The sequence below is a fragment of the Centroberyx gerrardi genome, chromosome 12 (assembly GCF_048128805.1).
Source record: "Centroberyx gerrardi isolate f3 chromosome 12, fCenGer3.hap1.cur.20231027, whole genome shotgun sequence".
NCBI classification, from domain to species: Eukaryota; Metazoa; Chordata; class Actinopteri; order Beryciformes; family Berycidae; genus Centroberyx; species Centroberyx gerrardi.
Window position 1 is genome coordinate 21,144,113 of NC_136008.1, and position 141,946 is coordinate 21,286,058.

At 42.7% G+C, this 141,946-nt stretch overlaps 9 protein-coding genes across 11 annotated transcripts in view; 5 read left to right on the forward strand and 4 right to left on the reverse strand.

The window, feature by feature from the left end:
- Positions 1–1,695: 1,695 nt before the first annotated feature.
- Positions 1,696–7,732, reverse strand: prdm13 (PR domain containing 13). The gene is made up of 4 exons (XM_071902485.1): positions 7,565–7,732; positions 5,878–6,009; positions 5,642–5,762; positions 1,696–3,179 (listed from the first exon to the last, which is right to left on the reverse strand). Exons 1-4 carry the CDS (start codon positions 7,730–7,732, stop codon positions 1,696–1,698), a joined length of 1,905 nt encoding a protein of 634 aa, XP_071758586.1.
- Positions 7,733–15,176: 7,444 nt separating this feature from the next.
- LOC139914218 (desmin) lies at positions 15,177–19,980 on the reverse strand. The gene is made up of 12 exons (XM_078287362.1): positions 19,757–19,980; positions 18,618–18,771; positions 18,274–18,423; positions 17,668–17,787; positions 17,470–17,565; positions 17,250–17,384; positions 17,032–17,142; positions 16,772–16,882; positions 16,528–16,652; positions 16,239–16,417; positions 15,605–16,094; positions 15,177–15,270 (listed from the first exon to the last, which is right to left on the reverse strand). The coding sequence occupies exons 1-12, from the start codon at positions 19,978–19,980 to the stop codon at positions 15,177–15,179; spliced, it is 1,989 nt and encodes a 662-aa protein (XP_078143488.1).
- A 2,314-nt stretch (positions 19,981–22,294) lies between these two features.
- tstd3 (thiosulfate sulfurtransferase like domain containing 3) lies at positions 22,295–25,280 on the reverse strand. The gene is made up of 4 exons (XM_078286972.1): positions 24,773–25,280; positions 24,440–24,616; positions 23,639–23,798; positions 22,295–23,036 (listed from the first exon to the last, which is right to left on the reverse strand). Exons 1-4 carry the CDS (start codon positions 24,915–24,917, stop codon positions 22,979–22,981), a joined length of 540 nt encoding a protein of 179 aa, XP_078143098.1. The 5' UTR covers positions 24,918–25,280; the 3' UTR covers positions 22,295–22,978.
- Positions 25,281–26,120: 840 nt separating this feature from the next.
- usp45 (ubiquitin specific peptidase 45) lies at positions 26,121–66,726 on the forward strand. Its single transcript, XM_071902381.2, has 18 exons — positions 26,121–26,400; positions 26,835–26,943; positions 27,554–27,723; positions 28,844–28,944; positions 29,508–29,608; positions 41,360–41,511; positions 42,984–43,079; positions 44,007–44,137; positions 52,451–52,538; positions 56,001–56,082; positions 56,631–56,722; positions 57,719–57,775; positions 57,954–58,085; positions 58,964–59,657; positions 60,573–60,670; positions 60,911–60,997; positions 61,340–61,484; positions 64,519–66,726. Exons 2-18 carry the CDS (start codon positions 26,841–26,843, stop codon positions 64,647–64,649), a joined length of 2,460 nt encoding a protein of 819 aa, XP_071758482.1. The 5' UTR covers positions 26,121–26,400; positions 26,835–26,840; the 3' UTR covers positions 64,650–66,726.
- Positions 66,727–71,084: 4,358 nt separating this feature from the next.
- Positions 71,085–78,542, forward strand: pnisr (PNN-interacting serine/arginine-rich protein). 2 transcript variants are annotated; one of them, XM_071902428.2, is made up of 12 exons: positions 71,100–71,151; positions 71,703–71,825; positions 72,019–72,195; positions 72,376–72,611; positions 72,987–73,149; positions 73,777–73,967; positions 74,179–74,316; positions 74,441–74,540; positions 75,168–75,221; positions 75,633–75,827; positions 76,402–77,518; positions 78,175–78,542. In XM_071902428.2, exons 2-12 carry the CDS (start codon positions 71,738–71,740, stop codon positions 78,206–78,208), a joined length of 2,493 nt encoding a protein of 830 aa, XP_071758529.2. In that variant the 5' UTR covers positions 71,100–71,151; positions 71,703–71,737; the 3' UTR covers positions 78,209–78,542. The 2 variants fall into 2 exon arrangements, with proteins under 2 accessions (XP_071758530.1, XP_071758529.2); XM_071902429.1 differs by lacking the exons at positions 74,179–74,316; positions 74,441–74,540; positions 75,168–75,221; ... (1 more) ...; positions 76,402–77,518; positions 78,175–78,542 and having other exon boundaries at positions 71,085–71,151; positions 72,376–72,547; positions 73,777–73,914.
- Positions 78,543–79,216: 674 nt separating this feature from the next.
- coq3 (coenzyme Q3 methyltransferase) lies at positions 79,217–85,898 on the forward strand. Of its 2 annotated transcripts, none has more exons than XM_071902470.2 (6): positions 79,217–79,452; positions 80,106–80,246; positions 82,309–82,408; positions 83,356–83,625; positions 84,446–84,605; positions 85,235–85,898. In XM_071902470.2, exons 1-6 carry the CDS (start codon positions 79,268–79,270, stop codon positions 85,426–85,428), a joined length of 1,050 nt encoding a protein of 349 aa, XP_071758571.2. In that variant the 5' UTR covers positions 79,217–79,267; the 3' UTR covers positions 85,429–85,898. The 2 variants fall into 2 exon arrangements, with proteins under 2 accessions (XP_071758571.2, XP_071758572.2); XM_071902471.2 differs by having other exon boundaries at positions 80,109–80,246.
- Positions 85,899–88,699: 2,801 nt separating this feature from the next.
- Positions 88,700–101,172, forward strand: faxcb (failed axon connections homolog, metaxin like GST domain containing b). The gene is made up of 6 exons (XM_071902481.2): positions 88,700–88,959; positions 92,397–92,532; positions 92,763–92,959; positions 97,908–98,125; positions 100,011–100,127; positions 100,853–101,172. The coding sequence occupies exons 1-6, from the start codon at positions 88,700–88,702 to the stop codon at positions 101,170–101,172; spliced, it is 1,248 nt and encodes a 415-aa protein (XP_071758582.2).
- A 20,778-nt stretch (positions 101,173–121,950) lies between these two features.
- LOC144541950 (uncharacterized) lies at positions 121,951–127,222 on the reverse strand. The gene is made up of 6 exons (XM_078287376.1): positions 127,194–127,222; positions 125,693–125,816; positions 125,064–125,120; positions 124,285–124,379; positions 123,950–124,157; positions 121,951–123,029 (listed from the first exon to the last, which is right to left on the reverse strand). The coding sequence occupies exons 2-6, from the start codon at positions 125,805–125,807 to the stop codon at positions 122,935–122,937; spliced, it is 570 nt and encodes a 189-aa protein (XP_078143502.1). The 5' UTR covers positions 125,808–125,816; positions 127,194–127,222; the 3' UTR covers positions 121,951–122,934.
- Positions 127,223–132,857: 5,635 nt separating this feature from the next.
- Positions 132,858–141,946, forward strand: part of fbxl4 (F-box and leucine-rich repeat protein 4) — an 18,365-nt gene continuing 9,276 nt past the window's right edge. The window contains exons 1-5 of the mRNA XM_071902408.2: positions 132,858–132,954; positions 135,331–135,970; positions 137,577–137,913; positions 140,368–140,612; positions 141,579–141,792. Coding sequence (XP_071758509.1) covers positions 135,474–135,970; positions 137,577–137,913; positions 140,368–140,612; positions 141,579–141,792 — 1,293 coding nt within the window. The 5' untranslated portion in view covers positions 132,858–132,954; positions 135,331–135,473. The remainder of the gene's footprint in view (positions 132,955–135,330; positions 135,971–137,576; positions 137,914–140,367; positions 140,613–141,578; positions 141,793–141,946) is intronic.

Consider the following 141,946-nt stretch of genomic DNA (forward strand, 5'->3'; position numbering starts at 1 on the left):
ACAAATATCACAGCAAGACTGCAAACTGAATTAAATAGCCTATGAATATTATAGGAATATTATAGTGACCTCGTACGAGATAGAAGTGCTATTAAATAGGATAAGGTCAATATAAACTCACTGCGGAGTAGCGCAAACACACTTTGAGTCACTATTGGAATATAATAATATAACATAAAATTATTATAGTGATTTCGTCAGGGTTTACATGGAAAACGTTATTTAAACAACATGTTAGAGCTTTTATTGACATTAGTATCATATTGAACTCAAGCTGCTTTATGCGTCAAAAAACCTCAGAACAACCTTTGGATGTTTTAAATTAGATTTATTCAAAAACGAACAACTCAATGGACAGAAGGAAAATATTGTCCATAGACAATATCACTTATAAACAAACGTATACAGCACTTCTCCACTGAACTGTGAAATATCATACTTTACACTTTACATAGGCTATAACGCAATCAATACATTTTTTTTCTAGAAGTCCTTAAATAAACTGGGTGCTGCTGGCTGCTTCTTTAAGAACAGCATACCTCGGCAAGAAAGTGCAAATTTAAGTACAATGTTATTCAATGAGGCGGGGGGATCTTTACTGAATTAATGAAAACAGGTAATAAGTTCAATTATAAGTGTCATTATACAACTGAGCAAACTGGTTTGTTGAAATGAAATGCCTTTTGCTGTTTTTAAAGTGCAACTGACACAGTTTTGGAGGGGAAATGAGAATATTGTGAATTTGCTGCCCATTTTTTTCTTCATAATAAAGAAACAATTCATATTCTTTTCTAGCTCATAACTTCCTAGGATGTGAATTTTATTTCAGTAGCTTTTGCAAAATCATAAATATCATTTCTCGGGGGGAAAAACATGGATTACAAAAGACAGTCTTGTAATCTTTTTTTACACTGCAGAAAAAATGTCCATCTTAAGAAGTCATTTAGTCTCATATTCAGTCTTTACATTTTTTTCCCCCTTAAAACAAGTGAAAAGGTCTCTCGTTGGGGTGAGATAATTCCACCTGTTCCCAAACCAGTTTCACTTGTTTCGATAATTTTCTAGAAACAAGTGTCACTGTATTGAAACAAGGCAGATTTCTCCACTGGTATCAAGAAAATGACAATTCGGGAAAATTACTGAAACAACCTGATTTGCATGTGAAACAAATTAAATTGTAACAACATCGGTAGATTTTTTTCATAGGACTTTAAGACAAGGCGTCACAATGTGCTAGGCCGTCCCACAGGCTCAGTCCCCTACAACAGCCACGTGTCCTTCAGCAGAACCTGTACCTGCCCGGTCATTATAATGAAGAAAAGTGAAAGAAAAGTGCCAGAAATGCATTCATTTATATCTAAAAAAAAAAAACAAAAAAAAAAAACACTGGAGGGGAGCATTCAGGACCAATGTTGCCTCTAAGCTGTTTCTCATTCGATCACATTGACTAAATAATAATCTTGTCAATCATCATTCATTACTCCACTTTGCTCCCAGAAATGAAGTGGATATAAACGGGTTTGGGAACTTTAGTGGCAAATGATACTAGATGCAGAGACTACACCAGGGTTCAGTGAACGGACGCCCTTTGATTAATTGTAAAAATGCGAGACTCAATACAAGACTAAATGACCTGTTTGCAGTGAACACCAATCAAAGACAATGAGCAGTCTCTCTAACGGGCACGAAAACATTTCAATCGTTATTTTTGCTTGACTCCTGGTCGCTCTGGTCGTCGGTGAAGCACACGTCCACGTCGCTGTCGTTGTCGCTCTTTTGCTCTGCGTCCTCGAACAGGCCGCCCGGTTTCTCGTCCAGTTTCTTGACGGTCTGCCCGGGGTGTCTGGACTTGACGTGCCGCTCCAGGTCCCGCCTTCGCACCAGCACCTTGCCGCAGAACTCGCACCTGTACGGGGTGTTTCCCTCCGCGTGGAGCCGGATGTGCTTGTTCAGGTTGCTGGGGTCTCCAAAGGGCCTGAAGCACACCTTGCACTTGAGCGGCTTGTAACCCGTGTGAGTCCTCATGTGGATTTTCAGCCCGTATTTCCTCGAGTACAGCTTGCCGCAGTACAGACACAGGTGTCCCTTTTTCGGTTTGCCGGATCCGACGTTGCTGGCGCTCCCGGCGGGCATCGAGTCCAGCCTCGACCGGTTCTTCTCCGCGGCGATTTCGGACAGCTGCTGCGTGTGCATCGCTATCTCTCGGTCGATGTTGGTGATCGAGCCCATGTCTTGGTTCAGAGAAGGCGCACCGAAGTAGGACATGGACTCTGGGTACTTGAGGAGGTTGCTAAAGTGGAATTTCAGCGGGTAATAAGGCGAGCTATACAGGAGCTCCCCGTTGTAGACGGTGAAGGGCATGAGAGGGATGTTGCAGTCTCCGCCGTACGGCTTGACACCGTCGAACTGAGAGAGGGAGAACCTTTCAAAGTGGAGTCCGGGGGGCATCTGGGGGTAACGGGAGGGGGACAGGCCGGAGTGCATCCGACTCTCTACGTGCTTGAAAGCCGAGTTCTCCTCGATGTGAGGCAGCAACGGGAACCCCCGGATGGCGTTTGCGCACGGCACCATCGGAGACGTGGAGTCCATTATTGCGCACTTGGGAGGGTGGCTCCCCCCTCCATTCAACGAGTCGCCCACGGCGCGGATGGGTTTCATGTTCCCAATGAGTTTGCTGAAGCCCAGGCCGCTCAGCTTCCCGTTGGCCTCCTCTCTGGAGGCGTCGGCGGTCGGGACCTTGGAGATGCCCGTGGGCTTGAACGCAGAGCGCACGCCCGGATGGAAGCCCATGCTGCTCAGCACCGAGGATGTGGCGCCGAGGCCGAGGAGGTGTCCGTGGTTTCTGGCTGAGGTAACGCTCATGTCGAGGGCCCTGTCCTGCTCCTCAGAGCTGGTTTTCTTCGACAGTCCCGCTTTGTTGAGAAATGGCGAGGAAGACATGGCCCGCCTGACAGAGTCTGAGATGGAGGTGTTGTGCTGGCCGCTCCTCGGAGACGTCGTGGTGTTGGGGATGTCTCCAGACTTTGGGGACCTGCTGAAGGTCTCCGTGCCTCTGGCCTGCTCGCTGTTCACAAATCCCCGGCCGTTGCTCAGAGCGCAGTGGAAGTGGACGTGGGCCTTGAGTGTGTTTGGGTATTTGAATATTCTCCAACAGTACCAGCAGATGTAACGCTCCTCACCTGCAGAAACAACAGGAAACATGATGTTAATGATATGATGGATGCGCATCATTAAGTAACACAACACAACATAAAGTAGCCTAATGTTAGCGAGATCATTTAGTTAATCTCCCGTGCGTAAAATGAGAGGTCCGCGCGTAAAATGCAAATGAAAGGTTTTGGAACCTGCAGAGAAATCCCGACAAATGTTACCCCATCCCTCACACACACACACACACACACACAGGTTGAATGTCATATACACATTGGCGTCAACTGGGTGTTGCAGCCTTAATGAGTCCAAATTTGATCTTGTAGTTTTTACTTCTTTTTATGGAGAGAAAAAATACCAGGAACCTATTTCTACGTCATAATTTTTAAAAAAAAATCACGCCAATGGAGCATTCAGACCCTGTGTTCCCCCTCAGCTGATAGTTTGGTGACCTACTTCTAATAATTTATCACATTGATCAAATAATATCTTGTCACTCATCAGTCTTTGCTCCACTTTGTCACCAGAAATTTAGTAGATATAGCCTAAGCGTAGTTTTGTTGGCAATTGATATTGATGCAGGGGCTTTGCCATATACTACTTTAGGGTTTAGTAAATTGACGCCGCTGCGTCTGCGTAATGACCCCCAGTTGAGCACTGAGAGGTTAATATAGATGTAATGATTTTGTAATCCTCATAGGGGCCATTGTTTATTATCGCCATCAAAAGAGCAAACGCCCTGCCCAATCTGGCGCTCAGAAACCGATGCATTGAAAACGGGACTTTCCCTCTCTGTGCTCTTTCCCGTGGAAGTGACAGCAGCTGTTGCTTGAAATCGCAAGTCTCCAGAAACAATGGCGCTGGCCCATCTGTTTAGGCCTAATAATAGGAGAGAGCGTATGTCCAGGAGCGCACACGGTGTGTTGGGCCGGAGAATCAGGGCAATATACATCCCACATAAAAGTTAGCATTCATTAGGCCACAATACCTTAACGCACCCAGCTAATTTACCGTGAAGCACTTGTTTTTGAATTTATTTGCTTTTGAATACATGAATATTAATGACGCGATGACATTTGTTAACCTCTGTCCCGCAACTGAATCACCAGCCTCTCCCTCTTCCATGGTCGCCCAGACACCCAGTCAGTCTCTGCGTTTAATTGCCGTTTCAATCCATGTATCAACCACCGTAATTGGTTTAATGCAATTTGTTTCCATGCAAGTTTGATATTATTTTAAGCCTCGTCGTTTGGCCTATATTTAGTCAATTACAGGGCATCCCAACTGGGAATAAGATGCATACGCAGAAATCATCGCCTATTGAAGGAATTTCCTGCAAAGTATCCGTTGATAATAATCTTTATTAAACCGGATTAGTTCCTGCTGAGCTGGTGTCCAGGCAAGATTAGCATTAGATAGACATTAATCCCCAAGCACAAACGCCAAATTATATTTTCTAGCCCAAACAATGAGATTAAAACGCCAAGCATGGACTAATGACAAAAACCCAACTATCAGCGTAATATTCCTACAGGCACTTGTAGTGTCTGTGGTACTTCTACTTTGTGAGTTTTATATCATATCTTGTCACTATAATATTTATATAGGATATTGCTATTGAGTTGGTTTTTTTTGCTGTGATATTGGGCTATAGTAGCCTATCTTTAAAAACATGTATATATTATAGCATAGGGGTTTTTTTTTCCGCAAGAGCATTAGTTAATGCATTAAGTTAATTATATGAAATGTTTTATCTTTATACGCCCACCAAATAATAAAAAGCTGCAACTCAGCTGGGTACATATATAACCTATATACTCAAATACATACATACCCCCCCGCCCCCCAATCCACACACCCCATCCCATTATGTCTGTGGTTTGGTCCATAATAATATCTTCATCCACTTGAGTTAAACGAATGTAACGAACGGATTTTAAAGAAAGAAAACAAAGAAAGAAATTAGCCTGCCTGAGAAAATGCACACAGCAAATTGATTTCCATCTCTCAGCGGTAGCGGAGGGACATCACGGGTATTGACAGTCACTTAACCGCGCAGTGATGGACCTCTCAACATGTCGATGAGCGTTTCAGCGCTCTGTAGCCTATAGGCAGGGATGCAGCTGAGGGCAAACCCACCTACAAAAACTGTTTAACCTCCTTTTTAGCCTGACAGCAATCTTTAGGATGTGAATGAATAGTAACATCATAGTAAGTAGTTTAAAATTCACGTAAGCTTTATGAATCTGGAGTCTATTAAGGGGGAAAGGCATAAATTAACAGATTTTCTGGAATTATAATGGATTTGTGTTTATTTCGTTTTTAATTTGTCTTGATCATCAGAGCTCATAGTTCTCCACTACATCACTGCCTATATAGGCCTTTAGCAACATAACGGATGGGCCCATTCAAAGGTTTGGCTAAGCATGAACAAGTAGAAACTTTCTCCACTTATATTAACTCTTAAAGGTCCGTTTGCAGTGTGATTTACCTTTCTCGTCGTGCGTGGGAGTGGCCGTGGTGGGGATGTCGTACCACTGGGCCAGAGGGTTGGAGTACCAAACACTGAGCTCCTCTCCTGCGGGGATCTCCCTCAGCACCCGGTAGAAAATCTAACGGAGGGAGAGGGAAGGGTGTTAGACCAGAGAGGCTTAAGTTGACAGAAATGTCTAAGTTTAAAAAAAAATCCTAAAATTAGAAAGTCTGAAAGCCAGTATGAAAAGTCACCTGTCCGCCAGGTAGATCCGACACAGCCTCCAGGTTCTGCTCTTGACTGTTCCTGGCGGCGCGGATGAAGCCGATCCAGTCTGGCACGGGACAGCCCGAGTCGTCCACGAACTCCCCCCGTACCAAGCGGATCTAACGGGCCAGAAACGGACAGAGTGAGGATGGGGATATAGGAATAGAGCTGGGAATTATAGGGATGATAGGAATTATAAACTCTAAAGGCCCTTCTCCCTTCCCATAAACAAAAACAAACGAATAAATAAATGAATAAGTAAATAAATAAATAGGGTCATGCAAATATTATTTATGTCATAGGCCTACTTGCTTGGGTGCAGCTGCTGCAGTTATTCTCCCCACGTTTTATTCATTTTATCCCCCTCATTATTGTGCAAAAAAATATATATGCATACATATGATATTCTATGTATATGCTGTAATTATTTTTCTTTTTAAAACGAATATCGTCGCCTGGTATACCTGGCGGTGCTGCGGCCACGCATCACCACAAACCGCTTAATGCGTCTTTATCCGCTCTGCTGATAATTTACTAAAGAGAATGACACACAGGTCTAATTGAGTTGATATGGGAAACGAATTTGAGGAGTGTCAGAGCGTTTCTAAACTGTTCAAGGACATTAAAGATTGAAGCGTGACATTTGACACAGAGATTGCACCTGATGATCGCCGGCAGCCCGGGGCCAGGCATTTAGACGCATCAATCACGACCGCTGACAGCTTCAACAATAACAGGCTGCGGTTATAATGCACTTATAGCTGCAAATAGTTTACTCCGCTTTATGTAAAATGCAATCTTTTGGACGAGTCTGATTTTAAGGTTTCTGATTTTAAATAATGTCTGAAAGTATTTCCCTGTAGCCCTTCTTAATATTAGACTATTATTCACACCACGCTGCATTTAATCTGAATAATCAGTCTAATAACAGGAATGTTTGTACCCAATTTTTATTTTATTTTATCATTTACCTCTGTTGTTTTTTCCTAGCCCCGGGCTGTGGTCGCTCCCTCGGTGGCATCTTTCTATGGCCGGATTACATTAAAATTAAATGGCTCATCGGGATAACTAGCCCGGCAGGCAGTGAAATGTGAAGCGGGCGAGGGCATGAAATCCCACACAGCAGCCCGGCTCGCCCATTAGGCCGGTTAAGTAGAAGCACAGACTGACAAGTCGGCCACTAATAGAGCTCAATTATTTCCAACCTGACAGCACAGCAACCAATTAATAACCGAAGGCCCGATGGACTTTGACAGTCCAGCTTTAAAATCTAGAAACGATCTAATACATACACGTTTTATTTTACTTACTAGTAGGCTACTGCTTAAATCAAAGGAATTACAAAATAATATTTCGATATTTGGGGTTTATGTTTTCCCTAGGTGATTCCCATTTTTGCTCATAAAACGATCGAATAATCCCAAAAATTTTACTTTAATTTGTGTTTACTATTTAGGCCAATTTGATAAATGCGTAAAATAAAATAAAATAAATACGGCCAAACAGCCTTTATTCGATGCCTTCCGATTCACCTGTTTACCTATTTCACGTCAAACATATTTAAAAACAGGCCGCATTATGGATAAGAAACATATCAGCCCAAACCCATCACTTAAAGATGAAATAAGAAGAAGAAAAAAAGAAAAAAAAGTTTGTAGTGTTTTTTTGACCTACCTTTTTCTTGGGTCCAACTTCCTTGCGGTCCGACACGTACTTCCCCAGTTTGAAGATGCCCGGTACCGGTCCTATCCGGAGACCGGCCGGGATGCTGCAGTCCGCAAACACACTGACGGTGGTGGACGCCCGGGTGGCTTGCATGGCGTGGGCTGAGATCAGAACCATGAAGACTGATGGAGACCGAGTGGGAGAGTCGGGGAAGGAGGAAGAGGAGGAGGAGGAGGAGGAAGCGAGAGAAAGAGAGAGAGAGAGAGAGAGGATGAGGACAGGCCGATATCCGCCCTCAAAGTGACGCGGTGGCGTTATGCGCTCCGGCTTTTCTAGTGATGGTGCGGCAAGGTACCCCCACCCCCTCCTCCCCCCGATCCCCAAACTCCCTCCACACCCACCCCCGACTCTCCAGCTCTCCATGGACGCGCAATGGGACGAGCAAGTGTGTGTGTGTGTGTGTAGGGTAGGGGGGGAGCGGGGGGGGGGGGGGGGGGGCTTGCTGGAGGAGGCCCCCTCAGAGAGGAGAGGTGATGCTAAGGTAGATGCTGGAGGAGGGGGGGGGGGGATCTAGTGTGTGTGTGTGTGTGTGTGTGTGTGTGTGTGGTGAGTGTGAGAGAGTTGGGCTCTCCCAGCAGCTGTGAGGAGAAGGGAAAACGGGCCGGCCTGGTCACATGGAGACTTTCCCTCACCCCGCCGCATAATGAATTGCTCCAAAACGGTCAAGAGACACAAAGGGCCAGGCGACCTTCCCATCCCCAAAATCCAATTTGTCAAGGGCAGAGAAAAGAGGGTGCAGAATCAAAGGTCCGGAGCGACCATTAATCCTCAGCATGTGGCTTTGTCCGCCAGACAGTTCCGATATTTTAACTGACAAATCCACTGTATAATTTATCCATAAATCCTCACCCTTTTCCATTCTTCCCTTTCAAGCCGGTTTTTGGAAATCGGTGACTACTTTAAATCTACTTGGCTGGCCTTCTTTTGGTTTTATATACTTCAAAGCGCTTTATTCTCCTCCTCCTTTGTGTCCTTAGTTTAACAAAAGGAGCAGGAATGTTTAGAGGACTTGTTAACTTCTATTGACTCTCGGCGTGTGCCGGGTTGAGATCAGGCAGGTACTCAAAAGGGAGAACCACCAGAAAAAAAATAGCAACAGCTTGAAAATAACTACCACCATCTTTCCATTACGCGCGCGCACACACACACACACACACGCACGTACACACACACACACACACACACACACACACACACACACACACACACACATACTTGTGGTTTTCTTGTGCGTCTTCTTGATTCAAGACAGGTTCTGCTATGGCATAAGTCCAAGGAAAAATCAGACGAATCAGATTATGTTTGTTTGTTCAATTTTACCAATAAGGAAAGCCAATTCAGGTCTGTGATTTTAGTGACATAATATTCCAATTTCATTCAACATTTTTCTAATTATTACAGTTATTTCCAAAAAGAAAAATCCTAGGCTATAGCAATCCTTGAATAACAACAATATAGGCCTACTGTACAAATATCACAGCAAAATTGGGCTATAAGTCCCTATAGGAATATTACACCATAGCAAATAAAAAAGGCACATAGTAGGCTATGTTACAGTCACTATAAATTAGTAGTAAGTCCCTATTGGAATATTAGCTATAGGAATATTATAATGATGCAATAGGAGATGAAAAAAAAAACATAACGTGCAAAAAGGTCACTAGAGGCACTATAAGTCCCTGTACTATATATTATATTATAGTGATTTAGTGACTATTTTTAATAGGATTTATTTATTTATTCATTGATTTATTTGTCACTTTATTAATTTATTAATTTATTTATTCTGCAATAACAAAAGGATGCCAACTTGAACAAAACGTCTAGCTTGTAAATAGAGGTATCATTAGTCTAATGCAACATTGACGATTAAAAGGTTTTCAGAGCACCTCATTATTTGTAGGCCTATCAAACCCATCAAGCCTACATATCCCAAACTGAATTAGACCTCATTCAGACTGAACATGAAATTATCCCTAAATACTGTGGATGTATGGCTCTAATGACAAGAAGACCCCAAAGGGCCACAATGGCATGCAATGCATACAATTATGGAATGAGGTCTTATTGTCATTGGGGGTTAAAAGAGGAGGGAGGGGTGCAGCTTATGGTGACAGTGGCTTTGTGGCTGCAGGTTTTTAAAAACTGAGTTTGAGCCCTTTGATGATGTGGTGGAGCGGTCTGAACAAGAACCTGTGGGCGATAAATTCAGACCATGAACATGCTGACCTCTGACCTGTCCACTCTGTGTGTGTCTCTCTCTCTCTTTCTGAATCAAAATTGGGACAAGTCTTGTGTTTCCAAAACTCTGGATAGGCCTATTAACAACAATTAATATCAAATGATACAAGTAAAAGTAAGTGTATACATATATTGCATGCAATATTCATATGCCTTAACAGAACCAAATGAATCAAACATAATCACACACAACGATAAAACTACATTCGGTCTCTCTCAATTCAATTCAATTCAATTCAATTCAATTCAATTCAATTCAATTCAATTCAATTTGCTTTTTTGGCAAGATGAAGAGTACAAAACATCTAAATAGCATATTGAATAAAATAATAACAATGATAAAAACAAATAATAGGGCATACATAAAAAATAAACAACTCTCTCTCTCTCTCTCTCTTCGCTCTCTCTGTCTCTCTCTCTCCATCCATCTCTCTCAATTCAATTCAATTCAATTCAATACAATTCAATTCAATTTGCTTTATTAGCATGGATGTTAGATGACCAGCAAAGGCAAAGCATCTAAATGGCCTACAAATGAATAAAATAATGGTAGGAATAATAAATAAAAACAAATAGCCAATCCATAATACTTCCCCCCTCCTCTCTCTCTCTCTCCCTCTCTCTCTTTCTCTCTCTCTCTGTCTATAGGTATCCCACTGCTCCTCTCTCCTCTCTGCGCTCCTCCAGTCAAAGAGCGTGAACGACACGCGAACAATCTCATCAATAGGCGCAATGTTTGCGCCTGGCTGTGCGGAAGGTTATTTATTAACGCCTAGCCATTTGCGGCTGGTTCCCATCCACCCCTGCGCTGCTCAAAGTCCCGCACTTCGCCACAGTCAAATTAATTATTCTCCGAGGGGGGAAAAGCGAAGACATTTCCTTTCTGTTTTGCGGGGCCGCTTATAAAAGTCGCAGGGGTGAATCCCGCTGCAATGTGCGCACTGAAGCACTGAGGAGCAGTCAAAAGGCTCGGTGTCAGAGTGAAAGCAGTGTTGGAAGCAAATGGGATGGAAAATTAAATGAAATTAAATGGCTTGACCGGCGGTATTGTCCCTCCTCCTCTTTAAAAAAAAAGACACATTAATTACATGGTCGGATCTTTATTCGAGGACAATATTGCGGAGTCAATCAACAGCATTCCGCAAGTGCTATTCTCCTAAATGCACTCCGCATCTCTTTAATGAACTTAAATAACGACCGCGGAAGAATTGGAGCTGGGAGAGGAGGGAGACGTTTTTATGGGCCGCTCTGCCTGGATCTTGCCAGCACTTCGATTTTACTGTCTAAACGGTGGGGCTCTGATTTAACTGGTTGGCCATTAATGAGCCATGAATATAGAGGAACAACCTGTCTGCAAAGCAACGCGGTAAATACAGGGAGCAATGCCCCACCAGGGATCTCCATTCATGCTCCCGAACTATACTTCAGGGGTGCCAAGGGTTCACCAGCACCTCTCTGGACTGGTTTCAATAGGCCTACCATTTAAAACCCTCCGAGCTCAGGAGAAAACACATTTTTTATGTCGACCCATAAACTTTGTGTGGGTCTTTTCACAGGAGCCCAATCATTGTCCCACTTAGCAATGGGCCGATGTGGCCTATTTCTCAAAGATTCCCACGTTTTAGAAATGACTTTTTATTTGTATTTTTCTAAATAAATTGCATTTTTCTCATTCATTTGGTCTCATTTTATTGCTTTAGAAATCAAACATAATTCTTCATTCTTACTCGTTTTCTGAGCGGCCAGAACCAGCTCGCTCTGTCAAGCAAAAAAAGAATCCGAACTTATTCCTTTCAGATCTGAGCCTGCTCTCAAACAGCAAGAAAAGCCTGTTTATATCTTATTCTTTGCCTTTCTTCTCTGTATTTCGCCTTTCAGAAAGCCCGCCGGTCGCATTTAATGTGTTTTACTTTCTTAAGAACCTGGGGAAGATGCAAGCTGCACCAAGGGCAGACCAGCTGCCTTGATGCGGGTGGGACATTACCGACGCGTTTGAATAGTAATTATGCTTGTATGGGACTCCCACCAGATGACATGATTGGGATTTTAACCCAGACTAATATTCAAAATCGCATTAGAGAGGAGCCGGATAAATGGCACCTGATTCAACGCTGTTCATGCGTGCTGTCATTTCAAATGCCTTCTCTTTTTTTCCGAAGCGGGCTGCTCCGTTTCAGTATTCAAAGTCTCTACATAGTTTTGCGCCGGCTTTTTCAGGCAGATTTCCCTAACTTAAAGTCACTTTGTTTCGCTTGAGAGGGCGCGGATAAAGGCGTGTGAAGTAGTGTGAATTGATATGTTTCGGTGTACCTTATAAATTCATACCTTTTCTCACTCGACCGCCTCAGAAAGAAAGTGTCACTCCATCCGATTCTCTCTGCTGTCCAACGCATTTAGCAGGAGATCTATTTGAGAAGTTCATTCCTAGGCAAATGTATGCAGGCAGGGCTCTCCGTGAATAGAGCAGCGTGTCAGCCGACCCTAATTGGGATTTAGCCACCAAAAGCACAAGCACAAAGTGACAGAAAATCACAGGTTTCAAAGAAAGTCGCAACTTTTGCCCTTCTGGGTGAATATGGGAAGCGTCGTTTGCCTCCGCTCAAAGTAAACCGGCGTTTTTCTCATAGGATGAAGGTTAGTGACCTAATTGGCTATGCGACTTGTTTCTGCAAAATAAAAGTGTGAGCAAAACAACCCATGCCAAAGAGCAAGTCTAAACAGATGTAGGCTAACCTTGACTGAAAGAGCCCATAGGCCTGTATATGCTTGAAAAAGGCGAGATATTTCAGCCGAAGTTATGGTTATTATTTAGACAAAGATCTACATTCTTTGGTGCCTGAGTTTTTTCATACTGAGTGAAAATAGCGGAAATAAATGGTTCTTTTTCATCAACAGCCGAGGCATGTGGCTTATAATTTTTCTCCGTCATTTTACAGTGTTTGAGAGAAATAAGAATGAGAATTAGAATAAAAATTAGAATAATAATAATAATAATAATAATAATAATAATAATAATAATAATAGTAGGATAAGGGGATAATGAGGATAAGGATAAATTATTTGATCTGTGACATTTAGAGAAATTTCAAAATAGATCCAAGTGCATTAATCGATGAACTCATCTGAAATAAGCTTCATTTTAGTTCATTTTTTAGTTTTAAATAAGTTCTGCAATTCCACAAGCAATTTTATTTAGAGGAATGCGTTCATTATTTGTGTCTCCGTGTAAATTCCTTTGCACAATTTGTCGTTAAGTGTCATATTATACTTCATTTTTTTAAATCATAGACCTGCGCCTTTCCTTTCTCTCTCTTTCTTCGTATGTTGTCTTTCCGTCTCTGTTCTCCAGACTGAGGATGAAGCACCATGGAGAGCTCCGCATTCCACACACACACACACACACGCACGCACGCACACACGCACACACACGCACACACGCACACACACACACACACACACACACACACACACACACACACACACACACACACTGTCTGTTAATTATATTGATAAATATATAAAGTCCATCCCTTCATATTGATGAGAAGGGCTTTTTCTATACATTTCGTGATTCTGGGCCGAGCTGGGTGAGTAAATGTCCTTCAGGTCGGATGCACATTTATAAGTCGCTGTAACAAAATGTAATCTAATGATATGAACGTCTGGCGGCTCCTCATTAAAGCCCCGATTGACAGTTCTGGGTTCAAAATAATTGTGTCCTGCGTTTTCGGGTGGGATGAGCTTGTGGAAATGATGTCCGAGAGAAATATTGATTATTTCAATATACATCCCCCGGATTAATCAGCATAAAAATGATTCTTATTAGGTAATGCAATGATAAGGCGTTAAATGAGCTGGTTTGAGACAGGCCAGTGGCTACAACACAGATGTGGGCCTGCATACTGTAATGATATTTTCTGGTGTGTTTTTTTTATTTTAATTTTATTTAATTTTATTTCTTTTTCAAGTGTCATACAGTTCCCCAATCTAGACCGGTCTGTTCTATTCATGTTCCTTTATCTGAAGTTGCACCCTGCCAACATGAATGAAAATTATTTTAATAGGCCTACTTGTGTTGAAATTTGAGGAAACATGCTATTTTTATTTCACGTCAGATATTTTCCATTTTAATTGCTTATTTTAATTCATTAGCACATTTATCTTATTTCACTCAGGAAATTAGATGTTACCCTACTACAATATATCCTGTGTCAGGGTTTTCTAACAACAATAGCTTACTAAAATCAAACATTTAAAGCTACTGTCAAATTCCTACATTATTTTCTTTTTTAATATACCTTTTTTTTTTGCAGATGCATGTTCCTTAAATTCCAGGATCCATCATAAATAAATGCAGAAGCACATTATAGCACTGCATATATACTGTAAATACATTTCACTGGGGCATAATATTCTATTTTTGATATTCACTTGAACATTTGATCATCAACTGTGTTGCAGTATAATAATAATGCCACAGTAATGTTACTGCTGCTACAGTTCTACATAACACTGGTGCTGTTCTCATCTTTGTTGCGGCTTCTCTCAGTTGGCTTGCTGTTGCATGTCTGTGCTCTCAGCCCCTCTGCAGGACGCTGAGTGTGTTTGGCATCTGCTGGCCAGATCCAATCGCTCCCGATCAGCGGCAGGAGGAAAAGGTGTGGATGTGGATGGAATGAGGACAGGAAACGGCTGTGTGCCATCACTCCGCTGCGGGACAAAATCTGACTGAAGGATCCCTTAGCCCTCCAGAAAGTGTCAGGCCGACCGCCTCGACCCTCAGGTGACTCTCTCTTCCCCTCTCTTACTCTTCCCCCACTACCTCTCTTTCTTTACCCTCCTTTCACTTCTTTATGCTTCCAAGACAAAGCTAGGAACATCAGCAACATCTCTCTCATCCAAGGGAGAATGCATTTTTTACCAGCCTTTCGTGAAAGTTTGCCATGCTGCATTGGCTATAGTGGATATTATTCTCTTTTTAAGGCACTTCAAACAAAAAACAGAAAAAAAGAGACATCAAATAAGAAACGGACAAGGTAATTGAATGCTGATAGCTTTATTTGCTGCGAGTACAAAAAAAGGGGGGGCGGGGGGAGTGTAAGGCACACAAAAGTTTAGAGACCATGTTGAGTGTTCCTACTGGGGCACATTTGAGCCCCATGGGTGAAGGTTTAACTCGGCAGCAAGGGGTCATTCATGGTCTTGGTGTCCAGGTCAAAGGGCAAAGGTCAGTGCCCAGACACGGGGTTTGGTCAGTGCAAAGCTCAGAGGGGCGTGGGGGGGGTTTAAGGGTGAGAGGAGGTCACACGGTAATTCATGCTCAGTCGTCGTCAGAGTCATCGGCTGCACCGGTGATGGTGTAGGTCTGTTCCTGGTGGTCCGTCTCCAGCACGTCGTCCTCACTTTTCACCGTTCTGTGGGGGCAGAAACAATATGGAGAGGGCTGGAGTGACCAAAAGATGCTCATTATATTCAGCTTTACATTTGATGCATATGCATTAAACATGGTGAACCTGAACATCATTATACAGTATTTAGTTACTGTAATCAAACAATGTCACTGTTTCTTGAACTAAAAGTCAAGACCCAAAACTGGGTCACAGGTCTGTTTCTGTGGGACAAGAGTGTATTCTTTAATGAATGCAGGGCAAGTAGGGCAACTTTAATTTCATTTTCTGAGTTTGAGTCCCTGGATGAAAAGAAGCCCTGCTCAAAAGAAACAGAAGAAATACCTGATGGTACCTTTACCTAATGAGTACCGTCCGTCTCTCTGTCAGCTCCACCGCCTGCTCCGCATAGGTCTCAATGGTGGCGTCATATCCGCTAGATCCGTATCCCATTCCAGCACCCGTGTCTCCATCGTTGCCACCCATTCCCGCAGCACCCTTCATTCCTCCAGCACCCTCAGTTCCTCCGTCCCCTCCCATTCCACCACCCATTCCTGCAGCAGCCACTCCGAGGCCCCTACCTCCGTCCTCACCTACGCCTCCACCCACCCCGTCTCCCTTCCCTCCACCTACACCGCCATGTCCTCCGCTAAACCCCATACCGGTGCCACCCATGCCACCTGCGCCAGCAATGTCACCAGCAGCACCCATTCCTCCACTGCCCCCAGCTCCAGCACCCCCAGCACTAGCGCCACCCTGTAGTCCAGCACCCATTCCTCCGCTTCCCCCACCAGCACCCCCCGGGGCTCCACCTACACCACCAGCTCCGATTCCAGAACCGCCACCCATGTCTGCCGCACCTGCCCTACCAGCAGCACCCTTCCTCTCGTCCGGACCAGCGGCACCCACTCCACCCATGCCTCCTGCAACACCTCCACCCATTCCTACACCACTCCCCATGCCTCCAGCACCGCCACCTGCACCACCAATGAAACTGCCACCCATTCCACCAGCACCACCCATGCTTCCACCCATGCCTCCACCCATGCTTCCACCCATGCCTCCACCCATACCTCCACCCATGCCTACACTGATGGCACTCATACTGCCGCTGATAAGAGAAACGGTTTGCATCATGCCAGAGAGCCGCAAGTCCTCTCCCTCGATCAGTTTTCTGTAAAAAAAAAAAAAAAAAGATGGGAAAAGGACGCCATTTTTGCATACATTTATTTAAAAAAAACACTTCATGGTTCTAAGCCTGATTTCAACTGTTTTTTCCTTCACCTGTAAGTTGTTATCTCGATCTCCAGAGCCATCTTCACATTCAGGAGGTCCTGGTACTTACGCAGGTGCAGCGCAATTTTCTCCTTGGTGGATTTCAGCTCAAGCTGCAGGGCCTCGATCCGCGCCTGTTACGCCAACAGAGCCACAAAGGGACTGCAAGACCGCCATATTGTGCTGGCTTTGTGTTTGCATGCATGCAAATGTGTGTTCGTGTGTGTTCGTGTGTTCACGAGCCTATCTTTACCTGCAGGCTTTCCAGTTCCTTCCTGTACTTTTCTTGTGTCTCTCGGATCTGAGCCTCAAGAGCTTCATTCATGGTTCTCAGGGCATCCAAGTCTCGTTCTTTGCTTTGGATCTTGAGAAATGAACAAGGGATATTTTTAGATGATTTTACTTAACATTTTCTTTAATGTGTTGAAATTATGGGAAGTAATCATTCCATGTCAACTCTCAGTCAATGCTCTTTCATGGTGATGATGACTGATGATCACTTTTGATACTCACATCCTTTTTGGCGCCCGCTATTTCTTCTCTGACGCTTCGAACCTTATCCACATGCCTTGATGTCTTGCTGGTTATATCCTCAAACTTGTTTTTATACCATGAATCCATTTCCTGAAAATGTAGAATGGACACTTGACAAGTGGCTCTGGATCTCTATTAATTTGAAGTCCAGCTGTATACTTTTATCTTCAGATAGCGGTAATGGGTGATTATTTTACCTGGAGATTTTTGGATGCAATGTCGTCATACTGGGATTGGATTTGTTTCATGGCACCTGCCAGGTCAGGCAGGGCGAACGCACTCTGGGCTGAGGCGTGAGCGGCATAGATCTGCTTCATGAGCTCATCAATTTCCTGGAAAAAAAGAAATCCTGAGTAATCATCACATTGAGAAGCAAAGTCTTTATAGGTAAAATGATTGTGTGAAGATGGGACCCACCTGTTGGTGGACCCTTTTCAGGAATTCAATTTCGACTTCCAGCTGCTCCAGCTGTTTCTCCAAGACAATGCGTGAAGAAGTGGCTTTGTCGACATCCTGAAGAACACACAGCATTATTATAATGTGTGTTCATGATTATAAATTCATTTGATAATGAAGGAAATGTTGGCTAGTTAAATTGAGTGGCTGTTGACATACTGGACGGAAGGCTTCAATGTCTATCTCAGCTTTCTTCCTCAGCTCAACCGCCTCCTCATATTTGATTTTCAGCACCTCTAGTTGAGCAGCTGTGGACTGCTTAGCGACCAAGGCAATGTCCTGAAAACCAAGAGACCATAAGCAACATGGTCATCTAATAGATTTGGAGGTGTGTGTAAGAGTGTGTGCAAAATGTAGATCAGCCTCTTTTGCATTTTATGCATGCACTTTATTCTTGTGTGTGTGCGTGTGTGCGTGTACGTGTGTGTGTGTGTGTGTGTGTGTGTGTGTGTGTGCACGCATGTGTGTGTGTAATCAAGCCATCTCATCTGTGCATAAAACATAGCAGAAGACAGCTGTACTCCATGACACCTTAACACGCTGAGGCACCTCTCCATTTGCCTGCCAGAAATAAGCCTGTTACCAGGTAAGGAACCTTGAAAACACCAAGTTGACGTCTTGTATCATTGCTTGGATGGATCTTCTGGCGCTCAGTGAGGTGTAAACCTCGCCGGAAACAAAGAATTCACTCTTTATGCTCTATTGATCATTTGGAATGCAAAAACAAAACAGAAGTGACGTGCGACTTGGCTAATTCTGTCTCACCCGCTGAACCCTCATCTGGTCAGCGATCTTTTTCAGCTCCCTCAGCTGCTCCTCATATAGAAGGCGCAGACCTGATGGCTTCTCGAACCGGTTCTGGTAGGCCTCGATCTCTGCCTCCAGCAGCTTGTTCTGCTGCTCAAGTGATCGAACCTGCAAGCACAAGAAAACCTCTGCTGTGATGTTTCAAGTGTGCTTGAACCAGACATCACAATATGCTTCCTGGAGAGCAGTGTTTTTTTATTCAGTGCCTATCTGTTATGGCACAGCCAAGCCTGGTCAGACAAATTTATCTAACTGTCCTGATGGAAGAGATGAAATGTGGCTGGTTTTGAAGGGGTTTGTACCTTGTCAATATATACAGCCAGTCTGTCATTGAGGACAATCATCTCCTGTCTTTCACTTGTGCGGGTGCTGAGGAATTGCTGGTTCTCAGCTGCAGCCACATCCAGATCAATAGCAGGCTCTCCACCAAACCCAACACATGCTACAGCCCCGGCACTCACACTGCAATGACAAGTCAATACGCATTACTTGACCTGAGAGCCACATACGTCAAATTTGTATGAGGAGACGACATATCATAAGAAAATGTGAATGAGAGAGGTTAATAATCACAAGCCACCTTATGAGAAACACTCCGTTTCATATGGTGTCAATTTATCTGCACTCCAAATTTCAGATGGGATGTGTGATGGAATGTGTCAGAAGCGCCAGACGCTGTGATCATGTTTTATTCTTTAACATAAAATACATATATATATTTTTTTTTTTTGGTTTAGTAATAGAGCTATACGCTGCAAATTGAATTACTGTTTCCAAAATAAGTAAAATATGTAAAATTAAATGACATGTTACTGTAAGCTTAAACATGTAATGGCAAAATTATTTATAGGACATCTAAAATGTTTTGAGGAAAAGTCCTTGAATTATTTTAGACAATATAGGCCAAACATTCATGTTGTGACAAGATTTGTTTTTAGTTTTTTATACTTAATTGATATTATATGTCATTATTATGTGTTATTATTTTAATATCTATTAAAATTAATTGAATATCTATTAAAATAATTAAAATGCATAAGAATATTTGGTATTATGGGGTATCAAATCTTGAAAGCTTAAAGAAATCTAAAATAGGTTATGAATTACTGCTATTTACACTGATTACAAAATGTAATAACAATAGAAAAAAATATAGATAGAAAAACATAAAGATAATGTAATGATAATAATGATGGTGTATTGTGGATTTTAGGCCTATTTCTCATAGGAATCCTGATCATGTTATATTTGCTCACCTTTCCTATCACATTTTTGTCCTGCATATAAGTCCATAATTATAGAAGTTATAAAATTAGACTGTTACAATTGAACACAAACAGAGAGTAATCTAACTGTATAGCTTTCTCTCATTATGTTTCTAGTGACTTTTTGAACCCTAAAAGCTCATGCAGCCCCTGTGAGTGCGGCTGACACAGCTTACCCAGCTCCAGCCATGCGGGATTTGCGTGCGGCCGAGACGGTCCTTCGCCCCATCGACTCCACACGCATGCTGCTGGCCCCGGCGCTGCGGGAGAAGCCGGCGGAGGCATGGCGGACGTCCCTCCTGGTGGGGGACGGGCTGGACACCCTGACCTGGTAGGACGAGCTGCTGCTGTCCTCGAAGTGCCGGCGGTAGGACGAGATCCTCTCCGGGCTGCGGCTCATGACTGTGTGGCCTCTAGTTCTCTGAAGGAAGGTGGGGGGGAATGTTGCTGTTGGGCCTCTCTGTGAGTTTACTGTGCTTCACCACTGCTGCAGCTCCTTCACACTCCCGGTTTGTCCCTCGTCTCAGGTTTTATACCCCCCTCACCACTGCCAGCCATGCCCCGGCTCCGGCCAGGACAGCCCAGTTCATGATCCAGCACCTGTGGAATCTCTAACCTCCACACCAAGGAAGGCCTGACCTGCTGCTCAGACATCTGTCAGCAGCTTGTGAGGAGCTGATGGAGTTAGCGGAGTTGAAGCTGTTTGTTTGTATGCAGAGTTGGCCCATCGTTCTCTCTCCGGGAAATACAGAGTATACCCACCTATCAGTCTAATTCTTTATCCGAACTGTAACGGGCTACAGTACGTCCACCACCTCTGTGTCCACTACACCACTGGGCAGCAGGCAGGGGGGCAGGCAGGCAGGGTCCAGTCAGTCCTGGCAGCCAGTAGGTGCAGTGCTGACGTGATCTGCTCTGATGGGACGAGGGACTTTAATTGCATGCTGAGCAGAGGCTGCAGGGTGACCTGATGAGGTCACGGCCGCAGAGGGACAAAGGGCCCCGGCGAGATTTGACATAAATTAGTACTTATTAGTCTGGTCTGCTTTCAACATATTAAAAATGGAGTATGCAGGAAAAGAAAAATGGAATTAACTGCTTCAGAGGGGAAATAAGGAGGCAGAAGAGGGAAAGGGGGGTGGGGGGGTAGTCTGGAGTTTACGGTCGACATGGCGCAGAGATATGAGGGGAGAAAACAGTGGTCTGGCCTCTTCAGGGAGAGTCTCCATTGACACCTACAGGGCCGCTCAGGCAAGGGTCAGTAAACACTGTGCTGTCCTCATGATATATTAACATTTACTGTAAACATTAACCGGCCAGCACCATCAACAGCACCTCCTAAAGGTTAGCGACCTACCACTCAAGTTCACACACAAAGAGGAAAGGAGAGAATATTGTAAACAAAAAAAACAAAAGACAGATCATAACCTGTCAAAAGTAAACAAAAGGCAGCTGTCCACCCAGTTTTGTCACTGTAAAACCACAAAGCTCATCTTGTAAAATGCTTTATATTTCATGTTTCCCCCCACACATTATATGGTCGTGGTGTCAGATCTGCATCTTGATGGATTAAGTGAATGTCTCATTTGTTTCCACTGACCTCAGACCTTGCAGCAGTGTGGGACTCCTGTGGGAGGAGGCTGAATGTTTCAGTGATGTGAACAGAGTCTATCTCCACTGACCAGCTCCTTTCAGCAAGCAGCCAAATAACATCACTCATCACTGTGGCACTCGCTATTGCGGTATTTGTACAGTCCTAAATTCAAAAGCATCAAGTTGCTTTGTTTTACAGTTCAATTCAACACAGTGACCCTGGATGGAGAACTCAAGAGACAGAGGTCACACACATTGTTCCTTCCAGAGTCATTCATTACATCTCTACTCTTTTAACAGTTGTATCAAGCCTATTAATAGGGTTTCAGACTTTCTGACTGAGTTATTACACTTACAGGATAAACTGTCATTCCTATGATCTTTGACAGTTAAATCAATATTTAATAATGTGAAGAATTGTTTCCCAAAATACAACAGACCTAACATTCAAAAATGTAATTTCATAAAAGAACAGCTGCTACATTAAAATATATTGGAGGCTTTCCTTGTGTACTTGGAGGATGCTTTTTTTTATATTAATAGAAATCGTAGCAGTTTAAGTTATTTTTTGTATTCACTGACAATGGAGTAGTATCCGAAAGTTGCTTCTAACTTAGGGAGGGACTTGGGCCATTTACATAAAGCTTGACTAACCTGGACAAGACCATGAGAATAACATTAGTGAATTGTGTTTGGTGGATTTTCACCTTAAGCTGTAAAATGGGATGTTATAGGGAACAAGGTCCAAGGCCGTGGTCCATGGTAGATATTCTACCATAATCACAAAGGGAAGACTGTTCATTTGGAAACAGACGTCACATTCATTATCATAGATGACATAAGAGCCTGTTAATGTTCCCTGGAGGGTCGGTGGCAAATTCATACTGAGATGCAGTGGATATTAGACCCGGCTGTTCAATACCGTAGATCATCCTAGTCCCAGTTTTTGTCAGACAAGTAAGCAAAGCTGCCAAATGCCTGTTAATGTCGCAAACTTTTGTCACTACAAACACAAACCCCCAAAAATGTCTGCTTGTTGTCTGTGGGTTTTCAGATCCACCCAACATTTCCGTCAAAATAAAAGAAAAATTCCACAAAATAAAAGTCACTCTTAATCAAAATGTTTTTTTTTCTTTATTGGATTATGTTGGCAACAAATATGCTCACTGTTGCATCTATGAGCAATAAGCTGTTTAATATTTACAATATTTCAACCTGAAATGTTGTAGTCTTTATGGTTTGCATTGGAAGACTTCAGATCAACTCAGAATCACACACAGTTAAGTAGTCCTTTGCATAGATTGTCTGGAAAGGAAAAAATGGGAATAAGATACTGAAAATTAAAAGGAAATGTTCGCATTTTATGTACATTGTCTCTCAGAACTGTGCACTATAACAATACATGTAGCAAGGGTTAGAATTAGAAAAGTGGTTATATGCTTATTTTTAGTTAGTATATCATCTATTCAGAGTTTGTAAAGGGTCCATTAATGGTTCATTTATGTGACAAATTTACAAATAACTGAAAATAAATAGTAAAGCAGTCGTTCTGAAGCTTGTAAAAGTGACTGTTGGAGTGTGCTAAGCCCTCTGTCTGAAATGTCTTTGGGATTCACAGATTAGGAAACCAACTTAAGTTAATGAATCATAAAACCAGAATATAAAAGTGTATGAACTATCTAAAAGACCCCTTGTGACAGGTTACAACTTGTGATATAGTAGCACTAGCACATTACAGACTGATCCGGTGTGAAGTCTTCAGCATTGAGCTTTAATAATGGCTTTGCTGTTCCGTTATCCCTGGATCAGCTCTGCTGTTCATTTTTCACCCAGTCTTTCCATCCACCAGGGTAATGCTGAACACTGAAATGTGGAAAGAAACAAAGACTGTGAATGAACCATTGCATGAACAGAGGTAAATCTTTCGTTTGAGTTCTGTAGTAATGGTATGTTTGAGTTGGTGGGAAAAAAACCCACATAGTAAGTAATGCACTGTATTTATCATTTGCATTGCTAACCTCCTAACCTAAGTAACCGTCTAGCTAATTTTCAATCAGATACTGTGAATGTGTTTTGTGGCAGCTCTCCAATGTGCATGGCATGTTGGGTAGGCAATATTATGCAACTAAGGGTCAATAACCTGAAGTAAGTTAATCTTAACACCATCTTGTGATGAAATATAAAAGTCATGCACAACATTCAGTTAACCAAATTCAGCCATAAAAACATGCATTTCTAAACGAGGGACACTCCAATCTTTGTCAAGACTCTAAACAAAGGGTCAGCTGTATAGTACCTTGTTGTTAACCCCATGACATCTTACTTCAGACTATCTAATCCAAACAGGTGTTCCAATAATGTTAGGCTAAAGATGGCTGAACCATTTGTGGAGTTATAATAGTGGTGGTGTGAGAAGGAATGATTATGACAGACAGCGGTCAAAGAGACATGTAGTCAGTCCTCACTCTTTGTATCCCAGCGAGGCGGCTGCGTCGAGTGCCGTCTTGCTCCTAATCCCTGCCAGGCAGCTGAAGACAATGTTATCCATCTGCTGGGGCATTTCTCCCCCGTACTTCTCCTTGAAATCTTCTGGGTCTAGCTGGAGCGCAGCGTTCACCTGTGCCACTGTAAAGTCAATGGAGCACCGATATTAAGAGGCCTGGTCAGTCATGAGCAGTAGTAAATGTGTAGTAAATCTATCAGGTAAACCTAGCTTTGTATGTAAAGGCTGGAGGTTTCTGGGAACTATGTAACGCCAAAGCATTAGGCCTAGCTAGCTTTATCAGGATGAATATTACGAGTCCAAGGTAAGCCTGACCTGCCAGGATGTCTGCAAGTCTCATCAAGTTAACTTCAAGACCCTTAAAGACATTTTAATGTCACTTTGAATGAAATATAAGACCGATTTTGCAGTTGAAATAAATGTGAAAATGAAAACAACTTTAGACTTATCAGAATAAAGGTCTGCGTGGCTGGGCTTATTTCTCAGCCAAAACAAAAAAACAAAACAAAACAACAACTACAACATTTTTTTGACCTCTAAAAGTGAATTTGAGGCTTAAAATTGTATTCAAGACATTTTAAAAGACCTTGAGTTTATATAATATGGTTTAAGAAGTTTTCAGGGCCTGCAGACACCATTCATAAGTGTCTCAGCCATGGACTGCATACTATGTGCGTCACACAAATGGAAAAAAGTCACATCCAACCCAACTCTATTTGGTCTTTGCTGTATAAAACAAGCAAGAGAGAACAACCACACTCACGGGGGACGTTAATTGACCCGGGGATGAAGCCGTACTCTCTGAGCTCCCACGGCTCTCTGACATCTATAAGTACAGCCTTCCGACCGGCCAGCAGCTGCTTCAGCTGCTCATAGCTCACATCTGTACTCAGTGGCGATGAGCTGAACCTACGCAGCGACACTTCTGTAGTTAGCGCATCTGGATGGTAAACAGACAATGTGAGAGTAATGTGAGAAGTGTGAAAGTCAGTGTTGGGGGACCACACTAGTATTTTTGGTTCTCAAATGAGACAGAAATAAGTAGCAGACAGCGCACTGCTAATAAATTACATCACCTCTACCCTTCACAACTCACATGTAACGTTACAACCGGAGTGAGTGTTGACCAGGCTGGACAGAGAGCTTCGTCCTCCCGGGGCAGAAGCGAAGGGAAGGACGTTGCTGTTCAGTAACAGCCGTGGGACCGAGCCAGCGAGCCTCCAACACCGTCTGAGAGCCATGGCATTAGGTACTCTCTGTATTACCACTATAATTCACCATAAACCCCCCAAATCTAGGCAGCGGTTCCGTGTGCGACAACTGCTACCGTCGCACTCAAATGCTCACGCTCACACTGCTAGTGTGACCTGCGCGTGCGCGGAAGTACGGGTCACATAAAGGACAAAATGACTACTGTGTGATGGTCATACAAACGCATTTAGTAGCCTATATGACAGAGTTCTTAGTCCAACGTGATCACAGTTGAAGAACATAACGATATGCGTCTCCTGCTGTGTGAATATGTAGGTTTTTCTTGTAAACCACTACTGAACTATGCAGTTATACTAACCGTCTACATCTCTACTCAAGTAGGCTAACGCAATGTTGCTATATGCTGCATTCAAGTGCCATGGTAAAGACGGAAATACGAACCCCTACATGAGATTCCTACTTGAACATATTGTCCACCTCAGCTTGGACCTTGGACTTGGAGTTCACTGATTTCCTAACTTCTGATGTCACCAACAAAAAATATCTGTAGTCAAGTGTAGTTGATGGTACATTTATTTCACATAAAACGAACAAAACAACCAATGATCACATAGCCTAAGTCAATTTGTGATCAAAACTCCTGACACGTTTGCTCCCCAATTTGCATGCTTGATGGACGTGCCACTGAAATAAAGTAGGCGGTGTCCCGATAGATTAACAAGTGCTCTCCTTCCCTGAAACATTAACACAAATTATTCTCATAAAAAAAGGCAACAACCCAATGGAATGAACAATGTTTGCATATTAGTCAGGTCAAGTCTACCACATGCAACTGTGGAGCGGCCAATATGACATGCCACCTCTCAAAAGTCGCTGCACCGCTATCAGCATGCATTGCACGGACACTTATATAGAAAAATGGGAAGCATGGAATGACATCTATCACTGGATTGGTCAAAATGGACCATTACTGCCATGACAGGACACAACTTCTTGAAACTTTTGTTAAAATACTGTAATATCTGCAAACATATCACTCAATAAATGCATATGTCTTAAGTGTGAAAAACAATCAGGAGCAATCAAAGTCTAATCATGGCGTCTTGATGTTTTTAAACGAGCCTGAATGTGGAGGAGGTTTTAACATCTCCACGGTTTTTTCCATAGGAGGCGAATGCAGCATTAGACCACACTGAGCCACCGTAGTGCGTCACATGTTGACTGTTGGTGGTTGATAGTATCGAAATGTCCCTGACAGTTTCAGAAAGTCAACATCTAAATTGAAAGTGTAATTGAGAGAACTGCCCTATCGCTGTCAGTACCGTATACTTCGGATTGAAATGTCTTAGTATTTCTGCAGTTTGCTGTGGTAAACGCACCTATTTATTTGAGTTTGATTCACTCTGGCAAGCTAATTTAGCTAGCCTGCTGCTAGCTAGGAAGTGTTGACAGCTAACGTTACTGTTGGCTCACGTTGGCTAACACAATCAACACAGGAGCTAAATTAAAGAGGTGAGTTCATTACGTAATTTGTGCCTAACCTAACCACATTTGACAATAATAAATCAAATCATTCGCCTTTTAAGTTGTTGTGTTGATAAAGCTGTCAAGGCCTTTGTTGCTCACCTATTTTGGATGAGGCCTCTCCTCCGTGTTTCTGCCAACTAACCTAGCTAGCTATCCCTTCCTATACTGTAACACCTGTTTACCTGGTTATATACCGTCAGCGATATTGCATTTCCTTTTTCAAATGAATGTCTACCTTCTTGCTCTGCCTACTACAATGAGTAAAATGAAGATCTGGGAGTATGCGAGAAGGCGTGAGACAGAAACTACTGCATACTTTCCTATTGAAGCATCTTTGTTAAAGCGTGGTTGCTTGGAGGTGATGATTGAAGGTGCTGTGTTCATAGTAAAATCTCCATTCTCCATCTTCCCATCCTCAGCTCCAGATGCGGCTGAAGGACCCCTTCTCATTGAAAACCGCCGACATGACTAAGCGGACTAATAAGCCGAGGAAACCTCGAGATGAGGAGTCATCGGATGAAGTCAGTGGTAAGATACTGATACAGTTAAGATAACACAGCCTGTCAGCTCAGGTGGCAGACTAGATCATAAGGCTGTTAACGTCAGGGCTGTGGGTTTGAGGCCAATATTGAATTGTGTGGTCCTGTATAGTTCAGTGGGCAGAGCATGGCACTAACACTGCCAGGGTGAGGGATAACCATGCATGTTATTGTATTGTGCTTTACATAAAGGGGACATCGAATGGCATTGGTTATGTTATTCATCTATTGTTCTTGGCTATTTCCAACATGTGACACGCAACATTCATTACTACTGACCACCGACCAGCTTTGTGTGTTCGTTTTGTGTATATTGTAGGTTGTAAACATTTTCCCATAGACTAGTTTAGTACACCATAAGCTGTAACTTGTGTGTAATATCTGAAAAAAAATCTGCCTTCCCTTTTTTTATTTATTTATTTATTTTCTTGGAGAAGGTGCCTCCATGTCAGAATATCATTCTCTGTGCACATTGTCAAAATACTGTTTCCATCGTCTTTCCTCCCCACCAAGAAAAGAATCATGGGAAATCCCAAACATTACATTTGATAGGGGGAGAATAAAAAAACCATTACTGGAGTACTTGTTTTGTTTATCAGGGTTGACCTGCCAGCATGTGAGCAAGGCGGTGGACCTGAGCTCAGTGAAGAAGTCCGTGAGCTCCAGCCTGTGGTCAGTGTGCTCCGAGTGCCTGAGGGAGCGGGCCATGATAGATGGAGAGCCAGTAGGGTCCCATGACATCCTGGTCTGCCTCAAGTGTGGTTTCCAGGTAAGCTTGGTGCTTCATTTAAAGCAATGTTTAAATATCAGATATGCTGTATTTGATAAGATACTTGGATAGAGATAGGACAGATGGGAGAGAGAGGGGGTATGGCGTGTGACACAGGACGGGAGTTGGACTCGTGAAACTGAATATGTCACACGGTACCTCCTTGAGCCAAAGATGCAGACTTCTTTATGCAATTTGACTTCAGCAATGTTGAAAGAAACCTAGACATGAAACACCTATCCAAAACTTGAGTATTTAATGTCTAGTTGGATTTATACTGACTAGTGCAGTGCCCGTTCAAAACATGCCTGTTCGGAACGGGCCGATTGCTTGGCCTCCGGTATTGCTGCTTGCAGCTTTCTCGAGAACTGCTCATCCAAACAACTTCACACTTGACACTGCGCTTCCAGTCGCTTGCTTTGAGCCCCGCTGCTGCACAGAGCGCTGTTCGCTTGTTTATTCAAAGTTTATTAATATTGAACGTGTCGCGTGTCCAATCTGACACCGCACGTCCTTGGGTCCCCAGCAATACACCCGCCAAGTGTGAAGTAGATCGGACGAACGGTTCTCGAGATATGCGAAGGACACACAGACAGAGATTCCTTGCTTTATAGTATGATAATGCACAAAAATCTTGATTTCTATGTTTTTGTTTTTTGGCAACATCTTTTGCACTAAGCGCTCATTGCTGTGGTGTTTCTGCACTGCACTTCCCAGAGATCACCTGTCAATCAAACAGTGTGTCCAGTACTGTGACGTCTTTCTCCTTGGATTTTCTGTTGATGCAGTTTGAGTTTCTGTAGGTGGCGCTCTTTTCTTTGTCTGTTCAGCCATGGTGGCTATCACTGCTGCTGGAGACATAGGAGCCGGGTGTTTAGAACAGCAAATGTAAAAGCTTTCATGAGCTGGCTATAGGTTCAGTCGCTATTGTGTTACATCAGTCAGTGATAGAGAGTCGCAAAATGGTCATTTATTTATATGAAAATGCAGATTATTACTTTATTGTCCCAGGCCGTTCATATTTAATGTCCTAAGGCTTGCTGTAATATAAAGTAGTTAGCTTTTACAGCAACCATTTTCTTTTACTGACAAGCTAAGTCTTTTGTTCATGCTCCCTCAGGGCTGCAACCAGTCGGAGATCCAGCACTCTGTCAAGCATCACCAAACTCTCCATCCAGAGTCTCACTGCATCACCATCAGCCTCAGCACCTGGAAGGCCTGGTGAGAATTAACCTTGATCTGGAAGGAAAAAGCAGAGACTGCACACATTGTAAATGCTCTTCTAGTGTTAACTGATTACCATCACACATTGAGGTATTGGACAGAGCTGGTGCTGAAGGTGCCCATGTGGTGGTACTAAATTAACCATGGGAACAGGACAGAACGTCTTAATTTCAGCCTTGATTTCTGTCTGGCACCATTTTAAAGGTTGGATGTGTGTGCTGTTAGGTGAAATGCTTTACTGGGATTATTGTAGTGAGAATGTACTGTGAAAAAGTTGGTCTGATCTTGGCTACCAGAAGTTTTTCAGGCTAGTTTTAGGCAAAACTTTTTTTTGATATGTAAATAATCTATCTTTCCCCAATAGCCTGCCATTGTTTGATCGGTTTACTCCATGATGATGTTTGATTGTTTTTTTAGTTTGCCATTAAAGCCAAGTAACTGTTCTGAAATAATGGTTAATTTCAACATTAGTTTCTTTAGTTGAGGTAAATTCGGCTGTAACTTATAGCCTCTCTGTGTCTGTGTATTCTGCTCTCTGTGTCCCTCTATCATTTTAACAGGTGTTTTGAATGTAATGAAGAGCTCTCCACTCACTGTAACAAGAAAGCTTTGGCCCAGACCCTGGACTTTCTACAAAAGCACTCTGTCAAGGCAACATCAGGTAACGTGTTTGGCAGCGTACCCAAGGTCTGGCCACCTACTGATGGCGAATCAAGCTTTTATCAGACACGCACAGCCTTACTATAATTTCAGCAATGCTGCAGTCACTTCAGTTGGAGTTTGATTCATTCATTTAATTCAGCAACCCTGTTTTGAGTGAAAGTTGAAAATCACAGGCTATGAATATAAATGACTTAGGATCACTAGAAATATTAATGGTACATAATTATCTGTTCTGATGAACCTCAAACATTTTCTTTACTTGCTTTCAAAGCTGAAATAGAATAGATGTAACCAGAGATAATGAGATAGTATCACTGAAGAGCAGTCAAGACGCCCGTGCACAGCCACTTATAATCAGCTGCTGGTTAGTCGCAGGAATACAAAACAGTCCATATAAAGAAATTATCCAACCGCACACTGTGAGGCTTTGCTGACAATATAATCACATCTTTATTTTTCTTATTGCATTTGCAAATAGACATATAAAAGGAGGATATTTGCAAATGCTATAAGAAAAATAAAGATGTGATTATATTGTCAGCAAAGCCTCACAGTGTGCGGTTGGATAATTTCTTTATATGGACTATAATGAGATAGTAGTTGACACTTTAGCAGTCTGCTTTCACCAAAAGCTAGCAGCACAGTAATACCATTATATATGAGGACTGACTGTCCTGAGGCCAGTTCCATGACTGTGTAATGATCACTTTACTCACTTACATTACCTATGCTACTCTTTACGTTACCTATGCTACAGTGGACTTTACAATATTTTAAATAGCTCCCCAATACATTACCTGGTTGCAAAGTTTCAAAGTTATCAATACACTCTGATAGTCTGTCAGTGATCCATCTAAAAAGCAGGAGTTGAGTTCAGTACACCTACTCCCCCTGGTGGCAATGGCCATCTGGGTTCCTGGTTTTTACCTGTCATCCTCAGTGTTGAGACAGCCTGGATGTACATTGAGTAAAACTGCACTGCGTTGAGTAATACTGCTCTATGTGCACTGACAGCACTTTTTATGGATGCAGCTGCTTTTGATGGCATTGAGAAAAGTCATGTATCTTCTTTTCAAAAACATGAAGCCCTCTTAAAAACATTTCTAGGAAATATTCTGTACGTGTGGGCAGGCTAGTATGTAAGTTGCTTAAGGCTTTGTGGGCCTTTCCATTCATGCAACAATGAAATGGAAATGCAGGGTAACTAGGGCTGCAGCTATCGATTATTTTAGTAATCGAGTATTCTACCGATTATTCCATCGATTAATCGAGTAATTGGATAAGAAATACTTTTGCTTTATTAAAGAGCAATAGTAAATATACAAAAGAGAAAAGCTGTCCGCACGAAGCTGTCCATACGACACTGTGATTTACTGAAAACGAGGTGAAATAATAATTATTATTGATATTTATTACTAGGCCTAAATGTCATACAAGTTCATAAGACTGGCTAATGTACATTTATTTACTATGTTGAAGGGTTGCCCTACACCTGCTGACCCTACTCACTGCAATCAAACTAAACTGAATATACCTGCTGTATTGGACTGGTGCATTTTAGGCTCCAATTGCTACTAACACCACCTGATATTTTGCTTTCTGGGGTATTTTATGCATCACTGTGAGGGGAGTAGGTGTGTGTGTGTGTGTGTGTGTGTGTGTGTGTGTGTGTGTGTGTGTGTGTGTGTGTGTGTGTGTGTGTATGTGTGTGACTATCATAATAATAACATGAATGAAGCTCAGGCTTTCACAAATTGACTGCAGCATTTTATTTTCTGTGGTTATTTTCTTGAGCAAAACTTAGCTAACTTAGGGACATCATAACTAGCCACCATATTGATTTACGTTCTTAACTAGCCATTACATATAGGCATAATTAACGTGCATTCTTTACTAGCCTTCATCTCATCCCGTTTTAATACTAAGTGCTGACTCCGCCCACCCGGCCAGTTTCGGCGTACGCCGGTAGCAATTACAAGTGGACCCTATCCTACAGTCCCTCCTCTCAGTGGAGGGAAGGAGCTACACTGTGTGTGGGAAGCGCTGTGACCGTCAGACCTCTCTGGATTAGACAAGCAAGTAGAGAAAACCGGCATCAGCCGAACCAATTTATTGCCAAATGCTTTGGGATTCAACACATTAACATTGCTTCCCATGGTCAGAAAAAGTCGGCAGATTTGTCGCTAGTCGCTTTTGAGAAATAAAGTCGCCAGGGGGGTCTGAAAAGTCGCTAAGTCTAGCGACAAAGTCGCCAAGTTGGCAACACTGGATCCGAAACTTTGGACACTTTCTGTCGTTTTCTGTGGCCTGTCTCTTCTCTTCGCCGCTCGCTATTTTTTCTCCAGCGCGTTGTGCAACAGTAATAATCATCCGTGCGAAACACTGAGTGTGTATATAGTTATATGGATTAAACGAAGCTTCGATGCAAAGAATTTGCATCGATGATTTTTAGTAATCGAGTTACTCGAGTTTCTCGAGGAATCGTTTCAGCCCTAAGGGTAACTATCATAGGAAAGCTATATAAAGGCCACACACACATTACTTACCAGCAAAATAGTGTTCCTTTCCAAATGTCAGAAGTTGAGTTGTGTTGTAGCAGGTTGTGCTCATACTGATATAGATCTTATGCCCAGTTTTGAAATCGCCACCAACAACCATTGCTAATAGTTTGACTGACTACTTTCTTTCAGTCCACCTCCCCACATGGTCCTGCCTCCCTGCACCCCTCCTGGTTTGGCATGTTGCCCGATACCCAGTAGCCAGTAGCCAGTAGCCAGTGGCCAGCGTAGGCCCAGCATAGGTCAGGCTGGTTCCCCATCAGTCTCTCAGCCAGGGCTGCAGAGTTGCGGGATCGACAGTCCAGTCCCCCCTCCGCCCCCCCCCCAGCCCTCCTCCTCCTCCTAGCAAGCCGCATGGCTGCACACATTAGAGGAATTAGGCGCTTGAGCAATGCTTCCCGGCTGGGTTCCCTGAAGAACGAGAGCAGCTGTGCGGGGTTCAGCCTCTGCGCCGTCGCTCTCTTTCTCTTTGTCGTTCCATCTCTATCCGTTTCTCTCCCTCACTTTCTCTGTCTCTTTGTCGAGCCGCTGTATGTCTCACCACCTCTGGGCCTGTGTGCTGCACTAGTGGGAGCCAGGGTCCTCAACAAGTCAGAGGGACTGGAGCTTAACAGCTGGAGCGCACTAAGTCTCACTGGACACACACACACACACACACACACACACACACGTACAGATTGTTTAAAAGAACGATCAACTCCGGCACGTACTCTTATTCTTCAGGCTCTTTATTTTACATTTGCAGGCCATTACAAATTGATTTTAAATTTGGATAATGAACCTGCTTGATTTCACACAGCAAAATGTATTCTTTGAACCAGAGAGCAGAATCTCTCACAAATCTGAATCTGAATCACTTTTATTTTCCAAGTGGTGTTTTGAGAGAGCCAACATAGTTCATGTTACTCAGCTATGCACACACACACACACACACACACACACACACACACACACACATACACACACACTCAGTTTGAGTGACAAACAGGACAAAGGATTAGGGTTGGGCGATATGGTTGAATTCTTGAATCATGATAATCATAAGGATTTTTTTTTGTATCGATATAAAATCTATCACAATATGGCTTATGTATGCAAAATCACATTAATCAAATTGATGTTCATTGCATTGAATTGCATAGTAATGTTAAGTGAGATGTCAAACAAAACTTGCTTGTTATCAATTTAGACAACAGAATTGTGTATCACGATATCACAGTAGCTTCATATCATTCCACTGAAAGACAGTGAACGATAATATTGAATTATTGGCCAGCCCGACAAAGAATGGACAGTGCAAGACATATATTAAGAAACTAGACTGACACAATTGGTCAGCAATCAGTGCAGATAAATCCATGGCAGTTTATTTACGAATGTACACATTTCCAGTAAGCTTAATCTGTCAAGTTCGATTCCACCCTTCCATAACTGTTGATACCAGTGATGGTGTTTCTTCCTTACAAGATATGATGTTTATAGATGCCTCATGCGTACCAGTCCTTTCACTCAGACTGTTTTGTTGTGTGTGCATATTTATGTGTCTGTGTGTGTGCATTTTGAACAGTCATTTAGTGGATATGATGCCAACCTGGGGTTGGCTGTTGGTGGGAGACAAAATTTGCTGGGCTGGGCAGTCACTTCCTACATCCTTCCCCTTTGCCTCTTTAAATTACCTGTCACCTTTCCTGCTTCTCGATTGTTCCACACCGGTTGGCTAAATGGGTAAAGACGCGGGCGGCCATTGTTGCAGCAAAATGGACTGACGCTGTTTGTTGAGGGGCTTGTGAAATTGCATTTCAGCGTGAAGGCCAGGTTTTAGGCAGAAGCTGTTGTTGTGCTCTCTTTTTCCTATAGACCGCAAGCACAAAAGAGCCCCAGCAAGGAATTTTTCAGAATCTATAATAGTTTTGTACAACAACAGCTCAGGGAAGAAAGAAAATCTATTAACTGTGCTCTCTCACCATCAAGGCCTTCAGCTCAAGTACCAGAGTCCCAGTAAAAAGCGAATTGACCTCAGGGAGCTCGGCTCCAGCTTGTAACACAGCTGGGGTGTCTTTGTGGAGCAAATTAAAATGTTGGTTCTGAATAGGCATCAGAGCTTGTTGCTCGCTGTGTTCTGTCCATTTTTCCCTCATCTCTTGTATTGATTCTTATCAATCTAGATATATTGTTTATTTTTTTATTTTGGAGCGTGGATAATCATTTATAAAACCACTGTATTGTCTAGTTTTGTACTATAGGTCTATTTTGAACGGTGATTCTAGGAATACATGCCAACTGTATCTTAGTGACATACTGCCATAGTTCATAAACATATTAGAGTGGATTCTAGTTCTATTTTTAGATAATTTGATTTCTGGCATTGTGCTAGTTAAAGGAAAAACGTTTTGTGCCATAGAAACCTTTTCCAACAAGGTTTTTGAGTTTTTGTGGAGGCAGAAACATTCTATAACCGATGCCTATCTCCCAAATCTGTTCATTGCTGCCAATGCCTTCCCTTTTTATTTGGGACCTTCAAGGCTTTCTTGTGTCAGCGCACCAATAGAATTCAAAGGTCTAATACCACTTTTATGTCTTATGTTCCTTGGGTGTAGGAAACAATCTTGAAGTTGCAGAGAACCAATCAATCAAACAAGAAGGTATGTCTTTGTAACGAGTAGCTCACTGGTCTTTGAGCTGTAGAGAAAACAGCCTTGTGGAGATGCCTGATGCACACTGAAGTGGTGAATATGTTAAAAAGCCTTTATTGAAGCATGGCTAGGCAAAGATAAAAAAATAAAATGACCAATGCGTTTCAGCTCACAGAGAGCCTTCATCAAAGCACCCATGACCTCCTTAATTGCGTGTTTTGCAAGTAGACTATATAAACGACCCAGGTAGCGCTCCTTCATTTTTCCACTCTTGAAAAATGAATTAACAGTGTGTATGGGCTGTATGGCTTTCTCCAAACGTAAACCCATCCGGATGAAGGACAAAGGGTGAAAGACGACTCGTCGGACCATATTACTTTTTTCCCTTCACTCAGGGGTCCAGGGTTTGTGGTCCTTACACCAGGTGATGTGTCTTTATTCATTGGCCTTGGATGCAGTGATTTCCAAATGGAGCCCTGCCGTTATTACCAGCTTTGTGACGCTCACAAGGTATAGGCTAGATTTCTGGAGACTGTGTCACAGTGGTGTTAATTAGTTTTTGAGGGTGTAATTTTGTGGTGGCTAGCAACTATGCTGTTAAATATCCATCTAGTCCTGTTGGTGAGCTGTGACATGCAACCACTGTTCCTCTACTTGGCATTCAACTTAAAGTCATACTGAAATGAAAAATGGGTTGTCCTTTTACTTCCTGGAAAACAGAAAATCTTTAGTGGTGACTTCATCGTGTGCCAGTAGGTGACATAAAAATCCCAATCAATAAAACCATCACAGATTTTTGAACAGTCCCGCACCTCTGCCCCGCCCATCAAATAAAACTGCCTTTCTCTCCCTAACTGATATCCCATTGATTTACAGTTTTGAATGATTCCTCTTCACATTACGAGCCCCAAGATCCTGGAAATACATCACATTAAGGAAGCAAGATGCTCTCAAAATGTGGTTTCATTGTGATTTTAAGATGACTCCCCTGTGTAGCTGCCTTTTGAAATTGTGATTTAGTTATGTTGAAATGAAAATCCTTTATTATGAGATTTCATTGTTTTGTCCACCCCCTTATATTTGTAATAGAGGGGCAGAGCTTAGAATACTCAAAAAATGTATTCATCAGAACAGTATGAGTCCCTCCTAATATTAAATCAGGGTTCCCACTGGCCTTGGAAAACCTTGAAAGTTTTCGGATTTGAGAGAAATAAAAGAAGGCCTTAAAAGTTTTTGAAAATGAACGGATGACCTTGAAAATACTTGATTTTTTGTATTAAAATATAGCCTAGCTCCCAAATTCATCATTCCTCTCTCCATCCTAGGATCAACATTTCACATCAACCAGTTGATTGGAACTTTGATTTCTGGATTTTTTGGAATCTATTAGTGATGCACGGGTCAATCCGAAACCCGCAGGTCCCACAGGTTTATCTGTGGACGGGGCGGGTTAGGGTCGACTGAGGATGATATTGAGAATGGGTCAGGCGGGTGCGGGTCAAATGGGCTACACACACAGTACACACATAATGTAATTCTAGACTAAATTTCAATAAGTTTTAAATTTAATTAATGGAATAAACTTCTCTAATCTCCAGCTGGTTTTAATCTCCAGCTGGTTTATCCCACCATCCATAGGCCACATTATATTCTGAGCACACTGCACAGTGCAGCATTTAAGTATTAAGCTACCTTAGTCACACGAGTCTTTGGAAAATTACCTGGCCTCCTGAATCTTTTTTTTTTTCGGGTTGCGGATCGGGTTCGGGTCGTTGTTTTACGTGGGTCAGGTGGGTTCGGATATCTGTATGTGTCGGATCGGGCGGTCACAGCTCGCGGGTTGAAAAAAAACCTGACCCGCGCATCACTAGAATCTATAGCCAGTAGTTTGTTGTTGTGTGAGGAAGCCGCCTGTCAGTTAGGCCTAGCTGAGTCAATAGCCAGTAAGATGCTTGTCCCCTGGTGGTGCTTTCACAGAGGTAATCAAGGGTGATTCTGTCTTTATTCCCACCACCGCACATGAAAGTAGGCCAGATAGTGTGTAGCAAAAGCTGTGTATGCATGTGTGTGTGTGCGCGTGCGCATGTGTCTGTAAGTAACACGGCACTGGGTTCTCTTGGCCTCAGATGGCAAGGAAACAGGCTTTTCATGCCCTGCAGTCACAACAAATTAACGAATTAATAAGACATTTGGTGTTGCCTGGCCTTCCTCTTGACTGCCTGCTCTCTGCTGCATGAAGGGAGCTGGCCTTGGCTCTCCACACTGCTGCACTGTAAGTGAACATGGAGGCATGAAGCCCACTGGCCATACAATGTGACTGTCTCTCAGCCCAACTGTGAACCACATTAAGAGGGTTATCAAAACGGCGTTTGAAAAGGTCTTTGTTTTTTTAAAAATATATTTTTATAAAGCTTGTTTCTGGCTGGATTATATCAACTGAATTCTTACAGTATGTGACTGTTACACTCAACTATTAAAAGAAATGCCATTGTGTTTGATCTGGAACACTAGTAAATTTAAGAGAGTAACACATATCGTTGTAAAATGAACTTGAAAGGAATGAATTGTTGTTCATTGTGTTGCCTCCCCAGCTGCCATGCAGTCTGGTGTTGGCCTTGGTAAATTCTTCAACTCAAAAATTTGAAAACGATCCAAAGGCATGACAGAACATTGTGCTGTTGACTGATTCCATTTAAGCTTGGTGGGTTTTTTTTCTTTTGAAAGTGCTCGAGTATCTACTGTTTTTTCTGAAAGTAAATAAATCACATCTTTCTTCCTGTATCTCTTGTGTGAAAAAGAGCAGGGAGTGCAGGAGGTGTTGGTGTGCGTGTGCGTGCGTGCGCGTGCGCGTGCGCGTGCGAGCCTGAGCATCGTGATGCTTTCCTCTGCCCTGGGGAAAGGCTCCACAGTGTCACTGCTGCCCACACTCGGTGGCTGAGCAAGGAGGGCCAGGTGGTGGTGCCGAGCGCAGCACAGTCAAGCGTGGACGCAGCGCATGCTGACATTTGCCTTCGCTGACTGCTGCAGGGAGAGGAAAAATCTGCTTTTCCATATGCTTGTGCTCATTGTAACCCTTCCCTCCACCCACCACCCCCCCTCCCCTCCCCCCCTGCCCCCCCCCCCTCCTCCCCAGTCCCTACCAGATGGCTCCCTGAACATTGTTTACCTTGGGTGACGGTCCCAGATGCAGAGCGTGTCCATAGGCATCCCCATTCCGCCCAGTTTGCTTCCCCATTCCTCTGCTCCCTCTTAGCTGGAGTGCCAGTTGCAGCTCTTACACTCCATATCCAAGTCTGTTCGAGTTGTGTCTCTACTCCCGCAAACACTAGAACAAGTAGACACTCTCATTTACACACTCTTTCTCTCTCTCTCTCGATTTCTTTCTCTTTTGCTCAGTCATTCACACTTGCCTAAACACATCTTTTCACACCTTCTCAATCTCACACCAAATCCAAAAATACACAGTTTGTTTTTTCCGGAACGGGGCAGCAGCCGTCCCCCGTCTCCACTTGTTTTCCATGCGTTGTGTGGGTGTCGACATATGGGCGCTCCCTTATGGCTGCGTAGTGGAGATAGAAACAGGCCCCCAGATGTTGCCAGCGCAGAGGGCCAGATGCTTTTGGCACCACTGGGTGGAGCGCCACAACAGCCAGTCGTCCCGACAAGCTGAACCTCGTCCCCTACCTCTTAGTCCCAGAAACCACAGGACAAGCCCGAAAATTCACAGTTCTCATCAATAAGAAATGGGACTTCCTGCCATTGTTTGAGCATCTTGCTGAAGAATTGGAAATGAAAGAATGTAAATGGTGTTGCTATTATTTATTGATCTGTATTTTTTCTGTCATGAATTGTTAACATTTTGCACTCTCAGTTTGACATGCCCCAAGACACTAAAAAAGAGCAGGTTACAATGTCCTTGGCAAGAAAGGAGAGAAAGGGCCATGAGCACAATTATCAGTTAAAGCAATGTGAATTTGAAGTAAGACATTTTTGTGCAGCTGAGAAAATATAATAATGTGGCACTGGCAAACCTGGAAGTAACTTTGAGTGTGTGTGTGTGTGTGTGTTCAAGTGACTGTGGATTTTTCTTCTCAATTCCGTTTAACAGAATTGTTGCCCCCAGGCGCCTTTGCAGGAGAGGAATTGAATTGAGTGTTAAATGTAAATTGCCGGGCCACGAGTAAAAAAGCCCAGGGTTCATATCCCAGCTACCGTGACTAGGGCACGCCTGCCAGTGTCCTTGGTCTTGGAGAAGAAAAGCTCGCTGGGTAGAGGCCAGGAGTGGGCTGACTCCTGCTGCTGGATGAATAGCTTTTTCAGTAATGTGTTAAGGAGTGATTCTGTGAATTGAAGCAGATGTGCAAAGGCAAGGTCATGTATGTGTGGGAAGAGTGGTGAGAGTAAAGGTGCAGGTTCTCATGATGATTACGATGGTTTGTGATTGAGTTCAGTTTCCTTCGTTTGGGCATGAGTGGGTTTAGGCCAGGGACCTCACTGCCAACCTGCTCTCTTGACTGGTTTATTTGGGTGAAGTGTTCTTGGACCAAACTCATTCACACGCTGCAGCCGTAAAGGGCCAGGGCCAACTGTCAGAAAGGAATTGCAACTGACTTCTGAGTCCTTGCTATGATGGTTATTGAGCATATTGTGTGACCAATTGTTGGTCTGTTTCTTTACAGCCTGAAGTCCTGGAAGTAATATTACTAGTCCTTGCAGGAATTTGACATTTTGCAATGGGAAGATTTTTTTTTTTTTTTTTTTTTGCAAAATCAACAGCAAATTTCCAGCAAATATTGCAAGAGCTTGCAATTCTGCTAATTTCCTCCATATTTATTACAAATAAACAGAGGAAACTGAAAATCCTGGAGGAACTCATGTCATTTTAACGAACACATTTTTGTGACCTTCATAAAAGACAGATAAAACACTTCCTACCAATCACGTAATATCAATCAAATGGTAATAATTGGGTAGATTTCAAGACATCCACCTAGCCAATACATAGCCCACATCATCTGCTATTGGGACTGCAGCTATGCTGGATGTAGGTGTGTGTGTGTATGTGTGTGTGTATGTGTGTGTGTGTGTGTGTTAGCCACTTAGGCAGCTTGCAGCCTCTTGGAGCATGAAAGACGGGCTACATAATGTAAAATGTGTAATTCTGAGCTGTGTGCTGGGATGGGGGAGGGTTGCGTCTCTCTCCACTCTTGTCTCTACAGCCTTGGGTCCTCTCACTTGTTTTGCTCATTAATGCTTAATTTGATGGAACACCACTTGTCTTTCCCTTCACTAACCGGACGGACGACAATTAAATTAGAAGTGATGAGCTGGGAGAATTGTTAATTGTTAATTGCTCTGTCTAAGCCTTGCATACCTAGAGCCAGAATGTGCGCTAGGTAACTATTCAGTGCTTGTGGCCGGCTAGTTTTGCATTACCGTACGTTCAGACAGTTTGGTCATGTGACTTGGATAGAGTCCTGCTTTGAGTTGATTGTTTTTTGATTTACTGCATTAGGCTAATTTCTCACTGAAGTTGACTTTGCCCCACCTAGAGCGAAGTTGCCTCCATCTCGTTCCGTTCCCCTCCTTCTATTGACTTTGAATGCATTAGCGCCACCTCTATTTTTTTTTTTGCCTTCTGTCTGAACATAGGGTTAGAGTTCCTGGCATGTCTTACCTCAAAAAGCTATTTTACTCAAAGTTCTGGCCTTAGCCTCCTTTTTAACGAGAAGCCAGGTGAGGCCTTTGCCTGTAGACAAGCCACTCATATGGATTTCTGCCAAAACTATGTGCGTGAGGGTTTGACCTCCTTTTACTTAATCTGCCTTGCCAGGACTTCTCACTGCTAGTTGTATCAGTAACACTTGTCATTTGTATTTATTCCCAGCGTTAGCCTTGTTGTTAGCTGCTGGCTAGTCTATCCCCTGCAGACTATCTGTATCTCAGTGTTAGATTCTGACCATCTGTATCTGAGTTTCTGTTTTAGGTTAGTTTTCATTGGTGATCAGGAGTAACAGCTGGCTCTGGAGAGCCACCCCCCACCTCCCCCCCCACTCCTCTCTCCCAAACCAGCGGAAACTTCTCCAGCTGTCATCTGCTTTCCCAGATGACCCAGCTCTCCTTCCAGCTGCCATCCCAGCACCCTGCTCCCAGCCCCAGTCTGGCTTCAAGGCCAGGCTGATTTTTCTTTCAGCTCCCAGCCGCACTCCTAATTTCAGGGCAGCCCCAGTTTTCTCTCTGAGGCCCGATTTCACCCCCAACCCCAATCAGAGTTTCCACCCCAGCCACCGTCTGAGGTCCAGTCCCCATCCTCAAGCTTAGCTGCCATATCTTGGTATCAGCAACAGCCTCAGCCTGAAGGCCTGATCCAGCTGTAGACATTGGAAAACCTGTCTTCAACACCCAAGAGTTTTCCCAAACCTAAGCCCCATCAGCTATCTGTACCTTCCATGCTCATCCCTACTGTTTCTCTCATATCATGTTACCAAATGCATACGGTAGTTTCTTCGGTTGTTCTGCCACTGTGCATCACTGACCTATTTAGTCTTGGTGTTCCAGGGACGTCGCCCAAGATCATCAAGCTGCGAGAGGAACCATTTGACTATGCTGACCCGCCCAGAGGGAAGAGTCCAGTCATCAACAGCATGTTGGTTCCTGTCAAAGGCATCAACAACCTGGGTAACACCTGCTTCTTTAACGCTGTTATGCAGGTTGGTATTACTATGAGTCCATTCATACATAAATATTTTTAATAGATATCAAGGACAAATCCCAATACATGGCTACTCAATGATGCTGAAATCATTTTTTATTTCATTTTATAGAATATAGTGTAGTTATATTACACCAGTTTGTCACAGTTAATACCATTTGAAATGACAGAAAAGTAGTAGTTAATTACAGATCTGAAGCAAGGTCAGTTTGTTGTAAAGTGGATTTCTGATTGCAATTAACCTGTTTGGTAGTCATTGCTTTATGCTAATAGATTCTATGATTGTACCCTCATGGGTCAATGGGATTTTCATGCTAACATTACATTATGAATATGAATGCCCAAAGTATGTGTAACCGCTATTCAAGTGGTGCCTCTTAGAAGATTAGGCTATAGCAAATCAGTCATAGGATGAATATGAGTGTAAACAGGCATAGGGGTAATATGTTTAGGCTTTTAGGACGTTTTGCAGTATATTCAGTGTAGCAGTAAATGCAAGGCTAGCTTAAAGGCTTGGACACTTTCACCTGCCCATACACGAGTGGCACTCAGTTGGTACACAGCATGTTCACCATACAACCCAGCTACAGAGCCTCCCAGTCTTTCTCTGGTCGTGTCGTGGTGACTGCAAACTGACATTCCTCTTCAACAATGAAGCTGTTTTTTTCCACCATTTTGTTAATCACCCTCAGGGCCTTCCTTGTTGATTGAAATTCGAGTGAGCGCGCTTTACGTGCTTCTCCCTCCCTCTCCCTCTGTCTGTTTGTATTGTCTCCTTGAAAATTGCAATCTTTCTGGTGAAAACACATAATTGTCAGAGGATGAGCTGTGTCTGTGCTCACAATGCCAGCTCCATTGTGTGTTTTCCATAGCAACTGTCTTCATTGCCAGAATGTGACAAAACAAATATCTCTTGAAAGGGAAGAAAAAGATGCTTCTCTAACATGAAGGGACAATGGCTGCTTCAGGCTATCTCCTCACCAAGAATCTTCTCTCCTCTACATTTCAAACTCACAGATCATAGATTCATTTGAAAGCCTCTTTCAGAATAATGAACTCACACAAGTTTCCAAAATCCTCCTAAAACGGAGACAACATTAAGTGTATTTTTAATTGACCACCTTGCATTGCCACTAGCTAAGCGTGAATGCAATTTCATTTCTTCAAAGGATTATTGCTTTTTTGTTGTTACTGTTTTTTCTTCTTCTCCTTTTTTTTTTTTTTTTTTCGTCTAGGAGATGGTTTTTTTTCGGTCTTTTATTTGTAACATGTAAAATCAGCACAAGACTGGTTTGATGCTCCTGTGTTTTTATGAAGAGTAATCCACTTTTAAATTATTTCCTGATCTGTTAACGACATACCTGATTGATGCATTGATCTACTGCTACTTAGTACAACTGTGAAATAATTTGATATGACCTATGAAATGTTATTAAAACAGAGTTAAAATAATTCTATTCTGTCCCATAGAACCTGTCCCAGACACACATGCTTATCGACCTCATCCAGGAAGTAAAGGAGAAAGGGTACAAGCTGAGGATCTGCCTCCCTGCCGAGGCCAACCTGGTACAGATGCTGTCCATCACCTCACCCATCTCTAACAGAGTATAGTCTGTTTCCAACCACATAACCTTTCCCTTAGGTGCCTGAGACTCAGACCGATTAGTAGGATATACATTTCAAAAGCAAAGTAATTTGCATTTGAATAATGGCCCAAGCTATTTTCACCAACAACTGACACAGACAACTATCTCAAACTTCTCTATGAACACCTGTTGAACTGGTCATGTTCTAAGTGTATTTCTGTCCATTTTGCCAACTTCCAGTCTAACTATAAAACTGTGCCGTGTAGTGCAAGGAAGTAAATTTGAAAATCTGAAATATCCAAAACATTCATTATATAGTGTCATATAAATAGTGTTAGAATTGGGGCTGGGTATCATTGCTGTTTTACAGATTCTGGTGCCATTTTCGACTACATGCAAACTACATCAACTTTTACTACTCAAGAAAGACAATGCTGTGTAGAGTTAGTTTTGTCTCAGAATTATTTTTCAAACAGCTAAGGTGCATTTGGCATAATGCCTTACTCGAGAGAAAAGAATACAAGTGAAAAAATTTAAAGTAATTGGAGGTCAATATCAATGAACAAAAACAAAATTACCTGAAAATAACCTGCTGCAACAGTAGAATGAAGAGAATAATCAGTTTTATAATTAATATTTCAACAAATTTATTGGTGAAAAGTTGTATATGCGTGATACCTAAATGTTAAACAAAGAGTGAGTCGCATCTAGGCAACTTGGGTGTCATGTAAAATTTGACTTTCGCAGTTGTATTTACCACTTTAGTGGGTGGCCCTAGTTAGAAGTGGATCCTGTTGTATTGTGGTGATCCTTCACTCCTATCGTGCTTGATCTGTGGAATTCTTGCCATAACATCAAATCTGGAAATAATTGTGGGTTACTTTCCGTTTGTCTCTATCTATTCTAGAGTCCACTGACAGTGACGCTGCCCAGCCCAGAGCCCCTGACCTCGGCCATGTTCCTCTTCCTCCACAGCATGAAGGAACCAGGGAAAGGCCCGGTCAATCCCAAGATCCTCTTCAACCAGCTCTGCCAGAAGTAAGACACAGCACTCTCTCTTCATAACAGTCTTAGTTCTCAAACTAGAGGTACTAGTACTACTAGGTACTAGGCACGACAAAGAAATCGCTTAGATACCTAGAGTTTAATTCTGAGCCACTAGGCATAGCCAGCATCTCTCTCTCATATGGCATAAATGATGATCAATGATCAAAATTACAGAGACACCAAACATTGCTCGTTGTACTTCTGCTTGAGCATTGTTCATAAGCCCTATCATCATGTGAAGGCAAGCTGCCCTGCCTCCCAGGGTCAGCAGAGTCATCAAGCTGCACCACAACTGTTGGCCTGGCAGCGCTCCATCGCTGCAGCAGCAGTTTACAACACAGGGGCCACAGCTTTCACCTGCTTTCATCCGCTCACAACGGTGGTGACCACTTCAACCAGCCAGACCCAGCTAGCACCTGGTCCCAGCCAAACCCCCTTCACGCACTCCAAGGCCAACACACACACAACCAACCAAATAACCACACTGTACCCTACCAAACGCCGTGGAGCGGCTAGCTATTTTTTGCTCTTCTGCCTTTTGCCACACTGCTGTGCCACCTGTGTCATAATTGATCCTGAGCGGGGTCTAACTGGCTGTGTGGCAGACTGACGTGCAGCCCTACATTTGTGAACTGAACAGTTGGTTGGCTCTCTTATGAACAAACAGCTTGATTGTTTGGTTGGTTGGGTTCTTGTTTGAACATGGTACACTGCTGGTTGGGTCCACACTCTGTGTGTGTGTGTGTGCGAGTGGGGGGTCTTGCACTGTTCAGTAGTGCAGGTGGGTGGCTAGGGCATTTGACTATCGGACGACTGGGTACGTCTCTGGTGCGGCTTTGACGATTATTCTGGTACCTAGCTTTCATCAGACAGACCTTTGTGTTTGTGTGTGTGTGTGTGTGTGTGTGTGTGTGTGTGTGTGTGTGCGTTACTGTGTGTGTATGATGCCACCTCACCTGGTACCACCTCAGCCTGCAGCACACATGCAGTCTGTTGTGCATTCAGACAAGCAAGCATTACACACACACACACACACACACACACACACACACACACACACACACACCTTTATGCACTCACACAGACCTAATTTTATGTTCTTCCATTCCACTGACATTCATTTGAATAGACACATGACTTCATTGAAGCCTAAGCACTCATTACCAGTATGCCACATATTTACCACAATTGAGCTTTTTACTCAATTCAATTAAATTCATATTAATTTATTTTCTGTGTGGAACTATAGTTGTGCAGTGGACAGACAGGACAAATAGGACAATCACAAGACAATGGGACGATATATCAAAATTCAATATAACGCAAAACAAAAATGTGAGGAAATCGGCAGGAAAACAAATTGCAATATTAGTTCCATTTTATTCTGTTGTAATAATCACATATCAGATGGCTGATCACAATCACATCAGATCACAATTTCACAAGCTCTCAATTGAAATTATATTATTTGCACTTTGTCATGACATTTTTAAATTGTTTACATTCTAGCAAGCTAATGCTATCGCTAGAAAGATTTGTGGCTCAGAAATAAACATAATCCTGCTACTAAAAAAAACTAGAAAATAAAATACAAGTAAAACCTAGGGGCAGTAATAGTGCCACAGTGCAGTAGTGCTGGTGTCTGGGTGGGCATGTGTGGTGGGGAATGTAAGTCAAGGTGTGGTGTGAGGTTGTAGTGAGTGTGTGTGTGTCTGGTGTCCGCTGCTATTTGTGAGGCTTCTTTACTGTCCGTCTCCTATGGATGCTGCTGAGTGACTCTTGTTCCCGCCCGATGATCTGGCTGCTGAACCTTAGGAAGGTCAGTATGGATACCACAACGCATCTGTAGAACGACTGGAGGACTGATGGCTGGACCTGAACCTTCCTCATCTTCCTGAGGAAGAACAGGCATTGTTGGTACTTAGAGAGTATCAGCTCACCATTGGTCTTGAATGTGATCTTGTGGTCGGTGGTGGTGCCAAGGTATTTATGTTCCTCAACGTGCTCAATGATCTGGCCTCTTACCTCCCGAGTCGGTGCGATGGGCTGGACACACCTGAAATCCAACAGCATTTCTTTGGTTTTGCTGGAGCTTAGGTCCAGGTAGTTGTTTTCACACCACCCAGCACAGCTGTCGATCTCCTTAGTGATGCGATTATTGTGTGGTGTCAATTATAGCAATACTCAGGCCAGTGTATAATTGTTCTGTACATTCATAGAGTAAACACAAATATGCAGGCTTAGCATCCACTCACACACACTTTCTTCAATGCTAGGAAATGAAACTGGATGTATGGGATTTTTAAAATGAAAACAACTCAATCAGTCATGTATTTCTCTGTGACTGTGATCTAATCATGCTCAGCTTGCTCCCTCTCCACCAGCCTCTTAACCAGAGGTAGCAGATATGTTGAAGCACATGGTTTACAATGAAAAGATACCCATCAATCTTGCTAGTGGTGCCTTTTCCAAGTAAATTAAAATATTTTTCTATTTTAGTAGCCTCAATTCTATTTTGTCCTCCTTAAAGAGCAAGTGGAGCGTGAAAAATCAGTGATTCTCTCCTCATCTCTGAAATGTTTTATGTAAATAGCCATATGAGACAAGGTTTCCTTGACAAGGATTGGAAAGGTGCCACCAATAGCTTTCATCTTGTTTTAACAATTTGGGAAGGATTACCAAAATATGAGATTGTGCATAGTTGGTTCAGGAGCTTTATCATGAGAGCAGACATGATCATTTAAGTTTGTGTCTGGGATGGATGGACCGGAAATGAATTGTGCTTTCAAGCTCTCGTCACTTATAGGCTGTTTCTTCTAACATCTATGTACTGTACATCATTGCTGTTACTTTTTTCTATAGCGCAAGCTCTCACATCCCTCTTAATTAAACTCCTACATACAGCAGTTCCCCACATTCTGGTCTATAGCTATGAGCTGAAAGAACAGGGTCAAGAGTTGCTCTCGTTAACTGGGAAATTTTTCTCCATTATAGTGACCTTCACAATGGCTACACTCTGTGTATATACCTTGTCGCGCTCACTTGTCACTGCTGGCTCTTGTCGCTCCAAGAGGGTTGGATCTGTCCCTGACCTGTGGGGGGAGAGAGCCGCAGCCTCTATCTATCGAGAGCACTTTTCCTTTTCTCTTTCACTGTCTTTCCCATTATGTTTGTGTTGACAGGCAGGTTAATATGGCTCACTGGCTCAGACGAGGCTCAGTTTGAGTGTTTATTTGCAACATTGGAGGCCTATTGAACTCTGTGTGTGTGTGTGTGTGTGTGTGTGTGTGTGTGTGTGTGTGTGTGTGTGCCCGCTTGCACATGTGTGAAGATACACATGCATTCAACCTCAACCAGCTGAGTACCCCCAGCCTGCCCCTTCCTCATCCTGCCAGCTGGACGGGTCTGGTCTGGGCTCGGACCAACGCCAAGCCTAGTGGGTTGGATGGTCAGCACCACACTCTATCTGGTGCCAGGGAGGGTCCCAGCTTGTACCCAGACCATGTTTTACTACAAGGCTAGGGAGTGGCAACACAGGGGAAAAATAGCATTAAATAGAAAACCGAAAGAGTTTTCTACTTTTTTATTTTCTACTTTTTTTTGGGAGTCTGAGGTCTGTCAGGAACAGTGTTTTTTTTTATCAATTTACAAATAGCAATTGTTCATCTAAAGCATATTATACCTATAAAGCAAATTTAAATGCTATTTATCACGACTGTTATCCTTATTAATCTATTGGGAGACACCCTTGGCATTATAGGCTGGATAAAGAAGCCACAATGAGGCATTAATGTACACCTGTTTTCTTCTAGGACAGATTCAATTTCCAACATGGCCACTTTCTTGTTTTGCAGAAGTTGAAAAGTACACTCACGCTCTTCTTCATTCATTTGCTGTGTATAAATGCCCACATACCCACAGCTTTAAAACGTTGTTGATAAGAATTCCATCCCTGATCCCATAAGCCTTCCATCCCTGATGGAAATAGCAGGGGACAACAATGGATCCCATCTACTGCTCTGGCATCTGGGACACACACACCTATGCATGCACACACACACACACACACACACACACACACACACACACAAAGAGGCATGGACAGCGTACTGCTCTGCACAGGAGGAAGACCTCTCTTTCAAGTTGAAGAAAGGAAGCAGGCACATTCACTGAAGGGCGTTTTCAGCTGGTTAAAAAACACATGCACACATCTGCCGAGCGGAGAAGCACAGTCCAGGGCCTTTACAATCCATATTCTTCTCACTTGGGTCTGCCTTGCGGTGTGTGAATGTAAGGATGCCTGAATGAAAGGATGCCAAGAACTCCTCAATGCTCAATATAGGAAAACAAGACCTGTGTGTGACAGAGCACAAGTTGATAACAAATAATGATCAAAGAAACATTTCATTATTCTTTATGCTTTATTATATCCAAACTAGGAGATGAGTGGTCTACTTTGTATGCATGTCCTGTATGTAACATCTAAGTTTCTAGGCTGTCAGGCATGTTTATTGCGTTTGTTTTGTAAATATTTTTCTGTACACTCTATATTTGTAGGATGTGTATTATAGTGTAAATCAGTGAAACACATTTCTATTTTTTATTGTACATGTGATTGCCAAATGAATTAATTATGTGACCTATGTGCGGGTGCATTGTGTTGCTCATGCTTGTGTATGTGTATGTGTGTGTGTGTGTGTGTGCGTGTGTGTGTGTGAGGGGTTGGGGGGTCGCCTTGTGTCTGGTACTAACTCATCCGGCTATTAATTGTGTTAGCACCGCAGCTGTTTGCATTGGCCAGGGCCAGATTGAGAGCAGTGCTACAGGGCCCTTCTGCCTCTCTCTTCCACTGGGATGAGCTTCCAGACTTCCCCGTTCCCACTGATCCCAGTCAAGCTTTTCCTTCTCTCGCTATCTCCGCTCTACCTCTTTCTGTCTCTTTTCCTTTTCATTTCTCTATATCTCTCTCTCTCCTTCTGGCTCTCTCTCTCTCTCTTTCTCTGTCGCTCTCTCTTCCCCCTGTCTCCTTGCTCCCAGCATACCAAGACTGTGTCGCAATTTAAATCCCAATTATCACTGTGTGCTGACTGGATACCAGTCCAGCCCCACTCTGTATTCAAGCTGTTAGTGTATTAGTGTTAGAATGTGAATCCATGCAAAGGAAAGCAAAAGTCTCTTTGCCTCTAACAAAAACATATTTTGGTTCTAATCCACATTGAACATTTTTTTTTTTTTTTTGAGAGCTGGACAGCATAGTTGACAGAATAAAGAGATGCATAGTTTGCGTAGTTTATATGGTGTGCTAAACCCACTGCAATGTACACATATTCAGCATACTCAAGGAGACCTTCTTCCACATGCCCTCCATTTCGAAGGCTGGCAAGTAAATGACATATGTGCTCTCCACACTCCCCCCCCGCCCCCCCCCCACCCTGCTCCATGTGTCTACACGAAAAGGGCATAAGGGCCAGAGATGGGGTGTGTGTGTGCGTGTGTGTGTGTGTGTGTGTCTCCTCCAGACCTCCTGTTTATGACGTGTGTTGGGGGCAGGTGGTTGGCCATCTCTCCCCCAGCCATGGACATACATTCTTTGGCCAAACATCAGTGTATCTCTGCACATCACTATGGATCAGTATGGCCAGATATCCTCTCTACATAGGAGACTGCTGATTAGTCTACTTGCATATACTGTATGTTATTCACCAAGCAACGTGTTGCAATGCATCCCAGTGCTTACTTGTAGCAAAATTGGTATTATACCATCTATCAGTTGTATCTGATCTGGTGATCGGTGTCGCTGTTTAATCCCTACCAATGACTAGGTATTTGAGTCTTCTTGCAGGAGAAGCTATTTTCCAATTTTTTTGGGGTCTGTCAGGAGGCTGTACCTTAAAATACAGTGTAAACTTCTAGTCTTCAGTGTAGAGCATAAAATACAGATAGAGGACTGTCTTCTTTCTTTTTTGAGGACCTACCAGACGTTCCTCACACAGTCCCTCCACCCCACCCCCATATATCCTCACAACATTTGACCGATGGCTTCTCTAACCAGCGATGTGTCCTCTCAGTGTGTGTCGTGCCTGTCGGACCAACCTGTTCTGCGGCTGTGTGGCTGGCTCGGCCCAACAGGTTGCGGTGGCTCCAGCCACGGCTGCCCATCTGCCCCCGGCATCTGTCCCCACATCTGCTTCACCATGGATGGCCAGGGGACAGACCCAAGGAGAGCCTCCCCTCCAACCGCTCAAGCATTAATGTCCAGGATGGGGGTTCACTCCGCTTTGCCAGTAAGATGCTCAGCAAGAAGTCGAGGCGATAGATGACCTGTGAGATGAGCTGTGATCTGGCTGCCAGTCATTCCTGTTAAGTGTCAGGAGAGCTTGGCCTTGCAACAAGCCCCTCTGTTAGCCTAGCATAACACCCGGGAAAATGGATTCTTTAATTCCCCGTGAAGCGTAGGCTATTAATTTTTGATAGAATTGACACATGTAAGAGTTCCTATCTGCATACATTTTGTCACTTTTCTGTTAGTTGTTGTATATTTAGATGCTGCAGAAATAGTACAATGGCAGGAGCCAATTAAATTAAATTAATGGAAACTTCAAACTTAATTTATTTGCCAGATGGATTTTTTTTTTCATCATGCCTCCATGCGTATTTTTATCAGGATGTGTGTTGTTAAAAGGTAACTATGAATGACTCTCTGGAATGAATAATTATAGGTGTTGTAATTATTTCAGTGGTACAAGCAATGTGGCAGAAATTTTCTGCTTTCATATAATACTGTTGTCTGGCTTAGTCAGTAAGTGTATAGACAACGTTTTGAAGTGCAAAGACAACTCGACACTTGAGAGTCTTGTTGTCTCATTGCCTTCATGAGCACGGAGGTGATGTAGTACACAATATTGTGTGGCGAGGAAGCCGTTCCAGGTTGTTTTTCCTCTCTGCTCACTCAATAACCATGTTGGCAGAAGACAGAGACACAACTGAGTTTGGGAGAGCAAAGAAACAAAAACCTGATCAGAATGTTGAGTGGAGAAAACGAGACGCCATATTAATACTGGAGAAGCTTTTGACTGCTGGAGCAAAGTGAAGTTAGAGAAAGCATATTATAGCAGCATTCTTCTTACTGGACTGGTAAGTTAGCTTGCTAGCTAGTCTAGCTGTGTTACTTGTGTTACAATCCTATTGAGCTGGAAATTGTAGTAAATGATGTGCTAATGGGTGAAGCAGCTGGTATGGTGACCTGAATGGCCGTCAATCAAATGAAGGGGCGGAGCTTCCTCTCCAAGCCGCTGCACTGAGATCCGGATTGTAGCCTTGTAAACATTAAATAAAAAATAAAAATTAAAACGTCTTTGAAGGTAATACATTTATTCAGCGTAGTCATTGAGGTCTAACAACATACTATATATGAATGTACACAAATCCACATTGCTTCCATAGAAAACTCTGTTATTCATCTTTAAGTTTAGGCTATATTTTTGATCAACGAATTAATTTTAACAATTTACCAGTCTCACAAACGTTGTTAGGACAAGCCTATAATATGTTTAGGGGCCCTTCAGCTATGATGAGGAAGCTTATATTATTCAGTCTCTTAAACTTCTTAATTTTTCAAAGGGAAAATTCGGTTGTGACCAGTAAATGGAAGATCAAAGCCTGCATAGGTGACCCAGCAGTAGCTTAATGAGCAAAAATCAACAAGTTGGTTTGGTGGCCAAGGGTGGTGCACCGACCAAAACTCATTGACAAACCATATATTTTCCACAGCTTTTAGTCTCTCACTAAGACATAGTGTGTGTGTGTGTGTGTGTGTGTGTGTGTGTGTGTGTGTGTGTGTGTGTGTGTGTGTGTATGTGTGTTTGTTTACCTGTGACCCTCACTGGATTAGTGAGAAGCTATTGGAATGTGACAATGTTTGCATACAAGCGCCACAAAACTGTGAAGACAGGGAGGATGTGACAGATGTACCAATGAAAAGTCCTTGAAAAAGGACTTTTCAAAGGTTTTTGATGTTTCTTTATGCATTTTGATTGCCTTGTGTGTAGTTGTTTGCTTTCTCTCGACTTGTTGTGTATGTGGGTTGGTTTTTATGTGCCAACAAATGAGTCTCGTTATTGTCAGATTCACTTCCGTCTCAACATTACTTGCCCATTGCCACTGTTTGTAAAATGGTGTGAGTTTGTTAAATGAATGCAGGCGATTATTTCTTTGGTGTTTTCTTTTCAACAGTTTTTAACAGTCCTTTCTCCCCCTTTTTCTGCTTTCTTTCTCTCCCTCTCTTCCTCTCTCTGTTTTCCTCAGGGCTCCGCGCTTCAAGGGCTACCAGCAGCAGGACAGCCAGGAGCTGCTGCACTACCTACTGGACTCCATACGAGTAGAGGAAACTAAAGTGAGCTTACGCACGCACACACACACACGCACGCACGCACGCATGCCTTCATCAGACTACCTGTAGTGGCTATAAAATGTACGTAACCCCCTTGAAAAAATTAGATTTAGATTAGATTTTTAGTGTATCATTAATGTTAAGTACTGTTTTCTCTATGTCGAAATTCAAGAAATTAATGTGAAAGTTACATATGTATAGTTTGTAAATATGTATTTTACTTTACTGACTTAAGCTACATTCTAACTGCCCAAAACATTTCATTACACATATTATTCACACTTTTTTGAATAAATGTCCTTTTCAAAATTGCTGCGGTTTTACCTTTCTTGTCAGAAAAGCCCTTCAAATCTATACAATGTACTCCTTGCATAAATGTTAGAACCCTGCATTTTGAATATTTTGAAAATGAGCAAAAAGTTAAGGGGGTGAATACCTTTTATAGACACTGTACCTACCTCCTTAGGTTATGACAAAATGTCTGATCAAGTTAGTTTTTTTTTCTTTTCATTTTGTTAATTTTATTATATTTTTAAATTTTTCTATTTTCAAATGTTCAGCCACACTGTTACAAAATATTTTTTTAGCAAAAACAAATGAAAACACATTTCAGTGGTTCACAATTGTACATGCATACTTATAATTTACAGAGAGGAGGACCAGAAACTGTGTGATAAAAAGTCTGGTTGGTCTTCTACTTGTGTTTCATGGTCCTAATTGAAATGTAAAGAATTGAATCAAATAATGATAATTCAAACTTTTTCTTCATATTTAAAATGCATAGCAGACTGATTAGTCCGACTAGCCAGTTGGTTGATTGTAGCAGCAACAGAATTATCAACCAGTTGTATCTCCACAGCTGTGGTGCAACGCCTTGGTAGGACCTCAACCACCTTGATTCAGTGCAAGGCTTTTCTGTTATGACCTGATGACCTGTTATACCCACACGCTACAAAAAAATGACCATCTTCACAAGTCATTTAGTTTTAAAATGTTATTTTTCCTAAAACCAGTGAAAAATTCTGCCAATGGGGTGAGTTAATTCCATTTGTCTGCAATGCAGTTTCACTTGTTTTCACAATTTTCTGCATAAACAAGTGTCAGTATTTTGGAAATACAAAAGTAGAATAAGGCAGATCACTCCACAAGTACCAAGAAAATGACATTTAAATCAACAAAATTCTTGAAACAAGTTGATTTGCTGTGAAATGGAGGTGTCTAGTGATAGATACTTGCATACTTCCACACACACACACACACACACACCACAGACTAAATGCCAGCAGGTCAGTAGGATCACAGTGGAGCTGCTCTCTTAAAGGGGTATTAAGTGATCTATGACCTCTATAGGAGGAGTAGGAATTGCAACAACATTGATAGAACTTACCTCCTCCTGCACAAATCTCTGGCGTGGAGAAAGGAATGCGTGGGGAGGAAGTGGAGGGAGGATCTCCAATGGGTGGGGAGTTTTTGTACGGGTCATACAGTGAGTTTTGAAAAACAGAAATCTCAGCACCTGGTGAAGTAAGTCAGCAACCCTATCAACCCACAGATATGTTGTGGTTGTTTTGTGGCAGACTTATTTCCCCTTAAAACCCGTTCCAGACCAGTGTAAAAGCCATGATGTGTGACATTCAACCGTTTGTGGCTGTGTGAGTGCGTGCACACACAGGCCAGTGTCTGCTCTTTGCTCGGCTGGCCAGTTTTTGTGTTTCAGCCTTATGGTGCCATGTTTTCTGGCAAGTGCAGAGTACCCTCAGCCCCCCACCCCTTTGCGGGGCAATTAGGGGACCCCGCCGCGGCCCTTTGCAGGGCTGAGCTGGCCCCTGTGGCCCCACCAGTGGCTCTGTGAACCCAGGAGGAGAAGTTAGCGGGTGTGTTTAGTGGTCAGCCCGGGGCCTGGGAGGGGCCGCAGGCTGGGCTCCCCTGCTCCCATTCAAACTTGTGAACACTGACAGTTGTGCCACTTAAGGGACTTGCAAGTGGCACGACCGGCATCATTGTGTGATCTTGGGAAACCCACAGCTGCTGAATGAGCTCCAGGGCCGTCCCATTGTGCTAGAGGGTCACCCACCGCCCCCTCCCGCACACACACACACACACACACACACTCTCTCTCTCTCATCAGTCCCCCTCCCCACCCAAACCAATCAAGGAGGTAAAGAGGGAGGGGGGTAAAGCCTGCCCTATTCATTCACTCAGACACACTCATTTATACAGCCAAGCACATTCACAGATACAGTGGCATTTTAGCCTATATGTGAATTTACCGCTGTATATTTTTAAAATGAACCAACACATACATCATGCCAGTACAAACAATTCAAGTAGGGCTCTCAAACATATTAGAAGTATTATAGATAAAGTTTACTTTTAAAAAGACACACACATAACACACAAACATTTTTTCTTAAGCCGGCAGTGATTAATCCATGCCTAGTGAACTTGAATAAAGTCTAATTCACCTTGAATAGGAGCATTTGAAGTAACACACAAATAGAATACACACACACAGACACACACACACACACTGTCTTGAGTGTGTGTAACTGGTATTTCTCCAGAGGCTATCACCAACCTTAGAGGCCCTAAGTGTTTGTGTTGATTGGCCATTAGTATCAGAGGTCTAAATATGCTAATTTGTCCCCAGTCAATTATCACCAATTAGCTGAGACGGTAGGTATTACTCTCTCAGGGCATGGCCTGTCTTCTTCGCCCCGTCTTCTTTTTAGTTTCCACCCCTGCACCCTTCTACCACCAACGCTCTCCACCCCCTAGCCCCCTCCCCTGGCCCATCCTGCGTGGGACAGTGCACGCTGTTACTTTGGGTAGGGAGGGAGGGAGGGGAGTGTGTATTTGGGAGGCAGGGTGGGGGTTGCTGGTAATTAATTAGTAGGAGAGGCTCTGCATGGTCTGACTGTGCTGGCTGAGCGGGGCGCAGGCTGACCGGGCTAGGATTAACGAGGCTTTTTGACCTAAATAGCCAGTCCACTGCGTGGGTCCCGGGACAATGGGTGCCGACTGGTCAGGACCACAGACAGACCATGGCCAATTATCTATTGATTGGTGCTTTACTCTGGCTGTGCCTCTTCACAGCTCTCTCACCAACACACTCACTGACCATGTCACCTTCAATAAGAGGGCCCATGAAGATCACATACGCACACACACACACACACACACACACACAAACATGCACATTCAAATAAGAGATCTACATGTTAATGTTTCTAGACAAGCACAATGATTATTTTACTCTAATGATGCTTCTAATAGGTGTACTTGTCAAACTGAGCCTTATCCGAGATTGTGATATTTCACTAATGGATGTAATAGAGAGAATTCAGCAAAAATACAAAAAAAGCCACCGTGTGATTTTTTTTTATTTTTTGGGGGGAGGGGGGGAGATTTTTATTTTTTTATTTTTTTATTCCTCAATTAAATGTTTGTGTTTGTCATTTCCAGAGGGTCAAAGCCAGCATTCTGAAGGCTTTCAACAACCCCACAGAGAAGACAGCAGATGAGGAGACCAAACGCCAAGTCAAAGGTTCATATCTACACTACACTAGACACATGGCCTAGATCAATAGCCCCATCTTGTGGCAGTTCATGGACATACAGCTCATATTATAATCAGGCAGGAGGCAATTTGATGGGGGGGACGAAGGAGAATGTTATCCCCTTTGTTCGATGAATCTCCCGTGTTATGTTTAGATTTTAAGGGAAAATGCAAGGGAAACGGTAATATACTTGCCCATCGTCCCACTTGTTAAATTTGAAGACTCTACCACTGATTTATTGTTTTGGTGCTGATATTAGAAGACTTGACCTCTTGCAGTCGTCATAATCTGAAAGGCACAAGTAATCCCACATCCGCACTCTTTAGTCCGAGAGGCTTGATTAATGCCATTCATTCACAGATTATTTTGGAGAGCAACTGGTGACTAGTTTGACCAAAATCAGTAATAGGAGTACATTGTCGGATTAACTATGGTGTTTATGGCTCATAGTACCATAGCACCTAATTATTAATTAAACATTACTCATTTCTGTACTTATACTTACACTTAATTATATGTCTCCTTTTTCCAACAGCATATGGGAAGGAAGGTGTGAAGATGAACTTTGTCGACCGCATCTTTGTGGGGGAGCTGACCAACACAATTATGTGCGAAGAGTGTGAGCATGTAAGTGTGTGTGTGTGTGTGTGTGTGTGTGGACTATAAATAGTCTATATACCTGGATCTGAATGGTCAGATGCAGACAACTACATGAATGTGTTTTACTGGCACACAGACTGTGGACAAGTGTGTTTCTTTATGTAATCTTACAGATTTTAATATTACCAGCGACCAGCCAAAATCAGTATGTAGCACACTTTACCGGATATCCCGCCTTCACTTAGTTGTTGAATGGATTGGAACACACACCTGGGTACCACATTTTCAATACATTTTTTCTTGCAATTCCAAATAGCTTTTTGCTGGCTACAGGAAGCACCATAGGTTATTAGAGCATTTCCAGCACCACTGTCTTTCTCCATCACGGGCATCTGCTGGCAGGTCCTTGTCACTAACCTGGAGTGAGCTGAGAGCATCAAGTTGACGTTCCTGTTTGGTCAGCCGCTCTGCACAGGCCATGTTTTTTACTCGGATAAACAGAGCCAAAGGATGTCCTGTGCTATGAACTGAGTCGGGTGAAGTGGAACAGAAGTGGACAAAAAAAACATATGAACACTTCGAGGACCAGCTCAAACACCAACTGTCCTCAGCAGGCATCAAAAGACAACAAAACTTGGGCACTCAAGGTTGTTAACAAAGAAAATGCCACTATGCAAGCAAAAGAGTAGCCTTGAAGGTAATAAGCAAAAGGTTTAGAGCCGGAGAGAAAAAGCAGCAGCAAAAATAAAGAAACAGTCCGTTCCCAGATCTCCACTCAGACCTACGAGACAGAAGTTTCTGTTCAGACGTTGCAGCAGAACCTGGTTGTTAAGGACTGAACTGTTGGCTACTATTAATCTCACTGCCAATCAAGTACAGCCTAAGCAATACAGAAGTTATGAATGATATAATGTTGACTATTTAGAGAGCTAACCAATTTATTTGCTGATACTGACTTACCTGCTGAATTCTCTCTCTTTCTCTCTCTCTCTCTCTCTCTCTCTCTCTCTCTCTCTCTCTCAGATCTCCACAGTGAAGGAGGCTTTCATAGACATCTCTCTACCCATCATAGAGGAGAGGGTAAGCCCCTAAAATTGATCATAAGAAAATCTATGGAAATACAGATTAGAATATGACGATAACCACTCTGATACAGATGCAGTATGCTAAGCACAATAAGTGCCACAGTTATTTGAGAGACGGCAAGATTGTTTCTCAATGTGTTTTGGTTCCATCATTGAACTGGTGTCATGCTCAGATATCGAAACCGTCCAACCCTGGAAGGCTGGGTAAGAGCAGCCGGGAGCAGGACGTCCATGTGACGCACAGTGACCAGGTTCTGGCTGCAGCACACTCTCTCAATAGGAACACCAGGAAGCTGAGTGGACAGGTAGGGTGTGTGTGTGTGTGTGTGTGTGTATGTATGTGGTGGCTGAGCATCACACTTCCTTTTTATTCCTCAGCGATCCTTCACAGTGGCCAAATCGGGACAGTCTTCTACTGTAATAACACCAAAAATTCACAATCAGTTTTCAATACAATTCATCCTGTACTGTTTTCATTGTAGTTTCTCATAAATTAATCATGTTCTGAGTTTTTGAAGTTTTTGAAGTTGAATATAAGTAAGTTTTTTACGTAACATGCAAGTTATTTTTTTCTCCATTGTCCGCAAATGGCTGATGGTTCACATATTGTTGCAATGTGAAAGGCTCGGCCAGATCCAGACACTTCATTCATTCAGTTTCAGTTTCAGCTTTTCCTGTGCCTTACCAATGTGACAAATAACTGTAGGAATTGCAGGCTGTCTTTTCTTAAATATTAGAAGATATAGAAGACGAAGCATGGCCCCTTAGATTGCATTGGGTGACTGTCTTCCTATAGCCTGCCTCTCTAGTACCACTTGAATTCAGGTTTGCATGGCTTTAACTATCCAGTGGAAATACAAAGGCAATCGGTGATGTCAGAAAGAATCTCAACATGAAGACACCGTTGCCCGAAATGCAATCTTAAGTGTCGCTCTTCTTGTTTGTAAGTTCAGTTGTCTTGAGATGTCTGATCTATATATATTGATGAATTGCTTCTTACCTTCTAAAATATTTATTATTATTTCACGTCAATTGCCTTCAGTAAAGAACTCTTGGAAAAATTTGTTCTAAAAGACCGGAAACTGCATCAAGAGCAAAGGGTGTCCGCATTTTGGCCACAGTTCCACTAGTGATGGACATGCGTTGCCTACACTGTATAATGTGTTCATTCTTTTCCCCCCAGAAGCAGCAGGGGAGGAGGTCTTCAGGCTCTGTGGAGGAGAAGGGAGCAGGCTGCGGAGCGGAGCGGCCAGAGGAGGAGGCGGTGGCCGGCGGAGCCACCCGTAGCCTCGCAGCCTGCAAGATGTCCGCCGCCGGCAGCCTATCGGACGGCAGCGAGAAAGACTCGGGCCCTCAGGACAGCAGCAACGACGCCGACAGCGAGGCCTCGGAGAGCGAGTGGGCCCCGCGCCCCTCCTCTTCCGGCCAGAGCCACGGTCGAGTGTCCACCCCGACGTCCACCTCAACCTCGACCCTCACCCCCTCCCCTACGCCCGCGTCCGCCCCCTCCCCCTCGCCATCCTCCTCCGCCAGGCAAGGCGGCGCTGTAGAGCAGCTAGTTAGTGCGGTCTCTAAGGTGAACCTGGGATTCGCTTCTGGAGACGGCCCCCCCTCCACGCACTGCTCTCCGGAGGAGCAGGGAGAGCCGCAGCCTCAGCAGTCCCGAGACAATCTCCACCACCAACACCACCACCCGCACCACCAAGGGGCGTTCCAGGCCCTGTCCCACAGTTACACGCCCTGCTCTAAGGAGTGCTCCGTCCAGTCCTGCCTCCACCAGTTCACCTCGGTGGAGCTGCTGATGGGCAACAACAAGCTGCTGTGCGAGAGCTGCACCGAACGCAGACAGAAGCAGCTGCGCAAGAGCAGCTCAGCCGGTAAGATTGGCAGGTTTGGATTCACTGGTGAAAAATACTCACAAAACATCTGGATCCGTGTGCATAGAGCTTCTGGGAATAGCAGCACTGATCTAGAATTGGGGTTTGACTGACATATCTGCTGATATTAGTCTTTTGTTAAAGATGCAGTCAGTGTCGTCCACCTCCAATATGATGGATATGATGCAGTTTGAATGATTCAATAATTATTGTATAATTGATCAATAGTTGTTTATAGGAAGCCCTTAACTTGAATTTACTCCAATATGACATTTTAATCGGATACCACAAAGGTAATGTGGTAAAGGTGAATGTTTTATCATTATTACTAGTAGTAGTAGCAGTATTATCTTCTGTCTATCAATAAAGAATTTTAGTGTCTCATGCTTTTAATGCTGTTTCAGGGGCTTTTCCACTCGGGCAAGAATAATATTGTAAAATTGTAATTTTGATTTTTTTTGGCATGAAAATGGTCAAATTCAAAGATATTGAATATCAGCTATCAAAAAATATTGAAAACCCCATAATGGTTGAAGCCTATCTGGGATTACTGGTTGGGTTAATGATGATGCATAAAAACTTCAGAAGCAAACTAGTCTTAGATAAAACACTCTGGAATCACAGTGATAAGTAACACCATATATTTTGTCTTGTTACAACTGTTTTCCTGCACACACTAGTTGTCAGGATGGTTAAGTGGTCTGATGTGTTTCTAGTCTCCCAATGGAGGCATGGATTCAAATCTCAATTCTGACAAGCAGTTTTGATACTTTTGCTATTTTTCATGATTGTCTTATTCACTCAAAACCTCACAGTTTTTTCCCCAAGAGACACGCTGACTGGTTGGTTTGAATAAAGTGAATGTTTTAACTGTTGAACCAGACAAAGCGCTGTGTTTCTGTGTTGTTGGCACAGATAAGAAGGCGGAGAAGGTTTACACCAGCGCTAGGAAGCAGATGCTGATATCCTCGCTCCCTCCTGTCATCACACTGCATCTTAAACGATTCCACCAGGTCAGCAGCAACTTCACTTTGCACTTCCCAAATTCTGTTGATTTACATTAATCCTCTATTGAAGAATTTGGCCACACAGATATTTAAATCCTTCTACATTTGACATATGTGTATATATTTTTAATTTAAGCGGTAGTGTGTGTTTTGTAAGTATCCTAAACGGCGACGGTGTGAGGCTTGTGTTTCTATAAACCTTACCCTGCGTGCTGATGTGTTGCGTTTCTGTTTTTGTATTTTAAGGCAGGGATGAACCTACGAAAGGTGAACCGCCATGTTGACTTCCCTCTGGTCTTGGATCTGGCTCCGTTCTGCTCTGCAACCTGCAAGGTATCCCACTACCACTGGTGCCGCTCAGATTTCACTACAAAATAAGCCAAGGACACTATGGAAACCAACGTTCAAAAACATTGTGTGCTTGAAATTGCGTTGATGTAGTTCAAGTCAAATTTCTGTTATTAGGAAATCGCCTAAACATCGCATTATTTTACTGTAACCAGTATTTTTCTCTTGTTTCTTGCCTCGGCAGCTCAGGTTGTAAAGAATGACCTTGGTTTGTAGCATTTCTTGCTGGGGCTTCTGTCTGTACCTGCACTGTTCTTGGAGACTCCTACCTTTTCTTTTCTGGCCGTGTTTCCCTTTTTGCTAATCTTTTTTTCTCACTTTGGGTAGAACCTGGCAGCCGGGGAGCGTGTCCTCTACAGCCTGTATGGGATTGTTGAGCACAGCGGCTCGATGCGGGGGGGCCACTACACCGCATACGTTAAAGTCCGCTCTCCCCAGAGGAAAACAGAGCAGCATCGCAGGAACCTGTCAGGTAAGGGCCACGCAAACCACTTTTGTGAGATCTTGCCAAGACCTTTTTGCTTTTTTATATGTCTTTATACATGTGTGCAGTTCATGAAGATGCTCAGTATCTGGTGCAGCGAAGGCCTCACTCTTTGTAACCTTGAGGACCATATTTATAACAGAGGTCTTTGTTTGCTATAGATAGATGTTATTTTCTCTTTTTCTTATTCTCTGCTTCTCAAGGAGAGTGCCTGCTTTTCAAACTAGTGCTGAAATGTAATTGAAAGACTCTGGGGCGAATTCACAAAAGGATTGTGCTGCTTTTGCTGACACTAAACCTGTGCAAATAAGACAAAAAGAAACCGTGTAATTCACAAAGCACTCGCAAAGGGTGAAATGCACCGCTAACTGCGCTGCCACGCAAGTAGCGTCTCGGTGCTCCTGTGCTATTTGCACGTATTTAAATTAGGTAATATGCATACATTTGGCGCAAAATTGGCCCCTTTCTATGCAAATGAGCCTCATTGCAAAAAACATTCCAATTCGCAAAGATTGGCGCTAATTACCAAACGCAGTTAGAATGAAATTATTAGCGTCTTCAGAGAGTTGGTGGTAACTGAAGCGCATTTATAAGGGGTGTCACGCCCAGACTTTCCAGTGATCATGGCAGCAGTGATTGTAGCCAGGAGAAGGCATCGTAATGCCAGGCGTGCTCGTGAGCGGATATTTCGAAGGAGAATGTCACTTGTTGATTTAACTGAGAATTGAATTGAATTGACCTTGCAAATGTCTCTGCAACAATTCCACCTTTGTGTGACCTAAAAAATAAAATTGTCTGTAAATAATATTTTGACATTATTATTATTATTATTATTATTATTATTATTATTATTATTATTATTATTATTACTATAGAACTTTAACACAGATTGCTTCACAAACAAAAGCAAATAAATCAGTACAACCAAACAATCAATACAACTCAATTTCTCACTCTGAAAATATTTTCACTTATCTCACTAGTCAGCACAGTGGGCCTTATTTTGGCCTAAAGATTCAGCACCATGGACAGCCCCGCTCAAACTCATTTATTACCTCCGCCAAGGAGGTTATGTTTTTGGTGCCGTTTGTTTGTGTGTTTGTTTGTCTGTCTGTCAGCAGGATTACGGAAAAACTACTGGCCCGATTTTCATGAAACTTCGTAGAAGGGTGTAGCATGGGCCAAGGAAGAACCCATTAAATTTTGGAGCAGATCCGTATATTGGTTGCGCTTGCACATTTGCATATCGTAGAAGACTGGATTGGCCTTGGCGGAGGTCTGCGCTCTCCGAGTGCCCTTCTAGTTTATTTTGGGATGCAGTAAGATGCAATGGCAAACAAAGGATGCAGTGACAGGATGCAATTGTGTCATGAAAAATAAATGAATAAAGCTCCCCTACATTCTCCTTTGTTCTCCGCTTCAAATCATGCCATCTTCTTTTGCAGTCTGTGAGTGTGCGCTTGGAAACACCAACAGCACTGACAGACTGGGATATTAAATCCCAAATATGGTTTCTTGCAGTCCCGGTTAAATTTCTTGCCTGAAGTTTTGAGGAATGCCTCTGCACCTCGTCCGTCAGGACTTGCAGCTCGCGGTCTAAAAATTTCATTTTTCTCTTTCTCTCTGCCATTGTCCTGCCTATTGTGTTCTTGGCGCAAAGGCAACATTTGCCACATTGATAATTGCAATCAGACGCAAAACAGGGGCAAATTGCACTCAGTTGCAACAGGTTATGGGCGTGTTTGCGCTGGCATATCATTTGCGCCATATCTTTTGTGAATCGGTCCTTGAGACGAAGCAAATAGAGGTTGCAAATGATACGCAATTCATGGTGCTATTAGCGGCCACAATCCATTCTTTGTGAATTCGCCCCTCTGTGTGCTGTTAACTAGCTAACAGAACTTGATCGGACATTATTTTTGTACCATTGATCTCTGATGCCAGACGGGTTAAAGATGCCACCATAACCACTGCTGACAGACTGTGGTTCTGTCATATGATGTTTTTTTTTTTTGTTTTTTTGTTTTTCTGTTTAGAAAATTATTCTCTCTCTTCCCTACTGTTTTTAATCATGTCCAGATCATAAGGTGTTTACGACAGTAATTGGTCTTTATTTATTAAATTTGAGTGCCAAGTCTGGTGCAGGATTGCTGACCAAGGCCCTGTCACCATCTCAACCATCTCCTCCGCTTCTGTAATCAAAAGACTAGGGATGTGCACAAGTCCATTTTCTCGTGATCAACTCAAGTTCATGAAGTTCATGATCTAAACGAATATTCTATTTGGTGCGTGCTGAATTTTACAAAGGCTAAAACTTATTATGGACAAGAAAAATCACATCACTTTTTGCTCTGTATGACGCAAATCGGTTGAATATCTTTAGAAACATGTTGGCAGTGAGGGCAGAGAGTGTCAATATTTCTGAGGAGATTTGTCAGATGTTGTCATGCTAGTTTGGCGAGGTCCGTCTTCTTTGCTGGATGCTTTTTTTAAAAATTTTTTTAAGATTTTGTTTTTAGGCATTTCTGCGATATTTGGATATTCACAGTAGAGAGAGACAGGAAAGACAGGGCAGAGAGAGGGGATTTGCACACGCTTTGTACAATAACATAATTGCTACCAAAAGTAGCCGCCAGAGGATGAGTGCAAAACAAAGTGAGGTGAAAGTTTTTCTTTTTTGGTGTTTTTTAAATGACACCAAAAGCCCTCTAGTAGCTGGTCTGCAGCCATAACTCTCACTCAGATCCATTTGAGCACTACATAGTTAGTTCATGCAATTTAAATTATTGTTGTGACATATATCAATATTTTAAATTTAACATCCAAATTCTGAAAGTCAATGTTGATTCCTGCGAACAAATATCTATCTATACATAGATATATATATAAATATATATATATATAATATAATAACCCTGGATACTGGTACTCTTTACTCTAATGGCCCTCTTTGCACCATTGTATGATGTGTGTGTGTGTGTGTGTGTGTGTGTGTGTGTGTGTGTGTGTGTGTGTGTTTCAGGTGCGAGGGAAGCCAGCAGCAGCTCCCAGGGCCAGTGGGTCTACATCAGTGACACCACTGTTCAGACGGTACCAGAGTCCAGGGTCCTCAACTCTCAGGCATACCTGCTCTTCTACGAAGAAATGCTGTAATGCAACCGGCAAATTGAAAGCCTGTTTTTTCCCTCAGATATATTTTTTTTCTTACTTGTTCTTGGTAGAGGCTGTGCTACCCTTCATACTGTATCTATGAATAGGCGGTGTGAAGAGGAGGGAAAGACACTCCATCACTTTTCATGCAGCTGTTCTCACATGGGAGGGAGGAGACGGATGAATGCCCCCATGCCATTTTCTTACAGTTCCCCCATCTAAAATTGGCACTTCTCCATCTAAATATCGTAGTAATATGAAAAGATTAACATTTGACTGTAAAGTTATTGTGTTCTGCTTCAATACAGTTTAGGGTCCCAATTTTCATTAAGTTTCACATTTTAAAAATCCTTTCATTTGCCCTTGAAGAGATGAGCAAGAAGCTGAATACACAGATACCACACTAACAAGAGTCAGGAGAAGAGCGAGAGAGAGACAGACAGAGAGAGAGAGAGAGGAGCTGTTGTAGGTTTATCTCCTATCTCTGTCACTCTCCTGTGCTTGAGATACAAACTGCATGGAGTTTGCTAACCAACAGGAAATAATTCAGAATTAATGCATGTTGGACTGTGCTCAGCACTGATTGGTTGAAGTCGAGTGTGTGTGCGTGTGTGTGTGTGTGTGTGTGTGTGTGTGTGAGTAAGTGAGAGACACAAAGAGAATTTTGCTTTAAGGTGTTATGTGTAGTATTTTAACGTGAATAAATCACTAGCACATTAATTTTGAGACATTAGTATAATTACGGTAAATCCATGGGGTCGGATTTGGCAGGAAATCGATTCGAAATCGATTGCTTTACGGCACAAAACAGAAAGGTCGCTGTCCTTTCAATGCAAACAGAGCTGCAAAGACTTTCAGAGTTTCTGGCAATGGCAGATCATGGAGATCAAGGAGTGAAAGGCCCATGTAAACAACATGTTTGTTGTTGGAAATGTCTTAATTTTGAGAAACACTAGGACTAACAATACTACTGGTGTGAGATGGAGGCTACCAATCATCTCAACCATGGTCTCATTTATTTACGGTAATTATACCACTCTATCACAATTAATTTGACAATGATATGTTGATTGAAAATGCTACGCGCAGCACCTTTAAGGAATAACACAACATAGTTATTTACAGCTTGCTGTGGTGGAATGGGTTGTTCTTTTTGTACATCAGAATGTAGAAATAAGACTATCACTGAATTACGTTTGCCAAAGAAGTTTCGCAACTGCAAGTCACAACTGAAAACCTAACCTGAACACACAAGCGGTTTACTTTGTATAGAATTTCTTAAACATTTGCTCTGTGAAGGTCATCAGTATGGCTCTTGAGTGTTGTTGCACCAACAATGCGCTCGGTGTTTATCAGACCAACAAAGCACTTTGTGTGCCTACGTTGCAGTTCAGCTCTGTTGTGCTGCGTAGGCGCACACATCCAGACAGTAAAAGCAAAGTTTATTCCCTAATACCATCACTGGGGTTGGTCAGGACAAAAAAACAAAACTCAAAAAGGCTCCAAGCCTTACCGGGAAACATCTTCCCTGTAATTTGCATGGACTAATGTAATAACGAATGTAATGCCTACTCTTGAACTGTCTGTGTCATAATGAGTTGTTCATCTTTTTATATGAAAATATTTTAGATGAAAACAGTTTCGTTTTTTTTGCTCGTTGGACAATTGCCAAAATACTTGGTTGAGGTGAAAGGTTTACTGTATGTTAGGATATAGAGGTTTCTTAATTTCTTTTGAAACAAGCAAAAAATCAGTGCCTATGCTTCAGGTTGAAGAAATCTGTGCATGGTGAGAGGAAAACCATATGCAGGTTCAAATGCAAAGGGGGAATGTGTGTTGCATATTTATGTACAATATAGCTACTGTATGCAAAAATAGACAAGAGAATTTCATGTATATACTGGAAACACAATACAAAATCATATGTATGTATGGTGCCTCAGGCGTGCAGGGTTTTTCCTCAAGGCCGGTATATTTGTTTTCTGGAAATGACACTTAATTTCAGTTATGAAATGTTAAACAGTTGGGATGTGTATACCACATATATCAAAAACAGAATAAATCTAATTTATGAACTGAATTTTCGACTTTCTTTTTATGTTTTAGCCCTTCTTGTGCAACAATAGACGGCACTGTTAGAAGAGAGAGGGAGATGGGTTTTTTTTTGTTTTGTCTTGGCATTGAAATTGATGTCATCCTGCTTTTACTCTGCGTGAGACATCGTCGACCATCGGTCCCGGCTGTCACTGTGGATCCCAGGGTGCCACATTCAGCCCCTCGTCGCTGGCGATGCGCCCCGACGGGTGCAAAGCAGCGCTGCTTCAGAACATGTCGCGAGCTGGTGAAGAGGAGGTGGGTGTGGAATTCAGGAAAAGGGCAACGTCCAAAAGCATTGCGTTACGCGTCCTCCTGTTCCCACACACTGTGACATCCAAGTCATGCTGTTGGGACATTAAAACAGGTTGTCAAGCCGCCACCAACAAAAGAGCAAATCTTTCTGAAATGTATTTGTCTATTTTTAAAAACAAGGGAGGGGGAGGGCTTTGCGTTTTGCTTGGGGACATGAAGCTGAAGGATTGGATGTGATTTAATCTCAGTTAATGAAAGGCGTCCTCTTCCATGTTCAGACAGATGTAGAAAACTAACAAGGTGGTGCTGGGCTGCGCACTGCTAATGTCTTCCTATCTACCAGTAGTTGAGGTTAAATTTCATTGCACTCCGCTATGCTTACTGTAATCACCGTCCTGTCCAAGAAAACCTTATCTACACCTTCACAGGGTATCTTGACGCCACACAACATCCATACACCACACTATACACAATGCAGTAAACACACAGCTATGAGAACCACACCTGCCTCAGGCCATACTTACACTTTGCTGACCTTCACAGCACATACATATCACCACTGCATACTAACACCAACATAATACTTGACAGGGCACCGAATAACACCTGCACATAAGCCCATCCCAGAGAGAAATATGTGTTAAAACTATTTAAGACATATATTTTAGGAAAATTATGACACCTTGAAAAGGGCTGCAGAAAAACTGCACAGCAAGCCCTACATGTAACACCCAACACTAGACTTACACCCTAATGAGAATGTCGATTACATTGCCATAACCTGTTTACTGAAGTAACACCCTTCCATTTGTAATAATTGGGAAATTAAGTATCATTGACTGCATGGCTGTAAGGTTGCTTTCCCCCCCCCCCCAGTTTTTGACTGCACACTCATGTAGCTTAGAATAGAAATTGCCATGCTAAATTAGCCCATTGGAGTTTATCTTAGACACACACACACACGCACACACACATACAGAGAGAGAGCCTCCTACAGATATTCAATGTATTATTCATTGATCTGAGAGGTAAGATAGCAGGTTCAGGTTAACTGTCTTGCTTAAAGGCACTTTGACAGTTTGCTCATCACCTCAGACAGAAGACCAGCATCCGCCCAGTTGGCAGCTCAAACTGGGATACACCCGTGCCAGTGCTTGATAACAAACCAGTGACTCTGCTTCTTTTATACCATGAAGAGCCATTTCAAATAAACAGAACCTGATGTAAAATCCTCTGTAGAGTTTGAGTAGAGTTCTCATACTCTGGATTTATCATTTGTATCAGCAGCTGCTTCCTGGTCAATCCTGCTTCCCTGTCTTTGTGTGTGTAGGTGTGTGTAGGTGTGTGTGTGTGTGTGTGTGTGTGTGTGTGTGTGAGACCCAAGCCTTCTTAGATAAAATAACCTTGATCTAGGTTATATTGGTAAGATGATGCTCCTGATATTTCACAGCTTTGGACACATTCATAAACTGGCTGTTAGGACCTTACTGACTGCAAGTCTATCTAAAAACAGCCAAACAACTATTCGGTTCAGTCTCTGTAGTAACAGTTGCCTGGATCGTGTGGCGGAGACGATGACAATGCATTCTGTATCCTTAATGTTCTTAAGTCTTGTTAAACCTCTGATGTGGAAAATAATGGACTTTACTGGTTTCAAATAATGCATTTAAAATATTGTTTGTCAGGTGAAATCCTTGTATCTCCAAAATATCAACTTTTCAGGAACCAAAAAAAAACAAAACCTTGTGTTTTAGCTTGACCATCATGCATTTTTCAAATTTCCAAAGGATTTCATGAGCACCACAAGTCATAGAATTTATTCAACCCATAGAGCAGCATGTAATCCTTCAACTGAAGTTACAACATGAAAATAAGCAAAGTTAGAGTTACACTGTTTTCACATGATAACAGCGTGCGATTCCTGTATGATAATTTCTTCATTTTACATTGCATCAACTCACAATAAATGAAAAAAATTGACTAACATGGACTGATTGCAATGCAACAATAAATGTATTTTTGCAGAGGGAATTTCAGTCCCTCTCTGTTTCCTCGGCTGAACAGCAGCAGCAGCCGGCGGAAGAACTGACTCTCTTATCTTCTACATGTAGGCTATTTATGCAAAATGTGGCCGTCACTTTCTCACCATACATCTACATCAGTGCATGTTTGTAGGCTATTCACACATTTGGGAACCCTTACCTTTTTACACACACTGTAACTATGGCTTTCCCTGCCACAGTAATGATCAGTGGGTCTGTAGATGACGTTGATTGGGAACAAAGTGGGAAATACACTTTACTGCATCACTGATGTCAAAACTGTGTTGTTCTCTTCACTTTGGTTTAAGAGCCAAAGATCAAAAGTGTGAATGCTCAATCTCAATCAATCTCAATCAAAATGGATATGGAAGTGATATTCAAGTGAGAAAAATCAGTCATAAGTGCATTTTTGAATTTTTCTCTTTGAAACATTAGATGGAGCTTCCAATCTAAGCAACTATGTCTTTTTCCATGGATTCACCAACAATTCCTGTATCAGCAGGTAGCCTATATGAGTAGCTGTTCCTTTTTTCTACTCATTTTGATAATAGTTGTTCCAAAAATCCCATATAATTTACCTCCTATTCTTTATTCCCACCATAATCCTAAAGAAATGAACGGGTTCTTTTATAAATTAAATTTCACATTATGTGAAAATGTGATGGAAATTGGACTTTACTGCAGAAAGAAAGAATACATGCTAAGATGCTGCTCCTCTATGCTGCAGTGTATCTGTCTAGACTGAGTGTATGGTCAGCAGAAACAATATTGAAGCAGTCATGTTAAATAGGCTGTTTTTGCTGTTACCTCAGGAAAATAGTATCTGATCAACAGAAAAAGGAGGCAGACTCAAAGTATATACCGACTATCAGCTATTGACTCTGGCCATTTATGTACTTACATGTTGAAAAATGTTAGAGAAAGGACAGTTGCAATCAGACTCTCAAATTTTGCGTGAGCATCAACACCACCAGTTCACCTTAAGTAAACAGATTTAAGCCCAATATATGGCTTTGCACACAGACCTCTTAAGTGCAAAAATCAATGGTATTTCATTTGTAGGATGGATTCTGCCCCATACTCACTTTGTTTCAGTGAGGAATAGATGACTATATCACTTACTGTGTTAAATTGTAAATTAGCGAGTTTATTGCTGGAAAATTATGTTCATAAGTCAATGTTGGTGGGATGCTTGTCATGATGGACTGTAGCAGGCACTGGGGAAATTGTCACTTAATGCATCAGGCAACTTTTATTTAGTACAAATTACAACGTTAAAATGCGTTTATATTCAATTACTTGATCTCATCATCGTCATCATCATCATCATCATCATCACCATCAGTTTCCAGAGGGACCTGCAAGAATCAAAAGGCGTTATCGCGCAAGACATCTCAAATGCTGCCTTCAAGGGCTCCTCTTGAGCTCCTACTTCTAATGTCAGGAGTCGTGTGACTCCGTCCAAATGCTTCTAGTCAGAAATTATGAGCAGTTTTTTGGTGGCTGGAGAAAATGCTCATCAGGCATGTAACAACTTTTAGTTTTACCTGATTAATTAGCCCAAAGTTGTATATTTGTATATCTAAGAGGACAACATGCTATGGACACTCAAAGACACTTAACATCAAAGGCAAGTAAAACATAAAACAACAGTAGGCTATATACGTTTGGGATTACACAGTAGGGAGATTACTAGAAAACTACAAAAAGTCAAAAATAGCAACATAGCGCATTACTACGTATTTACATAGACTGCTAAACAACAACATAGCCTATAATCATAAAATCCAGCTCTTTTACCATCCCTTGCTGACATAGCTTCCATGCTTTCCACCATGGAAGTATTATATTGATTATAATTATATGATTATATTATTTTCCACCCCTTATACGTAACCTTTTGGCAAACTGGATATCATAGAAAATTCCCCCTTTGCTATATCTCTTTGTTAGGTAGTTGATGTGAGTTTAATTGCAATATTTCCGACAGCCCCTGAAGGCAGCAGTAGATTCTGCGCTCAGAGCACACTTCCTCCCAGACCCCCAAACCAGCTCCATGGAGCAGCCATTTTGATTTCTAACCTCAACCGTGCAGAGAAGATTGCCTGGAGAAGGTGGGAATACCTGAAGGCGTTGAACTAAATGTCCTTCACTTTCTTGTGTTAATTTGTAACTGAATGGGAGTGTTAATGTGCATTTATTCACATCCCAAGTTAACTGGTGACGCTAGCTTGCGAGCTAACCGCTAGTTATCTTATTCTTAGCATAGCTAGCTAGGAGAGCTTCCTTAGCTCGCAAACGCATTTTCAGCAGCAGGTTTGGAATTTCAGAGGCCGGGGTTCTACTTTCCAGAGAAGCCGGTTGTGTAAAAAATGTTGCTAGTAACACTACACCACCCACTAAAATAGCTTTAACTGCTATCAACGATAAAGGAAATGGTCAAACCGGACGCGCTACACATCTAGCAAATGTTAGCCGTTTAGCTAGCTAGCATTGGCAAATTATTCACTTGATTATTGTCGAAGCTAACGCTGGCTATCCTCTATTTCGCCATTACGAGACTCATATATATGTAACATAAATTGCATTAGCTTGCTGCATGTCAGTAAGTGAGATGCAGAGGGTGCAAACCAAATCCTAAATTCCCCTGTCGTCAACACTGCAGGTGTGAATACTGTGCAGAGCCAGTGGTGCAGACTGATGTGGGACCAGGGAGGACAGCCCTGGCCGCAGTGGCCTCTGAGCCAGCAGCAATGGATGCAGTCTTTTCAGCACCAGCAAGATCCAGGTCAGTGAATACCAAATCTTAAGACTTTTTTTCCTTAGAAAAGATCTGCATTCACAGATCTGCTTTGACGATGCACGAACACGGCTCTACCGGCAGTGATACTGACAATGTGACTCGATACCTGATCAATTATATTAACACCATACTCTTTCTGGGACTTCATCTTCAAATCCTTATTTCTGGCTTTGTGCAGGTCAAGTGGACTGGGCTGCCCTGGCACAGGCATGGATAGCCCAGAAAGAGTCGACAGGAACAGAGCAGCAGACCCTCCAGCCCAACGGGCAGGAGATCCCAGGCCTGGAACCTGTCGGACAGAGCAACCATGGAGCCTTCCAGGGTGACCCATCCTTTGGCAGAATGTGGCAACCGGGTAGGCTACATAATTAAATTGAGATCAAAGACCAAAGTCCCTCTTGTATAAATGTTAAAATGAGTAATCGACATGATTAATTCAGCAGCAGTTCCCTTTAAGGTTATACAAAGATGTTCACATTGCACTCTCACAGACAGTGTCAATGAAACATAGTGTTTTTTTGTTCATCATTAACAGAATGGGGAATGCACGGCCAGCCCCCTCCTCCCCCTCCCCCTGATCAGCCCTGGATCCCCCCGGGGTCAGGACCGATGGACGTAGTGAACCCCAGCGAGGACAGCAACAGCCAGGACAGCCTGGAGTTCAACTCTGAAGCCCACCACGGGGGTTACCCCCAGAACAGCCATGGGTATGGGGCACAGCCCGACAGCTACGCCATGGCCCCCATGGCCATGAACCAGTTTGATTATCAGGTATGCAGATGCCACAGTAGAAATTGTTGAAGCGTTTGGGTTTTAGTGTGCCAACCAAGTAACACAAGAAGGAGCAATCCATAAAAACTGTGCCGGGTGCCAGCATCTAGGTGTATTCTAGATCAGTCATTGCTTTCTTGATGCAGTGCCGAGGAAAGTGTTCAATTGTTGAGGATCCAGCATGGTTTGGTATCATTTTTATCAGTAGATTTTTGCCATATAACTGATTTTCTAGCCCAATGAGGAGCGGTGGACAAATGCTGGGACAAGGCACCAACAACGCCAAGATCTGTGAATGCCGTTTGGTGGCAGTAGCAGAGTCCATTCTGTGCTTTGACTTATCATTAATTTTCACTGTGTGCTGTCCCTCTACAGCATGGAGCTGCTCCCTCCTACGGCCCCACAGCCACAGGCTTCCACCCCCCATACTGGCAGGGCCCCCCTCAGAACAGACGAGACAGCAGACCCCCCGGGTTCAGAGACCGGCCCAGGTCCCCCATCCAGCTCCCTGTCAAACAGGAGGCCCCAGCACCACTAGGTGAGTGTGTCCTCACTCAACACTTAGTGATCATATGAGGGTAATGAGCTGACACTGCTTCACTTGCATGACTCTACTGTTTACCATGTGTGCACCCTCATAATGCGCTACACATTTCAATGAGGGTCACAACTTTATTTTTGTGCAAACCAGAATGCCCTTTTTAATTGTCCAAGTAGGAAAATTGATTTGCATCAAGTTAAAGATTTACTGACAGTAAAAATGGAAAATTGGGTGTGCTATGAAAAGACCCAGTATATCTATAAGACCTCAAATCACAATTTTGCTCCATCATCACAGTCATCAACATTACACTGGATAAATTAATGATTGGATTTTTGTATTAATGAAGTTGCCCTAATTGTCTCACTGTTCTTTTTAAAACAAACAAACAAACAAACAATTGGAATAAGAGCACACATGCAACTTCAACGTTAGGGTAACACAATATGACAAAACACAGTACAGCTCAGTTAGTTGTCAAAATGGTAAAAAATCAGTCTGAGGCAAATCATCATCATACAACCTATTGTAAACAAGAATCTAAAATCCAAGGAAGAGGACAGTGCGTCTTAACGACACACCAATATGTGTATAACGCTTTCTGACCTTGGATTTCACCGTCAGATGCTGTGAAAAGGCGGACACTGCCTGCGTGGATTCGAGAGGGCCTTGAAAAAATGGACAGAGAGAAGCAGAAGAGGCTGGAACGAGAACGAATGGAGAAGGAGCGTGCCGAAATGGCAAAAGACGAAGGCAAAGAGGATGAGGCAGATGAGGGAGGCGATGGGCCTCGTATACCACGCAAGAGTAAATTTGTAAGCAACCCATTTGTGGCTTTGACAACATATTGCTTTCCTTTTGAAAAAGGGGTTTACATCGTGCCTGTTGTGTTGAAGGTGAAAGGACATCTGGGATTCTGAACTGTTTTTCATTGCACATGTACAATGCCAGGACTGTATCTTACAGATGATGTGTGCCTGGCTGTTTTGTTGACTGAAACTCAATCTCTGACTTCATCTCCATCAGGACAGTGACGATGAGGGGAATGAAGACGAGGACGATGAAAAGGCCTCAGTGAAGAAGGAATTTGCCGGCAGGAGCCCATCGCCTCCCGCGGAGGATAGTGAACCTGAGATGACTGAGGAGGAAAGGGAGTTCCAACTGGTCAGTTTGACTTGTCAGAAGATCCTAGCTCCATAGATTTATTTAGTTAAAGTGGCTATTTTTGGGTCCGAATTTAGTGAGAGTAAAAGCATCTTTGTGCATGTTTCTCTTTTTCCTCCCATAGATGGTCATTACAAAAACACTGCTGACAGAAATCCTTCTTGAGGTCACTAACGAAGAGATCCAGCACGTGGCCAAAGAGACTCACCGTAAAGCCACCAAAGGTCTGCTCTTGTCTTCTCCAGCTCATGCATCATCTGTGCCTGTCACCAAGACATTGTGTTTAAGTCTGAAGAGAATCCATTCTCTGTTTCATAATCTCTCTAAATTAGACTCAATTATGCCCTGTAAACTAGGGTGATTGAGCGGCACACTTGGGAATATGTCTAATATGGTATGCATTTTCAACCATTCTCTGCTAATGCAACAGAAGGAGAGAGCAGAGCAAGTGTTTTTTAAAAACACAATTCTTTGAAAACTTGGTACCTGGCATTGAAGGGCCTGGCGAATGACTGTATGTCGGAATAAAGTCTCACCATTGACTCACTGTGACCAGCTCCCACCTATAGCAAGTGACTTCCTCCATTGAAGTGACAGTGCATTAGTACAGAGTGGTTCTTTTCCTCTTGTCGGACTGTTTGACTTGGATTGTGTGACAGACGTTTGTTTGTTAACCCTCTCTCTTTTCTCCATTTTTTTTTTTTGTTTCTTTTTTTCTCTTGTCACCAACGACAGCTCTTGTGAATAGTGCTTTATCTGTGACCCCCTTCTCTAGCGACACTCTTGCCTTTGAGAAAATGGTGGCTGTATGTGTTTTAACATGTTGTTCCTGTTGTTGATGTGAATCAAAGCTCCTGCAAAACAGCTGGCACAGTCAAGTGCACTGGCTTCTCTGACTGGTCTCAGTGAGTATCCCTTTTTCTGTCACCGGGGGGAGGTAATGGGAAGGGAAGGAAAACGGGGGGATGAACAGTGGAAGGGCGGGGAAAGGCTGGTGGGGAAAAAAATAACACCCATGTCCTTACTACCTAAGTATTTAGACTGATTGAGGAAGAACTGGCAACCTGAGTGATTGTTTTGGGTTTAGTTGTGCACTTTGCAGATAGAAGCATGCTCTTGAATAGTAAGTTTGAGTATCGGTTTGTCTTTTTAAGGGGTTCATCAGCTTAAAATATAAAGTTATACCGGTGTAAGTGCCTTTCATTGGGAACTTGGGTTGGGATGGAGGGGTGGTAAAGTGGAAGCTGATTGTGAGAATGGATCTTGGTCCTTTTCACTGCTCTATGCTCAACAATCTGGGGGCTCTGTTGTGGCAGGCGGGATTGGTGACTATGGTTCAGACGAGAGCGAGGACGAGGATGACCGCAGCGTCCGAGGGTCTGAATCCTCCGACACAGATGAGGAGGAGTTGCGCCACCGCATCCGGGAGAAGCAGGATGCCTTCCGCCGCAAAGAACGGGAGATGCAGCAGCTACAAGAGAGACAAGCCCAGGAGGCTTTGCTTGCACGTGGTAAGGCTCAAAGTTGGCCTCTCTGCTTGGTTAAGATGGGAACACGCTACATGGCTGTGAAATGATTCCGCATTGGTTAATGAGTGGCATTTGCAGATTTTTTTCTAGTCTTGTGTCACAGAGACACACAAACTTGACCAAATGGATGTGGGGATCACCAGAGGTCTAAAACATGGAGATGGAGCATTTTTTTCCGCACTACCTGTAGACTTTTCTTTCTCTCATGCTCAAATCTCATTGGCTATTTCTTCTGTTTATTTTCAGATTGCAATTATTGACAAGCTCACACTACAGGAGGATTAGAGTTGTCCAGATTTGAGTTGTAAAAATCAAACATGTTTGAAATAATGGTGATAGTCCCAGCTGGTTCAGGAGTTGAGAGATTAAAAGTCCTCAACTCTTTGCAACAACACCAAACTGGTGCTGACCTGGTCAGATCTTGAACATCAGTCAAGATGGCCGAATCACAGCTATAATCAGCCTGGAAGTCGTGTAGTGTGTCCCCAGCCTTAGCAGCACCTGATGTTACCCTCTGGTTTTAACCTGAGTCTTGTTTGTTTGTTTGTGTTCACAGAAGAGATGGCGAAGGAGAGATTGAGCAGAGAGAGGGTGGATTATGACGAGGGACAGTCAGAGAATTTACACAAACAAGAAGTAAGAGAGAGGGAGGCGGAGCCCCCGGTAGAGAGGCGTAGGTCACGCAGCGAGAAAGAGGGCAGTGAGGGCAGGCACTCGGGCCGAGGGAAGGAACGATCAGGGCGCGGTGGCAGCGATTCCCCGGCCAATGGTCACAGCAGCAGCTCCCGCTCCACTTCCAGCCACAGCAGCAGTCGTTCCTCCTCCTCCTCCTCTTCATCCACAGCCTCCTCCCGCAGTTCCTCGCGGTCCTCCTCCCCACGAAGGAAGAGGAGGCGCAGCCGCTCTTCCTCCCACAAGGCTCGCCGGCGCAGCCGCAGCCACAGCTCCCACAGGCGTCACAGTGATCGTAGCGAGAAAGGCAGGGACAGGAGGAGGGGCAGCACAGAGCGATCCGGCCGTCACAAGAACGACCGCAGCAACTCCAGAGATCGCAGGAGCCGCAGGAGTAGATCCAGATCCAGAGAGAGAGACAGGGACAGAGGCAGGGCCAGAGACAGCCGTAGTCGCAGCAGAGACAGAGACAGAGAGAAAGACAAGGATAAAGAGAGGAAGAGGAGCAGGGAGCGCAGGGACAGCAGCCATAGCAGCAAACACAAGCAGAAGGCCTCCAGCAAGGACAGAGAGAGGAGGCGAGAAAGGAGCCGCAGTCATGACAAAGACAAGAAAAAGAAGGATAAGGATAGGGAGAAAGAGTCTGATAAAAAGAAAGAGAAGCCAAAGGCTAAAGAGAAAGAAAGGGAGAAGGAGAAAGAGAAAGGCAGTTCTGTAGTTGCAGAGGAGAATGGCAAATCGAAGAAAAGGAAAGAGAGTGACTCTTGCACAGACTCTCAGAGTGACAAGCACTCCCGGCAGGATAGCAAAGCCAGCAAAAAGGGCTCCGCCAAAGGCAGCAAGAGGCGCTCAGACTCTGACTCCAGTAGGTCCCCCACTCCCGAAGTTAGCAAGGAAAAGAAATCTAAAAAATCCAAACGTAGTCGTTCAAGGTCGGCGGAAAAATCTCACAAGTCTGGTAAGAAGGCAAGCCGCAAACACAAGTCTAAGTCACGATCAAGGTAGTATTCGTTTTTTTCTCTTTTTCCTATTGTATGTTTTCATTGTATGTCTCACTGTGATTTCTCTGGAGCCCTTTTAACCAATCATATTTTGAGTAACTCAAGGTTGACTATGAAAATGGTTGACTTAATTTATTTTGTCCATGTTTTGAGACATTGTTATTGTCAAATGCAATCACAGCTGCTTACATGTGTGAGCTTAAGGTTGATGCCAGTATAGTTCACATGCTTTATGAGATGCAAACATGGCATTTTTGATTCTCTAAGAAGAATCACAAGTAGTCTCCATATTGCCCCCTGCTGCCTTAGTGGAGCCTAGCCCTCGGTTTTATTTAGCACTTTGTGTAGATGTGTATCTGGCTGTCCTGCCCAGAGGATGGGGAAAAAAACAAAAACTTAAATGAGCTCTTCGTAATCCTAAATAGGACCTGCCAAAGAAAACTTATTTCTGGCTTTTGCTAACTCAGATTTTCCTCTCTAGAGTCTGTTGAGAAGTGGTGTTTTTGTGGAAGAGTATATTTATTTATTTATTTATTTATTTTGGACTGTGTGTTTGGAGGGCGGGTGGGGGTTATGTGTGCATGTGTGTGTTTTGTGTCTGTGTGGGCAAGTGTGATTAGTGCAGTATTAATGTTGTGTCCACGCCTCTCTTTCAGGTCAGCATCGCCGTCCCGCCGTAGCAGGCGCTGAGGAGCACAGTTGACCTGATGACCTGTGCACTTTTTAAATTCCATGAGTTGAACAGGCTTGTCTCATTATAGAGGCAATTGTGTAGGTGAACTCCCCCCTCCCCCCCATACATTTCTTTCATCTTTGTAAATATGTGTTATTTTTAAAGTTTGACCGTGAAGAACAAGACATTTTGAATGCTAGGAATTTTTGCTTGTATCATTATGCAAAGCTAAAGACTTTGTGGACACTAAAAACTCTGAAGTTGTATCATTCTAAAACCATAACAGGATTAAACAAATTTTTTTTTTCAAAATATTACTGTAAGTTGTCCAATAAAACTGTTTGTCCCTTGTCTTGCCTCACTCTTTTTTTGTGTCTTTCTGGTTTACGTCATACATAACTGAGGAGTACAATTTTCATGGATTTAACAATAATGATATCGCCTATCAAGCTACAAAAAAGATAAACTGCTCTCAAGAGGTGTATAATGAATTTGATGGCAATAGATAAATGGTATTATGATTAAATTAAAGGCTCAAAGCCAAAGGCCATAATCAAACTAAGCTGAAATGGATGCAAAGTGGTTCAAAATGATCACTGTATTTCCAGGGACCAGCGTTTTAGGCTGTGTTTATGTTTCATCAAAGTATGAAGAACATATTATTCATTTAAGTATTTATTGTATAAGGAGAACTGCAAATATCCTATGTAAGTGGAAGTAGCAAGCCTGACCATTTTATAGAGATCCAAAAATATAATCTGTGCCGGGTCCCCTAAAATGAAACAAACACCACACCTTTTCCTACTTACAAATTAAATTTTTGGTGGCAGGGGATCCACCGTCTGGCCACAATTCATCAAACATGACTGTCAAATGTTATATTAATATACATGTAACTTGAGTTTGAGGTTATTTCCCACCAATGCCAGTCATGGTAAGTTTCCGACCGGTAGGAACTATTTTTAGCGCGAACCTTGTTTCTGCCCGACCAGAAGACGGTTGTGCAATCTCGGTCACATTGACCGACGTCGTACGCAAATGTAAATATACCAAAGAAACTGTTATGCGACATTAGCATGTACTCGGATAAGTTTGGGCGTCTTATGCTAGGCCTTTGCAGCCGTAAACCGACCAGTGTGGTCCGGAGTCCTGCCGGCCGGAGCGCGTTCAGCTGGACTTCAGTGTGTAAACAGCGGACACTGTGGCTGCAGAGGAGCGACTGTCTGGAGGTCCAGCAACATGTCCTTCCCTGTCAAATCAGGTACATGATGGAGGTCAGGGTTGTAAACATCTAGTGCCCGGCAGTATCACTTGTTTTGCTGCGTCTGCTCTTGTCACAGGTTTCACACCAGCTGTCATAGGTCTAGTTTAGTAGGTGTGCTTGTACTAACTTCAGCTGTGTTGCTTCGTGAGTGTCGTTTTGGTATGGACAGGTGTCGCACTTACCATAACGTTACCTAAATGACTCCACATTTAATGCTTGTGGTTTTTAGCATTATGATAGCAAAAATTGTCAGAAATCTATTACCAAGTCTGCTAAAAAAAAATTTCACATCAGTTGAGCATTTAGGACCAATGTTCCTCTAAGCTCATAGTGTATTTACCTATGTCTAATAATGTATCACGTTATGCAAATATCTTGTCAGTCATCAGTCATTGCTCCCAGATAATTAGTGAATATAAGCAGGACTGAAAGATTTCGTGGCAAATTATATTAGATGCAGGGACTTTGCCATAAAGTTACGTGTTACATGTCCTTAAATGCATGTGCATTTGGGCCAGGTTCAAAATTGCAAAACCTGGAGAATGAGTGGATGAAGACAATTTTACAAAGCTGTAGGCCCTGTAGGCTCTAGTTTGTTTCCTGTGTTTAAATGGCATGTTTAGGCCAACATAGTGTCTGTTTCTCATCAGCAGTGCTCGCTCAGCCTCCCAAACCACAGTGGACCCCAATGAGGTGAAGAGGTTCCAGTCACTGGCCAGCAAGTGGTGGGATGAACGGGGAGAATTTGCTGCTCTCCACTCCATGAATGACCTAAGGGTGCCTTTCATACGGTGTGTGTATGTGTGTTTGTAGGGAATACACATGACCATATTCATCATATTTTTTGTATTAGATATTAGATTATTATTTATTTGTATAAAATTGCCTAAAAGGCCCGTTTTATTTAAGCCAGTCACTGTCAACACGTGATCGACTGGCTGTGGGCCTCGACCGATGGAGTCAAGAAACGCCCAGAAGGAGATCAAACCTCATAGTATTTGAGGGCAAAGAACACGCCGAGGAACTGGCGAAGGAGTAGAAATTGAAAGTGACAGTATTGCTCTACACATCAGCCAATTTCCAGCCAATAGCGTTTCTACCGTCCAGCTCTACATATGTGCATGTTTTGGGGGCTGGCTGGGGCTATTTTGATTGATAAGATCTGCTGTTGGGCCCTGCGTGTTAATCATTACATTATCCATCCATCCAGAGAAGCCATTGCTGCTCTCCCCTTCCCCCTCTGTTGTCCTGGAGATGATGATGATGATGATGATGAGTCTGTATGGTGACAGTGTGACAGATCTGCTGCCAGTGTTTGAGTCTGGCTGATTTCCCTGATATGGCTTTGCCCTCAGGCTGTGTTTAAATGAGACACAGCAGCAGCGCTGTGGCTGTTGCTGCTTTATCATATTTTGTTAGAACTACTATTTCTTTACCATCTAAAGCCTCATTTTAAAGGATAATACTGGCCATGAGGAATGTTAAGCCCATTTTCTAGAGTGCCCTCTCTCCCTTACGTAATTAGTTGAGGGAGTCAGTAGATGTCCTTTTATTTTATAAATTTTTTTATATTATTTACCACATGTCTTTTTACCTATATTTTCTAGATTTTGACAGATCTCGTAACAGGTAATAAACAAGCCTTTTATTATCATTAGGTCTGACTGATTTGTGCATGTTGAATAATTAAACTTCAACAAGTACAAGCGCAATAACATTTTTACATGCTTACTTAGCACCTTATTCTAATCCATTTCATAGGAACTACTTTCAGGTGGAAAAAAAAAAACGTTAGTGATTGGTGAGAATTTCTGCTCTCTGAGGCGAGATCGATGTAAACAAAACAGTATAAGCAAAAATTGTGGTGACAGTTTTTGGTGAAACTGGCTTTTTAATTTTTGGCAGAAGCTGATATGGTTCTGATGATACAGCTATGCTGCTACAGTGTTTTGCCCAATGTGATACACACACCTACTCTTGCCCCGTTCATCCAATGAAGGCTTTCTGAATGTGCACATTAATTCAAAAATGTTCCAAAAAAGAAAGGTTCAGGAATGTACTTAGGTGGTAACTAGTTTTCATTCACACAATAATTTTTTGTTTTGTTTTTTGAAGCTTTATTAGGCGAGGCCTAGCAAACCTCTTGTAGACGCACACATCTCCTCCATGAATTATTTTAATATGCTTAGTTTGCCATCTCAGAAATTTTGGTTCGGAGCTTAGTGAAAGCAAATGGTCTATTAAAACTACTATAAAAAACAACTATGTGAGAACTATATGAGAACAAACAAAAGCAAGGGATAGGCCAATAAAGGTGCATGTCAACACCTATGCTCCCCTCCCTCACTCCTAGCACCAATGTTGTGGCATCCCAACTGGGCTTTAATGAGGGCGATGCATACACAGATCTTGGCCTGTTCTTGCTTCATGCCTGAGGCGGACAGCCGTCAGACAGCACGGGAGAGAGGGAAGGAAGGAAGGCAGGAGGTAGGGGTGGAGGTGGGGAGATGAGCAAAAGGAGTAAAAGAGAATTTGCAGCTGTAATTTAGCCAGAGGATAATTTGTGGTTTGTTGGCTGGCTGACAGTATAGCTCAGGGCGATAGGGGCGTGGTTGTGACAGCGAAAGGTGTGGGGAGACATGGAGATTCTCTGGGGCACCGACATCCCCTAACCTCCCATGTACCTCCTTATCTTAAGGAGCATTACAGGCTTAATTATACACACCTCTGCATCTGTCTCAAGACTGTGTCCATAATGTGACGGGAATATGTGGAAGTGTATGTGTGTGTGTGGTAGTAGTGGTGGAGTTCTTTTAATTTGAAATTTGACCTATTGCTCATCCACCTGTTCAGGGATAATCTGTTGAACATGCACAGAGGGCGTCAGCCGGGGAAACCACTTGCAGGACTCAAGATACTGGACGTCGGCTGTGGAGGTGGCCTGCTCACAGAGGTAATACTGTGTGTGTGTGTGTGTAGGCTGTAGTGAGTAGGTTACAGACCTAGTGTGAATTAGAAGGACATGCAGACAGATGATGCACACCAGAATACACAGCCTCGCCCTTTTCCCACACACTCTCTACCAAGACCCAATTGTTTGAATTGCCACCTTTCAAATCAGATTGAGCCTTTCCTTCCCAGATAGCAGTCTGGTAGAATAAGATTCTGCTTGCAGTGCGCTGTTACGCCAGTCCTTTCAAATGCGTACCAGTGGCTAAGAATACACAAAAATGTCACCCCAATTCTCGTTCTCTCTTGATTTGACTGGTCGCGGTTTGGTGGAGGGGACAGTCGGTCGTTTACAGTTGTTTATCTGTTTGTTAGTTTTGATAGCTGGCCAACGAGGACAGAGCTCTTGTCTTGGCCTTCATTTGAACTGAAGACATACCAGCAGTGTTGTGTGATCCGGGCAGACAAAATCAGGTCCTATATTTATATGGCTCTGTCACACAGGCTGTCATATGCAGACAAAGACACACACACACAAACGCACACAGTGTCTGTTGAGATTTCAGCTGTGCGAGTGTGTCTCGGAGCGTCCCGTCGTTCCATCCCATCCCATCAGAAGGGATCAGCTGTGGGAGGATGGAGATCGGCTCCTGGGCGAGCAAGCACAGCACAGCACAGCACAGCTCTCCACACACACACACACACACACACGTGCGCCTGTGTGTTCACCCATTTGTCCAGCAGGGGACACTGAATTTCACAAACCAACCACTTCAATGTTTGCTTCTAGGTTACCAATTATCTCAACCATAGTCTCATTTGTTTATGGTAATTAAACCAAGGTATCATAATTAATTTGACAGTGATATATTGATATTTAAAAATACTACACGGAACACCTTTACGGTACAAAAAATGTCTCCCTCACCACCTCTCTCCCTCCTCCACCAGCCTCTGGGCCGCCTGGGAGCTGATGTGTTGGGTATTGATCCCGTGGCCGACAGCATTGGCACGGCCCAGCTGCATTCGTCCTGCGACCCGGACCTTCGTGAGCGGGTCCGCTACCGGGCCTGCACCCTGGAGGAGCTCTCAGCAGAAGGGGAGGGAGGCGAGGAGGAGGAGGAGGGGGCGGGCCGGTTCGATGCCATCGTGGCGTCCGAGGTGGTGGAACATCTGGCCGACCTGGAAACCTTCGCCTTCTGCTGCAACCACGTGCTCAAGGTGCGTCCCGTGATAGTGTTATATACTGTAAGTGTGTGTGTATCTGAGCATATGCTAATGTGCATATGGTCATTTGCTTGTGTTTTTGATGTTTGCATCTGTACTGCTGAATGGGAATGGTTAGCATGTGTCTTTAGGTGATTAATGTGTATATATGGCTTGCGTTGAAGCTTTGCGTGCTTTAGTGAAAGCTGTACATTTAAACTGTAGCCAGATGACCATAATCTCCTGGGTCAGTGGGCCGAAGCTGAGAGTTGAGAGGAAAAAACAAAAAACAAAGCTTCCTAATCTCCACTTAATATCATTGCATTTGGTTAAGGCAAGACCAGACTTTCTCTCTCTCTATCTCTCTTTCTGGCCCAAATCTCTCAACCACTTAATGCTCTTTTGCCGGACAACCCTTAAAACATGTAGCTGACTTCAGGGCATCGTTGCAGGGATGCTTTTATTTGAAATCTTGTATTGTTGTTGTTCAGTGTGTGGCAGATGAACTGCATAAAAGCCTCTCTCTCACTCTCCCATTTCTCTTCTCTTCTCTCTTTCTTTTCCTTTCTGTTTTCCCTCTCCTGTTGAAATTGTTAATCTTGACCGAGGTTTAACCCTGCTGTTTGGCAGTAGTCAGACTTCCGGTCTTGTGCACTGGACTCTGTCCACTGAAGGCACTAAATCCACTCTATAAATACCTCTGTGACTCAGAATGCACCTTGCAGCAATGTATTGTCAATAAAATACACTTTCTGAAACAATATTATCAAGGAAATAAACACTGTGCACTTTTCAAACTTTCCAAGCTAAAACCGTCCCTGTTGTCTATGTGCAGCCGGACGGTTCGCTCTTCATCACCACGATTAATAAAACCAACCTGTCCTACGCGCTGGGCATCGTTGCAGCCGAGCAGCTGCTGCGTATCGTTCCCAGCGGGACCCACGACTGGGAAAAGTTCATCAGTCCTGTGGAGCTGGAGCGCCTCCTAGAGTCCAGTAAGTCCTCCTTGTTTCACCCTGCGTACACTTTCCCTTCACTCACTCATAGATCTCTCCAAGCTGTTTTTACCCTACTCAATTAAAGAAAACTTATACCGTCATACTGCTTATGCTGTTTTTGTTGTTTTAGTCTAATATGCCTCCATGGTGACATCAGAGGAGACTATAGATCAGTTTTTGTCTGGTCGTTTTTTTGTTGGTCCATGTGTCACACTTGATACCTCAGGCACCACTGAACAGATTTTAACAGAACTTGGGGGAATGAGGCATCTCACCACCACATTCTGGCATTTTCAGAATTACACTGATTGGTCCAAAGGGGATGCTAAACTTACAGCTCAAAACAATGGACATATTTGTTACATATTGTCCCAGAGAGGGACAGTATCATTTGTGGGGGGACTGTTGCCCTCTTTAAAATTGTTTAACTGTCTTTGTTCCCCTAAATTGGAAGCATTACTGTTAAAGGAGAATCTCCATTTGGAGAGATAAAGTTGAATTGAAGTGATATTTCATTTCCGAAATTAACTGCACATACCTCTAGCTTGTGACTGATCAGCCACTAAAATGAACTCTCATGTTAAACTCATGCCTTCTCCTCTCTCTCTACCCCCTCCTCCTCCCAGATGGTTTCTCGGTGCAGTCTGTCCGGGGAATGATGTACAACCCGGTGTCGGGAAGCTGGAGCTGGACCGACAGCACCGCCATCAACTACGCCCTCCACGCTGTGAAACTGAGAGAGGAACCCCAGCCGGACCGGGCCGAGGCCGACAGCCCAGACCCGGAGTACCAAGCCCACGTTGCAGCTGCACACAACTGACCCAGACCACTGGGGAATCAGTAGGAAAATAAAAAAAAAAAGATTGGATGTGTAGAGTCCCAGCTTCCCAGAGGCCCGCTGTGATGCAGCAGAGACTGGTATTACGGGAGGAAAAGGAAGGGACTCAACAGCCTCACCAAGGAGTCAGAGGTGGAGAGGAAGGGAAGATGTAGCATAGTTGCCAAGTTAATCTGAGTATGATGAGATTTCATGAAGTTGGTTTTCAGTCAGGTTGGGATGATGCTTTACTATGGAGTTGGCAGATTGTTGCAAGCTGTTTCATAACTGTTAACTTGTTTGACATGCTGTGCAAGGTTGAGGGTGGGCACCCATACATCCTCTAAATACTGTATGTAATTCAGTGCTGTTGTGGTGCAGCTGTATTATCCCACAGTTTCAGATTTTTTAATGCTCACTGTTCTGAGCAAGGGAGTATCTCTAAAAAGATATTAAAAATACATGTATTTTCTGTGGCATCAAATGTGAAATTGTTCTTCTGTCGTTTTTTAATCTGTTGTACTGAATCAGCATGCCATTTTTAGGCTGTATCTTGCCATAAATCCTATCTTCTTTTGAATTATCCTCTCAGGGGTAAGGTTTCCTAAGATTGGCTAGTATGAATGTAAAAAATCTGTTTTCATTAGGACATGGCAGCTGACACCGAATTTGATTGCAGTGTGGTTTTGGCTGCACACTGGAGAGCATTTTTGATGCTAAAGCCTTTAGAAGTTGTGTCCGCACACTAGAGGGGGAGCATCCTCTGACACTGAGATTATAATTGGTCTCACGTGGAACTATTACATAATCCAAATCAAGCCCATGGCAGAGAATAAATCATGCTTGAGCAATGTTCTTAAAGAGACCAATAGCCAGACTTTGAGAGCTGTGCAAAGTCAAGTTAGGGAAGCCTTGCTTTAGTGTTTGATTAGAATTGTTATCATTACTATTTTATATTTAATGTGTATATATTAAATCAACATACATGTGAGATTTGTCCAAGTTAAAATTGTGCATGCTTATTACACCAACGCCATCGCAGTTCATATAAATAATCCATAACAACAAACATCTTAGGCTCGGATGCGCGCTCACTAAGTCGCGGGGGCGCGCACGTAACTTGCAGTATCCATGGCTGCCGCGAAGACTTTGATGCACAATTGTAAACCCGTAGTAAAAAGCAGTACCACTGAAACTGGCGCGTGGATTGTACGATAGTTGGAATACATTGCAATATTTAGCTCGTGCTGTCCTGCTTCTAGACGACTGATCCGGACGGATTGAGCGCGTCTGCTTTTTATTAAAGGGAGCCGAGGGTTAGTTGGCATCTGAGGGGGACCGACGATGATGTAACCGACCTTATAGGATCTTTCTTCTTTTCTCAATCAAGTTGACTATATCCATCTTTAGGCATGCTCGAAGAAACCGAGATCGAAAGAGAATCCGGTGGATTTCATCGTCAAGATGGATGTTTTCTTACACTTCCGAAGTTGTTGCAGAGTGAGTATAGGCTTACAGCCCGTGGTTGTGCCTACCTGTAGGCCTATTGATTTACCGTGCCTATATTAAGTTGCTGGTCCATTCAGTGATGAATTATTTATGTAGGCTACTGCCTGTGGTCAATGAACTGCCTTGAACGAATCAAGCTCAGCCGACAAATGGACAGATGATTTGGCTACTTTTTTAGGTTTTCTCTAATAGCCTCCATAGCTAAACTATCATCGCACCCCTTACAAAGAACTATAGTAATACCATAGCATAATACATTTTAGAAGGATACTATAAAATATCACAGCAAAACCTTAGTTTACTGCAACTACTATACATCAAAGGATTATGAAAAATCCTATAGTGATATACCATAGGAAATAAAGTATAATAAAGTCACTATAAATTCATTACGGAGTACCACAGACCCTAGGAATATTATAGGAATATTAGGCTATAGTGCTTTTTCTTCAGATTATTGAAGCCTATAGCCTCCGTTGGTATGATATAGACAGTAATCAATTCAGCATCTTTCTGTATGTTTTGCAGGCCCATATAGGCAATTTGTTTATCAGCTCTGTTAGAGCTACTGGTTTCACTGGGATGCAGGGACTCATCAGGGCGGGGTAACATCACTCTTCCCCATTGGAACGGACAAAAGGCCAGCTGCGTCAAGCTGCCGGAGTTGGCTAGAACAAGACCGGATATGTGGCGATATTGCCTTCAAAATAAAGTCTACAATTTGTCACTTCAGGGAAAAACAGGCTAAAGCATGTATACACTATTCTGCTGTCCCCCCCCCCCCCCCCCCCCCCACTACATTTTCTACATTAAAGGCAATATGGCCTAATAATAATAAATAGGAAGAAGAAACGTAAACGTATAGAGCACCGAGTAGTGCAGAAGTAGCCTAATGCCAGAAAATGCTGCACAAGATAAATACAAATGTAAGCAATAAATATAAATGTAAAACATTAACATAGGCTACATGACCAAAGCTGTGTACAAATACATAGAGAAGGAAAAATAATGAAGCATAAATTCTGGTTGCCCTGGTTTGGGTAAATGGTGAAGGGTGGGGAGCAGGTGGATGGAAAGCAGCCATTTGGAAAAAGTGCTGCCTGCCTTCTTTTTAGGCAGGGCAGAGCATTTTCAGTCTCGGAACAATTCACTACTACAACAGCCAGAATGAAACTGAATAAAGTAGTGGTAGAGAAGTTAAAAGCAGTTGATATCAGTTGATGCTCTGTGTTCAAAATGGAGAAAGTATTGGTAGTAAGAAATGGCTGTAGTTGTCACTGATTTGTGCTACTTTCCATGTGACAGGTGGACAGTAGTAGCTTGTCACTATAGAAACAAACCCACTTTCCTTAACGGAACAAAATGCAGCTGAAGCAGTACGAATACAGCAAACGCGCCCTAAGTATTGGGGTGTACAGAACAACGAAAACTAATATCAGATTATCATATCAGATTAAGAACTTAACATAAAATACGGTAGTATGTTCGTCATTAAGGGCTTTATTGTGAAAATCTGGACCGGAAGTCTTCTTGTACGCTGACTCGCTTGACACTGATCTTCAAAGCCTGCGGAGGAAAGCGAGCTGGGTGCGGGGCATCATCCTGGAGTTGGGGGAGACGAGGATGTGCAGCCTCCTCCTTACGTCTATCTGGAAAATAAACACACCGTCGCCATGCCGTAGACCCACCGCCGGGGCATTTTGATGAAGCCGAAAGGGGGCTGCAGGAGGGAGGAAGCGGGGGGGCTCTAACGGAGGGAGGGAGGATGTACTGGGGTGCTGGCTTCGCCTCTTCCCGGCCGTGTGTGGTTGAGCTCGGGCGGAATCACAGCCTGCCCCTCGGGCTGTGCGGCGCCGACCAGCACCAGTCTTTGTATGGCTATATCATCGCCTTCCCTTTGCAGGACTACGGCGGGATCATGTCGGCTCTGGGCTCGGACTCCTGGTGGAAGAAGACCCTCTACATCACCGGGGGGGCCCTGCTGGCCGCTGCAGCCTATCTACTGCATGAGCTGCTCGCTATCAGGTAGGTAATGTAGACTCGAGTCTGTGTGGTACTGTGGGTCTGCTTGATCACCTGCATCATCATCTGTTGGGTTTTGTATTCACACAGCTGTGGGTTAGATGGCAAATCAAACCCACGCCGACAGTCAGTGATTGATTCCTGTCATTGGGATGGGCTGTCATAAAACTATTTACTAATCGGCCTGTAGGGTTTAATTTCTATGTAGATCTCGCGATTGTTGATGAGGTTTCGGCCCTATATTTTCCTCCTTCCAAGGACACGAGACTAGGTGGAGAAAAAAAAACACTGAATCACGCGTCTGCTCGCGTGTGCCAGGTCCCGTGGTGCCTCCGCCGGCACCTGAGTGGAAATAAATGAAGCGCTACTGTGGCGCTGCGGCTTCAGAGCGACCTTTACTGAACCGCCGTGAGACAGACAGCTGCTGCCTCGATGTGTTTGCATTAAAAAAAAAAAAAAACACGCCTACATTTCCAGCTATACCTTCTAATGCAAGCGGATGAATCAGGGAATGAGATTTGATTAATCTTTGATGCAAAAAATGATTAGATCGGGACTATTAGTGCAGTGAATGCGTGCTCGTCAGTTGAGGGTTATTTTGGGTTAGGCCAGTACCAGAGTAAGTACATCCTGTAACAGTGGCCTGCTAGTTTCTGCTTTCACTCCCCCTTCCCCCTCCCTCCCTCTCTCTCTCCGTCCCTCTCTCTCTCTCCCTCTCTCCCTCTCTATGATAATCTGTGTAACCTTGCATTTCGTGCGGAAACATTGCTGAATCACGTGTAGGCTACTGAGGCTGGACCTGCAGCCCGCCAGCATCATCTGTTAGGGCCATGTGATGTGTTGGTATTGGCAGCAGTCATGCCACAGTAGGCAGTCTTTAGGCTCTGTGTCCGTCCATGACAGATAATTCATGTTTCGGAGAGCTCTTTGTACCTTAGGCACACCTACAGGGGGATTTCAGAAGGCTTTTGCAAGAACATGATATATTATAGGACAGTTTCAGCACCATAATGCAGTGAACAGCAACATACAGAGACATTTTCTAACAGTTTCAGCCAAGACAGTGGACAGAGACATTATAGGACGGTTTTAGCACCGTGTTATAGTGAACAGCAGCATACAGAGACATTGCGGGACATTTCAGCACCACAGTACAGTGGACAGCGACACTAGGAGGAGCGTGATACTTCTTGTTCCTGAGGCACTTCCTTAAAAAACTCGACACCAAAATGTAAGATCTGAATAAGCTCAGTGATATGTAGTGGTACATAAAAATATTTTAGTGATCATCATAAGGCAAACAACCACCACTGTATACACAAATCAATAATACTTCCAGAAAAGCATGCTTTTTTACTGTAAAAGACCCACTTTTCATATAACTTACATCATACTACTTACAATGTATACTACTATGCATTTAGACCATAAAGATTTCTGTCAGCCTAAAAAAAAGATGGGTAAACTGAGTTTAGGTGGGTTTATCATGGGATATATTATTCATAAAATGATCTTAGATAAGGCGTAGAGTAAGTATGGGTTTGCCATCCCCCTGTACAGTTATGTTCAATTATTCAAACTTAAAGATATGTGTCAGTGTCGGTCACCGCCGGAGAGATGCTCAAAGATTGCAGACCAGCCACAAAACCTGACCTTCCTTCCTGCCTGCAAAAAGGAAGCTGGGGCGAGTCAATAAAACTCCTTTCACCACTTCCTATGTGCTGCACAAATACCAGCTTATGCCCTCATACATTAGGATCAGGGTCCCACAGGTTTGACATGATAGTTAAAAATAAAGTAAATCCTATTCTATTAAGCTGACATACAAGTTCTAGTTAGGCCATGGTTAAGTGTTATGGAAATGAAAATAAACCTGGGCATAAATGAAGTTTCCATGATTTTATTGTGGCCACTAGATCGGATTGACAATGTAAATCAGATTTAGAGTTTTTCAAAACTGTCGTCTGTTTTGTGCCTCTTCTGATATCTTTTTAAAGTACCATCTTATCTCATCTCATCCTACAGTGTGTTCGCTTAAAGCTGGAGCAGTGTGACTACATGTTTTGTCAGTTTTTCTGATTTAAACAGAGACACTTAATGCCCACTCAGCTCAGTGGGCATCATGAGACAGAGGAGCAGTATCAACAAAATCCTCCGCAAATGCTCAATTCAAATAGTTAGATAGCGCCAATCAAGACAAAACCAACCTCATCGTGATTGTTGGTTCTAAAAGGTTGCTCCCCAATTGTTTTACTTCAAAGCACAAATCCACCCTAAAACAGTTTAACATTGTTAAAAAACAGCTATTGGCAATGTACTTAACGTAACGTATTTTTCTTATTCCCATGGGTAACGGCACAGGATTAGGTACACATGTAGGTCTCTGTGCAAAATGATTGTTTGAGAGTTAATGAAGTGAAGCCCGCTGAGGCGCTGAGAATATGTAGGTGTGTATGAGTGTAGGGAGCGTTTGAAAACAGAGCTCAGGGAGGCAGAGACCGTCCTTGCTGTGTCATCATGCTATAATAAGCCACAGGTGAGAGCCTTTCCTCCCAGGAAGGTTTCTAAGAGCCTCAAACTGAAACAGAGGACAGAGTTAGAGTTAGGCAGCTGGGTTGGAGGACAGCAGACTCTATGTGGAAGCAGAGTAGTGTTTGGTATTTATCTCACTGCACCGGCTGACCTAGAAAACAGGTAATAGTGCTGGTCCGTCCAAGGCAGACTTCTGGCAATTTTACCTGTTTATTGAAGGATGATACTGGTGTTTTTTATTTTAGGTTTGTGCCAGTTGTCTTGGTTGCCCCACTCCTTTCCATTATTCCTGGTGTCTGCACACAGTCAGCGAAGTCGGGATGTCAGGGTTTGTTTTCCTTACAAGAAGCCATTTGCTGTCATTAATTCCTCATACAGTTAAAAAACTACGTCCACAGACTTGATAATTGCCTGAAGTAGATAATCCATCACAGTAAACACAAAGCCTTAATTTGGTTTTGTCAAAGTTTTCTGTTTTATTGTTATTTAATTGTTATTTGTTGTTATTTAATTAGTTGAGTGTTTTCATATCAACGCTGCATTACGTTCCGCTCTGCTTACTGTCAATCACCTGACACCCACAGGAAGGAATGGAAGTCTAAGCCAGGAAATAATCCCTCACAAACACGTCACCTCACACACTTTGTTGTCACATGCTTCTCTTTTTATTTAGGGAGTTGTTGTTAGCCGGGACAGCAGTTAATTTTAAGATAGGTTTGACACTGGAAAGTTTGTATATTCAAAACAACGAAAAATGAGTAAATGTTGAAAAACCTAATCACATACAGTATGGGTTGCTGGAGGGAATGAAAACTAGACGTAGACAGAAGTAAATGAGCTACAACTCTAAATGACACTGGTGTTCTCCTTTAAGGATTTTGTTTTGTCTCTGTGTGTGTGTGTTTTAGGAAAGAGCAGGAGTTGGACTCTAAAGATGCCATCATCCTCCACCAGTTCTCCAGGCCAAAGAATGGCGTGCCCAGCCTCTCACCCTTCTGCCTCAAAATAGAGACTTACCTGCGCATGGTGGACCTGCCCTACCAGGTGAAACTCAATGGACTCTGCTTCAGTGTTTGTCATAGAGCTACAGGAGATCACTCTTAACAAGTTGTTCATTTATGTTATTTTTTTTATTTTTGTAGGAGAAAGAAAGTTGTTTAGATCTCGACAAGCCATTGGCATGTTTACCTACAGCAACAAACGCTCTTTTTGTCCTGAACACGTACGTAGAAGCCTACACCTTCTCCCACTGATCCGTCTCCCTCCCTCTGCAGAACTACTTTGATGGGAAGCTGTCGCCGCAGGGCAAGATGCCCTGGATCGAGTACAACCACCAGCAGGTTTCAGGGTCGGAGTTCATCGTGGACTTCCTGGAGGAGAAGCTGGGCGTCAACCTCAACAAGAACCTCACCCCCGAGGAGAGAGCTGTGTCCCGCGCCGTCACCAAGATGGTGGAGGAACACCTCTACTGGTGAGTGTCTCATCCCACTGTCGGTCCTTACAGTAACACCACGCCCTCTCATTTAGCCACTTAGAATACACAGCATTGCATTTGTTTCTTTGGCAAGCTAGTATGAACTTGGACTATTCACAGATTTCAGTGGGTTAAGACATTTCCTCTGTGATTTCATTGGAAGACCCATATCATGAACCCTTTGTGATTTTAGTGGCAAAATAGTATTTAGACATCCAGTGATCTCTAATGATTCATCTCAACATCATTCATCAGTATCATCAGCATCTAATAATCTCAATGGCAAACCATATCATGAGCCTACATTGCTTTTATTTAAAGAACAATGTATTATCTTAAAATTATTTTAACAGCTAAAAGAATTATGCTTCTAGTGATTTTGATTCTTAGATTTTTATTTTATTTCAGTGTTACACATCCTAGCACACCCTGCCTGTATGGGATTACAGGATTAATGATGCCAGTTCAAAACAAATTCCCTTTGGGGCGACTTGGATTCTATTCTATTCTATTCTATTCTATTCTATTCTATTCTATTCATTACACGACTTTGACCAACTGTATTCTGAGCATCAGTATTCTGTCACCAGCCTTCCTCTGCTCTGGTGAGTCACTGCAGAAAGACACTGCTGCTAGGAAATCATTCAGCACTCCTCCTGCTCCCAGAGCGACACAGGGTGTTTTCCATTACCTAAAAGCTCTATCCATCATCACCCCCCCCTCCACACACACACACACACACACACACACACACACCCTGATCTAACGCTGTTCGATCCAGCTGTATCAACATGATGTCGCCTATTCCCCTCTGTTGATTGATCTCTGGATAGCTTCAAGAGACATTTTGAGTCAAACCATTGGATCTTCACATGTAAGGCTTTTAGGTTTTTTCATGTGAAAGAAAATGAAGGAGCAGCTGAGGATGTGATATGTGTAAACTCTCTCTCTTCCTGGAGTGGTGGAAAATTGCGTAACTGGGAGACAGAGGCAGGTTTGTTTACCATGTGTGCGTAGTGAGCGGTGAATTTCATAACAATTCTGAAGTCATTCATGAAACCTGCATCTCCCCTCCCTCTCTCTCCTTGGCTCACCTCCTTTCTCTCCTTTCTCTGCCCCCCCTCACATCCTGCGCTATGTTTAGACCCTCATACAGGCCTATTGATTGAATAATTTATGTCAGGAAAGGGCAGTGTGGCGGCTTGTTGCTCTTTGTGTGGCCAGTTGCAGGCTGGCAGCAGCACTAAGGCAGGGTGAGATCATACACACAGCGTTTCAGACCCATCAATTTGCTTGATTGATATTGCCATAACAACGGTCGCAGGAAATTGAGGAGGTGGCAACCATGGCAACTGCCTTATGCCCATTTTCTACCACATCTCTCCGTGCACTTAAATGATTAGTTTGCTAGAGATTATGGTCAACAGAGGAGAAATAGCCTTGCAAAGACCCTGAATAAGAATAAGTGGGTAAAGACAATGAATGAATGAATCAATCAATTAATGAATCAATCAATGAATTATACATGACGATAAAATCATGCTTACAGCACTTACATCCAGTCAACATCTATCAAAAGCAGGACCTGGCTTGTCTAGTGGTGTATTTACTTTGATTCTTTTCTTTGGAAACTACAACAAAGCACTTTACAAAGGATAAAAAAAAGTCATCAACAGCAAAATCAGCAGCAAAGGCAATAAAAACAAGGTCAGAAATATAAAAGCAAGGCAAGAGTCATAAAAGGGAGGTCAAAAAACAATAAAAGGTAATTTGCATAAAAACAAAAAAAAAAGTCTATGAGAGAAAAATGAAAATTAGTTTTAAGAAGTGATTTAAAAGATGATACTGATTTAAATTGTATTTACCCTCTCAAATGATATTTGCTTGTTGGCCTTTTCTTAGACCTCAAAATCCTTTGGCCTTTCTAGTGTTCACAAGATATTTTTTGACTGTATGAGATCCACTATTATTAGGCTAAGGTCTTTTAGTATTTGAGCTTTTTGTATATGAACAACTCTTTGCTGAACCTGTAAAGGACAGCAGATCCTCTGAGGACAGCAGATCATGTAACAGGACAGGAAGGAGCGTGTGGCCGCTGGACAGTCACCAGAGATGTAGGCCAGATGCTTTTATTCAGTTTCCCTGCAGCGACCAGTCACACACAGTCACACAGCAGACTGTAGACTGGAGACAGAGGGTCTGGGCTCAGACAAGAGGTCCCACTCTCTCACAGTCATACAACACCCTGGGTTAGTTTCTACTGGCACAACTATCGCTTGGGGCTCCCGGGCTTTCAGCATGTTAAGGCTAATAGGTTTTTCCGCTAATGAGGGTAATAATGTGGTGTGGAAAAATGCAACTGTACAGGAATATAGCAGCATAATCTTGTTAGTGTCTGCACTCACCAGGAGCTGTATGACAGGCTGGCTGCACAGAGACTACACACCGAATAGGGACACTTCCTCTTTTCATGAAGTCCACTGATGAGGTGAATCCAGGAAAAAGCCATTATCCCTTATTGAATCTATACCAATCACAGAGGAGGAGGAGATAAACAGAAGCAGATGAGTTAAAGTATTATTAAGCTTTGAGACAATTGAGATGTGATTGGTGGAAAAGGGGCTGCAACTCCCTAATGTTAGATACATTATGTACATTCAGTGTAGCTATTGGACAGCCTCCTCAGGAGTCCCTTTTTTTGCCCTAACAGACACACAGGACTGTGACGGTCTACTGCTATGAAACAGCTCTCTGATTGGTTCATTTGCCTTCTGAGCTCACCTTTTTCTAACCCAAGCAAGAGGGAATCTGCATTCTGCTATTTTCTCCCAAACCCTGAATTTGTCAATAAATGAACGGTTCAACAAAGGAAGCATGCAATGCAGCAATGAGTGGATTTCTTTTATTCATCCGGTTTTTAACCCAGCACCTTAATTGAATGTCTCGGATGGGCGCACAGTCACCTTGCCTCCTCTAACCTGTTCCTGCATGAGCAGCCGGCTCCCAGACCCTGAGCGTTTCCTCATGTATAACAACAACCTGACAGATTGAAGGGTAAATATACGATGCTGGCTCCTGGCAGTGAGCTGAGAGCAGTATAGCTGATGAACGGTCAAGGAGACGCAGGCAGGAGGAAGCGGTGCTGTACAGTTATCGATCAGGCGCAGGCTAGCTGCCAATAGACATAAAGCTTGTTTGGTAATAGGGCAGTGGGGCTGTCTGTTATTTTTCTCACCACATCACTACACCATGGATCTGTTCAGAAGGCTGTAACCTCATTCTTTTTTTCAGAATTGGAATTGGGTTCAATTCAGTATCCTTGAACTTTCTACTGTAGGTTTTACAGAGAAGCGCAGTTAAAATATCAAATGCAAACGCTTTACACGATTTACATTACAGGACAGAGCATCAGTACAATTTTTATGTGTCTCCAACTTGATAGCATCTGGGTAGATGCTATAAAACACGTGAACTTGGTCCCACTAGCCTGCTGCCTGTTGGCAGATGGTGTACGACCTCACCACCAGGACCACGGCTTAATGAAAGTGATAAACATATGTTTCATGTTTTCTCAAGAACAAGAGCCTACTGCCAGTTGGCGATGCTGTAACATACAGGAGATTTGTAGATTTTAGACAGCATGTGTGCAGAAACAGTCCTCACTGGTAACATCTGTGTATGTTTCAACATATAAATGTAAACATAGTGTGGGTAGATGTACTATAATGTGTAAGTATTGCATATGTTTGCAGGACGATAGCATGATACCAGTAACTTAGTGAATATGCTGTGTGATAGCCTACTGCCAATTAAATAAGGGATGGAACTTGTATTAGCCTGTTGGTGTGTAAATAGTATTTTTTGCCCTCATTCATATAAAATTGTTGGCAGCCAAATAGATCTGCTGGGCGAGGGATGTAAATCTTACGTTACATTTCTGGAGATGTGTGTGCAGAGCAACAACCTACTGCTGATGGATACCAGAACTTTTATGTTTTTCACAACAATAGCCTTCTGCAGCGTCTGTGGATGCATCCTGAATTGAGTGTGTGTAGTGTATATATCTTTATGAAAATGCAGTATATATTTAGAATAATAACCTTTATTCACATAACACTTTTCAGAACAAAGTCTTTACAAAGGAGTATCATTACATAAAAGCCAATCTGTAAAATTGAGTTTTAACAAGTAATTTAAGAGAAGATACAGATTTAGCAGCCTAAGCTGTTTTGGCAGGTTGATCCAGAGTGTAGCAGCCTCGATGGCAAAGAACTGATCACAGCTAGTTTTTAATCTAGACTTTGGAGCAGCCAATAGGAACCTCTTGTCCCACCACCATGGCAGATGGTATGCGGGACATTGCAGTATGTTGTCATGGTGGCATCTGTCTGTCTGTCTGTCTGTGTGTAGATACATCCTTAACTCAGTAACAATAGATGATAGAAACTTCATACCTACACCACAGGATACCCCTATAGAGTAGATGATCTGGTTAAATTTAGTAGCACCTTGCTGCATAAATTTTAAGGAAAAATGAATAAGGAAAAACTGATTTCTTGAAGCTACTATAAATCCTTAATGCTTTTAGATACGGTGTTCATCTTAATCCTGTCCATGTGTTTTGTAAAGACAAGTATGTTGACATAGAAATATTTGGTAATGAATGCATTACTTAGCTTAATTGATGACATCATTAGCATAGCTGGTTATGTTCAATATGTCATGGTGATTATGGCGGGACATTAGGCAGCTCAAGTGCGTCTTGTTAAGCTAGACTCCTCGAGGACCTCAGGCTGTGATCCGGCTAATATGGCTAATAATTAAAAGCTCTGTAATATAGATTGATGCCAGCTGCATCCATGCCTTAAAAGTGACAATTCTGAAGCTAACAGTGTAAAGATGCTGAATTGGTAGTGATGTGATGTCTGTTTGGTGTGTTCTCCAGGACGATAGCCTACTGCCAGTGGGTGGACAATCTGGAGGAAACCCAGAAGCTGCTGGCGATGAGCGGCCCGCTGAGCGACACGCTCAAGTGGCTGCTGAGCCACCTGAACGGCAGCATGGTGCGCAGGGAGATGTACGGCCACGGCATCGGACGCTTCTCCAAGGAGGAGGTGTACGCCCTGATGGAGAAGGACATGAGGACGCTGGCCACCCTGCTGGGTATGGAGGGGAGAGGGAGTGTGTGGGTGTATGTGTGTGTGTGTGTGTGTGTTTGTGTAGATCTGAAGTGAAATTGCACAAGTGCTAGATGAGCTTTCTCGCCTTCTTTTCCAAACCTTTACCATTGCCAGAATTGGGTAGGTTACTGTTAAAAATGTTTTCCATTACAGTTACTAGTTACCTCATCATAGTTCTAGATCGCTTTGCCACATTTGAGGTATAAAGTTACAGATCAGAAAGTGAAAAATTACAGGAAAAAAGTTCTGAAAACTACAGACACAAATTTTCTTTGGTGCCACATTTTCTGAAGATGTAGAACACCTGCCAGGCTGCCACTATTTAAATGGCCTTGTGAGTTTCTGGCTTTCACTTTAAAGGTATTCCCACTTTAAAGGTATTCTTTTTTTAGGTAGCATAGGTAGCATACGGCTACATTTAGTTTTTGTATTCAGAATACATACGAATACACATTCCTCCCTCCTCATACACAAACAAAATGTGGCCTTTCAGAATATGACTAAATACATATAGCTATTTCAAAATATGATATATTTATGTACTGTATACTGTATCCCGGGAGGAGGAAACATGTTTTAAAATTCCTTCATATATGGTGCAAATATTTATAATACACACACACCAAAGATTTGTTTTTATATATGTCAGTACAAAATGTGTGTGTGTGAATGAAAAGAGGGAAAGGTTTGGAAGTAAGGCACAGGGATAAAATATCTGAGTGAGACGTCAACAAGCAGTCAGATGCTGCAGAGAGAAATAATTTGCATCGATCTGTTTGCATCATTGTAATGGATGGCCGGTAGTTGTAAAATGGAAAGCTTCTCCCTGACAGAATGCATCAGTACTTTCTGTACCAACATCATCATTTCAGCAGATGGTTGCACCGTGTGCTGTTCCAGACCTAAGTGCCAAAAGAGTGAATGTAAAAAGTTTTAGTGCTGCTGAAAGTGCAGCTGTTCCAGCTCAAGATGAAATTAGTTTGTGATGTATTATAATCTCTAAAGGGGCAAAGAAAGATTATTGATTTTAGTGTAAGTCATCTTTAAGGTCAGAAAAGAGTTTAATACCAACGATTTGTACTTGGCCTTACTTCAGAATTCTGTATTATCTATATCTGTATTAGTAACCACTGTAGGATACATATGTTGTTCTCAGTGTTTATAGCTGATTCCATCATAGATTTGTTGGAGTTAACGTGTGACTTTGTAATGTGTTAAAGTAGATTCACTTAGATTACTTATTTGTGGTAACTAGTAACTCCATGTTGGTTTTTCAATTATTGTAATCTGTTATTAGTTACTTTTTGAAATTAGAATGTTGTTGCTTTTATTTTTCTTTCATATTGTTTCATTTTTGTTCAAGCAAATTAGTCCCAATAGTATTTAATGTGCAAGTGTAGACTGTGCAGGTGTTTTTTCTGATTTTAAGGACTACCAGCCTTCTCTTACGCACTTACGCTTCCATTGTTTTTGAGTACATTTTTTTTTTAAAAGGAGAAAAAAGCGAAAATCCCATGGCATCTTGTGCAGACTGCATGCTGCTAATAGAAAAAACACAATCTATGTAATTGAGATTTGTTTACTGTTTTAAAAACAGAGCGATAGTCTTGCATTGCATTTTAAAACAATAATCAAGAACGCAGCAGCACAAGCCATATTGCTACGACAACTTTGTAATGCATCTAGTTACTTTTAAGTAGCTAATTCCTTTTAAAAGTAACTCACTTATAGTTTTTTAACTGTCTGCTCTTTCCTATTCGGATAGAGGTCTAGAAAACATTTGGCCGGGTGAAGGGGGGATGAGGGAGGGGTCCACTCTTCTAAACACCATAAATGCAGTATTGCTGTTTCTCCTCTGTGTCCTCTAGGAGATAAGAAGTACTTCATGGGTACTAAGATATCAACATTAGATGCCACAGTGTTTGGGCATCTAGCCCAGGCCATGTGGACTCTGCCTGGCACACGACCAGAGCAGCTCATCAAAGGTCAGTGGATGTGTTCGCTATTCCTGCCTACATGCACATCAGTGTATATAAGTACAGCTGAATACTGTAGTGAACATGTAAACATCACATATTTATCCTTTTTTGTTTTGTTTTATTTTGAGCTATAATATTCCCACCTACTTATGTAAGCATAATTCTGCCTATTTTGTTTTACTAGAGCATTTATTCCCTTTTTTTCTCTAGCTGGCTTGTCACAGAAGTATTTGTCTGTTCCGCCCACTAGATGGCAACAATATACTGCTGCAATGCAGTGTTACTGACACAGGCTTTGATTCTTGGTTTCATCATGTCCTCCCAAGACACTATTTAGAGCGGGGAACACTGGAGTCTCTTTTGTTCTCAAAGTGAGAAAAATGGAAATCAAAGAGTGAACATGAAATTGGAGCTTGTAATGTCAAAAATCAAGTTCATCATGCCCCTTCGCTGTCGTCAGGTTGATACTTCATTTTTGATGAAAGAACTCATAGTAAAGGGAAAAGAACACATAAAACGTCTCAAAATGTATCCCCAGTGTGTCTTCTGCCTCCTCCTCAAACTCACAGTGTCAGTAACTAGTTTGAAAAGCCTTTTTTTCTGTCGCTGTGCTGAATGATCTCATAGCAACTGAAGTGCTCACTCATTGTAATGCCTCCAGCTGGTGTTACCCGCGTATGTAAATGAGCGCACAGTAAGTGTGAACCTGCTGTGTGTGTTGTTGTCAACAGGTGAGCTGATCAACCTGGCCATGTTCTGTGAGCGGATGCGGAGGCGGTTCTGGCCCGAGTGGTTCGTGGAGGTGGAGGATCTTTATTATGACGGAGACAGCGAGAGCAGCTCCGGCGGCTCGCCCACCGGCCTGCTGGACTTCGGCCTGTTCTCCAGGACTGACACTCTGGACGACAGCGACTCCGGCAGCCGCTCGGCCGCGGGCACGCACGCGCACTCCCCCGACTCGGACCACTCGCTCTTCGACTCGGACGTGGGCACGGGCTCCGATAACGACATTCAGCTTAAGGAGGAAACGATTCCGGACCTGGATGTTTGAAGTGAGAATGGCCGGGATCGGCTGACAGAGTCAGACTGACAGAAAGCTGAGCCGGTCAGCGCTTCGGGCTGCTGTTGGTTTTGCTTAACGAATATGGATGGGACACACTGGCTGTTCCACCGGTCCGGACAGCAGCTCTCACTGATGAAGAAACTATTCCAACTTCTCCATCCCATGACAGAATTCAATATCCTAACGATGTAACTGTGCGTAACTGTCTGATGGACAAACTGGGTATTTATATGCAGAGCATATGAACTGAACCCCATAATACTCATACTGTACGGTTTGTCCCCTCCCTTACTGTCAGAACTGTCACTGTGGCAGCTTCTCTTTGCCTTATTTGTCTTGTCCTAAGAAACGGAAGCTGGTGTGAAATGTAGAGGGAGAGTAAACATCTTATAAAGGTAAAGGTATGGAGAAGATATCAGACATATTAAAACACTGAGTGTTGTAGATAAGACAGGTGGCGCTTCACTTGCTATGAAATGATGCAACTAATTACCACTCTACCTTGTGTCTTAACGCACAAACCCATTCCAATAGGTGGAAATTAATCATCTGGCTAAAAGGAACAGCCACTAAGTCTCAGCTGTCAATCATCCCTGTGTTGAACAGAAAGCAGAGTTGACATGGAGGGGCAGTCCATGCTCTAGATTTACCGTTATATTATTTCTATTATGCCATGTAGGGAAGACCTGTAACGTCTCCTCCAGTGACCTCATCAGTCCATATAATTATCTAAATTCCTCTGAAAGGAATTCATCTCAGAAAATGATGTATGAGTATCTCCACAATGCCACAACCCCAGTGAAAATGAGATTCACCTGTAGGCCTATAGGATGGAAGTGGGAAAGAGAAGCAGACTTGTGCCTGTTTCAATTGCCAGGAATTAGTTATGACTCCTGTTTTACCCTGTTAAGTAATTATATGCTGGCAAGGCATTGTTGGTAAAGTTGCTGGGGCTTTTGGTCGTTAACTTCAACATCTTTTCAGTGGAGGTAAAGAGCTGCAATTATTGTATTTGACCACTAGGGGGTGTTAGCAGTCAGCCTGGTGTCTCCTCCAGTCTGTAACATCAAGGTCATTCCCCTGTGAGGCCCTCAGCATGGACTGTGTGTGGATAGATTGATGCAGCCAATTATTTCTCCCTCAGTCTTAAACTCCAATGTTATGGCTCCCATTCAATGATTACCTGCTTTGTGCATCATTATGTGCAAAAATGTGTGTTTAGTATGTGTGTGTGTGTGTGTGTGTGTGTGTGCACATGCACATGCATGCTTGCATATGCGACATGTTTTGTGTAAAGACGGAGAATGAGTCTGAGCCAGTGACTGAGCTACAAACAAGCCTTAGTGCTCAGACTGAAGAAGCGGGTGAATGTGACTGCAGTTTGTTTTTACTCTTTATTCTAATATAATTTGATATCAGTGCCACTTTATTTTTCTGTCTAGATAAACTTAAGTCAAAGGTATTTTTGTGTTGATCTTTGTTTCCTTATTGCTCTCAGAGAGAGACATTATTTTGCACTAGTGGAATTTTACTTTCACCTTATTTAACGGGATCGATCTACTATGAAGGTACTGAACAGGCCAAATGAATGGAAAATCTAAAAATGTAAATCAGTAACGCAGGACGCTTATAATGACGGTTGTGCTGTGGGGGTACCATACTATTTATTTTGGTTGTGTGTATGTGAATGTTACTGGGTGTGAATGTTTGTCTCCATCTGTCATCAAGAAACCATGTGATGAAGAAGTAAACAAGTCTTTACAGAGACACTTTGACAAAATACCAAACAAAACAGAATCGTCACTGCGGCTGGAATAAAACCCTTTACCTCCATGGAGTTAATCTTGGGGGGGGGGGGGGGGGGGACAAAATGGACCAAAACATTTCAGCAAGTGTTTGCTTTTGTCTTTCTAGTTGGGTTTGGTGGTAGTGCTTGCAATAGCAATATGATGGTTGTAAAAAGATAGTGGTGCATATATAGAGGAGACGTGACTGGGAGTCTGGTTATAAAAAGAGGTATGAGGGAGGAGCCTTGGATAGGTAAACCACACTGGTGTCCAGTGATGGCCGGACAGAATTTGATCCAATCACTGGGAATCGGACACTAGAAACGACTTCTTCCGTAACAGCGTCCTGTGGTTTGCCTCCCGCCCCTCTGGCCTGCGTGGCGCGCTGTTGAATCCACGCCATCGCCTCACACAGTCTGGTCGTCATATCAAGTCGGACCGCTTTATCAAGCCATATTAAATCTAGATGTCTTGTTATTGGAACCATGTCGTAACATTACAGCTGGGGTAATGTAAATATTGTACGTGTGACAAGCTGTACCATACTGTATGTAGATCCGGCTGGCTGATCAAACTACCTGCGGATGTGCAGTCGTAACCCGGAGCGACTGGATGACAGCGATTACTCTCGATGATTTCAATAAAGAATAGCTGTGACAATTTTAATCACGCAGTCGTTTTATGTTCTTTTATCAGTTCGATTTGCATTCTTATCATGTGTCTCTAGGTTAATAAGAGGGTGTTGATATCATGACGCTGCTTTATTGAGCTGTGCGCTGTATTTTAGTATTCATAATAACCCACAAATTTGTGTTATATTGTCATATCTCTAAAAGTGTATTTATGTGTGTGTGTGTGTGTGTGTGTGTGGGTGCGTGTGTGTGTTTTCAATCAGGCTAACAAGTCACAGTCATTCAGGTGCAGAGGAGGGCTGATTAAGAGTCTGCCAGCCGCTGGAGGCGAGAAAGGAGGAGAAAGGAGAAGGAGGGCTTGGAGAGCGCAGAGTGGAATCAGAGCTGCAAGTGGAAAAGCCGAGGGGGGTGGAGGGAAAACCGGGGGGAAAGGAGAGAGGAGGGAAAAAAAAAACAAAAGGAGGCAAAAAGGCAGGAAGAGGAGAGAGGAGAGATGAAGAGGAGGAGAGGAGCAGGTGCCGGAGAGGAGAGGAAGGGTGAAGAGGCCAGGAGTGAGGAGCGAAGAGGAGGAGGAGGAGGGATGGATAGAATGGAGAGAAGGAAGTCATCGGGGAGGAGTTGGGGAGGAGAAAAGAGGGAGGAGAAGAGAAGAGAGGAAAGGAAGGGTGAAGAGGAGGGAAGGGATGGATCAAATGGAGAGAAGGAAGTCGTTGGGGAGAAGAGAAGGGAGGAGAAAGGAATAATAGGAGAAAAACAGGAGAGGGGATTTGGAGGAGGAGAAGAGAGGAGCATCAGGACTTTTTGGGGGCGAACTGTGAAGAGGAGAGGAGAGGAAAGGAAAGGAAAGCAGAGAAGGGGAGAGAGAGGGAGAGGAGGGGGGGGGCTGGGCTGGGGGCCCGGGGAGGAGAGCGAGGGCCACGGATCAGGAACCAGGCTCCCGGGGGACGGAGCAGGTGCAGGCTGCTAGCAAGGCCTTTGGGCCTGAAGGGGCTGCCAGAGCTTAAAACAATCTGCACTGCTCCTTTTTTAATTTGGCTCTCTGAACAGCCCACCCTTCACACTGACTCTCTCTCTCTCTCTCTCTCTCTCTCTCTCTCTCTCTCTCTCCCCCCCCCCCCCTCTCTCTCTATGCTTAACAGATCAGCGATCCACAAAGAGGGGTAAACACACAGAGCAAAATTAAAAACGGAACTCCCCTGGCACGGCAAAACAAATTAGAGCAAACAAATTACACAGAGTCAACACACAAACAGTGGAGCATCTGTGGCTCTCTGGACTAGAGGAGCCGGTGGCTACCTCCTACACCACCACCACTACCTACATCTCCACAACAAACACTGTGTCAATCCCACACACACACACACACACACTCTCCAACTCACTGCGATTCTCTCACTTTAACCGAGTCCTATTCAATTATACTGTTTTGGGCGTAATTTTTGGAGAAACACGTCTCTGCTTTTGCATATTTTGAATTGGCTTCATAAGGTTTAAAGAAGAGACTTGGTGTTTGGTGGATGTATGTGTATGAGTATTATTTACTTTTACTTACATCAGATTTTATGATAGCATTATCAATATAATCTGATTATCAGAAATCTAAATACACATTAAGTGTTTCTGCAGTCTAGTCAAGACGCCTGTACACAGCCTTATAATCAGCTGCTGGTTGGTCGCAGGAATACAAAACAGTCCATATAAAGAAATTATCCAACCGCACACTGTGAGGCTTTGCTGACAATATAATCACATCTTTATTTTGCTTATAACGTTTGCAAATAGGCTTATAAAAGGAGCGAACAATGCGTTTCGTTTGTTGCTTCCTCTGGTTCGCTTACTGGCAAACACAATAAGTGTTTGTCTGTCTAGTCTGTCCATGTTCTAATGTAACACACATACTGTCTCTGTCACCCTTGTGTGTTGTCTTTCTTTTTTGCATTGTTAAAGGAAAAGTCCACCCTAAAACACTTTTATAACACTGTTAAAAACAGCTATGGGTGATGGACCTTGCGTCTTGTTGTTGGGTGGTGTGTTTGTCTCATTCCCATGAGTGGCCAAGCAGAGATGACATGATGTCATGTTGAGATATTTCCAGTGCAACTATAGGAATTTAATAGGACAAACTTTTTCAACTATGTAAAACATCAACAGTAATTGTCAGGTTTTGGTGTCAGTTCCTCAGAGTCAAAGAGCAAGAGCTTCTTTCTAGACTCACCATTCTGCGCCGATGTTCAACAATCATACAAGGATGAAATCCATCTTAGAAGAAAGCCTCAATAGACCAGAATGCAATGCAGCCACAAGACACATTGCGTTTTGAGCATCGGGCGTGACTCACTTTTTCTTGATTGGAAAAACTCTCACTCCGCCGTCGCTATTGCTCTGTCCACCTACATGCATATCCCACAGCTGAGTACACAAGTTCACGGCCAGTCTTTGGGGGTGGTCGAAAGGCATTCTGGGAAACGTAGGACGAGGCAGGTCGAGGGAAAGTTGATGCAAAAAAAAAAGTAAATTCCAACACTTCATCACAAAATAACTGCTGGAATGCACTGAACATCTCAGACTGACGATATCATAGCAGTGGACGAGTAGACGGTGGATTTTGCAACAACGTGACACATTCCCTGCACTCTGCTGCTGCCATTGCTGGTGAATTAATGTCACATGCCGTCTGTGACAGTGTCGCTCTGTGTATGTGTCTGCTTTGCAATTTAAAAAAAGAGGGGAAAAAAATAATATGTTTGGTTTTGGCATGTCTGATTTTGTATTTCACATCTATTTCCGGGCAATGCTGCTGTCCTCTGCTGTTCATCTGCGGCTGTGTGTGTGTGTGTGTGTGTGTGTGTGCGTGTGTGTGTGTGTGTGTGTGTGTGTGTGTGAGCGAGCTCTGTTGGTTTTGGCTGGCCCTCTCCCTCGGCCCTGTGGCCCCTCTGGCCCTCTGGCAGTGGCTATGGCCTGTCCATCTGCCTCCTACTGTCTGGGTCTGGTGGGACAGGGGCCATGGAAGACCCCCCTCCACCCCCCACCCTACCTCGCCCAACCCCCCCCCCCCCCCCCCCCCGCCCCCACCCCCCACACACACACCACCTCACCCCCCTCCAGGCCAGCTGCTCAGGCCCCAGAACCTGCCCAGTGCTGCCAGGTGGGCCCCAGGACACACAGTTGGACCCCTTCTCATACACACACACACGTACATGAAGGAACACACACTCACACACACACATGCGCGCACTCGCAGTGGCACACACATGCACATACACACACATACAATACCAATACATATGCTCAGTAAGCCCCTTTACAAATGGCAAGCCTGCAACACACACACATTATTGAGACAGCTCTTTACACTGGTGGACCATATAAAAAATGCTCTCTCTCATGCACACACACACACACACACACACACACACACACACACACACACACCCTTAACACACAAGCCTTTGCCGGCTCAGGTGTTTCCCACAGCTCCCCATAATGGTCTGAGTTCAGAGGGGTGGGACACCAACAGGTGGCGCTGTTTTCTTTACTAATTACGGCTTTATTTATTCATTGGCATGCAGAGGCTTCCAGATGACTTTGGCTGCCCTGCTTATTCACAGGATAGGTGCCAGCGTGTGTGTGTGTGTGTGTGTGTGTGTGTGTGTGCAAAGAGTGTAAATCTTTCCCCCTTTTTCAGGATGCATTTTATCCCACTGTGGGACTCAAGCCATCACCTGCCTCTCAGTATTCTTATACTTTGGCTTGAACATTTTTCTCTGTAAACATGACATTTTGACATTTTGTTCAGTAAAAGTCACCTAGAGGATTATATTGCGATTATATAGATGAGATCTCCCGTTGCCTACAAACTTGCTGTATCAGTGATGTGTCAGTGATCACTTTGTCAGTGTCAGTGATGAATTAATACACTCTCTGAAAACAGGTACATTGTTAACATTATTATCGATATTGCACCTTTTCTCTAAAAGTATGACTGGATGGACGTAGGAACTTCTCTTCTCATAACCCTCACATTGCTGATCTCTACTGTATCCAGTGTCACTTTACCAGGAGCTGCCTAACATTCAAAAGTTTTCCGTGTCAAGTTTCCTTCGCTTTGTCAGATCCTGGGAGTGAGAGAGAGCGAGGCTCCCGATACTGCGGTGTGTTGCAGCGGAGAGACAGAGACGCCGCCATGGACCAGACCCTATCATGGCTCCCCTTCTGTCGGCACATTATCTTCCTCCCCATGCTCCCCTTCCCTTTTCTCCCCTTCCCCTCCCCTCTCCTTCCCCTGGATGTTATCTCCAGCCGCTTATGCCCTAATACCCCAATTGTTGTGCTCTAAAAACAATAATTAGCAATCCCAAAACGAGACTGAGGGGCGAATTTAACAGCTTTCTTCTGATGTTTTTTTTTTTTTTCTCCCTTTCTCTTTATCTCCCCCTCCTTTTTTCGTAAGAGCAAGGGGAGGGAAGGGAAGGGGGGGGGGTATTGGCAAAGCCTCTTTAAACTCTCTGGTATTATGGAGGATTATTTTGTGCCGAGATCCTGGCTTGTGTGTCTGTTTTTTTTCCCCCTTCTTTCTCTTCCTGGTTTGTGGCAGACACGCTAGGTAAACAGTTTGTGTCACACTTGATTGCGTTTGAGAAATTAAAAAACGGGGATGACAATGGGCCAGGGCTGGGGATGAGGACTGGGGGGACACTGACACCATAAGACCCGGGCTCTTTGGGGACCCCCGGTACGCTGTGTGACAGAGCGGCCCTCGCAGCCACAACAATACAAGGCCTCGTCCTTCAGAGAACGCTCCCAGCTCCCAGTCTCTAAGACTATCTACACTGGGCCATCTGCTCTCTCTCTCTCTCTCTCTCTCTCTCTCTTCCTCCTCCTCCTCCACCACGACTCCTTTTGGAAAGACAGTGCATTTGAATCTGGCTCAATTATTCAAGTGTTTACGAACACAAACACCCTGCCAGGTTGGAGGTGTGTGTGTGTGTGTGTGTGTGTTCATGTGTGTGTGTGTGTGTGTGTTCATGTGTGTGTTTTTCTTCAACATATTCCCCTCGTGGTTCACATACCGTCTGTGTATATACACATACAGAGCGCAACATCTGTGCCTGTGTCTGAGGTCTGTGGAAAACTCACAACGTCGCTTTTTACAGTTTACACTGAATAAAACTCCACTTTGGAAAATGTTGCTAAAAAACTTCACGGCATAAGTCAATTCTGTTTCTTGTAGTTTAGATCTGTAGCGTGTTGTGAACACAGCTGGGGAGTGTTTTCCACTGGAACGCATGTCTCTGTAGGATGGATCTTGTGCTTGGGATCCAGTCCTATAGAGGGCAGTGTGATACTACAAAAGAAAACACTGTCCCATTATTGCTACTGGATATCCATGTTCATGTTTTAGAAGACAGCGGAGAGCGCTGGACCCACCGGAAGCTGTAATCGTGTTGAATATTGAATACATCTACATAATGTTACAATATTTTTTTGTTGCTAATGAACTTTAAAGACGAGCCATCACAAGCAGTGATGTAGTGGTAAATAAAAAGGTGGGGAAACTATGACCTCCAGTCTGTGAAGTTTCATGCAGCGTGCAGATTCTAGTTTCAGGTCTAACAGCATCCTGTACACACCTGAGGTCCTCTGTAAAAGTACATTGTATTTTCTTTGGGTTCTTGGGGTTTGTGTGTGTGTGTGTGTGTGTATGTGTGTGTGTGTGTGTGTGTTATTTCTCTTGTACCTTTAAATTGTATTCTTTTAAATTGTATTTACCAGATTTATTTGCATGTGTACAGTTAAACTGAAACCAGAAGATAAAGCTAAATTTGAACTGAAATCTAAACCTAAAATCTACATCTACATTAAACCTAAACCTAAACCTAAATCTAAATCTAAACCTAAACCTAAACTAAACCTTACTAAAGCTAAAGCTAAAAGCCAAAGCTTACTGTAAACCTCACCTTAAAACTAAACCTTTAATCTATAAACCTAAAGCTAAACCTGAACTCAGAGCTTAACCTAAAGCTAAGATCTAAACCTAAATCTAAACTTGAACGCTAAACTTAAAGTGAACGCTAAAGCAAATTCTGAACCTGAAACTAAACTTGATTGCGAAACCTAAATCTAAACATAAAACATAAACTTAAATCCTAGACCTAAATTTAAAACCTGAACCTAAACTTAAATCCTAGACCTAAATTTAAAACCTAAACCTAAACTTAAATCCTAGACCTAAATTTAAAACCTAAACCTAAACTTAAATCCTAGACCTAAATTTAAAACCTAAACCTAAACTTAAATCCTAGACCTAAATTTAAAACCTAAACCTAAAGCTGGGATTTACCCTTATTTGTGAAGAAGGAGGGCACACACCCAATATTTTTGGGAGGTGCTGGCTGATGCTGATCAACTCAGAAAAAGAGCATGGAAAGCTGCACACCCATCTGCTCCAAGGATCCCATTTATTTTAAACCACAGTGGTTTCATCAGGATGTGTAGAATGAATGCTAAGTAGAGCCTTTGTAAAGCATTGGTGAGAGTGACAGGTCACACCTTTCCATTCTCTTTTTGTGAGGTGCCTAATACCTTAAGAAAAGTTTTACTTGCCTAAACCTAACCTAACCTTAACCCTAACTGTAACCACAGTTACCATTAGCTAACAACAGGTGAAATTCATGCTATTATTGTCACATAATCTGTTTGAGAGTTTGTGCTCATTTCACGAAATGCCATGAGGCTGTGTCGGTTTGACAGTTGTTTGAAGCTGAAACAGTATCCAAAACGATTCAAACTGCTAGTGTGTAGAGGACTTCAGAGACCTGTGCCCCATTTCATTTCCTACAGTCTTTATGTTCTGTAGAGCCATTACTCTGGGCCGGCCAGAGCCACGGAGGCTAGCTCCAAGCCACACACGGCCCTTCCCCATTCATCACTATGGGCTTTCTTCTGCCTCTGCTTGTGCTCTTCCTGTGTCACAATCAATCATGTTTTATTCAGTAAGCCTCACTTCAATCAAAAAATCAAATCTTGAGTTTCGGATAAGAGTTTTTGTTTACTCACGCAACACATTTGCTTATTTGATTATTTGCATTTGACAATTTAGCAGGAGTAAACCTGAGACAGGTTACACCCAAACTGTCACACATCGCGCCTCTGTCGAGGGACCAACCTGTACAGGCCTGCCTGCAGCTCGCAGGCCTCCCCTAATATATAATCTGTTGTTATACTGTCACCGCGAGGAGCACAACCAACCCCGCGGAGACACCGCCGAAATTCATTAATCTAATTAAATATGTCGTATTGCCCAAATGAGACGCTGGTGTGGCTTTGCTGGAGGATAAGTGCAAAGTAAGGCTGGGTCCCACAAGAGTAGCATACAGCCGACGTGTGCGAACGCTACTGCGCTTCATTACACTCTTAATTACCTATTGTTTCTAACTAGTTGGTGGCGTTTTAATGAGAATCTACAGGCAGTTAAATGTAATCTAAATTTTCTAATCTACTGGTCCATTACCAAGGAGTCAAAATGTTATTGGTTTTGTGAGTAATCAGACTTTTAAATGGCGCTGATATCACTCCCGGAGGGCGAGGAGTGGGTTTCGACTGTGTAATTGAATTCTGCTTTTTTTTTTTTCTTTTCTTCTTCTTCTTCTTCTTCTTCTTCTTTTCGGGGAGCAGAGAGGAAGAGTTTTCTTTCGCGCCTGGTCGCTCGGGTCGGGGAGCGTGTCTTTGGTTCCGGTCGGATCACAAGGTTTCTCCGCTGACGGGTCACCATGGCGACCCCCTCAAGAAAGAGTGTGTTTTGTCTGTATATGTGTGTATGTGTTTATGTGTGCGTGTGTGCCTGCATTTGTGTGTGTTTGTCTGTATGTGTACGTGTTTATGTGTGTGTGTGAGTGTGTGCGTGTGTGTTTGTGCCCCAGTCAGCCTCGGTGCTCTGCTGTGCTGTCACCTGCAGCCAGATAAGCCAAAGGATTTATCACCCAGTGAATTGCCTTTGAGTGGTGGATAAAATGGCTCCAATACATTCTCATATGAAAACGCTGCGAGGTTAATGAGAGCCAAATTCACAGAGGGCTAAATCTATTAGGTTTTCATGGATGGAATCAATCAACATGCACCACACCGGCTGATTTGTCATATTGAAGTATTGCCCGTTTGAATTCCAAAACACAATCCTCCTCACGGAATGATTCACTTTGATTTTGATTGCCTCTTCATCAAGAAGATGACAGCTATGAACTAATTTTCTTTTCTATCATGTTACACACTTATTAGCTCCGGCTGTCCTTGGCAGATGACTGATTCTCTCTTTTTATAGAGCTACAGTTGGATTTTCTTCAGGTCTGTTCAAAATACCAGAATGCTCCTGTATTGTTTTTGCTTTAAATCAAATTATTTCATTTTCACGATTCTTATTTGCATAACGGATTATCCCTTTGACTTATTAAATTCTATTACAGATCTGTACATACACATTGTTGCAGATGGACTTGCTTGATGCTGAGAGTTGCTGCTTACAGTGTTTATATACTATATTCCCAATGGCTGAATGAGAGACAGATCACTGCTGAGACTGAGCTACAATGTGACGGAGTCTCCGGCATCAGGCTGCCACTCACGAGCAGCATCCTGTTTAGATGTCAAAGTAGACTCTCTTAGATGTGTCACTGCCTCTCTGTATGGCTGAGTTTTGTGTGTATAGTGCTGCTGTGTCAGGAGGTCCATCACTGTTTGGTGTGTTGATGTTTGAGTTGATATTGTGCTTTCCAGGGAACGGATTCAGCCCAGCAGTGAAATTCTCCGCTGTAGGCTGGCTGCTTTCTCCAGATCTCTCTTTAACAGCCAATGCTTGTTCTTGTCTGACGGAAGCATGTAGAGTCTGAGAGAGCTGCCATCGTTTTTATTCTCCGTGTGCTCCGGCGCTCCACGTGAGAAAACGTCTAATCATTGCAGAGGAAATAAAAAAGAGAAAGAGGCATTTGTCTTCGGCGGCTCATACCTTTCTCCCGCTACGGTGATGGATGACAACCTTGGTGTTGAGTGTGTGTGTTTGTCTATCGCAGCGGTGCAAAGTGACCAGGGACAGGCGCCAGCTGAAAAAGGCCCTGTCCCCCAACTAATGAGCAGCATTATTCAAATGGAGTCTTTGTTGTCAGCGCACGGCGCTCCAGTCCGCACACCGCTGTCACAAGCAGCGTCGCCCAACGCACCACTTCCTCATTTTGATGCTCTATCAATTCACTTTATCACCTATTTCCCCGTCTCTAGGGTGGAGAAAGTGTGAAAGAGACTGTTGACAAATACAGATTTCGCTTACTGTATGTACACCATTCTGCAGGCCATGCATTATGTAGTATGGTAATCTAATTAATATTCCCATCCTCCGAAAAGGGAATCATTTTGTTGCACTGTTTGCCTCAGAAGAGTCAGATGAAAGCTGTTTCACGGGAGGATTACCCTCTGTGCTGCCAATACATGGTGTCAGGACAGGATCAAACAGTAGGTGGGCACTGAGCAAAAGGCACAGAAAGACAGCAAACATAAAATGTCAACAAATAGAGGAATATCACCCAGTTTGTCTATCACACTGTGGAGTCGCGTGGAAAAAGGAGGAGAGGAGCTTTCAAGGCCTGCGCCAGCTGACAGGAGGAGCAGCGGTGAATAAAGGAGGGGAGAAAAAAAGAGGAGAAAAATCGGCCTTTGTAAAAAGAAGGATGGAGAGAGAGAGAGAGAGAGAGAGAGAGAGAGAAAAAAAAGGCAGGGTGTTGGAGGAAGCTCCTCCGACCGAGCCCATCTCCAGCTGTCACAAATCATTTCTGCTCGGGAAGTGAGGGGAGGCGAAATGTCAAAATATTTGAATAAATTCCACAGAAGCCTGTTGAGAGTGGGGAGGAGCGGTGAGAGGGGTATTGTTGGCGCCAATGGGGTGGAGAGGGGATGAGAGGGTTGGGGAATAAAGGGGGGTGGGGGGCAGTTGCGGAGGGTGGGCAGGAGGGGGTTTGCATGTGAAATAGCCTTCGCAGGCCTCAGGAGAAACACGAGCTAAATGGAAATCAAGGGTTTGGCCACTGCAGTGATATTTTGGCTCATTTTAAACAATTCCCTCTCCAGGCTTAGATTACTGATGATGACACTGAGAAACAGATAGAAACGCACATGCGCTTTGCACTCTCACTTTTTCTGTACATACTGCATGGCACTGACACGTTTTTAATAAGGACAGACAGCAAATTGGCACATTCTGTATATACTATCTAAATTGAATATATTAATACGGTGAAGAGTCTTTTATAACGCACATTTCTGTATTGGCCTACTTGTTAATGTGAATATTCTGCACATATTTGCTGTATATAGGCATTTCACTTATCTGTCTTCTTCATATTCTCATATCCTTCTCATTTGTTACATATTGCATATATATTGATTTTTTTTACTTATTACAGACTGCATCTCTTCATATCTATTCATATCATATATTTTTGCTACATTTTCATATTGCACATATGCGGCATTCATTTTTTCCACTAGTTCCACTGCTATTATTTTTGCCTAATAATTATATAATCCTCTTAATGCAGTAATTCATATTTTTTCTTACACTTTCATTCATGCATTTCTATTAACATCTTCTAATGTTGTCTAATGTTGTCAGTTGTGTATGTTTATATAACCCACATTTGTTGTTGTTGTTGTTGTTGTTTGTATTCTTATTTCTATTCTATATTTCTTTGCTGTATCCTATTACTATTTGCTGCTGCGATGACCATATTTCCCTCCCCTTATCTTATCTTTATGTATATTAGACATTACTGTATGGCCTATAAACCACAGCGGCTGTTTATGCTGCTATTTCACAATAGAGGTAATATACTGCTTAGACACCAACCAATCCTGTCTGATCATTTATCCAATATTCTCCTCTCCGCTATGCTTCCTGGTGGTGATTCTGCATCACCAGCAGAGAAACGTGCTCCCCTCAGCTCCATCCCTGTAGCGGCTGTAGTGTGTTTAGACGAGGGTGAGCGATCGTGTCGGTGGTGTGCTGCTTGACCTCTGAGACTAAGACTGTCATCGTCCTGCACTGCGTCAACTCTGCCAGGGTCACAAACACTACAGAGACCTTGGAAGGTGACAGAGCTCTGCCTCGGATCTGCTGTGTCCCGCTAGACTCTCCGGTGCTGCACCGGAGCGGGTACAAGCTGTGCAAGCAGAGAGGCTGTGAAACACTGAGGAGATCTGTAAGAGATGTGATGTGGTGATAATTATGAGACTGAGGCAGGTTTAGGTCAGGAGCTTTCTTCCTCAAGAGCTTCCTTGATTCCATTTACTTGATTTAGACCTAGGCTGTTTGACTGGTGGTTTGACATTATGTTAAGCCTTTCATCGTTGTCGAATTTCATGTTTCGACTTCAATTAAAGGATTGCATGGTTCTCTGTGGGTTGAGAAAATTCTACAGCCCTTGGGTTTATGAAACCTTTTCAAAACCAATTAGATAATCTCAAAAATGCATTGTCACCGAGCTAAAAACAAGCTGCGTTTATTAGTTTCTGAAAAGTTTACATTTTGAAGACAACTGACAACAAGATTGTGCTCCTCTTGCCATGCGTTCACACTGCGAGCGACTTGGTTGATGTGTCGCTCTATTCTGACTGACTGTGGGCGGTGCAAGAGGCTCTTATAGCATCTGCAGCGGTCTGCAGCTATAAAGCACAAAACAGGCAAATCATATATTTTTTGCTGCTTTGCAACCGTTCTCTAAGCATCGTTTTTGAGACGTTTATTCCTGTAGACTTTCAAATAAAAGTGGTAGAGAACTGGGAAGCTTTGAATGGCCGGAATCTACTTCTCGTCCATTTTGCACTTGCCAGGTGGAGCTATTGTTTGTGACACTAAATCACATGGGTAGGGAAACAAACAAGTGCAGAAATCTGATTGGCTGTTGACGGCCGACGACAACTTCAACTTCAACTTCAACTTCTCGAAGCCGACAAGCTTGTTGAGCGTCCGCACATCGGCCGAGCTTCCCTGCTCAGCTCTATAGGAAATGAATGGACTTCTGTTGACGTGATGATCATGTTGTGTGAGCGCAGTAAACATCTTGGGTATGTGACAGCCTTTAAACAGCCTACATGTCGTGCGTTTGCGCTGCTGCGCGTTTCACCCTGCAGGCCTGAACCGAAGCCAACATCACCATGAGCTAATATTTATTTTTTGCTTAATTTTCCCCCCTACTCTGTTATTAATATTTAGCGGCAAGGTGAAGAGTGAATTAAGGACAGATTCCGGTGATAAAGGTCTGATGATGCTTGTTTGTTCAAAGTCTCAGAGTGCATGTTCTTTATCAGACTGTGTGCATCTCCTCTCTTTGTTCGGATGATCTCTGGGGTGCAGTGGAAGTCGCAGGGTCAGTGTCTCCTCTGTGTGCCTCTGAACTCACTAACACTGTATTTAATTAGGCCTCTAATCAGCCACTAAACACACAATAAAATGAGACAATCTGTATCTGTTTACCCCCCTCCCACACACACACACACACACACACACACACACCACATATTTGCATGTAGTGGGTAAAAAAAAAAATCATTTATCAGGGAGAAAGATCAAGGTCATGACTCCTCATCACCACCGATTCCCTGAAACCAATTAAACTGTCGGTCGGTGAAGTTCAGTTGGAGGACGCGGACCGGAAAACAATAGCAGAAGGAGATGACAGCTTCTCCCCGCTATCTCCAGCCGTATTTTCTCGCCGCGGTAATTATATTTGCAGATTCTGTCATTTAGACTAAAAAGCTGGAGAAGTTTTGTAATCAGTCGGAAATATTCGAAACGCTCTTTTAGATAGCGTTATCAACCTTTAGAAATGGAAGTCAAATGTTAGATGTGTGACAAAAATCAAAGATTCTGATTGGAGGTCAGAAGTGCTCCACTTGAATGATGAATAGCTGTGGTCTGTAATATAGGAAGAAGCAATCAACATGTGGACTTTCATGAAATGTAAAGGTTAATGTCTACACTGGTATTTGGGAATATGGTCACAGAATAGATGAAGAATGTAGGTTTTCCTTGTGATTACTTATATTTACCACCCAAATTATAGCTTAATGAAGCAAATAAGCACGCTGCTGAACTATTTTTTAAGTAAAGTATTCTGATGTGTTGCTGAGCAAGCGCAGACAGCAGCATTTTCCTCATTCACTTATATGATACGACCTGTCCAACAAAACTGCAACAAAGTGCATGTGGGAATATCTCATTTTAAATGTCCTTTGCATTTGTCCTATTGCATATTTACTGTTTTCTCTTTTAAATGTGCATTCAAACCTGTCACCTCTACTGATACAGCGGATAGCACAGTCACAGTACAGCACAGTAATTCTTTAAATGAGAAGAACTGCACTGCACTGTACTGCACCCTCAGTCCCAGCTCATACAATCCCTCTCACTTCCAGGTATTTTACTCTTCACACTTAAACTGCCGGTACATGTCTTGCCCTGCCGACGCGCATACATGCATAATACGTGTTGAACTGTCAGATATATTTACATGCATGTGAATAATAAATGTCCTGCCACCTGGAAGTCATGTTTAGAACAGCATGGCTACTTGACCGCGTCATGCTGCCACTTGACCACAGGCTTGTTCGAGGTAAATTATGCTGTACCATAACACACGAGGATCCATTTATACATTGCAAAGCTTCCACGACTTCATGACCTCGGTATAAGCTCAGTCCCACAGAGCATAAGCTAGGATAATACGATATGACGCAGTATACTATATTAGGTGGGGTTTTTTTTCAGGGAAATCCATTGAAACAGGAGGTTAGCGGCAGTGCAAGCCTGCCTATCACCGCTTCAATCTAAATGGAGATGGGCAGGCATGCCTAGATATTTTCAGAGCCCCGTGAGACGTTTCCCACTGTGGGTTGATCGTGCTGCTGCTCGGGGAAAAGAGCGCGGCTCTGGGATTTTTATATACAGTGTTCTATACAGAGAATACGCTCTCTAACTCGCTTTTCAACCTCTATGCAAAGAGCAAGGAGACTGGCAGACTCGTTATTTAAGTGGCTTTTGACAGCTGGGGCATAGCAGAGGGACAGAGAGTGTGTGTGTGTGAGAGAGAGAGAGAGAGAAAGAGAGAGAGAGAGCGAGAGAGTGCGTACACATGTATCTGTGCATGCATTTGTGTGTGTCCGTCCACATTTGCATTTGTGTGTGCTCGGCCATGTGCATATGTATGTGTGGCACAGTGGACCAGAACAGAGCGCTGACAGTAGCAGGAGTTGCTGCTCGCTGATGCCTGCCTGGAGGAGCTGACAGCGGCCCGGCCTGTCAATCACAGAGCGTGCCCACTAGCCCCCCATTCACATCATCCTATCTCGTTAACTCCGAATCCGGCTGGATACTGTTTATATACTGCGTGTGTGTGTGTGTGTGTGGGGGGGGGGGGGGGCGAGTGAAGTGGTGCATCCTCTTCTCTGATGCGCTTCTGTGTTACTGTCTTAGTTGCGTGGGTCCGTTTCAGACAAAGCTCAAGCCCGGACAGGGGGGTGATGAAAACCCGGTACGAGGCTTGCTAAGAAACACACCATGTTCTTACGTATTCCAGTGTATTAGCGCTAATCCGTTTTTGCGGAAACTTGCCCAATCAGTGGACATAATGCATTCATGTCAAAGTGTAACTCCAGCACATCACTGATTAATCAACACACTCAAGAACCCTTATGTATTACGATCAAAGCACCTTGCAGGGCATAGACATGTCCACAATTTAGTCGTACTGGGTCTATTTTTATCACCAAAGTGGTCCACGCTCTCTAAGACAGGCCATGCATTGTTGCCACTGGGAGACAGAGAGAGCTAGAGCTCTTGTAGTCAAAGGTAATTATCTCCTCTTGTCACCCACAAAGGATGCCTGCTAATGAGAGCTGGACTCGTGATTGGCTGCCCGGGGGTCTGTGGAGACGCTCGGCTCTTTTGGTTTTGACAATAGAGCCTCAATGCACTGGAGAGACAGACGGACTGGACAAGTCATTCATCTATGCAAATGCCAGCCAAAATGTGACCGCCACCATACACAAGATCCATTAGGCTCTTCATTATCAGGGGATACAGTGTGTGTGTGTTATGTGTGTGTGTGCATGTGTGTGTGTGTGAGAGAGAGAGAGAGAGAGAGAGAGAGACAGAGAGAGACAAAAAGCCTGTCTGTGTGTATACTGTTTGTGTATAAGTGTGTGTGTGTGTGTGTGTGCGCACATGTGTCTGTTGTCTGTGTTTGTATTTACTGTAGGTCTCATGATCAGTTTATGCTGTAGGCCTACTTTTGTACAAAGAAAGAAAGAAAGAAAGAAAGAAAGAAAGAAAGAAAGAAAGAAAGAGTTCAACAGTTATGGATACAATGGAGGCACATGAGACCTTAGCAAGTCTAAGTCAAATTATAATTTAATATTCTAAGTATGATTAATATACTTTGTGATATGAAATTGGAACAGATTTTCTAGACATCACACAACAAATCTGTTAGACAAAACTTTATATAGAAAAACCCAATCTGGCAGCCGTACCATGCCAACAATATCTGTGGAAATACCTAGCCAACCAACCTTCTTCAATATACAGGTTATCAAAAGTCTACACACTCTTTCAGTTTTTTTTCTTCCTATTTTTTACTGCCTTGAGGCCTGAAATGAAAACCAATTAAATCATTTTTTTCACTTTCATGTGGATACAGTAATCAGCAAAATCAAGGTAAAAAAGGCTATCATTTCTGACACAATTTATTAAAAATGGAAAACTAAAACACTGAGGTTGTGCGAGTGTGCTCACCATTCAGTTATTAATTATTAGAAGCATCTTCTGCTTTGATAACAGCAGTAAGTCTGTTTGGATAACTCTCTACCAACTTAGAAAATGGCTGGTTAAGATGAAAGGACTCCCAGGCGTGCATTAGTTTAAATGAACTTACTTCTTATTTTCTGGTATCACAGAAACAACAGCACATCAGTCTGCAGCATAGCTGTGCATGATGTTGAACTCCACTGCTCTACTCCATTACATGTGTGCATGTTTACATCTAGGAGACCCGCCCCAATAATCCCAATCTATTAACCTACTTATACGTTACTGACATGTGTGTAGCTGAGCATATAACAACAGATCATGAATGAGTAAAATCAAAAAAATAAAAATAAGAACTACAAAAAGAAAGCAAAATAATGAAAGAAAATATATGGGTGTGTCTGTTTATAAATAATGTGGAAATGTATGTGGGACACCTTTATTATTATTAACAGCCATCTTTGACATGAATTCTGGGTGTTATGTGAACATTTTCAGTGTGTTTCAGTATATTATGCTAGCTAGAACCAACCTAGCTAGTCTGTAGTGGGAACTGGCTAAAGTCTTAGTCAGATGTTTTGGTTGAAAATAAAATATTTGAGGCTTGCATAAAGAAAAAAGGCAGCATTTGCTTGCCTGAAGCTCAAGTGTTACTTTCTCTTCTGTGGCTGTTTGACTGGTGTCTGTATCTATACATAATAAAGACAAAATCAATATATTATATGATCTCTTTATCGCACCAAAATTTCAGTTTCCCAATTGAAACCAATGGATGAATGATAAAACTCACTACCATAGACACTATAGTAATACATAGGAATATTATAGTGATTTTTGGCTCTGTTTATAGTTGTATTTTAGCTTACCTTTTTTTTCTCTGGGTTTCGCTGCTCTGTAGTTTATCTGTCTTGCCAGCTCTGTGCCTATAATTTGATATATATCCCATAAGTAACCTTTTTATTATTATGCCAGTTTCCTGATTGAAGCCACCGACTGAAATGAAAAAATGTGATGTGACCATGTTCACTTCCCATGGAAACAGGGAAGGTAGTTCCTGCTAGTTCAAAAACAGTAAATTATTTTTGGAATATTTTGTGTAATAAAAAACACACGGATGATTTTGGAGTCCATGTTCTCATCTCTTCCTTTAAGACCTTTAACAAATTGTTAGGTCCCCTGGTAAATTTGGCATACATATAATCCACCAAGCAGCTCTTACTGCAATAAAATCTCAACTTTTAGAATTGGTTCACTTTTTATTCCTACAGTCGCCTTCCACCAGAATACAGCATGGCAGGCTGCACTGAACAGCCTGAACCAACTCAAGTTAGAATTTTATTTAAATAAGTGCTGCTTGGTGGATCAGGTGTACGCCAAATTTACCAGAAGACCCTCAGGATTCGTAAAAGGTCACAAGTCATGCTCTGTGAGGTATGTATGTTTGCCAACAAGCAAGGACACATTAAATTGCCAGATGTTTGAATGGAGTTTAGTGTGACGTTTTCTCCATATAAGAGAGAATGGCATGTATCACGGCTGTGAAACAGGGCTTTATTTCTAGCTACTGGTGTTTACAGTTTTGCTGAAAAATCCAAGTCAGTTTAGCCAACCAGTGTTAGCCTGCTGGGTAATTAGCTTTAGTTTGCTGCTCAGTAGAAGCAGCTGAATCTGGTTGTTGCCTTTTAATGCACACGGCCCAGTAATACTGCTGATCCAGGTCCATATGATGCTGATTACTGAGCCACACTTCCCTTCAGCTGTCAGTCATTTCTATGGGAGAAATGCCATGTATATAAATGTAATCATCAGCTTGCAATTTTAGAGAAAATGATATTGAAAATTACTGTTTATCAATATGTGGGTATTTTTCCGTCAATATAAACCTAGTGCTTCTGACCCATTTCAATAAGAGGTTCCTTACACTGCAGCCTCAGTGTAATGCATTTAAACTCAGGTACCAATTTAAAAGTCACATTTGGATGTCATAATCTCTTTTCTGTCAAAGAAATTCCTCTTGAATACTGCTTCACCTCGAGGGTAATGCAATGTATGGCCTTGGATCTTTTCTGTCCAGTACGAACTGAAATGTTAAGTGGACTCTTCCACAAGAAGTACATGATGAAAATATTATTTGTGCTTCCAGTTACTCATTCCACTAGAGCTGCAACTGCTTTAACCCTAAAGGACTAATGGGTGATTTTTTAGTTTTGCCTATGTACTAGCTGACACATGAAATGATCTATCTGCTGTCATTGTTTAGATATTTGATCACCATGAGTACTGTGTGGGTCACGGTTTCTTTTAATCTGCATCTTCCCCAAACACTTTAACAGCCAATTTGATCTCACAGGTTCCTTGCTCCTCGTGTCATTACAATGAGAAAATCCCTCTCTTTAAACAATGTAAAATGTAAACAAAACCCATTGCAAAAAGTATGAAATACTCAATCAGGACATGTATTAGATTTTTTTCTAATCTGTTTTAATCCCGTATGTGATAGAACAATAGTAATCCAATAAAACATGTATAGATCTTATTGCAAATGTAGAAATTTCTTCCTAAGAGGATAAGATACAAATATTATAGCAAACCTAAAAAAAAGTCTCATAGGAATACTTACAATACACTAAGATTCATATAAAAAGTGAACTATAAATAGGATTCTCATAATAATAAGGAATGCAGACAGACTATAGCAATGACTATAGTCATTAACTATATCTGAATGACTAGTAACACCATAATCATTTTTTAGTAATACCATAGCCATTGTTTGATTAACAAATGACTACACCGTCACTACTATCATTTCTTTATAGTAACATGTCTTCCTCCAGGCCTCCTATATATACTGACTCCTGCGGTAGATAAGGCAACAAAACAGACATGGGTAAGATTAAAATAAGAATAAATACTACTATCTGGAAACCTCAATTTCAAGTGTATCTGCAACTAGTTTAGCTGGACGGCATTGAAAATGAGAGAATACAAGATATCAGCCCGTTACTTTTAAATTTTTTTTTTTTTTTAGAAAAAAACCCCAAAAGAAAACAAAAAAACAGTTACACAAAAGCAGAGTACAGACAAGATTTGTGGAAGAGGAGAGTGCATGGCATTAGGAGGGTGCATATGTTGGAGAAAAAAAGAAAAAAGTCCACGAAAACAAAGTGGTTTCTCTGCTGGTCAGTAATGACTTAGAGCAGTGCTACTCAATATTTTACATGACTGGGACCAGTAAACAATGGTACTACAATCTTCAGTGACAGCTCAAATTTAAAATTATCTGGGTTTAACACTTTAAATAAAGGAAAAAGGCCTATATAGCTGTATCAGCTAACATGGCCAGAAACTGCTCAGCAGCATCTCAGGGTAAAAAGAGCATAAAAACCGCAATTCAGCAAACAAGGCCAGCAACAGAAACTGCTCAGCAACATCCCAAGGTGTGTGTGTGTGTGTGTGTGCGTGTGTGTGCGTGTGTGTGTACGTGCTACTTTCTGAATAACTTTGCTTCATTGTTGAGCTTGGTTCGGATGATGCGCTTGGTCTCCCTCTCGTCCATTGCGTGTGTCCGCCGCATGTATTCTGTGGGGATAAGCAAAGACGCATTTTAAACCTGAGATATGCAACTTTTTTTGGTTCCATCAAAACAAAACAAAACAAAACAAAACAAAACAAGTGAAGCTAGCAGCCACAGTGCAGGGAAGTCATAGCAACAACAGAAAGCAGCAAGAAAATAAAGTACAGAGAACATGTGGCAGACAAGACCCGTTCAAAAGAGAGTGAACATCAGCGTTGCTTTTTTAGCCCCGCGACAGCAGAGGCTCTATGGATCACACTGTCGGTCAGTCGCTTGCTCGCTCTGTTCACCACTTTTGGTCATGTGGGTGAAAGTGTGCCGCAGGGTGTTAGATTGCAGACTCTCAATCGAGAGACCCGTGTTCGATTCCTGGCAGGGACGCTTCCACAAAATTCAATGTTGCTTTTAGACTCTTAGTCTTGTTTTTACTGCAGATTGGCTGTGTTTGCTGTATACTTCAACACCTGTGGTGACTTTATGGATGCCGGTTTCCTCAGCCTCGGGCTACATGCCATTTCAAGGTAGACAGCTCATCAAGATGAGTGACAAGTGTTTGGGTGGGAACTTGACCAACTAAGGGGGCGGAGGGCGGAGTTAACAATACTGTACAAAAACAACAAAAATCTTCCCATACAGTGGTCTAAAGTGTGAGTATTTAGGGATCCATGACATGACAATGTCTGAGAACCCCTGGTTTAGCTAACCAATGCTGGACAAATTCTAGCCTGCTAACATGGTGCCACTTCCTCTCAGTTTTGTTTTGCTTTACTCAGAACAAAGTAAACAAGCTGGCTTCGCTTAAGACTTTTGAAAGCCAAGATGTCTGTACTTCGTTAAAACTACATTTGACAAAGGTATGTTGAGGTAATATTGTGATATGAGGCTGTAGAAAAAAATATTACTGCTGAAACCTTCAATAACTTACCACAAATTGCTTTAACCTTTGTAGGGCACAGCTGGGACTTGGCCTCCTTGTGTTTATGGGCATTGGTTTGTTTCCCAGACAGAGAAGACGATGCCATCTCTTCTCTAGAGAATAGGTCTGCCATCATCTCAAGCACAATCTTCTTTGGACTTTTGCTGAGACGTGAAAGTAATTTTTCCTTTATGACTGTTCCCTTGGCCAGTTCCACCTAAAACATGGAGACACACTACAGTTACTACCGGCAACAACTGCCAAGATCTGTACTGAGGGAGAAAGTCTGGGAGAAACAGGCACTGGGAGCTTGTCTTCATGGAGTTTTTGTATGAAAACACTACCATGGCATCTTTGTTTGCTGTGGTTGCAGGGTTTGGCTGGGTTGGGGTCACAGTAGAGGGTAGAGGCTTCTCTGTTGCAGAGAACTGGCTTTTCTCTGGGAACAAAACACATGGAAAACTTTCAGAGAGTCATTACAGTGTTTTACTATTTAGGTCCAAAAGAATCAAACATACTCTTCTTGATATCTGTGAAATCTGGTAAATATTAATGTTTAAGTCCATTAAAGTTAATGCACCATGTAATTACATTACAGAGGGCACATCTGGATTACATTAGCATTATTTATTGATATAACTGTGCATTTTTATTCAGCCATTTGTTTGAATAAAGTGGCATCACTAAAGCAGAACACTGAGAATTCTGGTAAACAGAGATGTTTCATGGCTTATTTGGTGTGTAAGAAATGCTTTCCAATGCTTTTGTAATTAATTGTATTATTGTAGATGAAGTTAATGATGCTCAATTCCTCCACAGCACTTTACGATGGCAGCAAATGGAAGTGAATGCTAATTCCCAAATACAATAAATTACATTTTAATAAACAGCTGCAAATCTCCAGTGCAACAACACATATGCTTTTGGAAGTTTTATGCATGTCTGTAATTATTTGAGCAAAAAAACATAATTCTTTAATTATTTTTGTCATTATTTTTCAACATGCTGCTGACAACATCAGTTTCACTTAACTATATAAATATAATCTTACAGTGTTATTTACCAAAATCTCAACACTCATGCTAAGAAGCCAACAATTACCATGTAAATTATGCATATATACCCTTTGGAAGTCTCGCTTTCCTCAAGTCCTTTACCTCTTGGAGCAAGAAAGGCAGCTCTGAAAACACACACATGAAGAATTAGCCGGTATGTCCAAACTTTTGCTAACTGCATAAGTTTCAGCAAAAATACCACGGCCTAGAAAAAACAAACAGATTCAACACAGGCAAGATTGAGTATGACAGCTTCAAAGTTACTTTGTTGGGTTTGTCAACACAATACTTTTGCCATGATAACTGTCCGAATAACTATTCATGATTGTTTTTATAGAGCAATGATTGCCACACTGTATTTAAGCCATGGGACCTGTCCTTTCCTCAAATAAACCAAACCAGGGCAGACTAACCACTCCAAGAAAAAGCTGCTAAACTGCTGGCTGCATGTGTGTGGTGCCTGTAGTAATAGGGGGCTTTTATTTTGGAGACCAGACTGTCAGTGTGGCAAAGGTATCTATGGCGACAAATCTAGCAAAATAATTTTAAAGTTATACTAAGTCATGCTCATGGGGAATTTAGGCCTAGTTGTTTTCTCAGTAATGGTATTTTTGCCATTTACGAGCTAACAAAGAATATGTAAACAAAGAGTGATATTTACATGCCTATTAAATATGAATACCTAAGGAAAGTCTACCTTCAATAACAGATAGGCACTGCCTCAGCCTGGCGTTTTCACGCTTCAGCTCTTTCAGCCTGTGGTTTGCTCTACGCAGCTTAATCAGGAGCTCTGATTTGGGCTTGTCCTCCATGTCAGTGGCCTGGGAACAAACAAACAAAGACTATTAAAAAGAAAGTGCCACTTGTCATATCAGAGCTTTGGATGAAAGACTGAAAACACATCACTTCTGTCCATAACTAAAGTAAGTTTACCCCTACATGAAAACTAAGTGTATTATGTATTTAATAATCACTACTGTGTGGATAAGTAAAATGCTTTTTCACACTCTGATATCAATGTAGTTCTCTTTTAATTGTTGAGCTTTTGGTCACCTGGACTTTATCAGAGGATACAATAGAGAATAGGAGTGGGAATATAAGTAACACAGAGAGGTCAGAGAGGTGCACTCCTGTGTGTACCAGGACCTGAATATAGACCAAATCACAATGTTTATTTACAAAAACCTTTGAGTAGAAAACCTGCATTATCTCTACATGGAATCTGTACAAAGTAGCAGGTGTAGCACACAAATACAGGACAGAAAGACAAGAAAATGCTGGTGTTTGAGGATGTAGCTTGACTGTAGAGAGTGAGAAAGGAGTGGGATTTTTCTGATTTCCCATCCAAGAAGTGCAAAAGTGCACATATCCACACTTGCCGTCTAAACATGACCACTGGCTGTTAGATAGATCAATCACTCGCTGTCCAGGTACCACAGTTGCACTGATGAAAGTAACTTCCCTTTCTGTAGAGACGTTATGTTGTTTTATATTGTTTCCATGCCCAGACATGTAATAATTGTAAGATTCCAATATGTTGCATCATGTGTGCGAAGCATCACCAACGAACAGACCCAGGGTTTTTATTTAGATAGGTAGAGACGGTTGGTGTGTCACCCATCCCTGAGGTTTCAAGGTTCAGGCAGTGACACAACAGGATCACCAATGGGTGTCATTCTGTATGTAGCAGTCCCAGTCAGCTGTGTCTAGGCTAAGAGTGTAACTGGACAGTTGGCTTGGCTGGCAGCTCACAGCTCCTACCTGAACTCTTATTTCTCTTCTCCTTCCTCCTCTTATCTGTTTCTCCTCTCAGGTCTAGACTCTCCATCTCACCCTGACTTCTCTAAACTTCTCTTGATATGCAGAACAACAGAGTAATATAGTAGATGAGAGTTAACGCAGGAGCTAGCTGCAACATGTATATTTTCATAACAAGTCTAAGTGGCAGCTAGCTTGTCGGGTAGTTTGGTTGGCTAAATTAGCTAACGTTACACTCGGTAAAAGTGCAAGTTAATGAAGCGGACAGCTAGTTCTAACAGTTCTAACAACACGTACACATGTGAAAAAAACGCATGAAAAATGACAATAGATATGTCCGATTAATTTCGTTTTTACTTTTATTATCCCTATACATCGTTGAACATGGTAATAACTGCATAACTGACATATAAACGCTCAATATAGCCCCGTTTCCTTACCTTGTTCGAATAGACCGCGCTACTGTCGCTTTAGCTACCCGGAAGTCATTTTTCCTGTCGTCATGACGTCACGTCGATTCGGTCTGTGGAGTCACCATTAGGGAAATGTAGTTTTTAGTTGTAGTTTCAATACAGGGACATTCCAGCTGGTTTCCATGTATTATTCCCCTATGTCTAAATGTCCATGCAATTAAATAGCGTTTTCCCTCCTGTATAAAGGTTGGGCGACCGAAAGCTCAGGAATTAGATGGAAACTGTAGCGATAGTGGTAGTCCGCGGAAGACTTGTCTTTACTTTTCACGAGAGAGAGAGAGAGAGAGAGAGAGAGAGAGAGAGAGAGAGAGAGAGAGAGAGAGAGAGAGAGAGAGCAATGCAGCACTAAAACTTACCAGACTTGTAACATGAATCAGTAACTCACGCACGCTGCTGCTTCTCTGGCGACAACTTCCTTTTCTTACTATAACACACACACACACACACACACACAGAGAGAGAGAGAGAGAGAGAGAGAGAGAGAGAAGGAACATAGCAATAAAGAATAGTTGGCTCAGTTACTTGACAGAGTGCAAACCTTAAAGGCACAATCTGTTTGTTTTTTTATTATTTACTTTATTTATTTGAACATATATATTTTGGCTATATGCACATACTGTAGATTATTGTTTCATGTATGGGTGGAAATAAGCTTTTTTTCTGACTCTATAAAGCATATGTCAACAAATGAAAAGTAGTTTAGTTAGTTAGTTAGGCTACATGCTTGCCAGCTGTGAGAGTCTTGGCAAGTAATGTCGCAAGTCGTCATAGATACAGAAAACACCTATATTAAATTCTATGCCTTCTTTCTATTCCTCCTTGCTGAATCCTGTTACTTTGGCTGCTGCGACAACCTAATTTCTTGCCTGGTGTCCAGCCCCCATGAATTGCAGTCTTTAGCATTTTTAGCAAATTGTGTGTTGTGGTCAGATGAGACCAAAATTGAACTTTTTGGCCATGCACACCATTGGCATGTTTGCCGAAAGACGACAAGGAAAAGCAGCTGATACCCACAGTGAAATATGATGGTGCATCATTGATGCTTTGAAGCTGTTCTGCTGCTAGTGGTCCAGAGGCTCTTAAGATCGAAGACATAATTAATTCCACTAAGGACCAGGATATTTTAGCCCAAAACCTGGTTGCCTCTGCCAGGAGGTTGAGACTTGGCAAGACAATGACCCCAAACATACATTAAAATCATCACAGAAATGGTTGTGGTATGGTTATTGAAAACCTGTGGTCTTCTGAGGGCAGTCCACAAGCACAAACCTAAGAATATCAAGGATCTTGAAATGTTCTGCATGGAGGAGCGGTCCAACATCCCTCCAAAAGTGTCCTCCAACCTTGTCAGACATTACAGGAAGAGGCTCAGTGCTGCTCTCCTCTCCAGGGAGGCTTCACCAAATATTAATCATAGGGCTGCCAATCACTTTGAAACCTATATTTGCAGAAAAAAACTATACAATACATACAATACTATACATATAAACTGTACTACTCAAACTTTTTGTCTTTGAAAAATGATTGTATTAAAATAAAAGTATACGGCTCCCCAATATGTTTGAGTCCAAAATATGACTCATTGTATGAGTTGTTAAGGGTGCCAATAATTCTGGAGTTGACTGTATATATATAGTCTCACTCCTCCTCTTGTGGATATGAGTTTATGTGTGTGCATTAAAAAGAGCGATGGCAGAGGGGATAAAAGAGTCCTAGAGATGGTCCTGAAGGGAGCAAAGTCAGATCGTTGTGCAGGGGGTCAAAGAGGATCTTGTTGGCTTTAGAGAGGGCCCTTCTCTCATAAATGTCACCCAGGCTGTCCTGTTGAACACCCAGGATCTTGCTGACAATGTTTATTGTCTTCCTGATCATGTTTTTTTTGGGCACCGTTTGTGTTCCCAAACCAGCAAAAATGACTGAAGAGGAAACAGAGAGGGACTGAAATCCCACTGCAAAAAACAAATTTAGTGTTGCATTGCAATCAGTCCATGTCAGTCAATTTCTTTCATTTATTGTGAATTGATGCAATGTAAAATGAAAAAAAAATATCATACAGGAATTGCATGTCGTTATCATGTGAAGACCTTGTAACTCCAACTTGATTTGACAACTGATTTTCATGTTGTAACTTCAGTTGAAGGATTACATGCTGCTCTATGGGTTGAATACATTCTATGACTCTTGGTGCTTATGAAACCCTTTCAAAACCCATTGGAAATCTGAAAAATGTATGATGGTCAAGCTAAAAAACAAGGCTGTTTTTCTTAGTTCCTGAAAAGTTGATATTTAGGAGATACAAGGTTTTCACCTGACAGACAATATTTTAAATGTTGTATTTGAAATCACTACATTAAATTATTATTCACATGAGAGGTTTGCAGAGGTTTAACAAGACATAAGAACAGTAAGGATACAGAATGCATCGCCATCGTCTCGCCACACGATCCAGGCAACTGTTATAACAGAGACTGAAACATCACACACACACACACACACACACACACACACACACACACACACACACACACACACACAGGAACATACAGAGAAACAAACATATGGATGACAAGGCATCAGCAGTTGGGGCAATCAAAATGCAAACAAAAAAAATCTCCAAAACTAATTTGGTAAAATCCTATTGTGCCATAAGTAATTACAAATTATGAAGTTTTGACACCACACTCCAATGGCCACAGATCTTCTGGAAAATTAGAAAGGAAAGACAAAATGAAGAAGTGAGACTTTTGTTTTCAGGAACACTATTTTATATTAAAATAGCTAGAGTGAGACTGCTATGTAGGGGTTTGTGTGTGTGTGTGTGTGTGTGTGTGTGTATGTAGCTGATCAGTTTGGCTACAGGGACTGAACATCGCTGAAGGTTTTCAATGTCAGGAGACTCTGCAGGTTGGAGTTCAGGGAACATTAGAAACACAACAGAGAAGAGAGAGTACAACACATTATTATCTTTTCAGAGAGAAATCAGAGACTGTGTTTTGTCTGCAGTCCCTCAAGGTGTTGACACCGGTGGTCAAGAGAAACACAGTTGGTTATTCTATTCTCTGTTTACAGATAATGTAGTGAAACTAATAGAAAGAAGAAATACATCGGCCCTCTTTAAACTAAATATTTAGGGTTTATATTCAGGGGATATTATAGAAAGAAGTGATGGATATGGTCATTTTTCTATCAAATAATGCAACATTAGGCAAGATGGGGAAGTATTTTACTTTGTGTGTGTGTGTGTGTGTGTGTGTGTGTGTGGGAGGGATACAAAGTTTAGTCAGGTGTTATGGGAGGGCAAAAGGACAAAGAATAAATAATCAGCTGCTATCTGCTCAGTGGGTTGAGCATTGCACTAATACTGCCAGGGTTTTGATTCCCTGGGTCCATCATACATAGCTGCAGCCACCAAATGGCATGTAGGTTACAAGTAAATGAAAGAACATTAATGAAAATCATTTCACATGTATTTAATCATAATTGTTATTTCTTTTTCTTCCTTGTGGTCCTCACATATCTAACAAGAAGGCTAAAGGTGTTTTCACTTTCAAATTCATTAATGTATTGGATATATTTACTCTAAATCTAGGACTTTTATTTCTTCCATTTGCCCCAAATTCTCTCTCTGAGCCACAATTTTCTTTGGTGATTTAAAAAAAATTAATTAAATTCATTTAATTTAAGTTTCCTAATTTCTGATTTTCATCCCAGAAATGTACCAGATTCCCTGGCTCATGTGTTACCTGCTTATGAGGAGCATGCCTGCAGCCTACTCTCATTGGTTTTGAATAATCACTATGAGGGGTCAAGTGCAGACTGACAGGTATTTATGAGGGTGTTTTCAGCATTATCAAACAAGAGATATAGACCTGTCCCCCCTTTTCAGTGCCAAATGTAAAAATGGTTATCAAAAGTGTACGCACCTTCTCAAATGTTCTTATTTTTATTGCCTTGAGGCCTCAAATGAAAACCCATTGAATCACTTTTTTCCCCCATTTTAATTTGGATAGTAGCTACTGCTCAGCAAAGCCAAGGTGAAAACTGAACGCAGCTCACTTCTGACAATGCATTAAAAATGGAAAAATACAACTCCTTGTTTGCATAAATGTGCTCACCCCTTATAATTGGGGGTTGTAACTGTGTTAAGACTTAATTAATCACAATCCAAAACATGCACAAAGCTAATTTGCATTAATATACTGTACATCTATACATTTCTATATATTCTGCACAGATTATGTCAATTTCTTACATAGTTGGCCTGGCTTGCACTGTTGGTCACTTCTGTTCATATGTTACCCCCCTCTGTGAGTCTGAATGCAGATGGATAATGACACACATCCTGCACATACACCCTTGAAATGGACTGTATACTTGTGTGAATTGAATGACTGCAAAGACAGTTGTATCTGCAGAATGAAAGCCAAAGATGCTCCTTCTCTTTACCTTAATGTCTTGTATTACCATTCTTTGCTATTTCTATCTGTATCCTAGTCTTAATTTATTGATTTTTGACCTAGATTCTGCTGCTTCAATGCAATTTCCTATGACAAGATAGTTGAAGTTTCATCTTATTTCATTCCATCTCAAAAACAAAACTGAACTGGGTAAAAGAAAGAAAATGGTATAGGCTATTAAAAACAAAATGCATGAATGAGAAGTTAGGAAAATAAAGTGAAAACAGACCTAATTCAGAAAATGAAATCAGATGGAAACTGTGTGAGGTAGTGAGTGGGAGTGTGTGTTTGTTTCTATTCCTAGGGGAGTAGGAGTTTAAGGTCATGCTGAGGGAAAGAATGGCCACAAGCACCAACTCCAGGGATAGGGATGTTTGAGACTGAAGGTTATCTCTAGCATGTAGCGACTCACAGGCTAGTCCGGATTATCCAAGTTTACCCCAAGGGCAATTCTGTTCGACCTTGTACACTGTACAAGTTGTACACTGTCAAGTAGCCTGCCCATCCATTCAAGTGCACACTCCATCAGATAGGTTGTGAGAACCATATTAAAATATCTATCTATCTATCTATCTATCTATCTATCTATCTATCTATCTATCTATCTATCTATCTACGGTATCTATCTATCTATCCATCCATCCATCCATCCATCGTTGGAGAAAAAAACGATAGCAGCAATAAAAACTACCATTCCCATAATTCTAAGGTTTAAAAAGAATGCGTCTGACCGGATGTTGATAGTTCAATGTACGGAACTGATGCTGCCTTTTAATGTCTCCTCGTAACTCCTAGCTCCGAGATCAGCAGTCGTAAAAACGCTCTTGTTCGCGCATTCAAGTGCTTTTTGGACGAAAATAACAGCAAATCTGACAAGTAACAAAAGCATTTTTTGGCTACTGTTGTTTTACTTGAGAAATGAAGGGGCACAGGCTTGTTTTGTGCTGCAGCAGTACAATGAAGAGGAGAAAATGCGCATCAGGCATGTGCTTGATGTAATTTTTTTTTTTATTTATTAGCCAGAATTTATTAGCCTGGTCGCATTACTTTTACCATAATTGTGAACACGGCACTTCAATGTTCCTGGTCGTATTTACCAGTTTGTTGACTTGTTCATGTGTGCTGAAGTTGTAATTGCCATTTTTCCGACAGTTCAGTAATGCACCATGAGCTAAACATCCTGAATGTGGTTTCGTGGTTGAAATATCCTACAAATGGGAAGAAGAGGGTTGCGGAATATAAATGAATGGATATATCGACCTACGTTTACCGTAAATTTAACTGATGTTTTATCTTTCTGGATTGTGTAGTTCTGCAAAGCTAGTTCAGTTAAGCTATACTAAACTAGTCAGATCACAATTCGATGTTTTGACAGCTCAGCTGCTCTGTAGGCTAGCTAGCTAACATTGTTAGCTAACTAACAACAGCTAACCTAACGACAACAGCAGTGGGTTCAGATGCCAAGCTGGAGGAGGCAGCTTACCTTTGTACCTACTGCAGAAAGCAACCATTTTCCATGCATGTCAGCTAGCTTACATTCGTGTTTATGTAATACAAATGCCTTTGATCCTTTTTGGATAATGTTACTTTAGTAGGGCAGTTTGCTAGAGAGCGTCCTCGGCCCACGGAGAAAGACAGAGGGGAGATGGGATTTGACAATATAATACTTTTTATTACCCGCATGATTGATTAGCTATACTAGTCTTTAACGCTTTAACGTCAGTCTTAATGTGTTTTCTCTCTGGTACGAAGATAATTCAAGCCAAAACTCCATTCAAAATATGTCACTTTAATGACGCCATGTTTACTGGCAGATGTACATGTTGGAGCGTGATTTAAGGCCTTTTCTAAATCGATAGGGTGTACCGGTAAAGTCGGCATATAACGAAATTATTCACCAATCTGCACTTATTTAAATAAAATGTCCAATTTTAGAATTGGTTTACACTGGTTGCTACCGCCCACCACTGTATTTTGATGGAAGAACATTATGGGAATAACGGGTGAACACATTCTTAAAGTTGAAGTTTTATTGAGATAAGATACTGCTTGTTGTGTTGGATGTATGCCGAAGCGAAGAATGCATCCTAACTAATCGTAAAATGTGTTAATTCGTGTTCTACCAGTTATGTACCTATGCCGATAAGCAAGGCAAAATGAAACTGACAGTTGTTTCAATCGGGTTTGGTGTGAGTTTCTCTTCATGCAGGAGAGAGTCTAGGTGCAAATTCTCACAGCTGCCGTCAATCTTTGTGATTTGGAGACAGCACAGTAGTTGGATTTTCTCTGAACAAGGAAGCTATCCTTTATGATTCCCAATGCAAATTCAATGAAAGGGATGTGTGGTGTCTGTATGAGGCCTACCTATTTTGCATGTGTATTCTTATCTACATTATAGGTAATCATTGAATCTGATGTAACATCAGTTAAATCCAGGAGGTTTTACAGACTCAGTGAAATGAGTTGGAAAAGTGTTACGTCCTTCAAATTGTCCCAAGACCCTGCATAGCTCTCACAAGTCCTGGAGCACTAGACATGCAAGATCATGCTGCATTGTCACTAAAAACCTCAAGAGTATTTAATGATATTGGGTGTTGACGTCGAGTTTGACTTTAACGGTTTGGATCTGATATGCTAACGATGTCTCCATGTTTTGCCATGCATGACTCACCTCCAGTGTGTTATCATCAGGACTGGTCCTTAATAGGAATATGTCTGTTGCCATCATGTGCAAGCAGCACTGTAGGCTAGGTAATGGTGATAGAGTAGCTGTAGATAGGCTGTATTAGCTTGATTTTCATTAATGCTACTTTTGTTTCCTAAGTTGTATTTCTACCTATGGCAGGCAGCCACGTTCCCCTCAATAAGCTTGCGCAACCACTCTCCCAACTTCATCACAATTGTTTCACATTCCATTTAAAATATTAACAGATTTATCTTTAGATTCCCTAAGTTTTTGTCCTCTGAAAGTATTCCTGTAAGTACTCGCAAATTAAGGCACAAATGAATGTCTCCTCATTGGGAAGTCCCTGTTGAAACCCTTTCAGAGAACAATAGCTTGCCAAGTTAAGATAAATAAGTACATTAAAGTCTGTCAGCATTTCCAATCAACTGAGAAACAACTGTTGTGAAATTGCAGTAGGAATATCGTTGCAGGGATTGAGGGGAACGTAGTTTTCCTTCACAACAGTAGACATAGCATTGGTTATGATATGCAAGCTATATCTACAGTCACCATGGCTAGAGATAGGGCTACCAAGCAGCTGCTTGGCCCAGTTGATACAGATAAGATGAGGAGCTGGTGATGTACATTCACTTAAACAGTATTAGATTATAAAATTAAATTCTGTTGAACCCCCTCACAAAAATAGTGTTGCTTTTGTTTTGATGAAACCTTGTTGGCATAATTTGGCTAGGTTCTCCATCCAAAGAGTCTTCCATGATGTTCTCTTAAAATGAAGCACTGTCCTTCATATTATATTGTTCCCTTTTAATCTGTTTTTATGAAATAGCAAAGACAGGTAAAAGGATACAGAATTGTCTAGCTTTTATGAGGACCCAGCAGGAGTCTGACTCTGAAGCATCTCAGATCTTGCCGTCTTGCTGTTCTCACTCTTGTATGTGTTTGTCTCTTGTCTAACCTACAGGTCATGCATGCAGCTGGGCCTCTAGCCTGCGCTTTGTAGCCTCCGACCCTTGAGCCAGCGTGCTTCCAGTAGGTGGAGGCTGCTCTCTTCCTCCTTCTAGCCCCCCTTTCCCCCCTCTGCCCCCCTCTGCCCCAGAGTTCCCTATGCTAACCCTGCTGAGCATGTTTTACTATATCTGTCTGCGGCGACGCTCCAGGAGCGGGACTCGCGGCGAGGCGCTGACCAGTCGGCGGGCCGTGGAGTCCGGCCAGCGGGCGGTTCTGCCGGTCAGCGTGGAGGTGAAGCAGTATGCCAAGGAGGTTCTGGACTTCAGCTCCCACTACGGCAGCGAGAACAGCATGTCCTACACCATGTGGAACCTGGCCGGGGTGCCCAACGTCTACCCCAGCTCTGGGGACTTCACCCAGACTGCCGTGTTCAGAGCTTACGGGACCTGGTGGGAACAGTGTGCCAGCGCCCCACCGCCTTTCCGCCGCACACCTAAAGGCTTCCACAGCCAGGATTATATTGAGCTGGCCTTCGAGGAGCCCGTCTACCCCACGGCGGTGGAGGTGCTGGAGACCTACTACCCCGGGGCCATCGTCCAGATCCTGGCCTGCTCCCTCAACCCCTTCTCCCAGAACCCACCTACTGATGTCAGGTAAAGACAAAGGCGTCTGTCTAGTCTAAGGGAACCACACAGTTCCAGCCAGTAAGCACAGTATTGGCTTTAACAAGGCCTTTGCTTGCCTCGAGGCTGTGGAATGCCCTGAGGAACCCAGGATGGCAGTTTTAGAGCCATCCTTTAAATCACTTGTTGCATTTGTTTATTTCTTATAACCCTCTTTCCAAGTCATGCCAGGTATTTGTATTGTTTATCATTTTGGCTTCCATTTAGAATTGTTTCATTGTTTGTAAAGCACTTTGTCACACTGTGTTGAAAACTGCTCTATAAATAACATTAATGATTACATTAGGAAATGACTTCAAGCCCCACAATGTCTTAGCAGTGTAGCACTCTGTGGTAAGGAGGCACTCAAGTTTCCTCTAGCGTAACAGAGGAATTCAAAGGCTGAAATGTAAGGCTAAAGTTGATGTGACAAGAGTCTAAAGAGGGAACAGAAAGAAGTGTAGCACCTGCTCTTGCAAATGTAAGAAAAAAACAAGGTCAGTTGGCATTTTGAGATAGGGATTTTGTAGTGAAACAGGGTGTTGGAGACCTTTTGTTTTGGCACAAGCAAACCTCTATAGAACAAAGCATCACTCCTAGCAAGGAGGAAATGAGTAGTAGAGCAAATACATCAGGAGGAAGCAGTGTACCAAAGCAGTTTCTCAAGCTAAGCAGGACCGATGGATGCACTAGGAAAGTGTAGAGAGGAAGTAGCTCAATTGGAAAGAGCCATGAAATATGGAGACATCTAGAGATTCATATCGGAGCAACCTGTGATGTGCTGCCAACACCTCAAAACCTCAGTGAAAACCCCACATGTCCTCTATGTTCAGACACAACAATGCTTAGACACATTCTGTCAGGATGCAAAATTTGTTCTTCCAAGGCCAGGTGTTTAAGTACCTGGCAGTGCCTGATAAAGGCCAGTAACTTAGGGTCCCATCAGAGATTGTCAGCACCAGCCTAAGACCTGGCCTAGTATTGTTGTCCGACACTAAGCTGTTTTTCTTTATATAGCTCACTGTGCCGTGGGAAGTTGCCGCACATGAGGCATATTAAAGAAGTCTAGATGCACTGAGGCAGCAGCCGAGGCTGAACAGTGAGGGTGAAAAGTCAGGGTATGCTGTCCAGATTGATTGTGAGTGTGGTGAGATGTTGTGAGCTGTGTATAACCTCGTAGGTGCAGTGCCAGTGTAGAGTAATATAGATGAAGTCTGATGGATGCTGAGTACGGGCCTGGTGGGAGGTGGTTCTGGGATGCCAGAATTTACTGTTGGTCCTTCTGGAGGTGTTCTGGGCCTATTTTCAAAAAAACATCTGTGATGGAAGGTTCCCACTTGATAACCCCTTGACATACCTGTTCTCTCTCACCCTTCACTCCTTCTAACATTTTAGCTAGGTTTCTACATAGGCACTTACCCTAGCTGACCAGCATAAGGGATGGTTATATCAGATCTACTACCTCAATCAAATTTAATATGTCAAATGCTGTTCAATGGAACTTCATTCCTTTCAAATGAAAGGATCATTTACCTTTGCAGATGCATTGCTTTGCGATGCAAGTGTTGCATGCACTCTCTCCTCCCCTTTTGTCCAGGTGGGAGGTGCTGTGGTCAGGGGAACCCACCAAGGTCCTGACCCCCCAGGCACGCCAGTTCTCCCCCAGCATCAAGCAGCTGAGCTTCCCCACCAACCTGCTGCGTCTGGAGGTCACCAGCTCTCTGCTGCAGTACTACACCGAGCTGGACGCCGTCATCCTGCGCGGGGTGAGAGAGAGGCCCATCCTGGCCCTCTACAAGATGCCCATCATTGACATCAGCGACCTGAGTGACAGCGAGGAGGAGCTGTCGGATGTGGGAGGTCCATTCAGACAAGGAGGGGACGGCAAGCACCAGAACACAGGAAACGGCTACTTTGACAAACTGCCCTACGAGGTAATAATAAAACTTACATACATGTACATTGAATCAGTTAGGGCTGGGTGGAAACAAATCAATACATCAATACAGTACAGTCTGTCATGTTTTCATGATATTGATACTTTTAACCACCACTAAATCTCTGAAGAGCAAGTTTAGTTTATTTATGTTTATAAAGATTTCCGTTGACCAAACTACTTGTCAATAATAATGATAGGTGCCATTAAGACAACGCCAAATCTCAAGGCAGATGTTTAGGCACATTTTGGGTCTGAAAACAAAAAGAAGCAACATGAACTCAACAAAAGGAACGTTATCTGTAAGCTTTGGCATTTGGTATTAAAATAGCATGAGAAAACAACAAATTTATGGAAATTTAAATTTATGGATGTAGTTGTCTAGACACCACTTGATTGTTTTCAGACAGCCTGCTGCTAAATCTAAATACTAGTGTGAATACTTAAGTTCAACTCACAAAGAGTTGTGCATTTTCACTGTGTATGTGAACATGTTATTACAAGTTATTTCAGTGCACTGCAGCAAGTAGAAGTCTGCATTGTTTACATTGAATTTGCCTAACAAAGCTGACTGGAAATAATAAAATAAGTTTTTCCTCAATTTGTCCCCTAATCCATAAAAAGAATGCTAATGATAATCATGTATCACAAAAAGATTCTCTGAATAGTTTGTATAAATTCACTGCAAATTTCAGTCATATATCCTGTATTGATAATATCGATACAGTGCAAAGTCCTCGAATCATATCATGATCCATAGTCTCACTCTCAATATGGATTCGTACTATGAGGTCCTTGACAATACCCAGCCCTAAAATCATATGTGCACTGTATGAGTGTACACTGTATTTAAATGTATATGTGCACTGTGTCTAAATAACTGTATATGTTCACTGTATTTAACAGTATTACACACATACACAGACGCATGAACTTTCTGGCTCGGGCCCATTCTGACATTTGAACTTGTACGTACTCACCAACAGAGTAATTTTCATGCCACGAAGACGTATCATGTTGTCTGAGCTGAACTTAAAAACACCAACAGTTCTCTTGATATTCGTTCTCTTATCTCCTCTCCAAACCGCTGCCATTAACGGCAGTCTTCACAACCGCCGTGTGTGTTTGTTTCAGAAACACAATATAGCTATTATCTGTCAGCTGATACCCGCTTCAACATTGTGTATTGTTAATTCACCGCAACACACACACACACACACATGCACATATACACACACACACACACACACACACTCATCCATTCTCTTTCTGAGAGGCACACAAACACAGTGAAAAAACAAGCCATCTCACCTCCACACTGATTTGTTCTCTACTCTGCTCTACTGTTCTCTACTGTTCTCTCCTCTACTGTTCTCTACTGTTCTCTACTCTCCTCTACTGTTCTCTACTCTGCTCTACTGTTCATTACTGTTCTCTACTCTACTGTTCATTACTGTTCTCTACTCTGCTCTACTGTTCTCTACTGTTCTCTACTCTGCTCTACTGTTCTCTACTGTTCTCTACTCTCCTGTACTGTTCTCTACTCTGCTCTACTGTTCATTACTGTTCTCTGCTCTACTGTTCTCTACTCTGCTCTACTGTTCATTACTGTTCTCTACTCTGCTCTACTGTTCTCTACTGTTCTCTACTCTCCTGTACTGTTCTCTACTCTGCTCTACTGTTCTCTACTCTGCTCTACTGTTCATTACTGTTCTCTACTCTGCTCTAATGTTCTCTGCTGTTCTCTACTCTGCTCTACTGTTCATTACTGTTCTCTACTCTGCTCTACTGTTCTCTACTGTTCTCTACTCTGCTCTACTGTTCATTACTGTTCTCTACTCTGCTCTACTTTTCTCTACTCTGCTCTACTGTTCATTACTGTTCTCTACTCTGCTCTACTGTTCTCTACTGTTCTCTACTCTCCTGTACTGTTCTCTACTCTGCTCTACTGTTCATTACTGTTCTCTACTCTGCTCTACTGTTCTCTACTCTGCTCTACTGTTCATTACTGTTCTCTACACTGCTCTACTGTTCTCTTCTCTCCTCTCCTCTACTGTTCTCTACTCTACTGTTCTCTACTCTGCTCTACTGTTCTCTTATCTACTCTGCTCTATTGTTCTGTACTCTCCTCTACTGTTCTCTACTATGCTATACTGTTCTCTACTGGTCTCTACTATCCTCTACTGTTCTCTACTATGCTGTACTGTTCTCTACTGGTCTCTACTCTGCTCTACTGTTTTCTACTATTCTCTACTCTCCTGTGCTCTACTCTACTACGCTCTCCTCTACTCCACTTTATCAAATCTACCCTATGTATCTGTTGTCCTCTCTTGTCTCATCTGTTGTCTCCTCCTTTCTCCCTTCTTACCTTTTCCTCTCCTCCCATGTCTCATCCTTCCCTGTCTCCTCTCCTGCCCCCCCGCCCCACCGTCACTCCATCTTCCTTCCACAGCTGATCCAGCTGATCCTGAGCCACCTGACCCTGCCAGACCTCTGCCGTCTGGCCCAGAGCTGTAAGCTGCTGCACCAGCACTGCTGCGACCCGCTGCAGTACACCCAGCTGAGTCTGCAGCCCTACTGGGCCCGGCTGAGTGACGCCTCCCTGGGGCACCTGCAGAGCCGCTGCACCCTCCTCCAGAGGCTCAACCTGTCCTGGACCGGCAACCGCGGGGCTCTCACCCTGACCGGCTTCAGCAGGTGAGACTGGCAGCACGCCACAAGCACTAGAAACAGGGAAATGACCTTGTAAAACTGGTAGATAGCACAACCATTCATGGTGTTTTTGTTGTCCCCTTGCGGTGAAATAGGGGGAGGGAGGGACTATGAATTGGTGTCTGTTTGTTTTGTTTGTTTGTTTGTCCATCCATTTTAAGCATGCTATCTCAGACACTGCGGATCAGATTTTAACCAAACTTCAAGGTGATATATTTGTTGCTGATTGGCCCAGAGGAGGACTGCATTATTTGTTGGGGACGACATGTTTTCTGTTGCCTTGTTTTACTTTTGAACCAATCAATTTCACAGTGCTATCATATCAATATCACTGTTTGGGGAATAGATTAGATGGTTAGATGAAACTGTAGGAAGAAAATAGAGGAAATTGGGTTGTTGCAGGAACAGATAACAGGTTACAGTAAAGATAAATAAGATACAAATAGGAATAAAGGAATTTGAGGTCAACAATTTCAACAAGAAAATATAAGTAAAGTTATATGAAAACATTTTTAAAAATTTTAATTTACAGCATATATACAGGGCCAGGGTGACAGTAGTAGAGCATGAATGGAAATCAGGAAAACTATGTTTCATATGAAAATGTGTGAAAAATCTTAGAATGTATGCAGTAACAAAATAAATGACAATAGAAATATATGCAATATATAACAAATTATAAAGCATGAGAGCATGGAAAAATGCGTGAACATCAGTCAAGTATTTATAAGGGCTGGCGCATTTTGATATCTTTTACTTTTCATAGAAGTACATAAGAAAGACACAGAGGCAGATGGAGTAGGAGGTTGCTGATGGTGAGATGTATTTATTCTTGTGTTTTCTCTCTCTCTCTCTCTCTCTCTCTCTCTCTCTCTCTCTCTCTCTCTCTCTCTCTCTCTCTCTCTCTCTCTCTCTCTCTCTCTCTTCATCTCCTGCCATTCGCCTCTTCAGCTTCATGAAAGCCTGTGGCCTCAGCCTGGTTTGTCTGGAGCTGTCGTGCTGCCACTTCCTGTCCGAGGCCTGTCTGGAGGTCGTCTCCCAGACTTGTCCGGGGCTTCAGGAGCTCAACCTGTCCTCCTGCGACCGGCTCCACCCACAGGCCTTCACACACATCTCAAAACTAACGCGCCTCCGCAGGCTGGTGCTCTACCGTACCAAGATAGAGGTAGGCATGGTCAACAGCGTATCTAGGAAACCCAGATCGGAATGACATTTTTGCCTGTGGACTTTGGATGGATTGACTGAGAGAGCAGAGCAGCTGATAATATCCTTGTTTGTGTCTCAAATGCTTGTCCTGGCTGTTTGTAACACAGAAGCTG

What these genes read in the sequence shown, in the direction of transcription:
- faxcb (XM_071902481.2), top strand. Translation starts at nt 88,700, where the DNA reads ATGTACTGGGGTGCTGGCTTCGCCTCTTCCCGGCCGTGTGTGGTTGAG. An exon ending in GACGCTGGCCACCCTGCTGG is followed by an intron (nt 98,126 to 100,010) that starts GTATGGAGGGGA and finishes TGTGTCCTCTAG; the next exon opens with GAGATAAGAAGTACTTCATG. An exon ending in ACCAGAGCAGCTCATCAAAG is followed by an intron (nt 100,128 to 100,852) that starts GTCAGTGGATGT and finishes TGTTGTCAACAG; the next exon opens with GTGAGCTGATCAACCTGGCC.
- prdm13 (XM_071902485.1), bottom strand. Translation starts at nt 7,732, where the DNA reads ATGGTTCTGATCTCAGCCCACGCCATGCAAGCCACCCGGGCGTCCACC. An exon ending in AAGTTGGACCCAAGAAAAAG is followed by an intron (nt 6,010 to 7,564) that starts GTAGGTCAAAAA and finishes CTGGCCCGTTAG; the next exon opens with ATCCGCTTGGTACGGGGGGA. An exon ending in TCCCACGCACGACGAGAAAG is followed by an intron (nt 3,180 to 5,641) that starts GTAAATCACACT and finishes TTGTTTCTGCAG; the next exon opens with GTGAGGAGCGTTACATCTGC.
- LOC139914218 (XM_078287362.1), bottom strand. Translation starts at nt 19,980, where the DNA reads ATGAGCCGCAGCCCGGAGAGGATCTCGTCCTACCGCCGGCACTTCGAG. An exon ending in ACATTGAAGCCTTCCGTCCA is followed by an intron (nt 17,566 to 17,667) that starts GTATGTCAACAG and finishes TGTGTTCTTCAG; the next exon opens with GATGTCGACAAAGCCACTTC. An exon ending in TGAAAAGGGTCCACCAACAG is followed by an intron (nt 17,385 to 17,469) that starts GTGGGTCCCATC and finishes CTTTTTTTCCAG; the next exon opens with GAAATTGATGAGCTCATGAA.
- tstd3 (XM_078286972.1), bottom strand. Translation starts at nt 24,917, where the DNA reads ATGGCTCTCAGACGGTGTTGGAGGCTCGCTGGCTCGGTCCCACGGCTG. An exon ending in CTCCGGTTGTAACGTTACAT is followed by an intron (nt 24,617 to 24,772) that starts GTGAGTTGTGAA and finishes TTTACCATCCAG; the next exon opens with ATGCGCTAACTACAGAAGTG. An exon ending in CGGGTCAATTAACGTCCCCC is followed by an intron (nt 23,799 to 24,439) that starts GTGAGTGTGGTT and finishes TTGACTTTACAG; the next exon opens with TGGCACAGGTGAACGCTGCG.
- LOC144541950 (XM_078287376.1), bottom strand. Translation starts at nt 125,807, where the DNA reads ATGGAGGACAAGCCCAAATCAGAGCTCCTGATTAAGCTGCGTAGAGCA. An exon ending in GTGCCTATCTGTTATTGAAG is followed by an intron (nt 125,121 to 125,692) that starts GTAGACTTTCCT and finishes GTGTGTTTTCAG; the next exon opens with AGCTGCCTTTCTTGCTCCAA. An exon ending in AAAGGTTAAAGCAATTTGTG is followed by an intron (nt 123,030 to 123,949) that starts GTAAGTTATTGA and finishes TTATCCCCACAG; the next exon opens with AATACATGCGGCGGACACAC.
- usp45 (XM_071902381.2), top strand. Translation starts at nt 26,841, where the DNA reads ATGCGGCTGAAGGACCCCTTCTCATTGAAAACCGCCGACATGACTAAG. An exon ending in TCTTTAACGCTGTTATGCAG is followed by an intron (nt 41,512 to 42,983) that starts GTTGGTATTACT and finishes TCTGTCCCATAG; the next exon opens with AACCTGTCCCAGACACACAT. An exon ending in GACCAAACGCCAAGTCAAAG is followed by an intron (nt 56,083 to 56,630) that starts GTTCATATCTAC and finishes TTTTTCCAACAG; the next exon opens with CATATGGGAAGGAAGGTGTG.
- pnisr (XM_071902428.2), top strand. Translation starts at nt 71,738, where the DNA reads ATGTGGGACCAGGGAGGACAGCCCTGGCCGCAGTGGCCTCTGAGCCAG. An exon ending in TACCACGCAAGAGTAAATTT is followed by an intron (nt 73,968 to 74,178) that starts GTAAGCAACCCA and finishes CATCTCCATCAG; the next exon opens with GACAGTGACGATGAGGGGAA. An exon ending in GGCTTCTCTGACTGGTCTCA is followed by an intron (nt 75,222 to 75,632) that starts GTGAGTATCCCT and finishes CTGTTGTGGCAG; the next exon opens with GCGGGATTGGTGACTATGGT.
- coq3 (XM_071902470.2), top strand. Translation starts at nt 79,268, where the DNA reads ATGTACTCGGATAAGTTTGGGCGTCTTATGCTAGGCCTTTGCAGCCGT. An exon ending in CTAAGGGTGCCTTTCATACG is followed by an intron (nt 80,247 to 82,308) that starts GTGTGTGTATGT and finishes CCACCTGTTCAG; the next exon opens with GGATAATCTGTTGAACATGC. An exon ending in GGAGCGCCTCCTAGAGTCCA is followed by an intron (nt 84,606 to 85,234) that starts GTAAGTCCTCCT and finishes TCCTCCTCCCAG; the next exon opens with ATGGTTTCTCGGTGCAGTCT.